Genomic DNA, 144,179 nt, shown 5'->3' on the forward strand with positions numbered 1-144,179 from the left:
GATAATGAGATCGATGACACTAATGTGCTTTCAAAAAATAGATCACCGATAATCTCATCCTAGATAAGTATTGTGCGAGGATTTGGACGGTTCCGGATTTCTCATTCAAAAGAGACGGATATGTCGACCATTGTATCTGAGGCCCCTCCACAATTGGTGGCGCGACTGCTTAATTGTGGGTAACAATTTTTCTAAATCATTCAGTTCAAAATCGTAGGAGTGGTACTTTGCAAAATGTTACAATATAAAAAAAAAACAAAAAGACAATCAATCATCCATGCATGATTGTACAAAACATCATAGTATTAAAGGGAAAGTTCACCCTAACAAAAAGTTTATTGTAAAAATAGGAGAAAAATGATTAAAAAATATTGCCGAAGGTTTGAGAAAAATTCATCAAATAATTAAAAAGTTATTAGAATTCCAATTATTTGATTTGTGACGTCATATGCGAGCAGCATTCATACTTAGCAAATGGTAAAAAATCAAAGAAATGTCATTTTCTCAGAAAATTGAAAATGGTTTTCACTGTACCTTTTGTATATCAATAGACAAATCATTTCACACCCGATCATGAAGAGAAAACAAAATTAAGTCATCAGGAACTATACAAAATTTGAAATTCATGCATTTTATATTACATCACAGCTGCTCGTCTATGACGTCACAAATCCAAAACTTTGAACTCTAATAACTTTCTTACTTTTTAACGGATTTTCCTAAAACCTTCACCAATATTTTTTACTAATTTTTTGCTATTTTTACAACAAAGTTTTCTTCAGGGTGCACTTCCCCTTTAATACAGGCGGATAATTTTCGTTAAAAAAGAAATGTAAATAGTAGCCATTCATAACAGAGTTCACAAAATCTTGCTTTAATAGTTATGCAGAAAACAAACTCAATTAAATTTAAAATAATCATACAAAAAAAATCGAGTGCTCCACTCTTCACACTAAAAACTGCGGTGTTAAAACTGACACAAATTGGTGTTAATGGAGGACCACACCCCGAGGTGTTAAAATTACACCCTATGAGATTAAACATAACACCAAAGTGTGTAAATCTAACAACAAAAGGTGTTGTAATAACACCTATAGATTTGAAACACCACCAATATAACACCGGTGTAAAATAACAGGTGTGGTCCTCTATGTATACCGGTTATAACACCACACTTTTTGCTGTGCACATACCTATACATATATTATGACCAAATGATCACGAGTAGTTATTAGTAAGAGTCATTAGTAGTCATTAGTAAGAGAAAATAAATGAAACAGTACGGTTCGAAACTTCCACTTCCATAGAGGGCCAAAATATGCATAAAGTCGTCCAGTGGTGTAAGGGCCAAATATTTCGACGTGGTTAGAACAACATTTTACAAAATTAATGTCTCGAGGGTGCGAAACAAAGCGAACTAGAATATGACTTTTTCAAAGTAAAAATATAAGTTTGTTATGGAGTCTGCATAAAATATATGCTAAAATTCATTTTCTTTCCCTTTCTCCTTATTTTTTTAAGTTTTCTCTCTCTCTTTCTTTCTTCCTTTCTTCCTTCCTTTCTTTCTTCCTTTCTTTCTTTCTTTCGTTCTTTCTTTCTTCTTTTCTCTCTTTCTATCTTTCTTTCTTTCTCTCTATCTCTCTTTTTTAGTGAATATTTGGGTTTTTTATAGCCCCCAAACACTCCCTAATATCTGTACGCCAGGAATCTACAGTAGGGGGTGGGATCAAATATGTAAATCGGGATTAAACGAAGAGAGAATAATAATAAAAAAAACAACAACAAAAACAAATATCAACGCATATCCTTTCATGTTATTTTGGGATGAAAAACAGGGGCCATGATAGTTTCATTTTTGAAAGGAGGCAAATCAAAAATGAAAATATCATGTCCTCATATCAAAATAACATGAAAAGAGATAGAAGCCAAGAAAACTGGGGGGGGGGAGAAGTACGCAGAAAAATAAAAGTGGCATTTGCACCAACCCAAATACAAACAATAGAAATAATGAGAATGATTTCCCCATTATAAGGACCTAGCTAGCGAGGGTGGATGTTTTGATCATCCTTAAAGGCTAATAATCTGGGACGATTAAGATATTAATGAATCGAGCCACACTATTCTTGATTGAATGGTGGATGCAATTATATATAGCGAAAATCCCCGATAGAACAGAGTATCTCGACCTATTTGTGAGGTCACATCCAGGTCGCCACCACCCCCCCCCCCCCCCACCGGTGGACATGCCATGTTCGTGGCAAAGGTTTTTTTTTACGATGCGCATTAAAGAAAAAGGTATAAAAATAAGCAAAATCGGCAAAAAGATCTATAGCTTTCAACAACCTCTAAACTTATTTGTGCAATTACGCAGTCGTAAAAAGTAGAATTGTCGAGGCAATATTTATAGGGTGGGGGAATAACTTGTTTAGGGCATTCTGAGATCAAAGCAAATCAAAACCCCGTATCAAAATATCATCGGATCGCCACTGGAATATAAAGAGGGACAAAGTTTCACGATCAATAGTATCTCAATGCAGCCTAAAATCAATCTTCAAAACAGAAAAGTTTATTTATATAAGAGATCACTTTACAATGAGACCTAATTAGTATCAGGCTATTAACCGTGACACAGAGGCAGTGTGGCCGTGTATTTACATGTATCCCCATTAAGGTTTAATTGGTCATCAAACAACACTCACTTTAGAAGTAGAAAGATAATTTGAAGCTTGTTTAAAAGGGTATGATTCATCAATGGTTTCACTGGCGTACGCCTTCAGAAGGAGGGCTTTTGTTCACGATCAATAAAAAAAGCAAAAGAAGGACAAAGACAAAGGGAAAGAAAGGAAATGAAAGGGTGAAATATAATATTATTTGATGAATTCTATGTCGAAATCTATAACAAAATTAGATTATCATATTTAAATAATCATAGTATTGTTTGCTCGCTCATGACTATTTACAAAGTTCCCACTAATTAATTGTCGTCAAAGTGGCAAGTATTTTGGCACTACATGTGAGAGAGCGCGGATAACTACACAGTGGCGTAACAGGCGGGGGGGGGCAAGCTGCCCCCTGGCAGGTTTCACCGGGGGAAAAAAATAAAAAGAGGGAGAAAGAAAGGGAAAGGGGAAGGAAAGGGGAAGAGGAAAGGAGGAAAAGGAAAGGGAAAAGTGAAAAGAAAACGAAGAAAAAACATTTTTAAATGGTAAATGAAGGAAATCAGGAAAATGTACGAAAGAAGAACATTTCAGAAAGAACAAACCATTCCGAAATAGGCCTATGTAATGCGATAGCACGATGGGAAATAAATCAAAAGATGACAAATTGGCAAACAATAGCGCAAAACGAACTTGTAATTAGTCAAAAGCTAAATTTAAAAACAAAGAAAAGGGACAAGAAAAAAAATAACACAACCGGGCTGCCGATGATTGAAATTAAAGAGCGGGAAGAAAGAAGGACTGCGTACAACATTGCGCTATAAGCTAGCTAAATTTTATGCAAATAAGCTACCGGGGCTTTGCCCCAGATCCTCAATCACTGGTATACAGGCGGGGGGGTGGTCTTGGTTCCACACCCAAGAGGAAATGAGAGAAATTGTAGGAGACAACTAATAAAGAAATGAATGGAAACAATGAAATCCCAATGAAATATGTTAGCTGCTGAATATAATGGAAAAAATCTATCACATATTTAGAATTTAATTTCAATAGGCAGTTTCTTTTCCAGCTCGCTTTGCACGCTGGCGACTTTTTACAAATTTTCCCACATTGCTATATTTGGTTCATTACGCAACTTAGTTGAATAAATGTGTTGTGTAAAAGCTATATTCTGCATACATGGTATATGCCTGCGATTTGATTGAAATAGCGGCAATCTGCGAGGTTTAAATGGCTTTGATATCAAAAAGTTCCGGGGGCTCCGCCCGGACCCCAACCGCATAGCACTGCGCATGGAAGGGTTGGGCCATGGCCCCAAAGGTTCTACAAACAAGAACAAAAACAAGGAGGAAAGAAAAGCAACTGAGAAGTGTGAGATATGCTTTTATTAACTGAATATAATGTCAAAATATAGCTCAAAGTTAGATTCTCATGAAAAGGTGATTTTTTTTCTCGCTTCGCTTACTCGGGACTTATACAAAGCAGCCTTTTAGCACATGTGATATACTGCGCCCCTCATTTTTTTTTTTTTTATTTTTTTTTTACTCTTCACGCTGCCGCAAAGAATCCTGTTCACAGTGGCGTACAGACCACAAAAAAAGGAAACTAAGAGAGAAGAGTGCAATATATTATTATTCTCTGGATATCATGTCAAAATATATCACAAAATTGGATTGTTGTCTTAGGTCAAATTTTTGCTCGCTCGCTTCGCTCGCTCGCAAAGTTTTTTAAAAGATAAATTCTGCCCGATGCGCAATATCTGGCCTTCTCAAATAGTCTCCTCATATTACACCATTAGACCTGTTCATACCATGATGACCCCTGTTGCGCCGCTGAGCTTACACTGTGTTAACAATAAAATAATGTATATATCACTGGCGTAAATGCAGTGGGGGAGATGATAGCAATATACTGACCTGAAAATTCAAAATTTTGGGGACACGTATACCCCCACACCAAGGGCTATAAATACCGGGGCATAACCGTGGACATTGGAAGACAGACTAATAACCAAATCATCTTTCAAGGGGGTATACTTATTATGGAAGAAATTGTGGCGAGCGAGCGAACCTTGAAAAAGTCGCCTCAGTCGCTTAAATAAGCCAGTTCGTAGTTCCTTTCTGCGCATGATCAAAAGATTCTACGCATGATCAGAAGAAGGTCATTTGTACTAAAGTGACATGGTGCTTTAAAATCTAATGAGATAAGCACCAACTTTGATGTCTTGATTAAACATATATTCTTTTGAATTGTCGTTTTCATTTACATCCACAAAAAACAACAATGTTTCCACGAACGACTGGTATTTCACAGTTTGTCAAGTACATTGTGCAACATGCTAAGATATGCATTCAAAGTAAGAATGCAACAAATACCTTCATTAAGTGTTCATTGGTGTGCTATTCTAGTCACCTGGTCTATTCAATTTCTTCATCCTGCTATGTAAGGCAAGCTTACGTAATATCGTGCTTTGAAATCTGCCTATCATGATGAAAGAAATGAAAGGTCATTTGACCAAAATTGTCCATGGAGTAACTACGAAATGGTCTATTCATATGCATACAATACAGACTGAGGATGATAAGAGAAAACTATCAATAACGTAAAGTTAAGAAGAAAAGGAAAAAGAAATAGCCGAGATTTGTTCAATGAAAGCTCATGTGCTGAGTGGTTAGAGGTGAGATGAGAGAGCAAAAAAAATGGGATCACGAATATCGGGAATAAAGATGCTACATGAATTGATAATAGGTCATTTTATATATTAAATATTATAATAACTATATTCAATAAAATTAATATTGAAATATAAAAAATATATATATCACAGGCTACAATGGGCCTATATAGACTGGTAAAACGTGGAAATAGCACGATGATGCTTATGAAAAGTAAAGATTTTAAATAAACTTAAACCTAAATCTATTTGATGATTATTTTTTCTGACTGGAAAAATAAGGGGATGATTGTATGCCATTCCGGGCCCCTTTTCAAACATCGTGGGGAGGGGATATATCCCCATCCCCCAGGATTTAAACCCGTGCCATATATTAATTTAATTTCATATCATTATCATATCATCAAAGTGGGGTAGAGAGTATAAAAAGGAAAGAGTGTAGAAAAAATGGATTAACAAATACAAGAGGAAGAAGAAATTAAATAAATGAAATAAGGGAAGATGAATAATTCGAGAGTGTTGAAAATTTGCTCGCGCTACGCGTGATTTAAGAATTTGCTAGTCTGAGAGAGGGCTACATGTTGAAATACGGTTTTCAAATCAATTAGGCCTATGCTATATGCGTATTTTTCTACTAGCAATATGAGTATTTATAACGGTTTTATACTGTTAATTTCAGCTCGCGCTATACGTGCTCGCATTATTTGATTTAAATATCTTCTTCATGAATTCCCACAAACAGTCCCCAGTCCCAGAATATAATTTCAGGTCGACCAGTATAGGCCCATTGAATTGTTTAGTTAGATACGTTCATAATCCCACAAATTTAAAGTGCTTAAAAATGTCCTGTTTTTAAGTCCGATGTGAACTCAAGGGACGGATTCAGCTTTCGTCACGGGGGGGGGGGGGGGGCTGGAACTCATTTCCCCGATCGGCCGCTAAAACTAAAAGCTGTTTTTTTTGTCCATGTATGCTTAAAGGTAAAGTTCACCTTGATAGCAATTCTTTTGTAAATATAGGAGAAATAGGCTTATAACAAAAAAATATTGTATTGGATTTTTTTTCCCTTTGGTACGTCATAATTATGTGAGCTCGCAGCATCCCAAGTATCTTGAGTTCTATAAAAAAAAATATCGAGGAAATGTCATTTTATTAAGAAAATCAAAATAGGTTACATTGTAACTTCAGTATCACGCCCACTCCTGAAAGATTTTTTTTTTAGTCTTTATGAACTTTATGCATTTTATATTACATGATACAGGGCAGTTACTCTTATATGACGTCACAAATCAAAATTTGAAAATCCTCATAACTTTCTTTATCTTTGATGGATTATCCTGAAATTTTCACCAGTATATTTTTATTATTTTGTCTGGTATTTTTTACAACAAACTTTTTGTCTGAGTGAACTTACTCATGTTACTGGTCGCGTTTGTTGTCTTCAAGCCATAAAATACCCAAAAGTCATCACAAGAGGGCGATGTAATATGATGCTTCCTTTTCGTGTCTCGCAGTTGTGACCATGGTATGGACATATATGTTGATTAAAAAATCGTTAAACATCCTTTGTCACAAATTACCTTTTAAGAACTCGAATACTCATACCGTTTATCTAATATTTCATGAGTGTATCTATCTTCTTTTTGTTCATTTTTTAATCCAATTAATGGTATAAATACGACATGATCCATGAGGTAGCGTAATGGAAATCTCAGTTTTCCATCAACATTACACGGATACGAGTGCATCGGACCACAATACCTCTGGCTCTGCCTGGAGGCTTCTGGGGAGTAAAATTATTTCTAATTCTACTAGGCCTATACGTAGGCTTGCTCCCCATGAAGCCTGGGACGGCATACCATTGGCCCACACGCACCAAGTATTGGAGACAACAATGCTGCTCCAAAATACTTGATTTATTTATTTATCTCGTCACATAATTTTGTAAACGGGAAAGAAGTTCATTTCGCCAGGCCCAGCCTGGCGGCCGGGAGTGGGAGTTCAGCCTTGGCCTGGGCTTGGCATTTTTCCATTGCTTGGCATATTCGGGCCCGGCCATTTTTTCAAAATAAACGTGACCAAAATGCAAATTAATATTCCCTCTTTGCATTAATTGCCAAAAATCAGAGAAAAATTAAGTTAAAAGGAACAAAATCAGTGACTTTGGCTGTTTTATCCGATCTTAAAACATATGGCCATTGATGAGTCCCCTGTACAAATCGCGCTAGAACTTTGGTCTCTGTATTTGGTAAAGGAATCCAATCAGTAGAGGTGCACGGCAAATATTGGAGACTGTCTCCAATGTGGGAGATTATCTCTAATATCAGAGACTTGTGAAGAATTTGGGTATCCAATTTCAGAGACAGTCTCCAGTTATGGAGACCAATTTCCTTTGTTTACATTTGCGGCAAAAGGATTACCTTGGCGGCAAATAAAAATGTGATAAGCAGATTCCTCATGAAAAATTACCCCTTTTCACCGTCTACTTTTGTTTTGATAAGGATTTTTGTTGTCAATCACACACAAAACAAATGGGCTTCTGACCTCAGTGAGACAAAATTTTGGGTGGAAAAAATCATGCTTTTGTTGGTGTTGTTTCTTTTGTCCTTTTTCAAAGCAAGTCTCCAATGTGGGAGATTGTCTCCCCTATTGGAGAGAGTCTCCCATATTGGCCGTGCGCCTCTACTGCCATTGGAGTTCAGCTGAACAACCAACATTACCAAGACCGAAGCTTTTGGTCTAGGTATTCCTATCCATATTTCATGTGCGTGTAGGCCGCCAAAAATTTCGCCCCTGAGACATGCGTTTGTAACGTTGGCAAAAAACAATACTAGGAAACAAGATGGCGGCGTAAACATCGGCCTGTTCGGGCAAGTCTCTTCCATCTTGTCACGATATTTTTCTCATTTTTTGATAAATTCTTGTTAAAAGTAAAATCAATGGTGCAGAAATGTTGGAAATGAAGTTGCATCCATGTAGGCCCTACATGATTTAGGGCTAGATCTCGGTTTTAGAAGGAAAGTAGAAATCTCGGGGGCGAAAGTTTCAGGTTTTGGCTAACTACACGCACATGAATGGATAGGAATACCGGGCTTCATTGAGAGTAAGCATACATCAGTAAATAATTTTTATACTCTCTAGAAGCCGCCTGGCTACAGATGGCTTGGCAAGTATTTTCATTCTTGCCCTCACATGAAGAAGCATTAATGGCTAATTGATATTCAATAGCAATAAGGCCAAGCACAGAAAGGGAATGTGGCCACGCCTCATTTTGGTGAAAAATACTTGAGACACTGAATGAATATTCATTACATGTGGAAAACGGATGTCAGTAGATGGAAACAACCTGTATACAGTCTAGTTTCAATAAACTTTACTAAGCACATGTCATCAATTAAAGGTCAAGTCCACCTCCAGAAAAATATTTATTTTAATAGAGAAAAATCAGGCTAGCATAACACTGAAAATTTCATCAAAATCGGATGTAACTAAGAAAGTTCTTACATTTTAAAGATTTGCTTATTTTTCTTAAAACGGTGATATGCACAACTCAGTGACATGCAAATGAGACAGTCGATGTCCCTCATTATTTCATTGTTTTTTATTGTTTGAATTATACAATATTTAATTTTTTACAGATTTGACAATGAAGTCCAACTTGACTGAACCATATAGTGTTAGACCATGCGAATTCCACATGTTCAGAGAGGAATTGATTGTAGTTTCATTTGACAATGAGGAATAAATTAGAATATTTCACATTTCATACTTGTATAGAATACAAAAATAGTGAGTGGATGATGTCATCAGACTCCCCATTTGCATACCAACCAGGATACATATAATTTAAATGAAATTCAGCAAAATTTTTACCCTATCTAGGCCGGGGTATTTTGGGAGTTCATATGAGATCTCGGCCGTCGACCGCGCGATCGCGCTGAAAATTGGCACGCAGGTTGCCTGGGACATAATCTACAAGATTGCATAGTGATTTATTTCATGCAAATTGTTATTAAGTGATTATGCTAATTTATGCGTAATTAGTATGCGAAATCATACTTTTTCCTGTAACTCCCTAAATAAAGCTCCAAATGTACTAATTTTTGGTATAGAAACTCTTTGTGGTGTTCTTAGCAAGTGTAAATGAAAAAAATTGCGATATCAAATCATTTTCTTATGTATTATATTGTTTTTTGCAATTTCTTATGTATTTCTTTGTTTTTGAACCTTTTGTTTTTCATTGTTTTTTCAATGAAATTTGTTGGGGACTCTTCTGTGATCATAAAAAGCATAAAATAAATACATTTAGACCAGCAAAACTAAAAATAATCATGCACTTATGAATTTTGGTTGATAACACAATTTGCATTGACTTTGTACATGAAATCACGTTTTTGAGCAATTTTTGGTCTGACATGCACTTACATAATGTTGCGTAATTTCGGAACCACGTACCCGAGTGCCGCAAAATTGGTCTCAAAAGTTGCGCAAGACTTGAAAGTAAAAAGTCAGAGAGCGGCGCGGTCAAAAAATTTCGCGCGGCGAAAATATCGCGCAATTTGTTGAGGGGGGGGCCTCCGAGGCCCCCCCCCCCCGGCCTAGATAAGGTTAAATGTCATGACTTTTTATTTTATTTCCAATTTTGATGAAATTTTCAGCGTAGTGCTTGTTGGATTTTTCTGTTTTTATTCAAATCAACTTGTTTTGGGGGTGGACTTGTCCTTAAAGAGATTGGTTCATTCACTGAGAGTCTATAGCCCCTCACATCAATTAGTTTCAGAATCCAGTCACAAAATGGCAAAAGAAAGATGAGATTAGATTAAAACAAACTTCCCAGTTAATTACCATATCTTCATTGGCATCTTTTAATGATTGGCTCAATCGCAAATAAGCTACACAAAATTAACATCAAAATTTAGAATGACTGGAACAGTCGCACAGCCAACCCCCCGGATGTCCTGGTAAGCGGGGATAATCTGAACTTGGTGTTTGTCTGCGTGTAAATCACTCAGCCGCACACGGATAAACACTGTTCTGATTATACCCTCATACCGGGACATCCTCTGGGGATGTCAGTGTGATTGTTCCAGTCATTTAAAATTTTGATTTGTGCAGTGCCCTTGGAAAGTTTTGATGACTTTCTTTTGAAACCTAGTGTATTATAATATATGTAGGTTGAAAATTGGGATACTCTGCATTTTCATTAATTTAGAATGCTTTACAATGGGTTTTATATTTGCATGATTTGCATCATTCACCTTTTTTAATATGACCAAAATCTACCTGATTGATTTCATTTTGCAGGCAGAAGTTGAGGTAAAGAAGAAGCGTACCTTCAGGAAGTACACCTTCCGTGGTGTTGATCTTGATCAACTCTTGGATATGTCCAAGTAAGTTAGCAAAGTACTTTCAAGAATCCATATTTTGTGTTTGTATGCCTTAGGTATACAATTCTTTGAAACCATTTGCTAGAATTCATTTTGTAGTCCATAGATAAACATTTCAGTGGAATGGTTGTTAAAAAAACATGTTTGTTTGCTTCATGGGGGTTGTGTTAGGAATATTATTAATCAAGATAAGTTTGTGTTTGGAAATATTTTCTCCAGATATGGGGTTTGTCATAAGTCTGCTTTCAGACTTTTTTTACATAAGTTTTGGCCAATTCTATTGATGTCTCTGGACATGATTATGGTAAAAATGATGAAGGTATTTTTATGGTGTAAAGAATTACTTGACCCGATTTAAAAAAAAAAATCTAATCACGAGGGGTATGCAGAGCTGCAAAGTAGTACGATTTTTCCGTATTTCATACGGAAATCAATTTAAAATACGGCAGTACGCTTTTTTCATGATAAAATACGGGAAAAAAACAAATTAGAGAAGAAAAGGTATTCCGTGTGTTGCTGCCCTCTACGTTCAATGAGTTATGCTTTCATCAAGGCTTTCCGATTAGAATTTTCGATATCCTGGCGAATCAATGCGGGTGACAAGTTCCGAGCGCACGCACGTAGTTTACAAGCGCAAAGCAGCGGCTCAAATCGCGATATTTTGCGACTGGTAAATACGTCTGTAAGGATGATGACGTCATCCAAGATGGCAACTTACGTTGACCGACGGAAGGATCGAAGATGACGATGTTTCGATCATAATTTGAAACGAATTAGCCGTAACTGCGGTCTAAGGTACGATATTTCTGAATTTCATACATTTTTCCGTAAATATGGATGCAATTTCTTTTTCATAATGTGACATTTTATGTGCAAAAAAACGATCGGAAAAAACAGGTTTCCGTCGAATGTTAGATCTAACATTACTGCTAATACGTTGTCTGTATGTATGGGCCTCCAAATTCTTCAGTCTATGTATTGGTGAGTCAGCCAACGCAGTTCAGCGGAACAACCAAAATCTAGATTGAAGTGAAGCTTGTCTCGTGTGCGACGGTGTGGGGCGCAAAATAATGTAAGAAGTGATCGAACTTTGCCATTATGCGTGCATATTTATCTCATGGTAAAAATACGATTTTTTTTGTCAAAATACTGATTTTGGGGGATAAGAATACTGAAAATGCAAAATACAACTTGGCAGCTCTGGGTATGTGTAAGGGTCTTGTGTGCAGTTTGTACTTAGTTACCTAGATGTTGAGAAACGTTTCTTTTTCCCTTTTTTTTCTTCAGGGGGGTGGGCTTAATTTCGTTAGCCGCAGTTGAAGCATGTACTTGATTCATTTCTTACTCTCGTCATGAAAATAAAGTTATTTGAACAAATTTTGAACAACCAAAACATGGCTCCGGAGTTGTTGGATATCATATTTTAACAAGATTCAGAAATTAATTTCCAATACCATGCCTTACCCTAATTTATCACTTCATTCGCAGTGAGCAACTGAGTGAGCTGCTCCACTGCCGTGCCAGGAGACGATTCAAGCGTGGGCTCAAGCGCAAGCCCCTCGCCCTCCTCAAGAAGCTCCGAAAGGCAAAGAAAGAATGCCCTGCCCTTGAGAAGCCTGAGGTCGTCAAGACCCATTTGAGGAACGTCATCATTGTCCCTGAGATGGTTGGATGCATGGTCGGTGTCTACAACGGCAAGGTCTTCAACCAAGTTGAAATCAAGGTCAGTTTTGCTTTTTGAGCTACATTGTGACATTACTTTGATGTACATGATCTGTAAGTTCCATCTGAAAAATGTACAAAAAAAGACAAGAGCTGGATATCAGGAATGACATTTGATTTTAAAGAAATATATATATATATACATTTTTTTAGATCAGCTAATTTTGTAAACTTCTTGTCTCATTTTCAAAATTCTGATATTCTAAGCAGCTCAGCCTCACAAAAAGTAAAATATTTGTGTGGATGTTAGTTTGTGAGTTTGGTTTGCAAAAGTGATTTATCATTAATTCTTGATATAAGTGAATGAATTTTGAAAAATGAAAAAAAAAACTTTTTGTTGCAACCAATATATACCTTCAAATTGAATACAAATATTTGTAGAAAATTTGAAACTTGATAAATACCAGAGCCATTGCTTTGCTATAATCTATTGTCATTAAGTTCATGTGATAGGACTAGAAATTTAGTTTTACATGTAGCATGACAATGTTTTGTTTTATCAAATCTATGTACATGTACACTACAGTACACATTGAAAAAAAGGAAGCAAACTACTTACATATTATTGCCACTTTATAAGAAATAAGGAAATGTGATTGAGTGATTGGAAGGATTAACGCCTATTGGCCAGTCAATGATGCTGATATCCATCAGAGTATCAATTGATATACTGCTGATTCTTTCCTCGTTTCTGAGGCTGGTCCATTCTTCTTGTAAAGCACACTGCATGAATTGATTTTATTTTGAAGCGTTCACAGACCCATTTTACACAATGACAAATGTAACTTCTTTATCAACTTACAGGAATTACCCGGTACATTTTGTTGGGATATTCAAAACGGTTACATGAAAGATTCCTGGTGTCTAGCTATTTACATTTGAAAAAATTCATCTGCAAATGTGCTGAAGGAATTCAGTGTTAGAAAATTGATATGTATACAGGAAAATGTTGTTTTAAATATCTTCCCACTTATCTTTGCATAAATTCTCACCCTGTTTGTATCTTTTAGCCTGATATGATTGGTCATTACCTTGGTGAGTTCAGCATCACGTACAAACCTGTGAAGCACGGTAGGCCTGGTATCGGTGCCACCCACTCCTCAAGATTCATCCCACTCAAGTAAAACAATTCATCAACTTCATAATCCTCAGACGCCCATCCATTTACATCATGCGTGAGACTTCAATGACTCTCCTCAATAGTTCCTCTTTGAGAATAGACTCTAAATGTCATCCAGGAACTAATTACATACACCAAGCCCAACACATCAATGAGGTGATTGACCAGAGTTCTTGCTATCTACACCATTTCTTCAGTCAAGTTCTGTTAACTGTGTACAACCACGACAATAAATCAATCTGCAGATATATGTAGACAACACAATTCTATCAGGTTTATGTAGTGAGTTTAGTTTGGAAGTATATTGGATAATGTGATATATAAAGTGTTGAGACCAGGGGACCATGTCATAAAGGGTTACAACTGTTGTAACTTTGCCATTATGGCAACTACCATGGCAACAGGGCTCAGCAGCTAATCAAAATCAAGGTTACCATGGCAGTTGCCATAATGGCAAAGTGGCATATCAGCTGCATTTTAAAGTCAATTCTAGTCCAGATTTTCAACTCGGAACAGATTTTCAGATAGTTAATCAAATCATTATTGAAAATGATGTTGTAATTATATTTTTGAGAGAAGGGGGAGAATCCAGTAATAAGTGAAATAGAGAGAGATGAATAAGAAAGAGATAGAAAATGATAGGAGAGAAAAGGAGCAGGAGAGGAGATAGGGGAAAGAGAGAGATTAAATGAGGAGAGGGGACCGTGAAAAGATGAGAAAAAGGAAGAGGTGAAAGGAATGGAATAAGATGGAAGAGAGAAAAAAATAAAACAAATGAAACACGAGGTGGAAAGAGTTGAAAAAAATTGAAAGACGAGTGACTCAAGAGGAAAGAGAGAATAGAAGAAAAGGAGATTAACATGTACAGAGAAAGAAAAGTAATATTACATGGTTGTGTGTGGATTTATAAAATCTAAATTACTGAGCAAGTCGGAAAGACTGAACACCTCTAAAATTGCACATTTTTTATGAACACAAATATTGCATATGTCCTGAAAGAATATTTTCTCTAAAATGATTAAATATCATTTTACGGTGGTAAATGTTTACCCCCGGATAATCTGGAGGTAATCTTTTCTGTGATGTAAAAATAGATATGTGACAAAGTAAGGCATGAATGCAATAAATAATCCAGGGGAGCGTTTCATGAAAGGACTTGTCGGACGTTTTATCCGACAAGTCCCATTTTATCCGACAGTTTCTATAGTTACAGTGCCTCTCAGCCAATCAGAATCAAGGAAAGATGTCAGATCTGACAACTTGTCAGGCAAAAATGTTGATGAAACGGTCCCCTGATGTCAAAAAAGTAACCTGATAATTGTTTGATAAAAACCGTTTGGTAATTTAGTTTGCATTGACATTTCCTGCAACTCTAGAATTATGACTTCAAGGACAACTGGATTCATTCATGCCTTACTTAGGTACATATTGGATCGTACGTCACAACAAAGAATACTTCGTAATTATCCAAGTGTAAACATACCGGTACCACATAAAAATCATACCAAATTATTCTGAAGGAGATACTCTCCTAGTGCACGAGAATTTTGTGTCCTGGACTAGGACACAAACTCCTGGACATGTTCTTTCGTTAATTGGTGATTATTTAGGTGTAAATTTTTATCTGAGTCGCTCAGTATTTTGATTTTTTGGAGAGACAAACAAACATAGTGGGGAATAAGGGGAGTTTAAAAAAACCTTCAGAATTCCAATCAAGGAAGGTACAAATAAGCGAAGCTCCAGTTGATAAAATAGGAATTTAAGCAATGCTCGGATGAATTTGGTCAATTGTAATCTTTGATTTTCGCTTTTTTTTTAATTCTGCATCCAGAACCCTTGCAAAAATATTTGTATGCTATCCATTGTATACAAAATATACTAGTATGATCCCTTAATCCAATGTTTTGTTATTACATCTAATTATCCCTCTTTCCCATTATCCTTCTCTATCCCCCTTGCCCTTTATCCCTCTGTTTCTCTCCCCTTCCCCTCTCCTCATCACTCTTTCTATCCCTCTCTCCCCTTGCCCTCTCTTGTCTTCTCTCCCTTTATCTCTCTCCCTCTCTTCCATCCTCTGGCCCATATTCTAAATTTAGGTTTAATTTAGACCATGGTCTAACTCTGCTAAATTATGGGAAGTCAAAATTTTGTATGTTTCATATATTTACTGTGCTCTTTCTTGATTCATCAATGGTGAAGACAATTATCTATATGCCTCCTAGACAATTATGAATGATTTGAGAGCCAAAATGAGCTGAAATATGGTTTCTTTACTGTTAGAGATTTATGGTATGTAACAATTGGCTATACCTTTAAACCAGAGTCTAAGTCAAACCCGACTTCAGAATACAGGCCTCTGTGTTTCTGAGCATTTTCTTTACCTTCGTCTCCCCTCTCTTCCCTTGATAGTACAGTACACTCTGCATGACTCAAACTTTGATACCTCGAATAATTCCCTAACCCAAACATTTCAAACTAGAACATGCGTACATGTGTCTTATTTACACGTTGTAATTCGAACATTGCCGAAGTCAAACGGATTTCTTCTGTCCAAAGGTGTTTGACCGAAGCAGATTCACCACTACCCTTTTTCATATGCACTGTATTTGCAAGCAACAACCAAGTAGAGCATGAGACGTGTAATTCATACTATGAATGAACGGATCATATCAGTCAAATATTGCGATAATTTATACAAATAGTTTTTCATTAACATAGATTGGTAAAAAAAAGGTTAGGCAAAATTTATACTAAGTTTTGCAAATGATAGATGAATGGCAAGTCTGCAATCAATTGTAAGTCTAGGGTTGTCATCCATAACTTTTCAGTGGTGGTAATTTTTTCACCTGCCACCTAGCATAAGGGGTTCAGGGGAATGAAAACTAGCTGGTTTTCAGGACTTAAACACTAAAATTATCATTTTCGCCGTCATTGGGTATATTAATGCTTGATGGTCAAGTGTGGTCATGCATTGAGTGACCAGCCGCGTATGATTGATCTTGGGACCTAGAATTGGGTTTCATATTTACTCTGGCGACAATTGCTCAAATAAAAAATCTGCACACTTAGCAAAACCTAACCGAACGAAATTAAACCCTAAACCTTGTCTTTTCATTATTCTGAAGCAATAACTCTTTATTATAATCTTAACCCTACCCCTATGCCCTCTGAGATATCAAGACCAGAGCGATTGTTGCAGGAGCACATGATGTGTCACCTAAAATTTACTTATAAGTTATTGGTTTCAATTTTCTTGCAATGCTCTATGTGGACAGAATATCCATAAAGTAACTTCACTAGATACAGTACTATTTTTAGTAAGTCTTACTCTTTCCAGTGAATTAAATTATCAAAAGAAATAAGACAAGAAAAAAAAAACAAGACACATGGACCAATTCACATTGAAACCAGATTTATTTATACAATATATGTGTTTCCAGAAACACTTTTGCCATCTAAATTCTTTCCATTCAGTGATCAATACACCTGACTCCGACAAGATTTATGTTATCTTGCACAGTAACAGGTAGGGGGTCATTTATGGGGATGTTATACTATCAAAAAGGTAATTAATGAATCAATTTTCATGCATCTATTCTCTGATCATCAATGTATCTGAAGATACTTCATAAGTTATTCATATAAATGAAAAGTTCAGAAAAGAATTTAACAGCAAATATTACTAGTTTTATGAGTATCGACTTGTTTGTCAGGGACACTTACCATCTGCGAAAACAGGGGAGAATTATCTGTTATGATAAACCTGTTGCTCGTTCCAAATTGTGTACAAATATTACATTTTGAAAGGAAAAATATAACAGGGAACCGTAGATAATTCATTATCAATGGCAATAAAGAAAAAAACTTCAATGTAATAGAATATTATTCAACAGAGAGCAAGCCACCAAGGCAAAGGAAACTGTTGACAGAATTCAACTCGTAACTGATTAATGATATAGCTACATGTATGTATAAATAGATCAACTATGGCAGGGGGATAGTTTTCTTTCTTTATGGAAGGCAATTCTTAAATTTCTGTACAATGAAATGATACATAGTAGGGAACACTTTTTAAAAATTCTTCGACATACAAAGAAGAGTATAGGTTTTTATTTCCTATACCACATTGTGATATTCTTGGCTCGTTTGATCTTCTTCTGTAGTTGAAGGACACCATAGAGAAGAGCCTCGGCCGTCGGAGGGCAACCTGTAAGATGATTTAAATTAAAAGATAATGATATGATTTAACATGTATATGTATTTTTTATCACTGGTTTAATCTTTCTATTTGAACCATCACCCTTTATCTTATTTATATCTTATATCTTCTTTAAAAAATGGGACAGATACAATATTCCAACATATTTTCTTCAACTATTAAAATCGGCAGTCTCCAGATAATTATCAATGAGTTTATCCGACAAATTCACAAATTTTCATTAGGAAAGTTGCTGAGGCAAAGTTGATTCAGATGTCATGGGAATGACCAATACATTAGATACTCAAACACATCACAATGCTATAAAACATCACAATGTCACACATCACAAAGTTACACATCACAATGCTATAAAAAAAATCAAAATGTCACACATCACAATATTACACATAACAATGCAATAAAAAATTACAGTCACACATCACAATGTTACATAACAGGTCTTGTTACAGAAATTGCATTCAATTGGTCTCATTGGTCAAAAATAAATTTGTGTTTTATTTCTGGAGTTGAATTTGATTACTACTCTTTCTGCAAAGGGTCCCACACCCAGTAATGCCCACAACAATCTCTGAATCAGTTCAGTCCAGTGTACAATCAGATGTAAGCAGTGTATCTACCAGGAAGCATAGAGTGGAGCCCACTACACGCAGGCAACCAGCACCCTCTTGAAACCTAGCTATGAACTCTCATATCAAGGTTCATCAGTACCCCTGCAATATCATCATAGAAACAGGTCTGGCAAGACTCTTTCGTAGTGACTTAAATTTGCAAAACCTCATTCATAGCTACTTTGTAAATGGTAACCTAATTTGTTCTCGTAGGAATCACACACCAGATATGGGAATAATAAATATCTGCTCAGGACAATTCTAAAGGCATGAGAAGGCTAACAACTTTGGTGCTCAAGGGTTCTTTAAGGAATTCTTTTGGTCAGTACCCAGGCAATCGCCACCTGGGTGGAGAGTGGCAAAAATAGAATCGTGTCCTGCTAATAGATGAGTAATGCCAATGGATTTAAATTCAGATAAGATACCTTGAATGATTTTCAAACATAGCCATGAACAGTTATAATTTCAATTATATAGTGAGTTTATCTGGAATTGATTCACTAAGACAAAAAGTGTTGTTGTCCAATGAATAAGTCTATGGACTGTGCACACCAAGGTTCAAGATTAAAATCCCAGCAAAGTAAGAGCATCCACTGGGAACACAATAATCGCTCTTCTCTCTAATCAGGCTTTAAATGAGTACATATTAAGACACAATGCCAATGAAGTATGGTAGGTAATGAGAATATTAGCACCTTGCTGGCATTACTATCCAGGGAGTGGAGAATGTAAACACATTGTTTGTGTATGCCCCAGGATTGAATTAATGAGGCAATGATTTATAAAGCCCACTTGGATATTAGTGTAGTATTGATAGCTTAATAAGGGCAGATGATACAGTACCTGGGACGTAGATATCAACCGGAACAATCCTGTCACAACCCCTGACAACAGCATAAGAATAATGGTAGTAACCACCTCCATTTGCACAGCTGCATGTGAAAATGCAATTAAAAAGATAAATGAGTAAATTGATTTGATGAAATACGAAGATATATTATCTGATAAAATAACACACATTTCAAATGCAATCTTTTCTTGTTACTCTGAAGAAGAGCATATGATATGAAATTTATTGAAATTGAAACTAGGAGTAATTTCATAATTTTATTATATAAGGTCACACACAAATCTCTGAAAACTATTTTAAGTACACTATGCTTCTAAAACGGAATTCTGAAAAAGCGAAGGGAAAGACCTGGATGATTGATCGTGCCATGTTATGATATAGGGCCCTGGAATATTAGCTTGTCTGATATCTCTGAGTTGCATGGAAGCACAATATTTAAACAGGAGCAAGAAAACACTGAGGTATTTCATTGATCCAATGGTCATTCCATACCTTCCCATTGAGATAACCCATCTTGGTTCGGGCATCTGATCGTACACCTTCCTAAGAGCCGGAGCCATCTTGTTGGTCAGGGTACCAGCAACGATCATCACGTCAGCCTGGCGAGGACTGGCTCGGAATACCACACCAAACCTGTCCATGTCGTAACGGGGAGCAGCGAAATGCATCATCTCCACAGCACAGCAAGCAAGGCCAAAGGTCATGGGCCACAGAGAACTCTGAAGGAAAATGATACAGATATACAGTATGGTTAATTAGAAAGGGTACAATTTTAAGAAGAAATCCAGATAGAGTTTGTACTCTATCAGGGAAGTACATGTAAGAGACTGAAAAGTAGAGAGGAAGGCAGAGAGGAAAGAAGTGGTGAAGAGGTACAGAGATAGTATAGACAGGGGAGAAAGTTGTGATAGGGTGGAGAGGGGCAGATAGAGGGAGAGAGGTAGGAAAGGATATACATGCAGGTAAGGGGAAAATGTGGTCAGAATTAAGGATGAGAGAATTTGGAGGGATGAAAAGGAGAAGGAACAAGAGGGGAAATGAGAAAATATTAAAAATGGAGAGAGTGGAGGAACTAGAGGGGTGACCAAGGGGAAGAAGAAAAGAGGTCGAGAATAAAAATATCATACAAAGGACCACAAGGTATTTCTTTAGAAACAATTACATTTTTAAAGGTAAGACTTACCCTTCTTGCCCAGTTGATGACATCATCAGCTTTAGCAACGACAAAGTCTGCTGCATTGTTCAGGTTGATTCCACCTTTCTTAGCTGGAGCTGCTGATGTACTCTGATGCCTATATGGTACCACACTGGAAACAAGATACATACAGAATACAGATTATCAGTTTGCTCAACAACGGTCTTCTTTTTCCTACTGAGCGACCGCAATCAACTAGCCGACTATTATGTCACATTATAAGAGGTCAGTGTTACACATTGCAGTAATGTTTCAATTTGTTTACCATAACGTTTCTCCTTCCTAAAATGAATGCCCTGGATATCTTGAATTGACCACACTGTTTAATTGCAAATGACTCTTCATGTACATGTATAAAACAAATCAAGCCATGCTGCTGTGATAAACTTAATTTCCAACATTTGGCACATCATTCTGCATTCGGTCAAAATATGGCATATATTTCTGTTCTTATTAATTTAAAGATTTTCAAAAGAGGGTCTTATGCAACTTACTGCAGATGACAGTCTCATATGGTAAACTTCTTTCTTATTCGTGGTTGATTTACCTCCTTCAAGAATGAAGATTCTTGCAATTCTTTTCAAGATAACTTGTTAAAACATTTGTTTAAACCGAAGTTTAGGGTCTGATTACATATATTCAGAAGTGCATTTAACACTTGATTAGCAAGCTGTTATGATTCGTTGTTTACCTTGTGCATTGTGACTGTGTTTGTGTGGATGCATCTTTGTGTTCGTGAAGACATCTCATCGGCTGTGTCTGGGAGCAAGCCGCTGGCAGGGTCCTAACTGGAAGGCTTGAAAACCTACCCAGCAATGACAAGCGGCTCATCATGGTGGCTGAATGGAGAAAAAAGATCAACAAAAACATTGATAAATTTACATAATGATTGATTTTATTTTACTACACTTTATACGGGGAAGCTGTTTGCCTATGACAATATGATGCCGCAAATAGAAAAAAATTATTATAATTTTTTCATCTCAAATGGATTTTCCTCAAACTTTAACAATACTTTGATGATTATTTTTTGTTATTTTCACACTGAAAGTTTTTGTCAGGGTGATTTTCTTTTTTAAATTATGAATGCAGGTAGATCTACAAGTATATCTAAATTATTTAGGTCTATTCTGAGACCGCCAGCACAAATCAGGTCATGATCATGTGGTCACAAAAATAATTTGGCCCAAAGGTACGTGAATGTATTGAGAAATAACAATATCAAGCCACCTTTTCTACACTTGGAATGGTCTTGGCCCATGATCGGATCGCTCAAGTTTCGATCAAAAGTTATTTGATTGGGAAATTTTGTACATATTCATGCAGCGCTCCAAAACCCTGCACTCCATTGACTTTGTTCAAGTTGCAACAGATTCTGTAAACGAACACGATGTGACACTGGCACTATTCTGTATGATTTTTGACAGAAAAGTGAGAAGTATGGCTATAGGAGAGTGGGGTAAATAAGGCCACCTGTTGCAGATGCTTGCGTCGCATAACGTTGGAGAAGAACAATAGGAAACAAGATAGCGGCATAAACAATCATCGGGCAAGTCTCTTCCGTCTTGTCATGATATATTTCTCATTTTTTTAATGAATTCTTGTTTAAAAATAAAATCGATGGCGCAGAAATGTCGGAAATGAAGTTGCATCCCATATACATGATTTAGGGCTAGATCTTTTAGAAGAAAAGTAGAAATCTTGGGGGTGAAAGTTTCAGGTTTTAACGGCCTACACGCACGTGTATGGATAGGAATACCTGGCTTCATTGAGAGTAAGCCTACGTCAGTAAATGATTTTAACTCTCCAGAAGCCACCTGGCGCGGCTGGCTACTTCTACCGCACTGGTTTGCTTGAGCGTGCAATATCAATTTTCATTGTGCACCTTTTGCATTGCACCAAAATAGATGGATGTCATGTGATGCATATTGGCCAATCACGATGCTTAAAAATACAGAGCTATTTTATAAAATACAGAGCTATTTTATAAAAAAAAAGGCAGTGTATACAGCCACACGCGTGTGTCTTTACCATCCAGCCACACGCGTGTGGTTATATCCAGAACACCTATCTGTGGATACCGCCACACGCCGCCAGTAATAACAGTAAAACACGTGTGTAGGTCTGACCGTCTATATCACGATCAAAATAACCTCATTTCTTCATTAAATTCTTACATTCTAAACCCCTTTGATATCCTTAGATCATTTCAATTTCATTCTCACCGTCTTCTCTCCTTGCTTTTCTTGTCTTGTTACAAACGGTCGTCTGTTTAACAGCAAATTCTCTTTTTCTACTTGTGTTGATTCTGGCTTCCTTCGCGGTACGGTGGCAGACCCATACAGCGTGCGTTAGCGCAGCGCAGTAGACATACACAGTTTGGGTTACGTTTACGTTTGGTACGAATAATTTTCGTACCAAGCGTTAAGCATGCACGAATCCCGAGTTTCGTACGTACGCACGTACACGCACATAGCCTAGAGTCAGTAGAGAATCGACACAAGTAGAAAAAGTGTGGAAATTTGCTATTTAACAGGCGGCCTTTTGTAACGACAAGAAAAGCAAGGAAAGAAGACGGTGAGAATGAAATTGAAACGATTTTAAGAAATCAGAGTGGTTTAGAATGTAAGAATTTAATGAAGAAATGAGGTTATTTTGATCGTGATATAGACGGTCAGACCTACATACGCGTTTTACTGTTATTACTGGCGGCGTGTGGCGGTATCCACAAATAGGTGTTCTGGATATAACCACACGCGTGTGGCTGGATGGTAAAGACACACGCGTGTGGCTGTATACACTGCCAAAAAAAAATGCCTCTCAAAAACTGAAAAGGGCTCTAACATGTCTAATAAAATGAAAAAATGGCTCTTTTTTTTTCAAAATAGCTCCCTAAAAATAAACAGCAATTACGACACTGCAACACAACAAACGAGGCCTTAGCATATACCCAAACTGTTGACCATCACAGAATTGTGACAACCCCATTAAATATACGTACAGAAGAATTGCATGCACAGGGAATGACAATGGCCCCCGAGTCGTATCTAACTTTAAAGATAAGTTCCAGTTTTGGTAACGATCTCAAAGTGACTTTTTACAGAATCTAATATAATGACCACCCAAGTGTCTGTTTGTATAAATAAAAAATATGTGCCAAAGGATTCTGGGAGAAATTGTGTAATTGCTGAGAAATAAGCAAAATAAGCGCGGATTTGGTCACTTCCGTCGGGTCTTTATTCCAGCAATATTAATACACTGTCCCACGTGTGCCTATCTGTGTTGGTGATCTTCAGTGTGAACATTTTTCAGTGTAGATTTCAAGATTTCACAAAGTTCAGTTTATGTAACGGTACCAGATCTAGATCCTCGATGATATACTGTCAATTAAGCCTTGTTTTACAGACTTTCTCATGAAATCAGTGTTTACTGCAACTACTGGAATTTCTCTTTAAGATGTATAGTAGGCCTACGGTACAGATCTAAAGTTAGTTCCTAACGACATCTACTAAAAGTACACCTTGAATCATAGTTCAATCGTTTCTAACTCATCTGGCAACATCATTACAAATCATTAATACCCATAATTACAGATTATACCCATGGAAATACATCAAGAAACTTACCCGAAAGAGACATTTTAATTAGGTCCTGACCCTTTCGGCGATCTTTTGTAATACTAAAATATATTTATCGCAGATGGCGCTAGACTGAATTGGAATCACAGAGATACGATCTTGGAATGGTTAAAAAGATGAAGGACACACGGTAGGGGAAAATGTTCAGGGAGCCGTGTTGGCAGTATCGAGTTGTCATTAATAGTATGCTTTGAAAATTGAATTCATTTTCTTTGAAAATTTATTCCAGTTTGAGTCAGTGTTCAAAGCAATTTTATAGAGTATGCGTTAAATAGATTGCCGATACTCGATCAGTATATTTTTTTAACTAGAAATGATCATTACATGTCTGAAATAAAAAGTAATTGTATCGTCCAAGATTCCTCCCATTAGCTAATGAATTAAGGGAATTTCAATAACAATTGTTATACGATATTATCTCTGTAAACCACCATCTTTATAGGTTTCAATTTATACCCAATGGATGTTCTTTTTGTGGTAAAGGTGAGGACATATATATTATGACTGTAAAATGATTAAAATGTTGAGGACAATTTATTATAGATTTTCCAATTTTTACAGAGTCCAGTGGAAGGATAAACATGTTGGATTAGAAGAGTCAGCAGAAAATAGACAATGATGAATCGTATCATTTTACTTATCAAATTCATAATATAGCACGGAAGAGGGAATTATAATGATTGAACTGCTAAAGAGATAAAATAAAGAAGTAGAAAATAATGTTGTAATCGAGCGGAAAAAAAACATTAACACAACACTATAAAGAGTGGGAACACCTAAAAGCAATCAATTCTGTTTAAATTCATAAGAAGGGTTAGAATGGACTGGTTTTCGTCCAGGTTTACACGCGTGCGGAGTTGGCTGATCTGTGCAATAATTGTTGACGTCCTCTTTTCTTTTCTTTCTTTCCCATTTTTGTATTGTTTTGTTTCTAATTGTTTGGTTCGTGTATTTGCGTGTGTTTATCTGTGTAGGGGGGGGGGGTGATGAGTGCGTTGTTTTCGTTAGGGTATTTTGTGGTTGCGTGGAGATTATAACTCTCGATCGTTTCTGCTTTATATTTTAACTTTCATTCAGTTTCATTACTCATAGTGAATAATGGAATATGATTTTTTTTTCATATCTACTAGAACATACCATAGCGAATATATAATAGTGGTTATAATTTCAGGTTTTACATTTCAACTGAAATATAATGATTGCATTACAATTTCATCATATTCCGACTAATCTTTATGAACAGATTTTTGTTTGATTTATATCGTAACATTTGCGATGTACCATTACTGTATGATTTGAACTGAATTAATGTAATAAAAACTATTACAAAACAAGAAATCCGTCAGTAGTAGCCTACACATACCACTGCTTCTCAGCCTATCAACTCAATGGAAGCTGTCAGAATATCACCCCTAAAAATAAATCGTGTATCAGCTCATGACTGTGCATAGTTCAAAATTTGATATGATATTATGTTCAACATTGGACTTAATCACAGGTGAAAGATGTCATGAATAAAAATATTTCAAATGATCTAACGTAGCAATTATTTGTTAACTCAATATTTATTTTAAATTCTAAGAAAACAATATAATATGATTGGTCAAAAAAAATATGGCTCAATTATGATGATTTCAGGGAACGCTTGTGGCTATACTTCGAGTTGTCCATTAATATGGGGTAGGCATACTTGGCATTTAAAGTACTATCATAGGGAGATGGAGGCCTAAATTGTATAAGAAAATTTTGTTTTATTCGTTTCAGGGCTTTTGAATATCACTTCATATTTTGTTAGTTTTCTTTATTCAGGTTCATGATGTAAATAATGGAGAGCGTAAAGATTGATTATGATAAAGATTGAATAAAATGTAAATAGTCATGAAAACCGACAAGAGTCCTCAAAATGGCTCATTTTCAGGTAGGCCAAAATTTTTCCCAAAAAATCAGCTCACGCGCTTCGCGCTCGCATTATTGATTTAGTCTTTACGAAGTGCCTATAGTCCTGTTGTAAAACTATATACAAGCCTTTTAAGGATTACCCCCCCCACCCACACACACACACACCCTCACACACACACACACGCACACGTGCACGCTGGAAAGGTTCCAAGACCAAGAAATTACGAAAGAAATGGGATAATAAAAAAGGTGAAATAAGATTTTTTTTTAATATCATGCCAAAATCTATCACAAACTTTGATTTTTGTTTTGAAAGTGTTTTTTTTTCTCGCACACTTCGCTCACTCACATATTGTTTGTATTAAATTTTCCCTATATGCTATGTCTGGCCCCCTAAATATCTTGGAATCATTACGCCACTGCCCCCCCCCCTCACAAAAAAAAAATCTTCACAGAGAACAATAGTTGTGTCAGTCACCCCCCAAATCATAATCTCCGATCGACACCCATGGATGTATGTATGAATTGAACGATTGTAATTTGAAAAGGGCATATTAAAATCCCTTTTATAAAACACTACAATTATGAATTACCTCTTAAAGATGTACCTTACAGGTTTCGTGGAGAAGCCTCTAATACGGTGTTTCATATTAACCACAAGATCAACTTAAATACATTGAAAATTAATGTTTACTTCATTTACAGACCCTAAACCAGCGCTTTGCTTAAAAGATCGGATGAAGATGGAAATATAAGATTTTCTTGGGGGGGGGGGTTATGAAGCAGAATATGGAAAATTTTGTCTTTAAAAACTTAAGATAAGCGCCCGACACTCTATTACCCCGGCTGTCTTGATCCCCACCCACGTACCCCATCTCCCCATTCACCACCACCCCCTCCCCCACGCTTACTTATTCACTCTTATCTAGACATTCCTTTCCCAGAAGTTCCATCTTACTTTCACCCTCACTCTCACTTAAAACCCCAACCATTTATTTATCTATAATCATTTTTGTCTCAAAACTTGTGAAGACATTATATAGCAGCAAGGGCGCCATTTTTATAACAAGCATACAATAACGCGGTGAAAGTTAAACAAGTGACGTCAAAATCCCACAATCGTGACAAAGGAGTTAAATACAAACGCAATGACAAGTGCTTTCTATTGTTTCCAGCACTCTCGCTCTCAGCCTGTCATCTATTTATTCACTCCTCAGGAGTACTTCAGGAGAGAAGTGAAGTCAAAATGACAGCGAGGATTTTCAGATCTTAACTCCAAGCAACCACTAAGAAGCAAATAAACTCATTATCGTATGGTTTTTCTCTTCCGACCGGCACTTATTCACAAGTTGGTGAAAGTGAGATTGTTTTTACTGGCGCTGACGATTTTCTCTTTGATTTCGAGCAAGCAGACGATAGACAGTCATGGTCAATCGTCGTCATGGTATTGAACTCAATATTACATTTGCAATCTCTACCATGGCTCACGAGTTGCAGTTCAGTGGTCTTTGGAAAGTGTAATCATCAATAACATAGCACATTTTAGTTTGGACCAAACTCCTCCGAAATAACTCAGTGGATTCTTTAAGCATAATACTAACCATCGATTCTTCATGGAAAATTATGTATCTCTTTATACATAGACATTGTCTGCCAGTTTTGATTGAATCATGATAATCTTGGTAAGCTATGCAAATTCTTACAAGTTAAAACACTATTCTACCTGATTAATATACACTACCTGTCTAATATATGGACTGATGTTGTTTAAATTTTGATTAAAAATTATTTCTCTCTTAATTGCTCTGAAGCGCCATGCTCATCGAAAGTGCGCTTTGTCTGTGTTACTTTTTTCATCATTATTATTATTATTATTTAGATTTTAAACATTTTTTAATGCCAACGATTCGTACACTGCTGTATTTTCTCCCTTTTCCGATTTGTTTGAACTTTCTTTTGATTATTAGAGAGCAATTGAATATATTCATAATGGTAAACCAGATCGTAACACACTAATACACGTTTCTCCGCTCTCCCTTCTCTTCCCTCACAACTCACCCTATCTCATTTAAAATATGTTTATATCTTTCTTTACACTTTTCTTCGTATCTTATACATACTTTTGAAACCTCCAGCATCGTTTCCTTCCCGGTATTTTATTACATGAGCCCTTTTCTTACACAACTTTATTTTTCATGTGGGTCTTATATTTTTCGTATGGGTCTACCGATTTTACCAAAGGGGAATACCAAATTATTTTATCATGCGATCTCCAGGCATAAGCTGCATGATGTTCAATCATGTTACAACCATGTTAATTTCGTTTTTCTCATTATTTGTTGAAACCTAAACCTTTAAAGTATATAATATCCACATTAAACTGCATACGTTATTAATACTAAACATTGTGTGAAAACTACAAAGTGTGGCATTGTCACTAGACAAATCAGAGGCGTTGCTGTGATGGGGGAGGGCGGACATCATTATTTTTCCTCAATTGAATTGTATACGTATATTTCCCAAATACCTCTCTTTTTTATACTTTTCATTCTTGGGGGGTTTTTTTATTTTATTTTTTTACTTTTTCACTTTATACTTTAAAAAAATATCATGTAGGAAAAATCAACATACACATAGGTCTATGAGAATGTCCATTATTCAGTACACTGTAAAAACGCTGTTTAAAATTTTAAGCACGTTGTTTAAGCCCGTCACTTTAAGAACTACTGTTTAAACTTTTTAAACAACTGTTTACACTTTCGAAAAAAGTTGTTTAAAAAGTTCAAACAATTACAAAAAAAAGTTTAAACAACTTGTTAAAGTGACAAGCTTAAATAATGCGTATTTTTAGCTGTGTAATGGATCTTAACGATGTTTTCAACTATAGTGAATAAAAATTAATGATATTATTTCCAATCAAGATTCTGTGAAACAAAACTATAAACTTGAGCCGAAAATATGAAAAATTGATTAGGTTGAAATACGTCAGAAATACGCCATACGTCACTTTGGAATTATTAAACACGCTGAATAATACCACGAATTATATTTTTCTTATCCTCTCTATTGTTCATTTTGTGGTACTAGGGTATATTATACGTGCCCAGCACCGTACCCAGGATTTTCCAAAAGGGGGGCAAAATTTTTGGAGGATATTTCGGAAAATTTGACAAGCAAAAAAAAGGTCTTCAACCGCAAATAAAGGACATTTCGTACCAGGAAAAAAATGACAAGCAAAAAAAAGGTCTTCAAGTTCAAAAGAGGGGGCACACGTCGGTTTTCTTTGCATATTCTTTATCACGTGCATGAGTTGTGAATCGTCAGGGGGGGCAGTCTGCCCCCTGCCACCCCCCCCTTAGGTGCGCTAGTGTTCGTGCCCTTTTCCCGGCCCCAAAACACTATTTTTTCGGCTTTCAAAGTTGTGGCCGACGCCCAAGCATGCTCTGTTGACGACGCGACTTCAATTTGCATGTTCTAAAATTAGATTATATTGACTCCTTTGTAAATCTCTTCTTAGTTTTTTTCCGGAACAAACTCTGTTCCTTTCACACTTTAAAGTATCAAAATACACTGATCTCCGCCTGATATGAACTGACACGAAACTTATCATTCATCGATGACAAAGGTATTCCATGACTATCAATATTATTCTATATCACAATCAATAGAACCAACATGGCCCCTGACCAAAATCAATGTGACAGTGGACCTAGAATTGGCCTAACAATTAGGGTAAACAGTGGTCCAACAAAAGCAATTGTCTCTCAACCTTTGAAGGTCTTACACTCAGCCGATAATGGAGCTTCCATGTTATATAGGAGAATGATACATACTTCATCATCTATGGGGAGAGGGGAAGGTATACAATCATTGACAATAGCATCACACTAGTTACAGGTGTAGATATCACTAAAATGACAAAAGAACACTTACCATCATTGATTTGTAAAATTCAATGACAAATGTCTTTTAAAAGTAGACTTATTGGTAATAGTACACTGAGTGAAATCACCTGTAACTTGTAGCTGAAGTAGATGACTATTCAAATCAGTCTTAAGATAAAGGGATGTACTTCTTTTGATAAGTTTGTATATCTTGAGTTTGAAATTGATTGATTATTGATTAATTATAAAACAGTCCACACCTGTAAACACTTTACCTACTAAGTTATTATTATTATCATCATTATCATCATCATCATCATCATAATCATCATCATCGTCATCATTTATCATCATCATCATCATCGTCATCATCATTTATCATCATCGTCATCATCATTTATTATCATCATCATCATTATCCTGATTTAGGCCTAAATCCATTAAAAGCAAATATTTTAAAGCTTTTTTACACATATTATAGTGTTTGTTTAAGAAATAAATATAAAAAATAATCACTAAATATATCGATAAAGATATTACTATACGAAGCATGTGGACAGGGGAATAACCCGATGTGGCACGTAAACTTTATTTATCTTTTACTCCTCCTTATATACACTCGAAGCGCGGATGCTCTTATTTTAATCAACATTTGTTGGGTATCCTGGTGAAGTCTGAAACTGATTTCATTTGTAAACGATCACATATCGTCATCAGTGGTAACTGCCATGGCAACAGAAAAATACCGAAAGGTAAATCAAATTAAGTACCACCTAAACTTTAGCTGATGGGAAACGTTGCAAATGTTTTAATGAAGCAGTGCACACATTTCTACTGAAAGAATTGTTTGACTGCTCAACTGATATGAAAACCTTGATTCTATCTTTTTCTCTCATTATATACACCAAAAACAAAACCTTCTGCCTTAAAGTTTATTTTCGTTTGGTTATTTATCGAATTAATCTATTTCATCTCAGAATCAATTTCAAAAGTTCATTAATGCCTTAATTCCTCGAAAAACAGATTGAATATGTCAGAGCTTTATTCTTTAAACTTTGGAAATGGTCTTCATGGCATTTCATTTTTTTTTCTGAAAAGTAACTGGGATTTGTAAAGTTTAAAAAAGGGTTGCATGATCGCTTTTCATCCAAAATACAAACAGCTAATAGATATTGTGTCCCTGCTGACTTTTAAAGGGTAAAATAAAGGATTTTACTGACGATATTAGGGCCTAATTCAGCTCCTCGCAAGTGAACACTAGCAACTCATGAAACGGTCAATTTTGTTATTGATTTTTATCGATTATTGCTATTGTCTTGACCAGTCACTGACCATGGTTTTATTACATGCACGGTCGCTGTGTGTTATACATCAACAGTGGTCATGTATAATAAAGTTACTATATGGTATATACTGTTTAGAGCATGGCGGATCCAAGGGGGGGGGGCACAGCCGACCCAATCCCCCCCCCCCCTTTGAGAGGCACAATCAAAATTTGTAATGTAAAAATGCCATTAAAACAGAAATGTGCCCCCCCCCCACTTTGAAAGTTAAGACCTGGGTTATTTTCTCTTTTTTTTGCTCGTCTAATATTTTTTCGTGGACCAAATACCCTTTAATTTTGGTTTAAACCATTTTTTTTTTCTTTTTTTGCTTGCCAATTTTTTTCATACCCTTAATCTTTGGTTAAACCCCCCTTTTTTGTGTTTGTTTTTGCTTTTCAATTTTTTTTTCTCAGGAAAATGTTCCCCCCCCCCTTGAAAAATCCTGGATCCGCCCCTAATGAATTTACCTGTAATTGTAGTTCGTTCATTCATATTTTTATTAAAATGCCAATTACATCGTGAGTATTTTTTTACTCTGAAATTTACCTGGTTCATATATAGTTTTACAATACTATAATATGCATCGCGCTCTCCCATTTATCTGGGTCGACACCAAATAATGCTATTACTGGATTCCTAGATATACAAACATAGTGGGGTTCGCGCCAACTTGATACCCCAAACTGGTAAACGTCGACCGTTTTAGCGTCAAATTTAGAGCCATTATTTTTTCTATTTAGTATTTTTTTCTTGTCAAATTTTTGAGGAGACAAATGCATAACGACAAATTTAGTGTCTCCCTGTTTGTTGACATGAACATTTTTTTTACAAAGTTACCCCCTCCCCTTAAAATAACGGATTAAAAAAATATAACATATAATACGAACATAAAAATACAATCATGTGACCAAACGTGTTTGGAATCTTGATAAAGAGAAATGCCTCTTTGAATAATCAAAAGGGATTAACATTTGCTGTCCCAAGGGAGTAGTTATCATGACAATGTGGTTGGAAGGTCAATATCATCGATCTGTTTTACTTCTCATCTAAAATTGAATAATAAACAAACAGTGCACTAATAGATTGATTTTACAATGACAGTCATTCATTGGCATACATATTGTGGGCTATAATAGGAACACTGGACACCCAAAGTTCCATGACCAAGGAAAAACAAAAATAAGGAGAAATCGAAAGTACGTGAAAATGAATACTATATCATTTTGTAACATTATGTCATTATATGCAATTTGGATATTCATTTAAAAAAATATCGACATTTTTTCCCTTGCTATTTTTTTCGTAAATTGGGTCATTGACACCATTGCAATCCTATATGGTCCCCTACATCACATGTAATTCTGAATTCAATAATATTACTTTGGAATGGATTGCAAGCTTGGGGTTATAATTAATAGCTTGTATGTCGAAGTAGATTATTATGGCTTGGTAGATATTTATCAGAACTATTATAAAACAAATCATCTATCTATGATAATTCTTCCCTTTTCCCCATTATTATCATAGTACTATAATATACCATGGTCACATACTGTAGGTGATTCAATTACATATTGAACATGACGTAGCCGAAATTTACTTCAAACTCGGCCAACATTCTAAAGTGATATTAGACGACGCAATGAAATAACTTTGGTGTTAATTTTATAGTATCTGTAATTCAAACTGTTACTGATATGCTTGTTTGAAATACAACGGATTACTTTATCCGACGCGATAATAAACTTTCATCTTTTATTTCACAACACATCTACCAACAACAAAGAAAGACCATGCAGTGACCCTCACAAGTGCATGAAGACACGATCGATCATTAATCTTACAGGGCATGTTATGGGGTGCCTAGTTGATGAATTTGGTGCATGGCCGGCATACAAAACCTCATATTAAGATGGTAAGGATTATTTATTTATTTTACCCGCGTTTACTGAAAAATACATGGGGTGGGGTTGGGAGCTGTTCCCCCTCCCCCTCTGCCATAGTACTGCTGCAGTCATGTATGATGCATTCAGGGAGAGGTGTGGTGCGTGGCGGGTCACAAGAATGCAGCTTGTACTAGCATTGCCCACCAATCATTTAGGTGCATGAGTTTTTATTTAAAGACAAGTCCATATTCAGTATTGAGTACAGTAAGTATGAATCTTTTTTAACTTTTGCAACCCCCTCTTCTATGACCAAAGTCCAAAGCGGAACTTCATCGTGACTTATCGTTTTTCTTATGTGTTCATTCGTCGCGCCACGATCCCACTAAAGTGCAAGCGTGTAACCGAAGTGGATGATCGCATGATAATACATCTTGAGATTTTGAAAGGATTCTCTCAAAGATTTTCTGTGTCATAGCCTGCTTGGGCAAATTATTTCCTCCTGATTTAAGGCTTTTGTGAATAAGTGACCTGCATCGCCAAGACGAAAAAGAAAAAAAACATACGAATGAAAGTGAATAAACTTGCTTGGATTATGCACGGTATATACTGTACATGCAGGTTTAGATCATCATTGTTGAGCTGAATTTGGTTTTGAGAAGGCACAATTGCACATCAATATATTGGAATATATACTTGAAAAACAAGATTGCTTTGGTATTTTGAGGTAAGTTTAAAAGTTAAATTTGTCATCATCGTATGGTCCAGGTAAAGAATGTCTTATTTTTAGGACTTCTGAGCATGGCTTATAATTGGAGACTATATTGATATATATCATTTATTTTGTAAATTCTAGGGATTTATTGTTAGAACATAAATCGATGTTTTATGTTTTTTCATGGTAGTGTATATTTTAAACGAGTGTGTAATAATGGTCCTTATATTGTCTGCAATTAACAAAAATCTTTGCCACAACTTTTCTTATTGTTGGTACTAATATGAATTGACATATACATTTTTTTTTTAGAAACGACTATGATGATTTATCTTGAAAGATGAGGATTATCTAATGTCATGATGATCGATCTTAAAATCACTCCTTATTTTCAGGACTTGCTTCAATGAAATTTTTCGGATTAGGGGCCATCTAGTTATGGCAACCAATACAGTAGGCAATATAATGCAGTAATTGTAGAGTCATATTTTGTGTGTGAGTATTCGTGGTCGCATTCATCTGTGAAAAGAAGGGACATTGTACACAAAATTATTTCTTGAAATGATTTATGGGAATGTATTGTTTGGCCCATTACACACGCAACCCTAACAATTTGCATGAGAATTCAACTATGAAAAAGTAAGAAGACAATGAATGGTTGCCACCATGCACCCAACTTCCCTCGCGATCGCAATTACTGAGGAAACAATCTTTTGTGCAAATTGGTTCCAGTCACCGGAGTACAGATGGGGGGGGGGGGAGCTTGGGGGTCGTGGACCCCCCCCAAAAAAAAAAGGAGAAAGGAAAGAGAAAAGGGTGACGCATATTATTTTCTGAAAATTATGTCAAAATTTCATTGTCACAAAATTGGATTTTGAAAAATGTCGAAATATCAGAATTATGTTTACGTTATATGGCTTTAAAAAATATTCTGCCACAAGATGGGGCGGTCCGAATGTAAATGTGGTATTCAAGTTATTCCATATTCCCGACAACTATCTAAAGACAGATGGCTTCTAGCTGACATCTCAGATCTGCACCCTCTTTCACCATATCATCCCGTATGCACACCAGTGGCGGGGGGGGGGGGTGCCGACAGGTAAATATATACCAATGCATCTAAGAGAAGCCACTTGGAGCCATGCGTCTTGATCCATGGCAACCTCCTTTCTTTCTCTCTCTCTCCTTCTTTCTCAATGTCTTTCTTTTCTTTCTTCCTTCCTTTTCTCTCCGGTTCTGTTACTTTCTTTCTTTCTTTCTTTCTTCCGGGGGGTGGGGGAGGGAGGCTTGTCGCTAAACATGTTTGCTATATCATTTTTCTGTCTATCCTTTTCCCTTGCAGAATATGACGTCATTTCTTTCCCTAACCATTGCCAAACAAAATGAAACCGTTTTCTGTCCCTCCCGTACCCCTGCATTACTTTGTGAAATCTTAGATCTGCTAAGCACACAAACTAGGCCTACATCCTACATGTATGCTTATCAATTGTATTTGTTGATGTTGATAACAACATTGTGTGCACATGTGTTTATTGAATCATGTCATCATTTATAACATGAACAATTGCTGACTTGGTGGACTTCAACCAGCCTAGCATCATTAAATTTCTAAATTAAAGTTGGTAATGTTCGTTAATAAGGGAATTAATTTGCATTTCGAGTATCATAATGTTCACTTTTCAAATATTCATGGTATCCCCTGTTGCACTGCTATCTGATAACTCGTTTAAATAAATTCTATATCGAGGGACATTTAAATGCGGTTACTTGAAGAAATGACATGATTCCAAAGCTAGCATGATTCTATGTGACAAGATAACCTATATAGTGCTCCTATATCGACTTTGATTAATCTGGGAATGAAAATCCTAGCAAGTTTGGCTTCTAAAAGCGAATCAAAGCCCATCATTACTCTGATAATGCAGTGCACTCCTAAAGAACATTGGGTAAAAGTGCTGCATGCAGGGTACTGTGTCCAACCAACATTAGGTATTTCTTTTGGGGCATTTTTATTTATTCAGAGTGATGAAATTTATTTATTTATATATTTTATTTATTTATTTTTATTCAGTGTGATGAAATTTTGCCCATTCTAAAGTAATTGTGCATATTTTTTTTTTATCTTACTGGACAATATGCTTCCCGCATTGGGTAAATACTGGGTAAAATGTTACCAAAATATTTTTTACAATGTTAATGACAAAGAGTAGAGTAGACGTGTATGATTCAGGTTATCATTACTATCATGATGTTGACGATAAATGATGATGATGTTGTCGATAATTAGAGTAGTAGTAGTATAGTAGTAGTAGTAGTAGTAGAAGTAGTAGTATAGTAGTAGTAGTAGTAGTGGTAGTAGTAGTAGTAGTAGTAGTAGTAGTAGTAGTAGTAGTAGTAGTAGTAGTAGTAGAAGTAGTAGTAGTAGTAGTAGTATAGTATCAGTAGTAGAGTACTTAAAATAGACAAAGTAGTAATCAAAGTATCACAGCAAAAACAGTGGTGATGGCCGATGTACACAAAGGAATACACTGACTACTCCGGTGTTAAATTTGTGGAGTTAGCTTAACACCAATGTGTGTTATTACAACATCTGTTGTTGTTATTACTTTTACAACATTTGGTGCTATGTTCAAACCCTAAGGAATAATTTTAACACATCAGGTGTGGTGTGGTCCTACTGCATGATGGTGTCATACTTGACACCCCAGTATAGTATCATTATTATTAACATCATCATTATCACAATTATCATTATTATTAGCTCCTATTATCTTTATAAACATCATCATCATCGTTATCGTTGCTTTCATCAGCATCGTCTCCATCACCATATCGATATTATCATCATATCATTTCTTAATATCTTCCTTTTTACAAAGTTTATTTTGACAACATCGGGATTTACTGGTTTATAAAACGAATCTTGATGCAATTTTTACATCAGATGTCAAAATCTGAATGTTCTCTTTTACCAGTCGAACAAATAATGTGTATTCAGGTAGTCAATTCACATTGTTTCCTCATCAGGCTGTCGATCAGCAGACAACAGTCAATATCGAATGATAATCGATAATAGCTTGCTCAAATTTACCTTGATTACGTAAGGGACGGATTGTCTTCTAAATTTGTTCTACTATTTCTTTTCACGTTTCAGAACTTGTGCTTGTGCCATTTCTTCTTAAAAGATGACTTTCCTACCAAATTGATGAAGATAGGTAGAAATCATTCTTCAGTCAAGGCATATTTTAGATTACTTGAAAGAAATAAAGTACTGTTTGCCCATCTCATCTATTGACAAGACTCTATATCTATATATTTGATTTTATTTCAGATCGATCCGGGTGAGATTAAGGCGAGTTAAAATCCGGCATCTTTAAAGAACAAACATCAGGAGCTGAACAGTACTGACACGACGTCGAATTTCATAAGAAGAATGGAGGAATAATCAATTTTATTCATCAAACAGTTCTGCAAGCTCGCTGTCTGTTCATCGTTAAATATAAATCTATGCTTAGATGAAGTTCAATTCCCCTGGTGCTTCTCAATTTCTGCCCATTGCCAAGCAATTAAACCTGATGCTTATAAATAAACAAGAATTATTTTGCAACGAATCTCTCGAAATGGCTGGCATAGGGAATGGAAGCTTCACATGATCACATCGATCTTTATCCAATTATGAAAAATGGAATTGAATTTGATATGAATTCCTTCTCATTAATTCCATCCCCGTAAAGTTCAAGCGTGATACCATTACCATAGCAACGGGATATAATGTATCACATTCATGGTAGATCATCCAATTACAACTTCATCAATGCCAGTGTATATCCATGGAATAAAAAAGACTGGACTGAAATTGATTAGCCAGGGTGCAGGATAGTCTCTCTCGCCTGAGCCTCGTTGGTTTCTTGTTTCGGATGAGCACTCTGTATTCCGAAGTCCAAGCTAATTAAGCAAATTACATTTTGGCACAACCGTGAAGTACAGGCCGGGAAAGTCATGATATATTGAACAAAACCTATATGCTGATGAATCGGAGAGTTATTTAGAATTTAGCCACCACGGGAGTGAATATAAAAATGACATTATTATTTGAGCTCTATATATATATAAAAGGAAATGAGAAAATATACGGGAAAAGCTGTTCATACTTTTACGCGCGGAAGATGAGTATCCATCGGAGAAGAATCCTGGATAATGGACTCGTAAGATCATAATTTTTGAATATTTTGAAAGAATACAAATTTGTTTCATTCGTCGAACGTGACATTTTTACGTGAAAATGGATGAAATGCGATCGAATACTTCCACTTCGAGTGGGAGATCGATTGGGACGTCGATGTCGAAGAAAAACCAACAGAAACTCTCCTTGGAGATCACCTGGAAGAGCCTCGATCAGGAGCGTCAGCACTTCTTGAAGCTGATGGCGCTGAACGAAAAACTCCTCCGGAACAGACAGGAGAAGAGAGACAACCGAATAGCCCATCTGCAGTCACATCTTACCGCACCGCAGATTGCCGAGATAGAAACCATCAGGAAAAAGAAGAAAGAACCAAAGAGGTTGGCTGCAGCGGAAAGGAGCAGTCTCGAGGAAGCTGATGTTGAAAGTCCGAGGGGAATCGACTCGCCAGACGGGGTAAGTGGCGGGAAGGATGCTCCGTCTTGTAGAACAATCCAATCTTTAACTAATGATACGCTAGGTGGAAGATCGAGATCCTTTTATGGACACGAGCGGAGTACAGACAGTCGAGTGGCATCTGACAGTAAATGCGATACGCCGTTGGAGGTTGTGAATAACCCGAAAGAGAAAAGTGTAACTTTCTTGAAAGAAAGGACTTCTCAAAGTGCACCGAAGATCAGAGAAAAGTCTTTCACAGATACACCCTTAAGAACACACCCACCAACAAGGTCTTTGTTGAAACCCAATAAATCTGCAATGACAAGGAGTACACCCAATTTAGACCAGGTTGGTATAAAACCTACTTTGAACATGTCGACGGTTCCATCTCGGATGCGAGCATCGTCCTCGTCGTCGTCGCCATCCACGTTCTCTTGTCATGAAGAAAGCAAACGAGAAATGGAGAGAAGACGTTCCCGAAGTGTCGGCAGCTCCGATCGCAGTAGGACACCTTTATCCCCTGGACACCAGGCTAGCTCTAGTGTGTTCCGTGATGCCATGGATGCCATCAAAAAAGAACGAACGAGGACGGATATGAGAAACCTCATGGTTATTGAAAACGGGCTGCAATTGATGCACCTTCAGCGCCGCAAAGATGAACTTATAGCTGAAATAGGAGAAATGGTCAAACGCGATCGGGACTTTGCTCAGAGACAGCAAGTCTTTCGCCCGCCCAGCCCGAAGAAGAAAGTCACGCTGACGTCGCTTACGCAGGCGGAACTCATAAACGCCGCATCCCAGGGTGCCGACATCAACGACCTCCGCAAGGAGATACGACGTCGAAAGAACGAGCGTATGAGGGAGCGAATGAAGATGGACATACCTGCTGATCAGCTGAAGAGGAAAGATCACGAAACCGAAGATGAATACGCCAAGAGAATCGAGAAATGGTGGCGAGATATGAGGAAAGTCAGATATCTGAGACGGGCTTCGACGAAACAAGACTTCAGCGATGTCGTCACACTGGCCATGGCTCAGAAAAATAATGACAATATCTGGAGACAGAGCCTGAGAGATAATTTGTTTTAGTAAATATCACTTAATGGTCAGTGTTAATTGGTTATGTGATAATGAATATTTATGACCGCTTGCTCTGGCACCAGTTGGTCTAGTATTGGGACCCGTTTCATAAAATTTACTATCATAGCAATGCCATCCACCCTTTTGGTTATGATAATATATAGGCCTACGGTGTATTTTTTTATGTTGCCGTGTAGTCATAAGCGCATAATTATAATGATATCAAATACATTTTATTGACAGTCACTTCTAAATGTATTTATCATACGTGAATCATTGCTATAACAAAACTTTCCATTTTGAAATTTGAAAACTTGATATTTCTGTGAAACATAATAGTTGAATTATATTTCTGATGTAAAAAAAAATCTTTTAAATATTGTTCTATACTCAGATTCTAATTCATAATATTTTGTCAAACTTCCTTACAAAATATGCAAACTGGACAAAAAATAAAACATAGACGGTTGCATCTTCCTTCATTAGCTACAAACTTAATTGTCTGGTATGAATTTTCATGCATGCGGTTATGATTTTTTTTTAAGGTCGATCCGTCGGAGGACAAAACTGTTGGGCGATAACTGTGATGACAAATTAGCTTTTTTTACTGGCTTTGTCTGTACTATGGTCTAAATATAGATGTAGTAAAAGCAAGGCTCATTTTTGTAATCTCTTCCATCTCCCTGGTAAAGCTAATGAATTTCAAGAGCATTATGGATCGTAATACAATAACGTTACCAAGGACGAGTCCTCCGTTATGGATTGAACTTAATAATGATAAGCATATCATGTAATGGTGATTCTGAAAAGATGAGGGAGAGGGGGGGGGGGGGGGTGGATGGACGATGGAGAGGGGTAGATAGAAATAGGGGGGGGGGTAGGGAAGAGGATGCATGTCAGGCACTGCGACTGCTAGGATAGCAGTAGGCCTATCCGTCGGAAATCAATAATATTTAGAGAAATTTATAATATTTAATTTCACGTTCATTGATTCATTTTTATGTATCTTTATATTCTACACCGACTATGGAGTCTTACTCCCTATCAAATCTATCAAAATTCTATTAAGAAATGACTATCTTATTGCCAATAGGCCTATCAATTGAATCAAATTTTCAATGACATTTCTTTTTATTTTGACAAGAAAATATTTTTTTATTTGAATTTCTGATAAGTGTCGTTCATACAAAGTATCTATTCAAATTCGAGTGGGCGTATATTGTTAAGAATGCATTAGTCATCATAATTATATTCGTCTGTTCCAAGACGTGTTTATATCATTTTATTTACGATCATGACGATTGCCATTTCTTATTTGATGATAAATACAAATAGTGACATCAGTTTAATGATGATATAATTCAGTGTCTACATTGTTATTATATAAAAGAGAGCTAAAATTTTAGTCTATAACTTTTTCCATCAAGTATATTGGCTTTCGAAATAAATTATAATGCATCAGTACAGTCTATGCAATTAGATATCTTGTAATATCTTAATTTATTTCCAATTTAATGATTTGTCTCCTAATAAATTATCATCAAAGGATACTGTCTGATTACTCTTTGTGTGTGTGTGAAAATTTGCTTTAAAGTCAGGGAATTTATTTATCATGTACCCTCTTCTTTCTTTCTTCTTTTTATCCTTCTTCTTTCACCTTTTCTTCTTCTTCTTTCACTTCTTCTTTTTCTTCTTCTAGTCTTCTTCTAATTCTTCTTTTTCTTCTTCCGATAAGGTTCCTGGTGATATATGTAATGTTGACGATGATGAGGATGGAGATGGTGTATTGGTGGTGGTGGTGATGATGATATTTCATGTATTTGATGATGTGATGGTGGTGATAATAAAAATTGATGATTGTGATATTGATGATGATAACGATGGTGATGATAACGATGATGATGACGATGGTGATGATGGTGGTGGTGGTGTTGGTTATATTATATTCATGATGATGATGATGATGATGATGATGGTGATGGTGATGATGATGATGATGATAGTGATGATAACGATGATGATGACGATGTGATGATGATGATGATGGTGGTAGTGTTGGTTATATTGATGATGATGATGATGATGGTGATGCTGATGATGGTGATGATGATGCGAGTTGTGGTGGTTGTAAAACCGTTTGCCCTGGTCACTATTATTGCCGGAGATGATTACGATCATGATGATGGTGGCGGGTTACTGCTGCAGTATAGTGGTAGTGGCTGTGATCACAATCATAATGACGTAGGTGGTGGTCGGGTGTAATCACGAAAAGAGTATGCCTAATGATGATGATGGAGATGGTAAGCATGTAGTGTTGGTGGCGGTGGTAATGGTGTAGTGTTAACTGTTAAGTGAGAATGAAACCATTGGAACAAGATAGTTTGTGTGAAAACAGAAAAATCAAAGAAACAGATCAAAAACAAAAAATGAGAAAAATCGGACAAATAATGAGAAAGTTATGAGCATTTGAATATTGCGATCACTATTGCTATGGAGATAGCAAATTGGCAATGCGACAAAGATGTGTGATGTCACTTGTGAACAACTCTCCCCATTACTTTAGTATATATTTCACTTGAATTGCCTCTTTTATCACATCTAACCATAGATCATGTGTTCTTTCTACATGAGGGCATGTAATACATATTTTGTAAGAATACATCATGGATAAAGAGTTTGTATCATCATAAGAAAAAGCAAAAAGAGACATTTTGAGGGTATTTTATAGTCCACCAAAGGGAAAGTTGTTCACCAGTGACATCACACATCCTTGTCGCATTGCCAATGTGAGGATCTCCATTGCATTAGTGATTGCAATATTCAAATGCTCATAACTTTCTCATTATTTGTCCGATTTTTCTCAAACTTTCTTTATTCTTATTCTTTGATTTTTCTTTTTCTACACAAGCCTATTTGTTCCAAAGTTTTCATTCCCCTTTAAGTAGTGGTGTCGGGGTTTAGTATCATTTGATGTGATATGCCAATTCGTCTAATTACCATTTCGTCTGCTATCGTTATTTTGTCTACCCTCAAATTATTCCTCAACTATCCACATAGTCTGTTACGGCGGCTACCAGTCAAAATTAGTTCCCAAAATTTACCTTTAAGAATATATGAGTAACACCCCCATTAGGCATGTTAGGAGTGTAACCCCTAATTTGCATATATGTGGTCAAGCCCAAGGAGTGGGCATCATACTTGCACAAAGAGCTCATTGCTTAGAAAAGGAAAGTTGGATGCAGTTGCTATTGAAGAAGCTCACAGCAAGTTGACAAGAAATTCATCATTTTGGGGTATATAACAGTTGGTGAGTTTAATTATTCTCATTTATTATATTGCATAATGTTGTAATTAGATATTAATGTATTAATTGCAAGATTTCACTTAGAAGATACATATTGCAAGTTGGTCAGTAATTCTACCAACTCTCTCATGGAGTATATATATGTTTCTGTGATGCGAGATAATTATGTGTGCAGCATAATGGGCACACCCAGCAAGATATAATTTACTTTTAATGTATGTTCTATTATATGTATGATAGATTCATTTTAGTTTAAGATTCATTCATTCCTTGTATATTATTTGCGATAAGTTGGTTCAGTTATAGATTATGTATTCATTAGTAGCATCAATTTATATATCACATATTGTGTATATAGTCAAGTTAGGGAAAGAAGTGAAAGTAAGTTTAGAGCGACAAGGAGTTTATGACTCATCATCATACTCTGGACAGTGCTCGCATCTCCTCACAAAGGGAAGCCCTACACTGTGCATTCAATGCATGCAATACACCAATACCAGTGTGTGTGAGGGGATGCAGGCCACTCTCTGGCTGGTGATGAATCAGACTCCAGAGCAGAGTTTCAGAGAAAACCACTGTTTGAGGATCTGTTCCTACACAAACTTAATTCTTACTGATTCAAGCCAGGGTGAACGGGGTTTATAGGAATGTCATTTAGAGACAGAAACGAAAGTTTAGATTGAAGTTCTTATTAGTTGTTGTACTACAGAAAAGTTGAAGGAATAACTTCATATGTGAAGTATATATGTATTTAGTTAATGTTTATGGTTTATGTTTAATCTCTTTGTCTAATTTATAGAATAGATCATGAATAACAAGTTATGATCAATGCATCATTAACGCATCTTATCACTATTTAGAGCCCAATTCACATTTGAAAGATAAGTCCACAAATAATTTACTTTAGTTTATATTACATTTGGTGTTTACTATGAAGTTAAACAAGTACAATATCATACAGTATTCATGTATGTAAGACAATTTAATTTAACTTATACAATTTACTTATTAATTTATGTTTATGTTTATTTGTTTCAGCTAACCACACACAGTGCCACACACACAGTGCCACACACACACGCGCAAGGTGGTACACACACACAGTGGCATACTCAGCTGTTTACACACACCTACACCTACGTCATATAAGCTCAAGCAGTGTTCACACATTACGTTCAAGTCGTGTTCACACGCAAGTTTATGTTAGGAATAAAGTGACACTTCGACATTTGTTATTGCTCGTCGATCTTTATCCATTGAATAAATGCAACAAGGCTTTATTGGTTGGAACTTTAAGACAAGGTCTTCGTGGTGATTATTTAAGCGTCGTGGTGACTTTCAAGTTCGTGTGCGTTAGAACGTTATAGTTTCCCTCCGTGTAGGAAGTTTATTTCGTGAGCTGTAAACGACCCTACACGTCAGTTAGCAACTCGATATATAAGTCAGTTAGCAACTTGATATATAAGTCAGTTAACAACTCGCTATATAAGTCAGTTAGCGAATCGCTATATAAGTCAAGATGTCTTCTTCAGAAAAGAGTTCGACGACGAGCAAGCCTGGTGATCACAAGGATACATTAAGGGACTCGCCGTCAGATGATAGCACGCCAATTAAAGCAAAAACTGAGCAGTCAGAAGATGTCGCGTCAATGCGGCATTCTTGCCAAGGTTACGTAAGAAGCTTGGCAAGACAGTTTCAAGAACTTGAGTTTCTCATGTTAAGTGGAGACAACTTCGATGATGCTGAACTCAAGTACAGCCAACTTAAAGGTACATTCCTTCTATATGAAAGGAAGTGCAAAGACTACTTTCGCGAACTATCTTCAGATGAAAAGCGAGCTGAGATGAAATTGTATGAATCTCAGATGCAAAATAAAGCTGAATTTGATCGCCGATACTCAGAATGGGCTGATCAGATGAGACAACCCATGGTGGAGGATCTACAATCTGAGAACTCAGACAAGCTATCTGTTCGGTCATCGGCAACAAGGAGAAGCGGCTCTAGTCGGGCAAGCGGCTTGAGCTCATCTTCATCGCGACTAAGGGATGTCAAGGTGAAAGCGCATCTCGCCAAGCTGAAGTTAGAACAATTAAAGAAAGCTCAAGAAGTTAAACGAGAGCAGGAAAGGCTCAAAGAACAGTTGGACGCTATGGAGATAGAAAATGAAATAAAAAATGCTGAGGTAGAAGCTCAGCTCTTAGAAGATATTGAGAGTGAAGTTGAGGTAAAGGTAAGAAATTACAATGATGTTAATGATATTATGCATGTACATGTACCACATAGGGTAAATAAGGAACCAAATAAGGAAGAGCGACCAACTGAAAATGTAGTTAAAGATACATGTAACACAGGTCTGTCTAATCTGAACCCTAATGCCCCAGTATGGCAGACTAACCAAAATGCAGCACAGGGACTTGATTTAACTCAACTCTTTCAGGCCCTGAATCTTTCTGCAAATCTCCCAAAACCCGATCTAATGACATTTAATGGTAAACCAATAGATTACCAGTCATTTATTAACAATTTTGAAATCAACATAGAAGGAAAGATTGCGGATAATAGGACAAGATTAATGTATCTCATTCAATACTGCTCAGGGGTAGCAAGGAGCAGTATTGAGAATTGTGTCCTAATGGGTGGGGACCTTGGGTACATAGAAGCCAAAAGAATACTCAGGGAACAGTTTGGACAACCTTACGTTGTGGCCCAGGACCATCTCAAGAAAGTCCTAAATCGCCCCCAAGTAAAATCGAATGACGGGGCTGGGATGTGGTCATTGGCTAGGGACATGCAAAGATGTCAGATGGTTCTTAGTCAAATGGGTTATATGGCAAATGTAAATAACTCAGACAATTTACTAAAGATTCAACAGCTTCTCCCCATCCATCTCCAGTCAGAGTGGGCCAAGCAAGCTCACAGATTGATGGAGAACAATGCAGTTCCGACGTTCGAAGTGATGACAACCTTCGTGGAGAAGGCCGCTAAACTGGCCAACAATATGTTTGGCCAAAACATTGGGCGGTCCTCCCCGAAGGAGAAAACACAACCTTCGAAGACTCAACCTAAGAGAAAGGGCACCACCCTGACAACGCAAGGCAACAGCCAAAAACAGCAGACGCCGGGACAGGATAGCAGGCCAAGCAACAAGTGCCCCTGCTGTTCTAATGATCATAGGCTGAGTGCATGCAAGGTCTTCAAGCTAAAGCCCTATGAGGACAGATTCAAGCTGGCTCAAAAGGTAAGGGTATGTTTCAACTGCCTCCTGCCATCACACATGGCTAAGAACTGCACCAGCGAAGGTAGGTGCAGGAAAGAAGGATGCCAGAAGAAGCATCACACCCTTCTTCATTCCTCCACGAAGCAAAGTTCAAGGACAGCTACAACTGGGGCCGGTGAAAGGGAAGAGATTCCACCTGAACCAGTGAGCGACGTCACAGAATCAGGTCAATGCCATAGTGTGTCTTCCCGAAAGAAGGTGTGCCTGAGAGCTGTTCCTGTGAAAGTCAGGGGCAAAGACAAGGACGTTTTCACCTGGGCACTCCTGGACCAAGGTAGTGATGTATCGCTGTGTGACAGGAAATTAGTGGAGGAACTGGGCATACAGGGAGTCAAAAGAAGCTTCCAACTCACCACAGTTGACACTGTGGGTACCACCAAGACTGGTCTGGAGGTAAGTCTCAAAGTAGAAAACATCCAAGACCATGAAAGCATAACGATGCCAAGAGTATGGACGGTTGAAAGTCTTCCTATATCTGAATCCTGCATTCCAGATGGCACAGATGTAAACAAATGGCCACATCTAAGAGGAATCGAACTTCCCCGTATCGAAGAAAGGGAAGTACGGATCCTGATAGGAGCAGACACTCCAGAGGCTTTCTGGGTGATGGAGCAGAGGATTGGGAAGAGAAAGGAACCCTATGCAGTAAGGTCTTTGCTAGGATGGACTCTTCTCGGACCAACAAGGTCAGCAGACTCCAACACTCCAAACCATGTCAACTTTGCTCGTCTGGAGGAGCAGAGGCTTGATGACCAGCTAAAGCAATTCTGGACAACAGACTTCGGAGCATACATGGTTGGAGACAAGGTAGGAGAATCCATAGAAGACAGAAGGGCGAGAAAGATGATGGAGGAAAGTACTTCACTAGTTGATGGTCACTACGAAGTTGGTCTTCCATGGCGCCATAGTCCAGCATTCCTACCAGACAGTAGAAAGATGGCTGCCTCAAGGCTTCACTACTTGAAGGGAAAGTTCAATAGGAATGAAGAGATGTACAAAAAGTACAATGCAACTGTACAAGAGTACATAGACAAGGGCTATGCGGAAGAGGTTGGACCATATGAGCACCAAGGTTCTCCTACCAAGCCTCTGTGGTACTTACCACATCATCCGGTCCTGCACCCTCACAAGCCAAACAAGGTGAGGGTAGTCTTCGACTGTGCGGCACGGTCGAAAGGCCAATCCCTGAACGATCAGCTTCTACAAGGCCCCGATTATACAAACAGCCTCGTAGGAGTACTCACCAGATTTCGACAGGAACCTATTGCCTTGGTAGCGGACGTGGAAGCAATGTTCCACCAAGTCAAGGTGAGCAATGACGACAGGGACGCCCTTAGATTTCTCTGGTGGAAAGATGGAGACACAAGCCGTGAGCCATCAGAGTATAGGATGACAGTGCATCTCTTTGGTGCTACCTCATCACCGAGCATTGCTGGATACGCCTTGAGAAAGACAGCAGATGACAATGAGACAACTGACAACCATCAGGCAACCAAGATCGTCAGACGGAATTTCTATGTAGACGATTGCCTAACATCAGTAAAGTCTGCTGAAGAAGCCTCAAGGTTAGTTAATGAATTGAGAGAGCTGCTGAGCAAAGGTGGGTTTAGGCTCACAAAATGGATCAGTAATGACCGTAATGTACTGTCGTCTGTTCCAGAAACTGAAAGAGCAGCATCTGTACCGAATATGGATCTAGACAAGTTACCAGTAGAGCGAACACTTGGTATACTTTGGGATGTGGACCAAGACTCCTTCGGTTTCCAGGTGAATATCAAGGAGAAACCAACCACAAGACGAGGGATCTTATCTACTGCAAGCTCCCTCTATGATCCATTAGGGTTCGTAGCTCCCTTTGTCCTCCCTGCCAAAGCTCTGCTACAGAAACTTTGTAGGGAAGGACTTGGTTGGGATGAGCCCATCCCAGAGGACGACGAAAGGGAATGGAGCAACTGGCTCCAAAGTCTCCCAATTCTCACTGGCCTCAAGATAGACAGATGCCTCAAGCCCACCTACTTCCAGGACGTGGTGTCAGCCCAACTCCACCACTTCTGCGATGCATCCGAGATTGGATACTCATCAGTAGCTTACCTGCGCCTAACCGAGGAAAGCGGAAGAATACACTGCGCCTTCGTCATGGGTAAGTCAAGACTATCCCCATTGAAGACAGTGTCTATTCCACGACTGGAATTATCTGCTGCAGTTCTTGCAGTCGACGTCAATCGATTCCTGCAAGAGGAACTTGATGTTCCAGTAAATGAGACCTTCTACTGGACAGACTCGACAGCAGTCCTGCAATATATTCGAAACGAAAGTAGCAGATTCCATACCTTCGTTGCCAATAGAGTTGCCAAGATACACGAAGCATCTCACGTATCACAGTGGCGGCACGTTGGTACAAAGAACAATCCAGCTGATGACGGTTCCAGGGGCATGACTGCAAAGGAGTTGATAGACAATCCTCGCTGGTTACAAGGACCACAATTCCTGCAGCAGGACGAGGAGAATTGGCCAGCTCCACCAGATGTCATCCAGGAACTTTCAGCAGAAGACCTCGAAGTTAAGAAGGTACAAGTCCATACGATCACCTCAAAGAACTCCATAGATGAGCTCATCACAAGATACTCATCATGGATAAGTCTTCTGAGAGGTGTAGCCTGGCTACTTCGATACAAGCAGTACCTCAAATCTCGGGGTGATGATAAGACAGTAACCGCTGATGACCTGTCGCCTCAAGAGTTGAAGGCTGCAGAAGTTGAAGTAATCAGGTACGTGCAAAATCAGAGCTTCCCAGAAGAGATGAATGAATCATCCGCAAGACAAAAGTCATCTCGTCTGGATAAGCTCCATCCAATCAAGGTTGATGGTTTATTGAGGGTAGGAGGAAGGCTTTCAAGAGCTCCCCTAACAGATGAGGAGAAGCATCCTATCATCCTCCCTAATGACCACCATGTGACAACTTTGATAATCAAAGAGCATCATCAGCAAGTTGGGCACTCAGGTGCTGGAATCACATGGACAGCTCTGAGACAAAAGTTCTGGGTCCTCAGAGGAGGAGCAACGGTAAGAAAGATTATCGGCAACTGCTTCAAATGCAAAAGAAGAAACTCTCCAAGAGGGAAGCAGTTCATGGCCGACCTCCCTGAGGAAAGAGTGACCCCAGACAGACCTCCATTCACAACCACCGGATTGGACTATTTTGGTCCATTCCTTGTGAAAAGAGGACGCAGTCAAGAGAAGCGATATGGCTGTGTCTTCACCTGCCTTGCGTCAAGAGCAGTTCATCTTGAAGTTGCACATTCACTGGATACAGATTCCTTCATCAATGCTCTAAGACGGTTTATCAACCGTAGAGGATGTCCGGACAAGATATACAGTGACAATGGCACCAACTTCAAGAGTGGGCACAGAGAGCTGAAAGAAAGCATCACAGCTCTAAATTCGAAGAAGGTCGGAAGGTATCTTGCCCAGACAGGAATACAGTGGGAATTCAACCCACCAGGAGCAAGCCACATGGGCGGAGTCTGGGAAAGGATCATACGTTCCGTAAGGAAGATCCTAGAAAGCCTTCTGAATCAGCAGACCTTAACGGACGAATCCCTCTTGACACTACTAACAGAAGTAGAGGCAATTCTTAATGCCAGACCCCTGACTAAGATAAGCTTAGACCCACGAGACCACGAACCTCTGACTCCGAACCATCTCCTTCTTTTGAGGAGAAGCCAATCACTTCCACCTGGCATCTTCAACAAGGAAGATTGCTACGTCAGGAAGAGGTGGCGACAAGTTCAATATATGGCCGATCAATTCTGGAAGAGATGGGTGAAAGAGTATCTACCCCTTCTGCAAGAAAGACAGAAGTGGACAAAACCACAAAGAAACTTTGAACCAAATGACCTAGTCCTCATAGCCGATGACAACTTCCCACGTGGTCAGTGGCCCCTGGGTAGGGTTGTCGAAACTTATCCAGACAAGCAGGGTAGGGTCCGACAGGTTGAAGTCAGGGTTGGGTCAAAAATTCTAAAACGTCCCATTCCCAAACTATGCTTACTGGAAGCTCATGGTCATAATTCCTAATTTGGTATCTAATTTACTCTATCTCACTCAAGGTTGTGGTTAAGTTCTATTGTGTAACTCAGAAGAAATCAAGTACAATTATTTGATTTTAGGTATATTGCTCTTGTTATGTATTTCATGTATTTAATCTATACATGCGTTTCTTATATTAGTGCTGTTATATGCCTGTTCAAGAAAAGTTTACTACGTTTGTTATAACATACTGGTATCATGTTTGGTGTGATATATTCACGCCGCCTTTGATAGTTAGAGAATGATCATCCTGTGGTCAGTTCATTGGGGCCGGTATGTTACGGCGGCTACCAGTCAAAATTAGTTCCCAAAATTTACCTTTAAGAATATATGAGTAACACCCCTATTAGGCATGTTAGGAGTGTAACCCCTAATTTGCATATATGTGGTCAAGCCCAAGGAGTGGGCATCATACTTGCACAAAGAGCTCATTGCTTAGAAAAGGAAAGTTGGATGCAGTTGCTATTGAAGAAGCTCACAGCAAGTTGACAAGAAATTCATCATTTTGGGGTATATAACAGTTGGTGAGTTTAATTATTCTCATTTATTATATTGCATAATGTTGTAATTAGATATTAATGTATTAATTGCAAGATTTCACTTAGAAGATACATATTGCAAGTTGGTCAGTAATTCTACCAACTCTCTCATGGAGTATATATATGTTTCTGTGATGCGAGATAATTATGTGTGCAGCATAATGGGCACACCCAGCAAGATATAATTTACTTTTAATGTATGTTCTATTATATGTATGATAGATTCATTTTAGTTTAAGATTCATTCATTCCTTGTATATTATTTGCGATAAGTTGGTTCAGTTATAGATTATGTATTCATTAGTAGCATCAATTTATATATCACATATTGTGTATATAGTCAAGTTAGGGAAAGAAGTGAAAGTAAGTTTAGAGCGAGAAGGAGTTTATGACTCATCATCATACTCTGGACAGTGCTCGCATCTCCTCACAAAGGGAAGCCCTACACTGTGCATTCAATGCATGCAATACACCAATACCAGTGTGTGTGAGGGGATGCAGGCCACTCTCTGGCTGGTGATGAATCAGACTCCAGAGCAGAGTTTCAGAGAAAACCACTGTTTGAGGATCTGTTCCTACACAAACTTAATTCTCACTGATTCAAGCCAGTGTGAACGGGGTTTATAGGAATGTCATTTAGAGACAGAAACGAAAGTTTAGATTGAAGTTCTTATTAGTTGTTGTACTACAGAAAAGTTGAAGGAATAACTTCATATGTGAAGTATATATGTATTTAGTTAATGTTTATGGTTTATTTGTTTAATCTCTTTGTCTAATTTATAGAATAGATCATGAATAACAAGTTATGATCAATGCATCATTAACGCATCTTATCACTATTTAGAGCCCAATTCACATTTGAAAGATAAGTCCACAAATAATTTACTTTAGTTTATATTACATTTGGTGTTTACTATGAAGTTAAACAAGTACAATATCATACAGTATTCATGTATGTAAGACAATTTAATTTAACTTATACAATTTACTTATTAATTTATGTTTATGTTTATTTGTTTCAGCTAACCACACACAGTGCCACACACACAGTGCCACACACACACGCGCAAGGTGGTACACACACACAGTGGCATACTCAGCTGTTTACACACACCTACACCTACGTCATATAAGCTCAAGCAGTGTTCACACATTACGTTCAAGTCGTGTTCACACGCAAGTTTATGTTAGGAATAAAGTGACACTTCGACATTTGTTATTGCTCGTCGATCTTTATCCATTGAATAAATGCAACAAGGCTTTATTGGTTGGAACTTTAAGACAAGGTCTTCGTGGTGATTATTTAAGCGTCGTGGTGACTTTCAAGTTCGTGTGCGTTAGAACGTTATAGTTTCCCTCCGTGTAGGAAGTTTATTTCGTGAGCTGTAAACGACCCTACACGTCAGTTAGCAACTCGATATATAAGTCAGTTAGCAACTTGATATATAAGTCAGTTAACAACTCGCTATATAAGTCAGTTAGCGAATCGCTATATAAGTCAAGATGTCTTCTTCAGAAAAGAGTTCGACGACGAGCAAGCCTGGTGATCACAAGGATACATTAAGGGACTCGCCGTCAGATGATAGCACGCCAATTAAAGCAAAAACTGAGCAGTCAGAAGATGTCGCGTCAATGCGGCATTCTTGCCAAGGTTACGTAAGAAGCTTGGCAAGACAGTTTCAAGAACTTGAGTTTCTCATGTTAAGTGGAGACAACTTCGATGATGCTGAACTCAAGTACAGCCAACTTAAAGGTACATTCCTTCTATATGAAAGGAAGTGCAAAGACTACTTTCGCGAACTATCTTCAGATGAAAAGCGAGCTGAGATGAAATTGTATGAATCTCAGATGCAAAATAAAGCTGAATTTGATCGCCGATACTCAGAATGGGCTGATCAGATGAGACAACCCGTGGTGGAGGATCTACAATCTGAGAACTCAGACAAGCTATCTGTTCGGTCATCGGCAACAAGGAGAAGCGGCTCTAGTCGGGCAAGCGGCTTGAGCTCATCTTCATCGCGACTAAGGGATGTCAAGGTGAAAGCGCATCTCGCCAAGCTGAAGTTAGAACAATTAAAGAAAGCTCAAGAAGTTAAACGAGAGCAGGAAAGGCTCAAAGAACAGTTGGACGCTATGGAGATAGAAAATGAAATAAAAAATGCTGAGGTAGAAGCTCAGCTCTTAGAAGATATTGAGAGTGAAGTTGAGGTAAAGGTAAGAAATTACAATGATGTTAATGATATTATGCATGTACATGTACCACATAGGGTAAATAAGGAACCAAATAAGGAAGAGCGACCAACTGAAAATGTAGTTAAAGATACATGTAACACAGGTCTGTCTAATCTGAACCCTAATGCCCCAGTATGGCAGACTAACCAAAATGCAGCACGGGGACTTGATTTAACTCAACTCTTTCAGGCCCTGAATCTTTCTGCAAATCTCCCAAAACCCGATCTAATGACATTTAATGGTAAACCAATAGATTACCAGTCATTTATTAACAATTTTGAAATCAACATAGAAGGAAAGATTGCGGATAATAGGACAAGATTAATGTATCTCATTCAATACTGCTCAGGGGTAGCAAGGAGCAGTATTGAGAATTGTGTCCTAATGGGTGGGGACCTTGGGTACATAGAAGCCAAAAGAATACTCAGGGAACAGTTTGGACAACCTTACGTTGTGGCCCAGGACCATCTCAAGAAAGTCCTTAATCGCCCCCAAGTAAAATCGAATGACGGGGCTGGGATGTGGTCATTGGCTAGGGACATGCAAAGATGTCAGATGGTTCTTAGTCAAATGGGTTATATGGCAAATGTAAATAACTCAGACAATTTACTAAAGATTCAACAGCTTCTCCCCATCCATCTCCAGTCAGAGTGGGCCAAGCAAGCTCACAGATTGATGGAGAACAATGCAGTTCCGACGTTCGAAGTGATGACAACCTTCGTGGAGAAGGCCGCTAAACTGGCCAACAATATGTTTGGCCAAAACATTGGGCGGTCCTCCCCGAAGGAGAAAACACAACCTTCGAAGACTCAACCTAAGAGAAAGGGCACCACCCTGACAACGCAAGGCAACAGCCAAAAACAGCAGACGCCGGGACAGGATAGCAGGCCAAGCAACAAGTGCCCCTGCTGTTCTAATGATCATAGGCTGAGTGCATGCAAGGTCTTCAAGCTAAAGCCCTATGAGGACAGATTCAAGCTGGCTCAAAAGGTAAGGGTATGTTTCAACTGCCTCCTGCCATCACACATGGCTAAGAACTGCACCAGCGAAGGTAGGTGCAGGAAAGAAGGATGCCAGAAGAAGCATCACACCCTTCTTCATTCCTCCACGAAGCAAAGTTCAAGGACAGCTACAACTGGGGCCGGTGAAAGGGAAGAGATTCCACCTGAACCAGTGAGCGACGTCACAGAATCAGGTCAATGCCATAGTGTGTCTTCCCGAAAGAAGGTGTGCCTGAGAGCTGTTCCTGTGAAGGTCAGGGGCAAAGACAAGGACGTTTTCACCTGGGCACTCCTGGACCAAGGTAGTGATGTATCGCTGTGTGACAGGAAATTAGTGGAGGAACTGGGCATACAGGGAGTCAAAAGAAGCTTCCAACTCACCACAGTTGACACTGTGGGTACCACCAAGACTGGTCTGGAGGTAAGTCTCAAAGTAGAAAACATCCAAGACCATGAAAGCATAACGATGCCAAGAGTATGGACGGTTGAAAGTCTTCCTATATCTGAATCCTGCATTCCAGATGGCACAGATGTAAACAAATGGCCACATCTAAGAGGAATCGAACTTCCCCGTATCGAAGAAAGGGAAGTACGGATCCTGATAGGAGCAGACACTCCAGAGGCTTTCTGGGTGATGGAGCAGAGGATTGGGAAGAGAAAGGAACCCTATGCAGTAAGGTCTTTGCTAGGATGGACTCTTCTCGGACCAACAAGGTCAGCAGACTCCAACACTCCAAACCATGTCAACTTTGCTCGTCTGGAGGAGCAGAGGCTTGATGACCAGCTAAAGCAATTCTGGACAACAGACTTCGGAGCCTACATGGTTGGAGACAAGGTAGGAGAATCCATAGAAGACAGAAGGGCGAGAAAGATGATGGAGGAAAGTACTTCACTAGTTGATGGTCACTACGAAGTTGGTCTTCCATGGCGCCATAGTCCAGCATTCCTACCAGACAGTAGAAAGATGGCTGCCTCAAGGCTTCACTACTTGAAGGGAAAGTTCAATAGGAATGAAGAGATGTACAAAAAGTACAATGCAACTGTACAAGAGTACATAGACAAGGGCTATGCGGAAGAGGTTGGACCATATGAGCACCAAGGTTCTCCTACCAAGCCTCTGTGGTACTTACCACATCATCCGGTCCTGTACCCTCACAAGCCAAACAAGGTGAGGGTAGTCTTCGACTGTGCGGCACGGTCGAAAGGCCAATCCCTGAACGATCAGCTTCTACAAGGCCCCGATTATACAAACAGCCTCGTAGGAGTACTCACCAGATTTCGACAGGAACCTATTGCCTTGGTAGCGGACGTGGAAGCAATGTTCCACCAAGTCAAGGTGAGAAATGACGACAGGGACGCCCTTAGATTTCTCTGGTGGAAAGATGGAGACACAAGCCGTGAGCCATCAGAGTATAGGATGACGGTGCATCTCTTTGGTGCTACCTCATCACCGAGCATTGCTGGATACGCCTTGAGAAAGACAGCAGATGACAATGAGACAACTGACAACCATCAGGCAACCAAGATCGTCAGACGGAATTTCTATGTAGACGATTGCCTAACATCAGTAAAGTCTGCTGAAGAAGCCTCAAGGTTAGTTAATGAATTGAGAGAGCTGCTGAGCAAAGGTGGGTTTAGGCTCACAAAATGGATCAGTAATGACCGTAATGTACTGTCGTCTGTTCCAGAAACTGAAAGAGCAGCATCTGTACCGAATATGGATCTAGACAAGTTACCAGTAGAGCGAACACTTGGTATACTTTGGGATGTGGACCAAGACTCCTTCGGTTTCCAGGTGAATATCAAGGAGAAACCAACCACAAGACGAGGGATCTTATCTACTGCAAGCTCCCTCTATGATCCATTAGGGTTCGTAGCTCCCTTTGTCCTCCCTGCCAAAGCTCTGCTACAGAAACTTTGTAGGGAAGGACTTGGTTGGGATGAGCCCATCCCAGAGGACGACGAAAGGGAATGGAGCAACTGGCTCCAAAGTCTCCCAATTCTCACTGGCCTCAAGATAGACAGATGCCTCAAGCCCACCTACTTCCAGGACGTGGTGTCAGCCCAACTCCACCACTTCTGCGATGCATCCGAGATTGGATACTCATCAGTAGCTTACCTGCGCCTAACCGAGGAAAGCGGAAGAATACACTGCGCCTTCGTCATGGGTAAATCAAGACTATCCCCATTGAAGACAGTGTCTATTCCACGACTGGAATTATCTGCTGCAGTTCTTGCAGTCGACGTCAATCGATTCCTGCAAGAGGAACTTGATGTTCCAGTAAATGAGACCTTCTACTGGACAGACTCGACAGCAGTCCTGCAATATATTCGAAACGAAAGTAGGAGATTCCATACTTTCGTTGCCAACAGAGTTGCCAAGATACATGAAGCATCTCACGTATCACAGTGGCGGCACGTTGGTACAAAGAACAATCCAGCTGATGACGGTTCCAGGGGCATGACTGCAAAAGAGTTGATAGACAATCCTCGCTGGTTACAAGGACCACAATTCCTGCAGCAGGACGAGGAGAATTGGCCAGCTCCACCAGATGTCATCCAGGAACTTTCAGCAGAAGACCTCGAAGTTAAGAAGGTACAAGTCCATACGATCACCTCAAAGAACTCCATAGATGAGCTCATCACAAGATACTCATCATGGATAAGTCTTCTGAGAGGTGTAGCCTGGCTACTTCGATACAAGCAGTACCTCAAATCTCGGGGTGATGATAAGACAGTAAGCGCTGATGACCTGTCGCCTCAAGAGTTGAAAGCTGCAGAAGTTGAAGTAATCAGGTACGTGCAAAATCAGAGCTTCCCAGAAGAGATGAATGAATCATCCACAAGACAAAAGTCATCTCGTCTGGATAAGCTCCATCCAATCAAGGTTGATGGTTTATTGAGGGTAGGAGGAAGGCTTTCAAGAGCTCCCCTAACAGATGAGGAGAAGCATCCTATCATCCTCCCTAATGACCACCATGTGACAACTTTGATAATCAAAGAGCATCATCAACAGGTTGGGCACTCAGGTGCTGGAATCACATGGACAGCTCTGAGACAAAAGTTCTGGGTCCTCAGAGGAGGAGCAACGGTAAGAAAGATTATCGGCAACTGCTTCAAATGCAAAAGAAGAAACTCTCCAAGAGGGAAGCAGTTCATGGCCGACCTCCCTGAGGAAAGAGTGACCCCAGACAGACCTCCATTCACAACCACCGGATTGGACTATTTTGGTCCATTCCTTGTGAAAAGAGGACGCAGTCAAGAGAAGCGATATGGCTGTGTCTTCACCTGCCTTGCGTCAAGAGCAGTTCATCTTGAAGTTGCACATTCACTGGATACGGATTCCTTCATCAATGCTCTAAGACGGTTTATCAACCGTAGAGGATGTCCGGACAAAATATACAGTGACAATGGCACCAACTTCAAGAGTGGGCACAGGGAGCTGAAAGAAAGCATCACAGTTCTAAACTTGAAGAAGGTCGGAAGGTATCTTGCCCAGACAGGAATACAGTGGGAATTCAACCCACCAGGAGCAAGCCACATGGGCGGAGTCTGGGAAAGGATCATACGTTCCGTAAGGAAGATCCTAGAAAGCCTTCTGAATCAGCAGACCTTAACGGACGAATCCCTCTTGACACTACTAACAGAAGTAGAGGCAATTCTTAATGCCAGACCCCTGACTAAGATAAGCTTAGACCCACGAGACCACGAACCTCTGACTCCGAACCATCTCCTTCTTTTGAGGAGAAGCCAATCACTTCCACCTGGCATCTTCAACAAGGAAGATTGCTACGTCAGGAAGAGGTGGCGACAAGTTCAATATATGGCCGATCAATTCTGGAAGAGATGGGTGAAAGAGTATCTACCCCTTCTGCAAGAAAGACAGAAGTGGACAAAACCACAAAGAAACTTTGAACCAAATGACCTAGTCCTCATAGCCGATGACAACTTCCCACGTGGTCAGTGGCCCCTGGGTAGGGTTGTCGAAACTTATCCAGACAAGCAGGGTAGGGTCCGACAGGTTGAAGTCAGGGTTGGGTCAAAAATTCTAAAACGTCCCATTTCCAAACTATGCTTACTGGAAGCTCATGGTCATAATTCCTAATTTGGTATCTAATTTACTCTATCTCACTCAAGGTTGTGGTTAAGTTCTATTGTGTAACTCAGAAGAAATCAAGTACAATTATTTGATTTTAGGTATATTGCTCTTGTTATGTATTTCATGTATTTAATCTATACATGCGTTTCTTATATTAGTGCTGTTATATGCCTGTTCAAGAAAAGTTTACTACGTTTGTTATAACATAATGGTATCATGTTGGTGTGATATATTCACGCCGCCTTTGATAGTTAGAGAATGATCATCCTGTGGTCAGTTCATTGGGGCCGGTATGTTACGGCGGCTACCAGTCAAAATTAGTTCCCAAAATTTACCTTTAAGAATATATGAGTAACACCCCTATTAGGCATGTTAGGAGTGTAACCCCTAATTTGCATATCTGTGGTCAAGCCCAAGGAGTGGGCATCATACTTGCACAAAGAGCTCATTGCTTAGAAAAGGAAAGTTGGATGCAGTTGCTATTGAAGAAGCTCACAGCAAGTTGACAAGAAATTCATCATTTTGGGGTATATAACAGTTGGTGAGTTTAATTATTCTCATTTATTATATTGCATAATGTTGTAATTAGATATTAATGTATTAATTGCAAGATTTCACTTAGAAGATACATATTGCAAGTTGGTCAGTAATTCTACCAACTCTCTCATGGAGTATATATATGTTTCTGTGATGCGAGATAATTATGTGTGCAGCATAATGGGCACACCCAGCAAGATATAATTTACTTTTAATGTATGTTCTATTATATGTATGATAGATTCATTTTAGTTTAAGATTCATTCATTCCTTGTATATTATTTGCGATAAGTTGGTTCAGTTATAGATTATGTATTCATTAGTAGCATCAATTTATATATCACATATTGTGTATATAGTCAAGTTAGGGAAAGAAGTGAAAGTAAGTTTAGAGCGAGAAGGAGTTTATGACTCATCATCATACTCTGGACAGTGCTCGCATCTCCTCACAAAGGGAAGCCCTACACTGTGCATTCAATGCATGCAATACACCAATACCAGTGTGTGTGAGGGGATGCAGGCCACTCTCTGGCTGGTGATGAATCAGACTCCAGAGCAGAGTTTCAGAGAAAACCACTGTTTGAGGATCTGTTCCTACACAAACTTAATTCTCACTGATTCAAGCCAGTGTGAACGGGGTTTATAGGAATGTCATTTAGAGACAGAAACGAAAGTTTAGATTGAAGTTCTTATTAGTTGTTGTACTACAGAAAAGTTGAAGGAATAACTTCATATGTGAAGTATATATGTATTTAGTTAATGTTTATGGTTTATGTTTAATCTCTTTGTCTAATTTATAGAATAGATCATGAATAACAAGTTATGATCAGTGCATCATTAACGCATCTTATCACTATTTAGAGCCCAATTCACATTTGAAAGATAAGTCCACAAATAATTTACTTTAGTTTATATTACATTTGGTGTTTACTATGAAGTTAAACAAGTACAATATCATACAGTATTCATGTATGTAAGACAATTTAATTTAACTTATACAATTTACTTATTAATTTATGTTTATGTTTATTTGTTTCAGCTAACCACACACAGTGCCACACACACAGTGCCACACACACACGCGCAAGGTGGTACACACACACAGTGGCATACTCAGCTGTTTACACACACCTACACCTACGTCATATAAGCTCAAGCAGTGTTCACACATTACGTTCAAGTCGTGTTCACACGCAAGTTTATGTTAGGAATAAAGTGACACTTCGACATTTGTTATTGCTCGTCGATCTTTATCCATTGAATAAATGCAACAAGGCTTTATTGGTTGGAACTTTAAGACAAGGTCTTCGTGGTGATTATTTAAGCGTCGTGGTGACTTTCAAGTTCGTGTGCGTTAGAACGTTATAGTTTCCCTCCGTGTAGGAAGTTTATTTCGTGAGCTGTAAACGACCCTACATAGTCTATTTGATGTTTCATTCATTCGCCATTTCGTCTAATAACCAGTTGGTCCTACCATTTGGTCTATGGACAAAGTGTTAATTTGGCGAAATGAATGAATATAAAATATGATACACCAACTGGTTGTGAGACAAAATGGTCATAGGCGAACTGGTGCTTAGACATAATGATGATTGAACCAATTTGTTATTGGACCAAATGGTTGTTAGACGAAATGTTGATTGAATGAATGACATTCACTAATAACATTGGCAATTTACCGGCATGACATCGGGAGAGACCCACCACGTTTGTTTGATTGTTTAAAGGAAAAGTCCACCTCAACAAAAAAGGTTGATTCGAATGAAAAGAGAAAATCCATTAAGCAAAACACTGAAAACTTCATCAAAATCGGATGCCTTAAGAAATTTACGACATTTTAAAGTTTCGTTCAATTTCACAAAACAGTTATATGTACATCCTGATTGCTATGCAAATGAGGAAACTGATGACGTCATCTACTCGTTATTTCTTTTGTATTTTATTATATGAAATAATCTAATTTTCTTCTCAATGTAAAGTGAAACAAATACTTTAATCACAGCCCGAACATGTGAAATTACCGTTGTTTAAATACTATATGGTTCGTCAAGTTGGTTCTTAAGTGTGAAAAAAAATTGTATAATTAAAAAAATAAAAAACAAAAGAAATAGTGAGTGAGGGACATCATCATCTGTTTCATTTGCATTTCACAGAGTTGTGCATCATAATTGTTTTGTGTAAATAAGCGAAACTTTTAAATGTCATAACTTTCCATTTTACATCCGATTTCGATGAAATTTTCAGTTTGATTTTTCTATATTTATTCAAATCAACATTTTTCTTGGGTGAACTTGACCTTTAATTTTTGTGCTGCATTCTGAGTTAATACAAAACTTTTCAAGATGTAACGATTCAGCCTCTGTAATATCAAAAGTAGGCCCTATACATTTCATACAAATAGAAAATAGTGAAACAAAATCAGGGGTGGGTAACTATATACAAGTTATTTTCAAAAAATGAAAGCCATATAAAAGAAATGACATACATGTATATTATGTTACACACTTAAAGCACAGGTCAAAATGTAACGTTAAAATATACAATTCTGCTACTCATTCATGTATTTTCACTAACGAGCTATAAACCATCATTCTCAATTGGCTTCTCGACACGGGTCCGCTCATTATTTTAGGGTAGATTTTCCCTTTAAAATATAGCGCCATCTAACGTTACACGAGCGCGAGAGCTTGAGCGAATAATTATGATACCGGTGGAAAAAAATATGGACAGCGAGGAAAGAATAGACACCAAAGGATTACAAGATTGCCCCGGGTTACCAACCGGATGGAAAAGAGAAGAAGTAATACGGAAATCTGGACTTTCTGCTGGAAAGACTGATGTGTATTATTATAGGTAAGCATATCGGCAATCTATAATTATCAATATCATTTTCAATACGCGGCTGGTGCCTCTTTGTGTATGAATCGCAATTGGTGTAGTCCCACGCATAGAGTCTGATGTGTGCAGTGAGATTGTGTCGGCGCTATCACGCTTCGCGTGGGCACAGCACGACCCCCCCCACACACACAGCAACACTGTTTTGTCAGTGTTTTTGCTACCTTATGCCAGGCGTGTAGCCAGGGGGGGGGGCGTTGGGGCTGTCACCCCCTCAAAAAAAATGCTCCCAAAACTGCAAAAGGAGGAAAAAAAGAAGGGGGAAACACTCAAAAAGGAGAAAAAGAAAAACCAAACTCAACTGAGTGAGAGTGAGAGAATGTGAAAAAAAGGGAAGAAGGGTAACGACTTATGTACTTAACGTTAGATAGCTTTATTGTTTTTCTTTTTTTTGTCAAACGAATAAAAGCCTATTACAGATTTTTGCTTTCGCACTAGAAAAATATTGAAAATGCTTTTCCCTTCCCACACCTTGTTTCTATTCCGATTTTTCCCCTCCCGCTGTATAGAGCACACACTCTAAAAAATCATTAAAATATCACTTTTGTGACCAAAATTACTAATTTTCATACAGTTTTAATTTATCAATCATTATCAATGTGGGAATAATTTTTGTATTCACCAGAGTGCTCAAAAACTTGAATTTTTGGCATATTTTTGTGTACGCCCTCTATTGGTGGAAAGTAATATGGCAAGAAAATTTTCATTTTTTGATCTCTATTTTTAATTAAAGGAGAATGAAACCTTTGGAACAAGATAGCTTGTGTGAAAACAGAAAAATCAAAGAAACAGATCAACAAAAGTTTGAGAAAAATCGGACAAATAATGAGAAAGTTATGAGCATTTGAATATTGCGATCACTATTGCTATGGAGATAGCAAATTGGCAATGTGACAAAGATGTGTGATGTCACTGATGAACAACTCTCCCCATTACTTTAGTATATATTTCACTTGAATTGCCTCTTTTATCACATCTATCCATAGATCATGTGTTCTTTCTACATGAGGGCATGTAATACATATTTTTTAAGAATACATAATGGATAAAGAGTTTGTATCATCGTAAGAAAAAGCAAAAAGAGACATTTTGAGGGTATTTTATAGTCCACCAAAGGGAAAGTTGTTCATCAGTGACATCACACATCCTTGTCGCATTGCCAATTGGAGGATCTCCATAGCATTAGTGATTGCAATATTCAAATGCTCATAACTTTCTCATTATTTGTCCGATTTTTCTCAAACTTTCTTTATTCTTATTCTTTGATTTTTCTGTTTCAACACAAGCCTATTTGTTCCAAAGGTTTCATTCCCCTTTAAGAAAAAGTGATATAAAGAATCAAATTTAAATAAAAGCCAAGCAGTATGAATTAACAGGTCTAATGGAAACTGTCAGTGTAAAAAAATCAAGCATTTGCCCCAAAGAAAAAGAGAAAATAAGCCAAACATTGCCACCCTTATTTTGTCACACATGGAGATAGAACTGAGAACAAGGTTATATTATAACCTTGTTCATTGAATGAGTGTCGTACGCCGCGACCAGGGAGGTAGCGAATCTCAGTCGGTTAGATTTAGAGCGCGCTTGTTTTGGATAAGATTGTAGATCTCAACCATGGGTCCATTTTTGCCACCGTGTACAGGAAAATTGAAGGCACGGCACATGCAAAATTGCATCAAAATCTCACAAATTTGATAAGGTGATTTACAGCAGCGCTTCTCAACCGGTGGGCCACGAAGCTCTCGGGTGGGCCGCGAGAAGCCACAGAGAAGAAAAAAAAATAAGGGGGAAAATTATGGTATAACAAGTTCTATTTAATGTCAGAAAATTATATGTTTGATCGGTCGTTTGATTCATCTCCATGGATCAAACAGCTAAATGCACACGTATAGGTAGCATGTTGTGATATACATACACATTGTATGATGGTTTCGATCTAACTTTGATGTGAATTACCTCAGGCCGCATATTTTGTATACATTATCGCCCATTCAACAGACCTTTGCAAATGCATTTGCTTCAGAGCTTTATGTTCAAATTTTAATGAAACATACTTTCATCAAAATGGACCGTGTTTTAAAGCGAAAGGGTGGGGAGGAAACAAATCTACTGTTGAAAAGTCTTAGAAGGTAACTAAGAAAATATGACCCTGAATACATTAAATTCGGATTTATCATAACTGCGCAGTGGTGCAAAACCAAAAGCAATGTGTGTTGAATGTGCTGATCAAAGTTATTGTCAAATAAGGCGCTTAAACCGTCAGAGCTTCAGAGACACTTAAACACAAAACATCCAAAGAGTGCAGGAAAGCACTTGTACACTGCTACCATCCTGCCTGTGGAGAATCTACAGGTAGGACAATGGTATGCCAATGCTGTATTTAGCACACACTTTAAAAATAATTAAAATTTCACTTTTGTGACCAAAATTACTAATTTCCATACAGTTGCAATTCATTTTTCATTAGTAACTTGGGAATAATTTTCATATTCACCAAAGCGCTCAAAAACTTGAATTTTGGGCATATTTTTGTGTACACCCTCTATTGGTACATGTGTAGAAAGTAATATGGCAAGAAAATTTTCATTTTTCAATCTCTATTTTTTATTAAGAAAAAAATAATTTAGAAAATTGAATTTACATAAGAGTCAAGTTATATGATGAATAACTGTAATGAATACTGACAGTGTAAGAAAATCAAGCATTTGTCCCATAATAAAAGAGAAAATAAGCCAAACATTGCCACCCTTATTTTGCCACACATGGAGATGTAACTGAGAACAAGGTTATATCATAACCTTGTTCATTGAATGAGTGCAGGAAAGCCAAAAAAGTGTTTTGGTAGGAAAAATGCTTGATTTAATTCACAGCAGAACACTTGGTTCAGATAGGGGGAGGGGCTCTTGGCCCCAAATATTTCATGACCACAAAAAAAAGAGAAAAGGAAAGAAAATGGATAAGGATGAAATATATTATTCTTGAATATTGTCTCAAAATCTATCACAAACTTGAATTTTGTAATAAGAATGTCGAAATCTTTGCTTGCTCACCATGCTCGGTCGAAACATTTTATCAATTGTATGCGATATGCCATATCAAGCCCCCTCTATTTTTTGGCTCAGCTACTGCAGCAGAAGATCATAAAGTTACACACTAATATGCTTGTTATAATTGTCGAGACAGTCTTTGAGTCGAGACAAGTAGTTATATCCTTTTTTTTATTTTAGTAGGTGGGCCTCGAAAAAAAATCTGAGAGTCAAAGTGGTCCTTGAGTTAAAAAAGGTTGAAAAGCACTGATTTACAGGATCAAGTCCTACAAAACTTACCGAACGATGTGAAGTCAATGCCTCCTAATATGATGAATATCCCTCAAATAGCATTATTCAAGTGTTGATATTTCTTTTTGTTGACAGAGTGCTCAGTGAATTTGTAGTGGGATTCATACCTGTCATCTAGCAGTAGATGACAGGTTAGAATCCCACTGGTTCAAATTTTTTCTGACTTGTGATTTTCATTACAGATCTAGCATGCGGAGTGAGCTTGCGTTTTATCAAATTTTTTGTCTAATGAGCCAAAGAGGGCACGCGATTTATCTTCATATCAAAGACACTTCAAGGGAAAGATGAGGCACAAAAAATATCTTACACATAAATCAATGCAATGCGTTACGCAAAGTCGGCGAAGTGTCCAATCTTTTTACTGTAAAGACTTTGGTGGAACGTTAATTGACAATCGAACAGAAGCACTTAGGGGGCTTCGTTCATATGTACATAGAATTTTCTATATGTTTTGTTTAATTTGTCATCGCTTTGAATATTTTCTAAAAAGTATTATTGTCAGCAAAAATAATGTAAAAAGTACTTTTTATTGCATTTATTGGTGTCTCTATTATCTCAAACAATCATTGGAATTGTGCATACATGTACAATGAATCAAGAATGTAGTTTAAAAAATACCGACAAGCTGAATTAAGGTTGTGAATTGTATTAGCGCCACCAGCGACCTTTTATTTCTTTGGAAGAGGCATGCGAAGCCACTTTCCAGGCCGAGGTAAGCGATTTTGCTCTTTTTTATGTCCTTTTTATATTTAAAAATATATGTTAAATTTGAAAATCAAATGTTTTTTACCAGAAAAAGCCCTAGTGAGTAGCAGAACGAGTTTTGGCTAACATTATTTGTGTTATGAAGCGATGTTAACCGACAACTCTTAAATCTATATCGTAAACACGTACGTGGTGCGAGGTTCGTATGGTATGTATACTAACCTCGCACGTGTGAGTGGATCTCAACGTAAGGGGTTGTTAACAAATTTTCGGCATTACTCCTATGTGTTTATTAAAGATCGCATGCTAGATCTGTAATGAAAATCACAAGTCAGAAAAAATTTGAACCAGTGGGATTCTAACCTGTCATCTACTGCTAGATGACAGGTATGAATCCCACTGCAAATTCACTATGCACTCTGAAACCCGGAACTTCATTGACTTTGTACAGGTTGCGATACAGTGTAGATTATGTAGATTACGGTACCACACAGAATAGCGTCAAAATTGACCTTGAATTTCACTTTCATATATTTAAATCTAATATGAATTATAAAAGGTTTTCTCAGATGGTCTGTTTTCTTACCGGTACCGCACAGAATAGCGCCATAGTCACATTGTGATCATCAGAGTTTACATAATCTACACTGTATCGCAACCTGTACAAAGTCAATGAAGTTCCGGGTTTCAGAGTGCACAGTGAATTTGCAAGAAATTGCCAAATCTCGGTAATTTTTTAATGGTAACTGAGCGATCCGATCACGAGTTAAGACCATTGCGAGTGCGGAATACGAGGCTGGATATTGTTATCGCTATCGATACTTTCGAATATTTTTTGACTGAATTATTTTATTGGCAAGGCGTCAATCCACACTTTGCCACTCTCACCCAGGTGCTAATTTGGTACCGGTAGGAAACAACCGTCATTGTGATTGGTTTAGCAAGTGTACGCCTAACAGGCTGCTTGGAATGCTATGAATCCAGTGACCGGGTAATAATAATTGCGAAGCACTTTGAACAGTCGTAGATTGATAAAGCGCTATGTACCAATTATTATTATTATTATTACATTAGGCCTATAATTATTTATTTGAAGGTGTGCGAACCCTTTTATCAGAATCATGCAAATATGCGTACATGTATACGCAGACAAGGAGTACTGTACAGACATCTTGTACCACACATTTTCACGTTTTTAAAGCTAAATGTAAGTTGTTAGAGTTTGATTTACTTAGTGAGCTCCACTGCCGCTAAAGGTGTCAGAGCTCAGGCACCTGACATGACAAACTGTAATCAAACAGTTATGTGATTTTATGAAAACATGAAAAAAATCCCACACTTTCCATTTTATTCTCCTGAGATTCCATGTTCCTTTCCATAAAAAAAATAGATTTGCCTTTAGACTCTTTACTATTAAAAGTAGATTCAAAATAGCGAAATCAGGTTGGCCTACGTGATGAGTCCATGTGTGAAATTATATTTTTTTCATTTGTCATTCATGATGTTATCATTTACCTGTTCTTGCCATTTTGATTTTTTTTGGAGCTAAGAGACTGGTTACAGTCTTTTCCCTTCTTTATTTTAAGAAACAGAACTTGGAATCATGATTTCATGGAACACCTAAAAAAATCAATACACATGAAAACTTCCATTTGTTTCATCAGCCTGTGGGCATGATTACTCCAGTACACATTTTGAGGCTACTTCTTACCCCAAATTATACTGACCATGACACAGTCATAGTGTTATGAAGAGATTAAAATGCTTGATTCCAGGAAAAAAATAAACCAGCTTTGGATAACAAAATTTGTATACAATGTGCACTACCATGGTTTCATTTCTGTAATGTAAACATCTACAGTGGAATTTTTATCAATCAATTATGCAGCAAGGCTACAGGAAGGCTACAGGCATCATTTGCACTTTAAGGAGGTTGCATGCCTGCGGTGTTTTGGTCGAATATCTAGTTGTGTTATTATACTCGCCTTAAAGATAAATTGTGTTTTTTACTCTTTTCTTCAGCCCATGTGGGAAGAAAATGCGCAGCAAGCCTCAACTTGCCCGATTCATTGGTGATGCAATCGACCTGAGTGCATTTGACTTCCGGACGGGGAAGCTCCTTTCGTCGGGTGTGAGAAAGAGTAAAAGACTAAAGAACATTCACTTCGATTATAGCAGAGGAACCAAGCATGATGCTAGTCTAGTCCTGCCAATTAGACAGACGGCTTCTATCTTCAAGCAACCAGTTACACTCAAGACTAACCACATTAAAAACAGGACGAAAGCAGACCCAAAGCAAGACACAAAGGAAACTCCTAAGCAGGTTAGATTGCTTGTCTTCTGGAAAGCCATGAATTACCGAGTTTCTTCAAATTATTCCTGATTTTATAACACAAGTGTGATTGTGATTCTCATGATTCAGTTAATATTTTGCAAATTTGTTATCCTGCGATTGAGAACAAAAGAAGATGATGATGTTGCCATGTTGGTGATGAAGATAATAATAATTAACGTTGACAACAACAGCAACAGTAACATTAATATAAATTATAACTTGCATTTCAACTTGAATATTGAGTTAAACATTGATTGTAAAGAAAGAATCCTGATTTATTTAACTTCACTCTTTTTGTATTATTATATCATTTCATGCTAGATGGACATTGGACATTTTTAAAGACTTTCAAATTATTTGACTCTGATGAATTTGTCTCATCCAATTAGGATCCAATTTGTACACTGTTAGTTTTATGAAACAGGGTCCTGAGGCTTGGAGGTCATGACAAGACACAACCTGATTGGTGATTTTCATTAAAATATGATTCATGAAATGCAATTATGAGTGAATTTGCACATTTCTGTAAATACAATTGATCTTGCATTTGTGTCTTTCATTTATTTTTTGTCTGTTTATACTGTAGCTCTTCTGGGAGAAGCGACTACAAGGTCTGAATGCGTGCGATATGACAGAAGAAATACTGAAATCGATGGAGCTCCCAGATGGATTAATAAGTAAGATTGGAGTATATGTTGTTTCTCAGAAATAAAAAAGAAATTCACATTTGCCTTTTCAACTTTAATAGGCAAATGATACATCATCAGGATATTCATATTTTTAATGCCTACAAGTAGATGAGCAAGAATAGTTTGGAATTGCATGTACATTAAAAAAAAAAATTTTGAAGTAAAATTTGTAAGGATTTGTTAGGGATACTAACGGCACTACCTAAGAAGTGATCACTCGTTAGCATTTGCTCTGAATGTTTTGTGTAGCTTCTTAAATCAATCTCTAAATGAGAGTGGACTCAGACTCTTATGTGTAAATCACCTGAAACATTCTCAGTATTTATTTTTTAAATCTGCCATGCATTAACAATTCACTAAGAATTTCATCTCATGTCAACAAAGAGACATCACCCAGTGTTGCTATGAATTTCAGATGTTAAACAGAACATGTGATTGTGATATATCTATGATCTCTGAAAACATGTTTCCATTTTCTTGGACACATTGTCTTAGCATGAATCTCACTGATGGATAGCTGTATACAGAATATCTAATGATATTTTCTTCATTTATCAATGGAGGTCTAGAGAAAACAACTAAAAATTTCAAATATTTTTTTTACTCAGAAAAAACTGACCACCTCTGGCTCTGACTTTTATCAGTCTTTCTCTTTATTCTTTTCAGCATAAACAAGAAAAAAAAACAAATATCTGGAAAGCTGGAATAAAATCTTTCATTAAAATATTTGTTTAGGTACCTAATTTTATTCTGACAATGTTTTTGAAATTATTGAATTTCCAGTCTGTACATAATTTTGACTTTGATAATTATAAGCTCTGGTTTATCTACAATTCTTTCCAAATCATTGAGGCATTATTATGTGATTAATTGTTCTAAATGATATTTATTATATCTATTTTAATTGATCATTTTCACAGGTGTAGGTCCAGGTCTTACCAATGATAATTTACTTCAAAGTCTTGCATCAAGCCTACATCTCAGTTCACAACCCATCCTTGGTCAGGTCGGCTCACAGGTAAGCACCATGAGATATATAGATTGAATTAAAAAGAACCTGAATAATACAAATATACCAGGCTCTGAGAAAGTAAAGTAGGGAATTATTCATCATTTGTCCGAGGTTAGACTGGACAGTTCTTTTTTTTTTCCGATGTACTCATATTGTCAGTCCAACTAACACTCCCAAAACAAATGCCTCTGGTATATTGTTTGTATATCTCTTCATTAAGTTTGAATGATACCAAATATTTTAGCTGCAATGCTCAGCGGAATCTGATCATTATCTGCCTCGCTACATTGCAATGGTTTCCTACTAAAGACAACTTTCTGTTCGCTGTGCCAGAGATACCGCGCCCGGGGGGCCACTTCCATTGACGAGTGGATACCATGCGCGACCATGGGGTCTCAAAAAGCACCCCAAACACGTATTTTCCATGTTCTGAAAATGCACCCCTTAACAAGTATTGCCGTGTGAAACCCTACCCTTAACAAGTATTGGAAACGAAATAATACTATTGGCAAGTATTCCCTGAATTGACCCTCTAAACAGCTACAGCGAGATTTTGATTGCATGTCACAGACGTTGGTCGTTGATTTCACCTTTACCTATGGGTTTAGTACAGCCCCACTCGCGCAAATCGTACTCTAATTACGTACAGTGTTGACTCTTGGGGCAAAAAGTACATCCTTTACGAAACATTTTAGTCTTGATTTGTTATTTTCTCGCAAATTTGACCCTTAAACACGCAGCTTTCCTATCAAAAATAGATACCCTTTTTTCATTATTTTAGTGTTTTTGACACCCTTATTATGTTACGTATGTAAATCTTGAAAAAGACATCTTTTTTCATGTTTTTTTGGTCGCGCATGGTATCCACTCGTCAATGTAAGTGCCCCCCCCCCGGGATTCAGCGTTAGGTCTGAAAAGTTTTTAATATTTCTTCCTGGTGAAAACTTTGCTTCTGTGCATGCTCAATATTATTCATTGAGCTCCAAATAGTTTTCCTCTGGAAATGAAGTGGAAAAAATATTTTTTTTCATATGACCACAACTGACCATTCATTTATTTTTTTTATAATACTCATGAATATTCATAGAAAGAAAATGTAAACAAAATGGTGCTTTACAGTGCTGTTTGTAAGTTACACACGACTTGTCACTTCGCACACGATTAGTATACAAATATACCAGGATTTTAGTAAGTATATGGGGAATTATTTTGGAGTTTCGACTGGCATTACTATTTTTCCCCCATGAGGGAAGAATAGTAGTTTTGCTGGTACAACCGAGGATGAATAATGCCCTCTATACATTGTACTTTCGAAATAAAGGCTGTCTTTTTCTAAAACAATTAATAGGTATATTTAAACGGATGAAGTATTGCGTTCGATGTGTATTGTGATCATGGAGTGAAAAGAGAAATCTGACAATTTATTATTTTAAAACATGTTTTTTATCATGATGATATTATACCAAAGGGTTAACAAAAAAAGATTGAAAACATGCACTTTTATTTTGTTGATATACCATCAGCGTCGGAATTACACGGGGGCGACGGGCGATTTCGCCCCCATGACAGCCCAAATCGCCCCTAAAAATTCTCAAAACCCAATGGTTTGGGGCGACTATTTTAGAATCGCCCCAATAAAATACCATCGACAATGCAAAAAATACTTCACACAATTAAGTTCCCCCGGCGGCGGAGCAAGCGCATCTTTTATATCGCCCTGGCCTTGCCAGCTTCAAGCAATATCCGAGCCTTCCGCAACACCGGAAGCTTTGCGATCGTAAATAAACGCGCAATGCAATATGGGATGCGGAGTACGCATAGTCTTTAGCACAGGCTTTTTAGAATTGTTGACGCACTTGCCGCATGGCTTATGTATATGTATGTGTGCACGAATAGACTGCACAGCTGGTAACGAGACCACATGCATCGTGCGGTATGTGTAAAGGGCGGTGTAAGCAATCAGCTGGTGACTGTGACAGCTCTGCTTATCGACATCGTCGAGTCGGAGTGCGAGATGGATAAGCAGCGAAGCCATATCGTACATGTATAAATTTAAATATCTGGAAAGCTAAAATCAAGTAACTTTCAATTTACGATAAGCACAGTTTCAAATTGCCAAGTGCGTCTCTTTTTCAATAGCATGGTTTCTCCATACTTCACCATGTGCAATATCTAATGCACACATTTCCCATTTGGGATATCACAATTCTGTGATATCGTAATTGTAATTGCTCAGGAAATAAATCCCTGTTCACAGCACATACGATGTGCAAGTCTTTTATCCTCACAGTCGCTGTCTTTGCTTGTCAAAACGGAGCCTTAATAATCCAAAATCACTTCGCTTATAGTTGTGAATTATAACTTTTTAATTTCTTGAAGAGGGGTAAATATCAGACAATAAATCATCAAACAAGGCTCAATCTAAAAAAACAATAGGAGGACGCCGTGCGCTTGAGTGTGGTACTTGCATGCTGTTAGCTAGCCAGTTAGAGCTCAAGTTCTCTGCCAGAGCTCTGGGTGAGAATTCTATCAGTAATGGCCTAAGTGATGGTGATTTTCTGTTTCAGAGTTTAGATTTCATGTTAATTTTTGAAAACTGTCAAAACACTTTATGATTTCTTCATTGTGATTAATATTTAAGTTATTAATGAATACATTTTCACCGATTTTAGACTCTCCCAGAATGAAAGGAATTTTCTGTGGAGATCTATCTGCATTTTCAAAATAACTTGCGAAAAACTTAAGGTACATGAACCTACAATATTATGTACATAGCCTGTGGCTATGTGTCGGAATTTGAATAGACTGAGTAAGATATTGATTTCATTTCTTTAACATAATTTATATGCAATCCAAGTGCACTTCATAGTCACAATCACACACAAACACTCACCCACACCCGTGATTCTAACCATGAAATTTTTTTTTTTTTTAAATTTATTATTTGATCTGAATTCTCTCTCCATCTCTCCCTCTCTCCTTTATGTTTGTTTTATTCATTAATTTCATTTAGATTTTTTTTTTTTTTGGGGGGGGCGGGGGTTCATTGTTCATGGTTCATTAAAGATGAAAAATAAATAAGCCCATGTGTGTGTGGTTGTAAAGGGGATGTGGAGTGAGGGTGTCAAAACACACTTAAACATTTAAATCTGATTTCTTAAATGTTTGAATAAGCCATTTGGGGCCTCGATTGGCTCAAATCTGAAGTGTGTGAAGCTGATTATTGTAAGGCCTGTAGGGCATTCCCCCACCACCGGGAGATAAAAAAAAATGTTCTGAGCTGTTAGGCGTCACAGTGAGTCTCGTAATGTCAAAAGGTAATTGCTGATATGCGATAAAAAAAAGTAGCCCCATGAATTTGAAAATAGCCCCAAGATATTCAGTGGTAGCCCCAATGTGAAAAAAAAAGTAGCCCCTAAAAACAAAAAATTAATTCCTACCCTGTATACCATCCAAGCATAAGATTGAATGTCTATTAAAGGAAAAGTCCACCCCAGCAAAAAGTTGATTTGAATAAGAAGAGAAAAATCCAACAAGCATAACACTGAAAATGTCATCAAAATCGGATGTAAAATAAGTTATGACATTTTAAAGTTGTGCTTAATTTCACAAACAAGTTATATGCACATCGTGGTGGGTATGAAAATGAGGAGACTGATGAAGTCATTCACTCACTATTTTTTTTATATTTTATTATATGAAATAGGGAATATCCTCTTTTTCTCATTGTCAAGTGAAACAATGATTAATTCCTCCCTGAACATGTGGAATGAGCATTGTTATATGATTCAGTCAAGTTGGTCCTTATTGTCAAATCTATAAAAAATGAAATATTGTATGATTCAAACAATAAAAAACAAAAGAAATAGTGAGTGAGGTACATCATCGACTGTCCCATTGAGTTGTGCATATCACTGTTTTGTGAAAGATAAGCAAAACTTTAAAATATCATAACTTTCTTAATCTACATCTGATTTTGATGAAATTTTCAGCATTTTGCCAGTTTGATTTTTCTGTATTTATTGAAATCAACATTTTTGTGGGGTGGACTTTAAGAGACATGGACACAATATGGAAGTATGATGTAAGGGATAGAAAGGGAGGGGGAGAAATATAGCGTGTGTGGGAGAGTTTAAAGGAAATGCCTTACAAGGAAGAAGGGAGGCAGAGAAAAATGCACAGACGAGAGATTTAAAATGGGATAGATATTCACCATCTTATTATCCCAGGGGGTTCAAATAGGGTTAATCCGTATTAACAGATTACTAACATGTGGGCAAGATGGGCACCAAGCTTATTTACAAATGAATATAAACAGTTGATTTCATGATGGAAGATGTGCAGGCATACAGTGAGAAGGGTATTGGAATTGCCAAAATCAGGTGAAAATTGTAATTTTATACTTTTCAACATAAGAATTGAAAGTGCCATTCTGTCATTGAAATAGAATATATGAGACATTATCTAGGGTGGGATGGGGGATGAAACACACTACTCGTTTAGGGCATGTACTTGCAAGATTGAAGCAAGATTACTGTGTCTGGTCCTTTTTTAAAGTCCATGTATAAGCATGGTGTCCCACTGGTGTCCCCCTTATTTGTGTGATGTTACACAGTGGACTGGTGACCCTTTCTTGAGTGTTAATTCAAATTTTCAATAAGTTTCATTGTCTGAGACCTTAAATTTATGATTGAAAAATACATCTTTACCAAATCTTTGATCTTGACAATTCATTTGTGACCTTTCTTTCCTGTCATGAAAAAAATAAAAATTTGAGAAAACAGAATATATGACTTGAGATAATCACACTAATACAACCGAGAACAAAAATAGCATAGCTTGTTTCAGCTGCATAGTCCTTCCATTGCAATTGTGTGTCCAATGTTGATAGTGGAATAGCGCCCCCTCTTGTTGCAAATCAGCATAATCTTGCATGTGTTTGCAGTGCCAAAATCAAACAAGAACATTGTTTCACTGCTCATGTGCCCTGATGCATGTTAATAAATATGCACAACATATTGCTGGAATAAGTTCATGTAGTAAAAAAAAGAGAGAGTATTTGAAGTATTAAACTGATTTAAAAAGGTAGATTGTGAATTAAAAAAATGTGGAAAGGGGGGGGGGGGTGTTTGTCTTTGGTTCATGAAAATTAGGTCATACTTTAACTTTTTTTGTTTACAAATTTTCGGCATTACTCCTATATGTTAAAGATCAGTATGCTCGATCTGTAATGAAAATCATAAGTCAGAAAAATTGGAACCAGTGGGATTCAAACCTGCCATCTACTGCTTTCCGGGCAGCGACTTACCCACCAGGCTATTCTGGTTCACGGATAAGCCACGATGAACTGGAATTCAAATACCCTCGATCCTCTTTTTTTCTGACTCAGTATCTGAATGCCGTCCGCCGTGGACAATAGATAGTAAATTAAGAGGCTTTAAAAGAAAATTTTTAAACCAATTATAATTTTCTCCTATTATCTGCTTTTGCTGATGTGGTTTACGGTACACCATGTGGAGTGTTATAGAAGCAGTGGATAGAAGAAGAGAGGAAGTGGATAGGCGAGAAAGTGGAGATTTGAGAATAGAGTATTCTTTCTTGAGAATAGTCCTGAAAAGGACTGTAAACCAGAAGGAATGTTGAGTGAGAACAGCTTGAGTAGTAGAGCTGATGAGGAGATGCTGGCTTGCGTTGGCGAGTAGAGATGATGAGTAGTAGAGAGACTCGACGTTTCGGACAGGTTGACTGTCCGTCTTCAGGAGTGAGTGTTCGCTCGGCGTGCGGCGGTACTTATGGCGTGCGTGCGGACGTGGGGGAAAGCTCTAGGCCGGCGGTCACGGCGGGTTGACGTCGTAGGTGGCGCTCTGTGTGTGGGTCGGCGGTTTTGGCGGGAAACGAGTGGGCGTCGTATGCGGACGTGGTGAGTAGACGGCGGCGTGAGTTACGGCGGCGTGTGTGTGTGTCGGCGGCGTGTGTGTGTGTCGGCGGTGTGTACATCAATGGTGGCGATCTGTGCGTGTTGGTCGGCGGACTCGTCGGGTGAGCTTCGGCGGGAGTGAGTGGGTGGCCTGCACGGATGAGGTGTTGGGTCGTCGGCGGAGGTTGTAGCGAGGTGTCGGTGGCGGTGGTGTGTGTGTCGGCGGAGTCCCTGGTTGAGTAGGTGATGCAATCAGACTGCTGTGTTGGGTAGGAGGGCTCGGTGGAGTGACGGTGGACGGCTGGTTGTTTGTGGATTGGTTAGAAGTTTGGTGGTGACGTAGGATTGGGTGCCAGATGCTGTTGATGTGGAGGCCAGGGTCTTGAGGCACAGTGTTGTGTTGATGTATCTCAATGGCTTCCCTGACCCTTCTGGTATTCCAGTGCCGGATGTTGGTGATTAGGTGGCTCCTTTCCCATTCTATGCGGTGATTCTCTTGTTGTGCGTGCTTGACGATGGCGGATCGGTCCCAGTCGCTGCGTCGGTGGTGGGTCTTGTGTTCCTTGAGTCTGGTGTCGAAGTCTCGGCCGGTTTCCCCAATGTAGACTTTACCGCAGTCGCAGGGGATCCTGTAGACGCCTGGTTGTTTGTTGGATGGGTGCTTGTCCTTATGAGAGTGAAGGATGGAGTGTAGTTTTCGAGAGGATTGGTGTCTGACGAGGATGTTGGCAGAGTGAAGGATGCGTTGTAGTCGGTGTGAGGTCTTGCCGATGTAGGGTAGTACTATGGTGGCGACGGGCTTGGTTTCGGATGGGTTTTCGGTGCTGTTGGTGCTGGGTTGATGGTTGGGTGGTTGAGTCTTGATCCTTCTTCTGGGGTAGTGGTTGATGGTGGTGAGTGCATTGGTCACGTGCTTGAGTTCTTGATGTAAGTGTGCCTTGTCGCTGAGTTGGTGGGCTCGTCTGATGAGAGTGTTGGCGACTGATTGGTGGATGGACGGGTGGTGGTGTGAGCGGAAGTTGAGGTAGCGGTCTGTGTGGGTGGGTTTCCGGTACACCTGGTGAGATGGGAATCCAGACGGTGTCTTAGTGATGAGGACGTCTAGAAATGGAATTGAGTTGTCGCGTTGGGTCTCCATGGTGAACTTGATGCTGGGGTGCTGGTTGTTGAGGTGGTTGAGAAACTGGTGAAGGTCGGGTGTGCTGTGCGGCCAGATGACAAAGGTGTCGTCGACGTAGCGGAGCCAGAGTGAAGGAGGTTTGTCCGCAGTCTTGAGTGCTTGGTGCTCAAAGTGTTCCATGAAGATGTTAGCGATGATTGGTGAGAGAGGTGACCCCATGGCTGCTCCTTGTAGTTGTTTGTAGTAGTTGTTGCGCCATTTGAAGGAGTTGGAGTTGAGACAGGTGAGGAGGAGTTCGTGGATCTGGTCTGGTGTGAGATTGGTTCTGGATGCTAGGTCTGAGTCGGTGATCAGGCGTTGCTTGATGATGTCACATGCTTGGTCTACAGGTACGCTGGTGAAGAGGGAGACGACATCAAAGCTGACGAGTGTGTCGGAGGGCCGGATCTTGGTTTTGGAGACGACGTCTATGAAGTGCTTGGAGTTGGTGACATGGTGCTGGGTCTGGCCTACGAGTGGTTGGAGGATGTTGGCCAGATAGCGTGCTGTGTTGTAGCAGGGTGACCCACGAGTGGAGATGATAGGGCGGAGAGGAGTGTTAGGCTTGTGTATCTTGGGTTGTCCGAATAAGATAGGTGACTTGGCTGAAGACGATCTGAGTTGGAAGTAGAGTGCCTTGGGTAGTGCATCGGATCGGTGTAGGGTCAGCAGTTGTTGGTTGATTTTCCTTTCGTTGGCCTGAGTTGGGTCTCTGTTGAGTTTGGAGTAGGTGTCCTTGTCTTGGAGAATCTCTTCGATCTTGTCATCGTATGCGTCTTGGTCCATGATAACGGTGGCGTTGCCCTTGTCAGCCTGAAGGATGTGAATGGCTTGGTTACGTCGGAGGTCCTGGATAGCAGAGCGTTCGTCTTTGGATAGGTTCTGTTTAGGTGGCTTGGCGTCGGAGAGGGCATTGGTTACCTTGAGTCTAATTGCGTTGGCGGCCTCTTTGGAGAGAAAGCGGAGCTTGGGTTCGACTTGCTGTACGATGTCGGAGAAAGGGATCTTCTTAGGAGCTACGGCGAAGTTGAGTCCGAGAGAGAGTACTTTGTGTTCGGCTTGGGTAAGTTGGTGTCGGCTAAGGTTGATTACGGTATCCTTGGTTGCTTCGGTCGAAGGTTGTTGGTTGGCTTGCGTAGGCTTGCGGGAGTAGAGTCGGTCGAACTTGTTGATTTGCTTGAGCTTGGTGGACTGGAAGGTTTTGCGAGATGTGTAGTCGTTGAATGCCTGAACTTTATCTAGATCGTCTGGTTTGAGTCGTCGGCTAAGTTGAGTTTGAGTAGAAGTGATGCTTGAGTTTAGATCGTGGAGTTGGTGTCGGGTGCGTGCGATGCGTTCGCGAGTGAGGTCTAAGCTGGCTTGGTGCAGGATGCGTTTGGCTTTCGGGGTGTCGACGGAAGATTTGAGTTGGAGTCCTGGCGGTATGATGTCGGAGTCGCGGCAGCGTTTGAGGAAGGTGAGGTGGTTGGTAAGCTTGGCTGATTTGACTAAGTCGCGCTGAAGTTTCCTGGCGGTGCGTTGAGTAGGCTCCCCGTAGAGCTGAGTCAGATGTTGTTTGAAGGTTTGCATGGTGGCATGTACAATTGCTGATGTGGTTTACGGTACACCATGTGGAGTGTTATAGAAGCAGTGGATAGAAGAAGAGAGGAAGTGGATAGGCGAGAAAGTGGAGATTTGAGAATAGAGTATTCTTTCTTGAGAATAGTCCTGAAAAGGACTGTAAACCAGAAGGAATGTTGAGTGAGAACAGCTTGAGTAGTAGAGCTGATGAGGAGATGCTGGCTTGCGTCGGCGAGTAGAGATGATGAGTAGTAGAGAGACTCGACGTTTCGGACAGGTTGACTGTCCGTCTTCAGGAGTGAGTGTTCGCTCGGCGTGCGGCGGTACTTATGGCGTGCGTGCGGACGTGGGGGAAAGCTCTAGGCCGGCGGTCACGGCGGGTTGACGTCGTAGGTGGCGCTCTGTGTGTGGGTCGGCGGTTTTTGGCGGGAAACGAGTGGGCGTCGTATGCGGACGTGGTGAGTAGACGGCGGCGTGAGTTACGGCGGCGTGTGTGTGTGTCGGCGGTGTGTACATCAATGGTGGCGATCTGTGCGTGTTGGTCGGCGGACTCGTCGGGTGAGCTTCGGCGGGAGTGAGTGGGTGGCCTGCACGGATGAGGTGTTGGGTCGTCGGCGGAGGTTGTAGCGAGGTGTCGGTGGCGGTGGTGTGTGTGTCGGCGGAGTCCCTGGTTGAGTAGGTGATGCAATCAGACTGCTGTGTTGGGTAGGAGGGCTCGGTGGAGTGACGGTGGACGGCTGGTTGTTTGTGGATTGGTTAGAAGTTTGGTGGTGACGTAGGATTGGGTGCCAGATGCTGTTGATGTGGAGGCCAGGGTCTTGAGGCACAGTGTTGTGTTGATGTATCTCAATGGCTTCCCTGACCCTTCTGGTATTCCAGTGCCGGATGTTGGTGATTAGGTGGCTCCTTTCCCATTCTATGCGGTGATTCTCTTGTTGTGCGTGCTTGACTTCTATCCACTGCTTCTATAACACTCCACATGGTGTACCGTAAACCACATCAGCAATTGTACATGCCACCATGCAAACCTTCAAACAACATCTATTATCTGCTTGTTACTTTGTTTATATACAGGTCTACATATATGCCAAATGACTGGCAGTAAATGAGTAATTAGTTACAGTATTTGTAATAGCAATATAGGCAAAGCATTCTGCCATTCAGTGGGCCTTACACAAGTATCAATGATTTTCAACGCAATGTAATTCTTCTTTTTTTTTTTGGGGGGGGGCATTTTTTCCATTACTAACAAGTTTGGGTTGTTGTGAATTATGATGTGATAATCACTTCCCTCAATGAAAAGATTTCCTCAAAATTTTAAGTAGGTTTTTCACTTTATATCAAGTTGTGTTCACTTTGTAGAAGGATTGGTAATGATAAGCATGATGAGAGCTACATGTATGTTCGTGCTTCAAGATTGTAGTGTCATTGAACCTTACTTTCAAACATGTGACATTACAGGTATCATTGGTGTGTACATGTGACCATAAATCCCTCATCGTGAATCTCAATATCATTTCACATTCTTTTTTATACAAACACTTTCTACCCTGACTCAAACCCCTCTCTCCCTCACTCTGTCTTGCTTTCAACCAGAAATAGTTCTTAAAGGATTTTTCATTTTCCAAATTTTATTTTCTTTGCTGTTCTCCCATCTTCTCGATCTCTCCTCATTCTATATTCCCATTCTCTCCATTCTTACATTCTCCTATTTATATTGCCCCCTCTCTCTTTCTTGCTAACTTTGAATCAATCTTCCCAGGTCTATCTTTCTAATCTCCTTCCCCCTCTCTGGTTCTTCTTGCCTTCCATCTTCTCATATTTTTCACTAAACCAACATTATTTATTTATTTATTTATATATTTATTTATTCATTCATTTGTATGTTTGTCTGTCCATCTGTCTGTCTGTCTGTCTGTCTATCTATCTATCTATCTATCTATTCTTTTTTTTGGGGGGGGGTGCTTCTTTTTACAATCTACATGTACATGAACTGCCTAAATGTCCAACATTGTATAAGTATGTAATACATTGCAGCAGTTGGGATATTTCATGTCTCTTCTGAGCATTTTTTGGACAAAATTATTCGAGTCCCTGTGTAATCTTTCCGTGTCTCTTAGTTTCTCTCCTCTCTTCCAGTCTTGCTAGCTTCATTTCTTCCCTAGAATTGCGCCCACACCAACCTTCTCTTCTCCCGTCTCTCTCCCTATTCTGTAACACTTTGTCTGGGTAGCAAAATGTAGCCTGAGGTTCACCCCGCAGGAAAGTGATCAGTCGATCTAAATGAGGGCAGACATTTAAATTGTATTTTCCCTCAGACAAATTGGGACAGTATTCCATGCTAATTGCTCCAGCTTATGTGAATGTCCATCTAGTGGAAGAGTTTGAGTGCATGTTAATGGGCACCCGACCTAGATACATGTACATAGCCCTACACATACATGTAGGCTATACGTACAATTCTGGTACATGTGTAGGGCTTACATTTCTACCTACCCTTTGTATTTTTAAAGAATCATCAATAGATTTGTGGTTATAAGAATCCTTTTTAAACATTTTTTGTAATTGTTTGGAAAATTTAAGGAAAGTCCATCTTACCTTCTTACATTCTAGATTTCTATAAAGAGCACGATCTCCATTAAATTCTTTACAGGGTTTTACATGTAGTTATAATCAGACTGACATTGAATATAATTGATGAATACTACTTTATTGATTTTTATCAAACAGTTTTATTTTCCCACATTTTATTTTACTGTGTCATGTGATTGGCTCCAATTTCCAATCCATAACTGTTCCTGTTAACACAGCGCGTGAAAAATCAAATAATCAAATATTTCCTAGATTATGTACAAATGTATGTAATATCAGCCATCTGAATTAATAAAAAAAATGCTTTAAATGTACAAATAATGAATGGGAAGGTAGTGTGTTCTAATGTTTACATAGCTTCTATATCTTTTACAATCCAATAACAAATGAAAGATGAGAACATTCAATGTACTCAAAGCATGTGAACACAACAGCTGCATTAGCACTACTGGATTCAAATACATAACAATCATATCTTTTTAATTAAATGCTTTCCCCGTTTTGACTTTCCCACTGAGCTTCATTAGTGTGGTTGCGTGTACAGGGTTAGATCAATAAAGAATATTTTTATTTTTGTGAATTACTGATTGTAAACACACATGTGGTCATGGAGTTAAAAATGGCACCGAGAGACAAAGACACTGCATTGGTCATTCAGAAAAATTATTGATTTTACCCATATAAAAAGGGTATCTGTGTTCTTGGAATATTGACTTTGGAGTTGTAGCATTTGGTCAACAGCATTATAGACAATTTTTAAATTTAATCAATACTATACATAACGTTCGTTTTATATGAATTCATTTATTACCATTGTTATTCCATAGAAAAATAGGATCTTAGTTTCAAACTTAAAAAAAAATCATGTAATTGGATACCAATCTTAACCCCAAAGAGCTTGTAATCTTTTACCATTTTGCTTAATTCATGTTGTAATATTTAAGGGAACTCTTCCATCCATTTGTGGTCTATTATCAAATAGGCCTTCCTGGCAAAGCAGAACTTGAAATTATGAATGAAATTACTTTAAAAATATAGTTTTACAGACCATTGTAAGGAAATATTCTTTAAATGGTATTAATTTTTTTATGAGGGGGTGGTTTCAGTGATTCATAACTATATGTGGAAGAAGAGGTTGAAATAAAAGTAAAGCTACAGTGCAGAGAAATGACATAAATGATGAAATACGTAGAGAATGAGAAAAAAGAGAGAGTGAATGGAGAGAAAACGATGTGGCCAAAATGATATAAAATGGAATAAGTTCTAAAATTGAAGAGAGTGTCTGTCAAATAATCGTCAATGCGGTGCCATTTCCACATGAAGGTAAACATGCTTTCTTATCAAGGAAATTCACCCAATCAAGGGATGCTCAAGTCTGAAACATAATACCATCGCCTAACATTATCCATCAAAGATTTCCGCTGAAAATCCCCCTCTTCTGCTCTTTCTTGTCAATTCCTCAAAGGGGAGACAGAATAATCATGGATGTTTACTGAGACGCCCGGACCAGATGTATTGATTTTTGCCGTTGTCCAATCCTTATCACACTTTTTATTTGTTTTTTGTTTTTTTTTTATTTTCTCATTTGAACTTCCAATTTACTAGGATATTACTGTTACAGAGACAGACGAAACATCCTCAATTTGTGAGAACACTTCTGCTCCTCTTTCTCCTCACTCTCTGTCTCTCCGTTTTTTTTCTCTCTCTTCGCCTTTCTCTCTTTCTCTTTCCTCACTCCATTTTTGTTCATACATCCCTCTCCCTTTTGCATCATCAATATGCACAGGAGCTGAATGTGACTTTGTTCAAGAAGCTGACAGAACCTTTTCAGACAAATATTACCAGTCAATGCCCTTTTAATTTTGAATAAATTTCTCTTTTCTTCCATAATTAGGTAGAATAGGTTATTCTCTCATTCCTTGAAAGGAAAACAAAATAAGTGAAAAAAAATAATTCAATCTGTACCGCTTTATTCTTCAGTGCAAACTCATTTCAGTTTCCTTCCATTTTCCAATATTTGAAAGTACTGTACATTAATTTGAATTAATAGCATTTTTAATTCCTTGCTCAAAGGGAAAATTCAGACATACTGTACAAGGGAGAATAGTGCAATATTTAACAGGCGTGTACAAAAATGTCATTAAATGCATGTAGCATCGTGCATTACTTGATTAATAAAAGGGAATGAAAATATCTGCGGAAAGGTATACTCCATCTGCATGTTAATTTTTACTGAATTATCAATTGGTAATAATATTACAGTATTATCATGACATAATGCACTTTATTTGCTATTTACAAATGAAAATTTCATTACACTTCTTGAAGAGTGATAAATAAAATGTTATTGAAATTATAGTGAATATAACTTTGATACTACCTTTTACATTTGAGTTCCTATTACAATATAATAGAACTCCATGTTGTGCCATTCAATACATGTATTTCATAATAATTTCACCTCAGTAATGGACTTTTATTTGATCAGAAGTAGACATAAAAAGTCTTACAGTTAGATGGAAATGTTTGTGTATTTATTGTAGCTCCTCTCTGAATACTTTTCACTTTGAATCAATTCCATAATATTTTATTATAAAATAAAAATTGATACTATTTCATCATGGCAAGGTACTGGTACAATGATATTTGAATTAAATGGTATTTTAAGATATATAAATCAGTACTTTGTTTTTGTTATCATTTTTAGCTTGATAGAAACTTCCCCAACCACAATGAGATGTTATTCTAATTTATCTATCTTTGGAATTAGTCATTCCTGTTTGACAAAGGAATGCTAAAAGGAAATAATTAAGCAAAATGCACATTACAAAATATGTATTGTTGGGTCAAATTGCCACATCTCTTTCTCCTGTTCATGGAGCATTGATATCCAAGCATTCATCATCATCACCACCTTTCTCTTTTCTCCTCTCATTATTCTCTTTCTTTCTCTCCCATTCTTCCAATCTTCATCATTTTCTCCTCACAATTGTATAATATCTTTCCCAGCCATATGTCTCATCTTCCAGTTACTCCCAATTTGGAAGCGGCGCGCAATCACCCTAAGAGCATTCCTTATAAGGCTCTGGCGTATCGAATCACGCGATCTTACGGTGACTCATACACATGTCATAGCTTTTTTCCTCTCTCTATTTATTCCATCATCCGAGGCGCACACTTATTATCCGACTTGGCCGGCCGTCTTGCATCTATTTTAGTCAAACCTGCTATATATTTCATCTTGTAGGATTTTTGGATAGGGGTCTGAGTAATACTAGCGGTATTATTTATCTAGTACGCTTGAATGAACGAGCGCTTTATCTCCCCCCATCTCGCTTGGACACGTCTCGTGAGCTGTGGGCATAATTACTTTGCATACATGCATATGACAAGGAGTGAGAGACTTGGGGCAATCCCTGCTGTGAGGTGGCTCTTCCCCTCTCTCTCCCTTTCTTTCTCTCTCTCTCTCTTCCTGGCCAGACGAGTAAACACAAGTGCCTGGGAAAATTAATATGATTATTACACTTCAGCAACGAGATGTCTTTGTTTCCGACTGTGTCACTGCGTTGTAATTCATCCGTCGGTGATGTCAGTTTTTTGCTCACTCCCGTTGTTGTTTGCGAGGAAAGTCCTTGGGAGTGGAGTGTGCATAATCGCATCATGCAATTAAGAGATGAAATCATGGCATGGACAATTTCAAAGCTGATCGTTGATGATAAAAGGACAATTTCTTTGTTGGGTTAGAAAAATGTGTGGTTTCTCTTATGATCTCATTAAATTATCTATGAGAATTCAGATCCACAATTGTCATTATTAAATATATATTTCTCGGGAAATTTATTGTGGATGATGCTGCAAATTAGTGGAAGGGTTTTTTTTCTATCATATTGGTAGATGCCTTGACTTAGGGCATTGCAATGATTAAATTTCAGTAAACATAACTAAAAATCTTCCCTTAGTAATTGTCAGTCGTCGGATTGCATTTTCATGCGGTTCTCTAGATCCCGTTGTACTTCAAATTGACATGTCCCTAGAATAGCTTTGTCAAGTTACTTAGGAAAATGACACCATTTCAAGTGTTTGCCTCATTCATTGAGGTGCTTTGCCATCTTCCACTCATCTCTCTCTTCACCTCCCCACCCTCTTTTCTCTCTCTTTCCTTCTCTTCTCTTCACTCTTTTCTCTTCCCTCCCCTTCTCTTGCTCTCCCTCTCTCTTTGTTTCCTGCGTTCTCTCCATTTTCTCCCCCTTCTCTCCCTGATAAATCTGTCCATTTCTGTCTGTATGTCTTTCTCTACCTCACTGCCTGTCTCCCTTTCTCTTTCTCCCTCACTCCCTCCCTCTGTCTGCCTCTTTTTCTCTCTCACCCTGTCTCTCTCTTTCTCTCTATTTTACAAATGCTATTCGTTTATTCCTCCTGATACTGTCATCTCTCTCTTTTTGCCATTCTCTCTTGTTACATTTCTGTCTTTTTCTCTTGTTCTCTCACTCTTTGTGCAATCCAATTCACTTTCAATCCTCATAACTGGAGATGATTGAAGGTGAACAAGAGACGAAAAAAGTGGTCAAAAAAAGGGGGAAAATTAAAGAGTGTGGAGGGTTAGCTTTTGCTTGAACGCTTTGAGTTCATCTGACAAACACGTGCATTAGTCATCAGTTTGCTCCGCCTACTTTTCTTCAGGTGGTGTGTGATCTTATGAATTATTCATGACTTGCAAGGTGAATGGGAGAGAGAAGACTGAAATGAAGCTTCGAGAATGGACAGATGGAGAATGTCGCGATGAAGGAAATAGACAGACTTTTTAGTAGACATAGGAAACATCTAAGGAGCACTTTGGAATACAAAATACATGTGCACAGCAGTTGTCTGTTTCATAAGAATTCAGACATTCATTATGAGCCAAAAATGTATAAAAAAAAGATACTGAATAGAAATTTCATGTAAAATAAAGAGTTCCATGATCATGTACATGCCAGGTGTCATTTGACTTTGTAATCAAGAGCTAGTACATCAAAATAAAATATAAAACAGATATTTACCTGATTTTTCTGAAAATTAGTGATGTTAATATATGTGTAGCCAGTAGGTAGGCATCTTTTGCCTCTTCACTACATTTCCTGTGATGTTTGTTTACAAGTGGAGTTTGTCTTGTCTCTCTTACCCACTCCTTTCCCATTTCATTCTCTATGATATCCCCTCCCTTTCTCCCCTTACCATCCATACCTCCCCCAATACCCCCTCCCTCTTATCCCACTTTCCTGCTACACCCCCAATCTATTGATCTCTTTAATGTGACATCTTAGCGTTACCCCCCCCCACCTTTATCCCACTTCCCTAATACACCCATCCATTCAATTCTCTATCCTTCCCTCATACATGTATATCTAGCCTTCACCCCTTCCCCCTGGATATCTATTCCAGTTCCATGGACACACCTTGTTCTTTAAACAGACATCTTCCCTTCCATGTCTCAGTAGTATCCTAGTATGTACCACAATCTACTGCAGATGTTAACATACTAGTACTCCTTTGGTATTCACATTTCAAAAGAGGGAGTATTTGAAGAATATTATCCACCTGCTCATTTACATTTTGTATGAAATGAAGAATGAGTCATCTTTTTATGATATTCTCAATGTGTTGTTTTCTATGGTGGTCTGCTTTAGTATTATTTGTCAATGATGATATATTTTTGCTTTATTAAATTTGAATTTCAAATTGGAATTCTCTTAGGACAGAACATTATAAAAGTTTCAGAAGTGCAGATTGCTGATAAAATATATTGGAAGTGTTTGTTTATATGCACGATTTGCACTTTTGGGGGTTTGGGTGTGTGTGTTGCATGTGTGTTGGGGGGGGTACAGAGGTGAGACACTCCACCTAGCTGTGACTCCCTACCTATTCCTGCAGGGTGCTTTATACAAACCTTATTTATTATTCATTCAAAGTAAAATGATAGGTATCTACTAGATATCTCCCCCTCATCCCCTCTCTCTCTATCCCTCGATCTAGTGGTAGCAACTAGGCTAAACTTAAACCCTGTTATGTTCTTTTATGAGAATGGATTATTGTCTTTCAATTTTTTTGTATATTCAGTCATTCCCTTCCAAGTAAATTCTATGCAATTTCTTTTCAAAAGACTTGACTGTTACCAAGTTCAATTCACTTTAATTTTCCCTTTCATTGCTTTTAATTCCCAGTATAAAGTATCTGTACAAGTTCCAGGTATTACACTACTGTATCTGATGAAATAAATTCAGCATCGATCATTTTCTCTCTGAAAGTGACTTTAACTTAATAATAATTCTCACTCCTACGCTAGTTTCTGCTGAATTCTTTGGTGCGCAAGAGTGTTTTAGAAATCCTTTTGAAGCCTTCAAAATTTGTCAATTGTGGTTTCAGAGCTGGTGCTTGTAATGGAAGGAAAACTGTTTTTGTTTTAGATGTTCTTGATTTTACTAGGAATTTCCATGAAAAGACAATGATAGAATAGTGAGCCTGGGATCTGGGAATATTCAAATTTATCTTGGTTTAAGTTTTTATCATAAAATGTATTTCATACTCATCTGTTGTGATCTTTGTAATCACTTTCACTATCTTGAAGTACATTTGAAATACAAATTAGAAGGGGAAAAAAGAAGATTAAGCAGATTTATCAGAGGGAAATAGGGAAACTTCTTGGAAAAAAGTTAATCCCCCAAAATCCAAAAAATATTTTGATGAATTTGATAATTCTTATTGCTCCGAACAAGCTACATGAACATGTTGTAACTTCCATGACTTTTTTTCTTTCTAGAAAAGTGGCTTAATACTGTTGTATGTGATGACAAAATCTGGAATTCTTTAAAAAATGTTTTATCCTTTCAGGGCATGTACTTGTACACATGGTGTGAAAATGTTTCCATCAGAATATTTCTTTTTCAATTTTTTTTCCATTTTTGTAATCATTATTCAATCACCAAATGTTGTACCTCAGATGCATGAGGCCGGATTAGGAAAGAAAATATCAAACATGGATTTGTATTCATTCTAAAGAGACCAATAGAATAGAGAATAAATGACTGAAATCCTCTTTGACTTGGCCCCATATTCACATGTACTGAATGTGCATCCTATAATTAAAATGGGGCATCTTTGTATTATGAGAGTTGTATGAATTTGAAATTTATTCAAGTACTCTGTAAAAAGCTTGCTTCTTGTACAACATTGTACATCAGCAGAAGCTATTGCTACATGTACTACTACTACTACTGCTAGCACTATTTCTGCAACTGCTGCTACTACTGCTACTACTATTACATGCATGTAATGTACGTTATTAGGTCAATTATGTCCTGTTGACTAGCTTTAGTGCCCCTTTAATTGGCTTGAAAATCTGTTAGGACGCTTTTATAGACGGGGGGGGGGGGGGGGGGGGATTGGGTGTCTATAATTTACAAGTTATTTACTTTAAGCTTTACCTAGAATATATTACTGTCATACCTGGAGAGAAGACCTTATATGTCTTTAATTTTTTCAATTTTGAAAGGAAGGGATTTGGGAAATCTTGTCACATTTTCTTTTATTCACATTTTTTATCTTATACATGCACCCTTGCATGATTTCAGGAACAACATCAAATTGATTCAACTTTCAAAGTACTATCTTATTAGGTCGTGGGGATGTTCTATAGTTTCCTTCCAATGTAGGACTATAGACCCTTGTTGGTACATCTTACCATTATGTTGAGAACATACATGTTACATTTATGGCCTGATAATGCCACTCACATGGTGTCTTTTCGTAGTGGTTTTCTAACCACCATCTAAAAGGGGTGGTGTGTAAAAGGGGCTTTTTAGGGTAGTTCACCTATCTGATCAGAGTGGTTCCCTATATAATGTTTTATTTACCAGGGTAACCACTTCAGTTTAATAGAAAACTGCTCTTCCAGCGGGCCCTGCATAACATAATATGTTACTATTACCCTTCTCAAATCTAAATACTGAGCGCCTAGCAAGAAGGCAAAAGGTTCCATTTTTATAAGTCTTTGTTATTACTCGGCCAGGGATCGAACCCAGGACCTTCCATTCATGAGGCGGGCGCTCTACCACTGAGCCACCATGCCCGTTTCCCCAAACCACCATCTAAAGGGATGGTGTGTGAAAGGGGCTTTTTAGGGTAGTTCACCTGTCTGATCAGAGTGGTTTCCTAAACCAAAAAGAGGTGGTGTGTGAAAGGGATTCTTTAGGGGAGTCCACTTGGCTGATCAGAGTGGTTCCCTAAACCACCATCTCAAGTGGTGGTGTGTGAAAGGGGCTTTCTCAGGTATCTTACCTGTTCTGTCGTTGATCATTAATAATTCATGAGGATAGATGGAAATTTAGCTTGTGTAGCGTAAAGCTGTGAATCATGCAGGGAAACGCGAGACCTGATCACACAGGTGAAAACTGAAGAAAGAACATGAATAATGGAACAGGATGGGTGCGCTGGGTTATAGAGGATTGGGAGGATGGAATGACAAGAGGGAAAATTTAGGGGAGAGAGAGAGAGGGGGGAGGGAGAGAAGTAAAAAGAAGGGGGGATTATCAGATGGAGAGGTATAAAGGAAGGGATGGCAAAGGAAGATCTCTAGAGAGGATATTGAGGAAAGAAGGGAGGAGATGTGAAAATTAAAAAAAAAAAATAAGGATAGAGATAGAGAAGGATAGGAGAGAGATAGACAATAAATTTCGTTCAATCTTCCTGTCTGCCTGCCTTGTTAGGTAGCCTACATTATCAAAAAGATAATGTAAATCAGATATACAGTTACATATCATCCCTGCATGTATACTTACATGTCTCTGAAGGAAAGGAGGAATATTTTAACATACATTCAAGAACGAAATGAAGGGCTACATTTTCTTTTTCCTTTTCCTTTTCTTACCCCTCCCTTGTTTGAAAAATATGTAATGTTAGGGAATCCATTCATAGACCCCCCACTCCATCTGAAATTATTTAGCAGGATTTGACAGGACAATTATTATGAAGTAGTTATAATGTATTCAGATGATATTTATGATCATGAGCATTAATGATGGCTTTTGGCCATGTCTTGTGTAGTTGAGGTCTACTTCAGTTGATGGCAGCCAAGGAGCAACCGGAGGAAGATGACTCTTCCAGATATATGATAATCAAAACCTAATTAGACATCGTTCTGATTGAAGAGACACTGTCTAGGTCTCTGTCCTCTCTTCCTACATGTCTCTCTTTCTTTCTTTATCCCTCCTCACTCTATTTCTCACTTTCTGTGCCTGTCTCTTTCTTTCTCTGTTTCTCTCTGGATCTCTCCAAAGGGTTGAACTGAAATAAAGTCTGTTGCTGTCCGTCTTTTTTCAGTGCGTCTACAGACATCGAGTTCCATCTGAAAGTGGCCTCAATCTGACTTTACGAAAAAATTAATATCTCTAATCCCTCAATACTTAGTGTTGTGTATAGAACCACATCTGAAGTAGCCGGGTTCTGGTTTGAAAAAGAAATGTTGTGTCTACATTAGGGGGAAACGATAGTATGTTTTGTATGGGAGCTATTTTCTTTTTATTTTCCAATTTTTTTTTCGTATTAAAGACAATGGTATTTAATTGCCCCATCCCTCATTCCCATCCCGCTGGTCTGAACATGTGCATAGAGCTATCTCTGGGAATGGCATCGGTCCACTTCTCAGAGGTATGTGTTAAAAGAGGGGTCTTAAATACATGTATTTAAAAAAATTCTGATGATGTATTGTGAGTTGGCCTTGTAAGTTGTGAGACGTTGACGAAAGGTAATTCAATGGCTGCTGAAGTGTGGTGAAATGGGGAGGTAGCGCGTCGATCAAGAAACGGAGGAGAGAGAAAGGAATATTGGTATTTGTGGAAGCTGTGTGCTCCTAGCCGCAAACTCCCTGGTTTTTAATTCTCGATCAAGCTAGGGATGAACAAATTTATGTTGAGATTGGGAGAGGGGGGGGGGGGTGTAGTTATGATTTTTTGTGGGATTTCTGCTCATTTCTGATAGTTTTGTGCAATTTATAATCTGGAGATGCCAGCTGGTTATGTTTAGAAGTATGTTGTACTTTACCTTGAGCAAATACCTGCTTTTATTCCCAGAAATAAAATTTTGCTGTTATTATTGCTACTAAAAGAGCTTTTAACTGTTTTCTTTGGTTGCCAGCTGGGCAATCAAGGCGGAACTTGAGCAACTGCTAATGTTAAGCCCTCTATATATGTATTTTGAAGAAAAAAATTGTACTTAAAGGGATTCTCCGGGCTGAAGATATCTATATCTATCTGAATAGAGTAAAGTTCACATAGCAAAATGCTGAAAATTTGATCAAAATCAAACAAATAAAGTTATTAAATTTTGAAGATTTGCATTATTCTGGTGAAAAAGTTCTAGGCATGTCTTTGCGATATGATAAAGTCAATCCACGCATTCAAAGGGAGAATAAAACCTTGTGCTTACATGTGTGTCAAAAATCTGTCCTAAGGAGTGAAAGATGGATTGTCCAGAAGAATTAAAGCAGATGGAGAAGATGTATAGACCAAGAATTTTGAATGTTTTATGTAATTCTGATATATGCATTCTACAAAGCAATCATTATTTGAAAGGGTATGATTGCCATCTACATCCCATCTTCTTTCGTTAGATTGTGAAGTGCACACACACACACACACTCACCCACATACACATATCTGTAGTCGATTTTTACCCCACGAAGAACTAATGCCTGCACATTAGTCAGGTATCATCAAATTTATTAACTCCTCTTGACCTGGATGATCTAGATTTTATTGCATTTTTAATAATTTACTCTATTTTTTTAGGGGAGGGGGTGAATATTTATTAATGTGAATTACATTGGACTATAATGTTATCTGACACTGAATGTGAAAATGAAAATCAATATTTATTTGAAGCTCTATCCTGTACTAGTTCAGTAGGAGCTATACATGTAAGCAAACGTTCGTTAAATAAAAAAAGTCAGTCTCGCATATACAATCGCCAAATGATGAATCAAGATAATGTGATTATGCTGAACTGCATGGCTCCAAGTTTATATGCTGAAAATACATTTTGTATTTATAATTTAGTGAAAGCAATGTGTAGGCCTGAATGACAATTTCTGTACCTCTGTCCTGGAGATCTGTTTTGCTGTGCACAATGGGGGAAAAAAGCAATCATTTATGATTCATCTTCTTTGCAATGATGTAAAAATAATCATTAAGTTTGTTGTATGCAAACACAATGTACTTGTATAAAAGAGCCCCAAAACTGTATGTTTATATTTAATACCAGAATAGATCACAAATGATTAATGATTAAAACTCCCACATTTTTCATATTTTATAACGACAAACCTTGGAAGGCAGTCTAGACTGCATTTAAAAAAATAAAAACATGAATTCTATTCTGTGGGTGCCTCTATCCGGATGGTGTTTTTATTCTTATGATGGGCCCTCATACACCATCTGTCCCTAAGTCATTGTACAGTCACTGGCAGTATTTTGTATCAACCACAAAAAAGAATTTGAATAATTATCATCCATCATTTGCCTGAGCCTGGTGTGTACACCATCTCTTGAGGACTGGGACGAGCATTTTTCAATTTCCGGTTGGCTCCGATGGTGATGCCAGAGGCAGTCATGTTCCATCGCACAAAGAGTTTGGTGGTCGTAACGGTTACGTTGTTCGTGATAGCCTCTCTCTCAACCCGATACCAGCACATTAACATACAATATTGAGCAATTTAGTCAAAGGCACTAGATACGTGTGGTGAAGTATTGTACCCCTTTATATTGATTGCTGCCTTTGTATTTCTCTGGGTGACAATGGCCCAGAAAACATTCTTCTATTTGAAAAATCAGATCGCTATTTTGCTACCAAACTCGCTTGAAAATAACTATTTCACATCCTTTGCCAGACCACCCGATGAACAAAATATAAATGGCAATATGAGTAGGCCTATGATAATATACATGAAAATTTCTCTTGAAATTTGAATAGAGAAATAGCACTTTGCTGTTCTCCGATGTTTTACTTTGTCCTTGAATTTCATTGATGTTCATTACTGCGGTTATCATATTTTGAGCTCTCCTGCTAAAATGAACTTGTTAGATAACTAATCGTATTATTGCAGCAACATGCAGCCTCGCGTATCATTTGATCTTGTCGATACATTGCCTTTAATTGGCTCCAAGAGTGCAAATGCGGAGTGCAACATTGAAACAATATCCAGCCTTGCTAGTACATGCTGTTGCAAAAAGTGTGCTCGTGTGGCAGTTTATTGACTATATTTTCTTCTCCTTTCATCATGCATGCACTTGTTAGTGTTATTTGCCAACAGTCTGAATTTTGACTTAAAAGTTTTTGGAATGTTCCAACTGATTTTTGTCTCACCTGCGAAGCAAAGTGAGACTATAGGCGCCGCTTTTCCGACGGCGACGGCGACGGCGGCGGTGGCGGCGGCGGCGGCGTCAACATCAAATCTTAACCTGAGGTTAAGTTTTTGAAATGACGTCATAACTTCGAAAGTATATGGACCTAGTTAATAAAACTTGGCCATAAGGTTAATCAAGTATTACTGAACATCCTATTAGAGTTTCATGTCACATGACCAAGGTCAAAGGTCATTTAGGGTCAATGAACTTAGACCATGTTGGAGGAATCAACATCGAAATCTTAACCTGAGGTTAAGTTTTTGAAATGTCATCATAACTTAGAAAATATATGGACCTAGTTCATGAAACTTGGACATTAGGTTAATCAAGTATCACTGAACATCCTACATGAGTTTCACGTCATGTGACCAAGGTCAAAGGTCATTTAGGGTCAATGAACTTTGGCCGAATTGGGGATATCTGTTGAATTCCCATCATAACTTTGAAAGTTTATGGATCTGATTCATGAAACTTGGACACAATAGTAATCAAGCATCACTGAAAATTTTGTGCAAGTTTCAGGTCTCATGATAAAGGTCAAAGGTCATTTAGGGTCAATGAACTTTTGCCGAATCGGGTGTATCTGTTGAATTACCATCATAACTTTGAAAGTTTATGGATCTGATTCATGAAACTTGTACATAAGAGTAATCAAGTATCACTGAACATCCTGTTCGAGTTTCAGGTCACATGATCAAGGTCAAAGGTCATGTAAGGTCAATGAACTTTGGCCATGTTGGGGTTTTTTGTTGAATAACCATCATATCTCTTTAAGTTTATTGGTCTAGTTCATAAAAAGTGGACATAAGAGTAACCATGTATCACTGAACATCTTGTGCGAGTTAGAGTAGTATTCAAAGTCAGCACTGCTGCTATATTGAACCGCGTGATGCAGGTGAGACGGCCAGAGGCATTCCACTTGTTAATCAGATACATGTATTTCATACTTTTATTTTCTCTAGAATTTAGGTACAAATAACTCAGTTTTTTTCTACTGTGTTATTAAAACTCTTGAGAAAAAAAACCTAACAGAGAAGAATCTGTACTTGTTAAAACAATTGATGGCAAGCTCATATTGTCTGAAAGTGGTTTCCTAATTCATGTAGAAAAAAAAATCTAAGTAAAAGAGGCTGCAACTATGATTAAAATAAAACTTTTTCTTAGCTGTCTTCAAAATCATTCTTGTTCAGAAGAATTTTTCATTTGAAAAGTGAAAAATTTATTCTGTAAAACCATGGGCCTATTAGGTCCATGTTAAAACACATTTGCACTCTACACCCTTCAAACCATAAGTGTTTTAAGACATACATGTACATCTTCATATAATCTAGTCATGATATGGAATGTTGATGGATGCATTTTGGGGAATTTACCATTGAAGCAACCCCCCCCCCAAGGCTTTAAAAGCTCAATGTATTGATTTTGTGAATGACATAGAGGAGTCTGCAGTAGTAGACTAAGTATAGGTTACCTGGATGGTAATCAAGCCTAGGTTTGGGGTCAGAGGTCAGTTTGTGATGGATGGAGGGAGGGTAGTGATGAAAGAAGGTTTAAGAGAAGGATGATGACTGGTTGGAAGAGTGCAGACCTCAATCTCTTCATGATGGAAGCAGGGTCACTCACTATCTTGAGAAACAGAAGGTCTTTGATGGATGGAGAGAGGATAGTGATGAAAGAAGGTTTAAGAGAAGGATGATGACTGCAGGTTATTGTGAAGCTGACCTGGGAATTGTACTGCCATTTAGCCCCCTCCCCCATCGTTCATGAGAGACAGTATTTCTGAGATGAATTGAGGGAGAATAGTGATGAAAAAAAGACTAAAGTGATGGAAAAGTGGAAGGAAGATGTTCCAGACATGCATCACAAGATGGAAGCGCTTAAATTCAGTGACAGTTATGTGGCCCTGGTTTAGCTGCCTTAAGTTCTTTCTGGTCTGGACCATTGATGATGTAAAATGTCTGGTTGGATGGAGGGAGGATGGTGATGATAGAAGTATTAAGGATGATGGCTGGAAGGAAGATGTTCCAGGCATTCATCACAAGATGAGAGCAACAGGGATGGTTACTTGGTGTATCTAACAAAAGAAAAAAAATGTTTTAGAGGTCAAGTGAAAGCAGGGGTGGATGGTAGTCTGCAGGCACAGACCCTCATTGGAACTTTGTTCAACAAGTGCGCCTCCACGCAAAGACTAGCACATACAAAACTTGCTGTTCCTGAGCCAGAGAGCCTTCAGTACACAAGGCATGAGTAGGCTGCACATTCAGACCCTCATTTCGAGTGAAGGGTTTGCCCAGCAGACTAGGTGGATGGGGCAATTGCCCCACCTAGAAACCCCTCTATCAACAATTTTATGGAGAATTGTTTCAAAGTCTACCTAGTCACGTTCTTTGCCCCCGCCCCCTCCCCCTTTGGAAAATATCCTTGAAGACTTTAAGCATTCAATGAATGGGCATCCTAAAAAAAAAAAATAAATAAATGAATCTGTCAAAACAGCCCACCCAAAATGCAAATTCTGCCCTACTTCCCTTTCAAAACAAGCATAATTAATTCCTTACCAATGTATTCAATTTTCATTAATTTTACTGGCAATGACAGGCCTGGAATTTATGAAGATGCACCATTATGAAATTTCCAAGCAAATGGAATTAATTCTTCAGAGAGGCATTATCAGTTGACATTTAAATCATTGACCTGCTTTTTTATTGGGTTGTGGATAGGGGAAGAGAGAGAGAGAGAGCTCTAGAGAAGTGGTATGGTGGATAGAATCATATAGGGCATACAATTCTAACAATATAGGTAAAATATCTTTGAGACCTTTGTTTAAAAAAAGTACTCAAAAATTCATAATCAAGTGATATTCACTCCATCAGCCTGCTTTTTTTGATGACCTGATCATGGATGAAAATGTGTGTGTTCACTCTGCCAAAATACCTGCACCCATGGAAAAATCACTTCAAAAGTTCTTACAATTTCTACTACGAATGGGTATTTTTAGGGGATACTACTGCTATTTTGCTTTCACATTGGCAAATATACCTGGTATTTTCTGATTGAGGTGGATCATGGTAGATTTCCTGATCAGAGAATGCCTGGAACAGACAAACTTTTAGGCGGTCTGAAAAACGCCTCTAGAAGTCCAAAGCAGTTTCTTCAGGTCATCACAGGCATATTCCATGTTTAGTCATATGAACTCTGGGATTTACAGTCAGTTGACAACTACTAGCCTTTTTCTGTGATAACCTACATGGTCTGCATAGTCATACATGTATGTGGGGAAGTGTGTTTTAGAAAGAAAGAGAAAGTGGCGTGTTATTGAGAATGATCTGAGATGGATAGATATTGATTTGTTCCATGCAAGTTGATTCTTCAATAAAATTGTGATTATAGGAGGTTTCAAACGGCCTTGAAGTTTGTCAGTTCCGGGTATTTTGGCTGTGTGAAAGCAAATTACCTGTAATCTGCCCGAAAGGAAATGCCTGCTATCACAGTAGGTAGGCCTACTTGTCAAAATTACAAGAACTTTCACAGGGATTTTTTCAAGGTCGCAGGTATCTTGGCAGTGTGAAAGAAAATTATGGGAACTTTTAGCCCAGCGTATAATTGGGCATGGGCACTGTGGGTGGCTGCTGAGCTAGTGATTTGAAATCTCGCGCCTTGCTTGCATATCAGACCGTACTGCGCATGCTCGTAACTTCGGGAACTTATCCTGCAGGGTATTTTGGGGGGCGGTGTGAATGCGTATTTTTAGCCTGAAAATGTTCTTGTAATTTAACAGGAATTCTTATGATCGAGGGAGTTTGAAACCACCTAATGAAAGTGCTCCAGATCAGCAGTTAAAATGATACTACTACTACTGCTGCTGCTGCCTCTACTACTACTACCACTACAGCCGCTACTACTACTGATAATTATATAATATTGACTGGCCTTGAGGGGAACATCAAATATATTGCCAGCAAAAGAATCATATTGGCCCGAGTCTTTAGACGAGGGCAATATGGGTCTTTTAAGGGCAATATATTTGATGTTCCCCGAAAGAAGAGCCAGTCAATATTTTTATTATCATCCAAATCAGATATCTAGAGCAAAAATCATGATAATGGGGATATTTCTTTTTAAAATAGAGTTCTTTTGTGTCATGTTAATATCGGTCTAGGCTCTGCACTTTACCATTATGACGTATTTGCAAGCGCTCGGATCCAGCGTTGTCTTTATTATGACGTATATTGTGGTGCGCGGATCCTTATGAAGCGTATCTCTTTATACGCATCCTCAAATGCCCGGATGTGAGACCAGGGAAAATACAAAGGTATATTTTGCGTCGTCTCTGCATGCAAAGTAAATACGCACATTGAGACCGAGGAAAATACAAACAATATACCTACCCTTCCCGATATTAAGAAAATGTAGGGCAATACGGTTTTGTAAATGACCAGCTCAGATGTATGATACGGGTGATAATAATAATTATTGATATTTTACAGTGCTTTACACAAATGTTTCAATTTGCAAATCAAGATGCTTTGTTGACATTTAAACCACTGTTTCTTATGATCGAGGCAGTTTGAAACCACCTAATGAAAGTGCTCCAGATCAGCAGTTGAAATGATACTACTACTACTATTGAAAATAATAATAATTGATATTTTATAGTGCTTTACACAAATGTTTCAATGTGTAAATCAAGATGCTTTTTTGACATTTAAACCACTGTTGTTGTTTTGTTTGTCTTTAGAGTGTCTACTTTTCTGTGTGTAGGAGTTGAGCATATAGAATATAAAAATTATTGACAATAGTATCTGCTTCTTTTTGTTCATGATTGACAGGATAACAAAACTTCAATGAGTTTCATAATCTGTTGACATTTGTCTCCATGCAATCCTTTTTAAATTCTAACAAAAAAATTAAACTCTTTGAGATCAGGTTTCTGAGTATTGAAATATTGAGCTCATTTTCTTTCCAATAGCTTTTTGTGTATGATGCGTAAGCATGACAAAGGTGGTGAGTGGAGTGGGGTAGCTGAGATGGTAAAAAAAAATTCTTTTGATCTAATATGCAGCATCTTAAAACCTTATTTTTCTTGACATTTAAGATAGTAATTCTCCAGGGAGATGTGGGTGTTTCGGCCTGTATTATGAAAATGGCGATAGCTATTCATAAAGTGATGAAAGAGAGAGAGAAAGAGGGAGAGAGGGAATCTAAAAGAGACAAAGATTATGTTATAACTGCCTTTTCATAAAAATATCAATATTTGTAAGAAACACTTTGTAAATGCAGCTCTGATAGAAGTATACTAGTGGGCTTCAAACATCACTGCTTTCTTAGAAGTTTGGTGAAAACAAGCTGATAATCATGCCTACCTGTTTTAATAATGAGCAAAATATGAAGTGTATCAGGGAAAGTCCCTATTCTGGAACAGGAATATGCCTCTCTTGTGAGCACTCTCTCTTATGAAAATTGAAATTCTCTCTTTTCTACAGTTAGAGAAATACAAGAATGTCCTTATTCCAGTTTGGAAAAAATGTTTTTAGTTCATGAATTTCTGACTTGAATTTAAAGACTTTCACTTGACTGGATGCATTGGCAGTATGAATTGCTTCGTAAAAAGTGTGGTTAAATGAATCATACTACCATATGTATAGATCCGTTAGTAATTTTTTTTTAATTCAACACCTTCACTGATGGTGTAAAATTTGTATACAGTAGGCTCGTGGAACAAGGCCAAGCAGTTGAACTTCAGCACCTGACCTGATTTGGCTCAGTGACAGCAATTTTTGTTGCATACAAATATATTGTTAGGGTGTAAAATTGTTTCAATACTGTTCAATTATTACTCCTCTGCAGTTGTAAATGGAAGCAAGTGACAAATGCCTATATAAAAGCATGAAAATGTGCAATAAATAATAATCCGTCATTTAGATACATAGCCAAAAATACAGACAAGCCCTGTGTGTAATTATATAATCGACCTGCCTGCAAGCAGAATGGTCTAAACTCGATCAAGAATTATTCATAATTTAGCATCTCAACTAGCTTAGAATGCAAAAGAACCTTGAGATGTTACACAATTAGTAAGAATTCTTGGGTCTTTCAATTTTTTTCTTAAAAAAACAACATTATTGCAAGCTTGTCCATCTAAGTTTTATCACAAGGCTTGTATAATGTACCATTTACACCAATGACAGTACATGATCAGGTGAGGTATCTTAGCTCACCTGATTGGTCGAGTTCTCTCCTAAGTAATTATAGATGCTGTGATGAAGATTTCATTTCAACTGTTTGTGTATTGGGATGGTGGTTTAACTCATTATTTTGATAAAAAAATCACGAGTTAGAATGATAGGCCCCATTTCCTTCAGCGAGAAATTCATCCGGTGTCAACTGGATTCATCCTAGGTGAAATAAATTGGTTTGTCCCTCTTGTAAGTGGAAGGATTTATTCCTTGAATGCTTTAGAACCTATATGACAGTTCAGCAAGTAGTAGCTGTTTTGTGTATGGATTTGTTATTGTCGCTTTTTGTGTTACTGTTTAGCCAATTTCTTTTTTCTTGTTTGTTTAATAGCCTCATCTTGATAAAAACCCAGGAGTGTATCTCAATGCTGACCAGCCTCCCTGCCTCAAGTTCATGGTGACGGAAGCAGACATCAGAAGACAGGAAGAAAGGGTCAAGGAGGTCAGAGATCGCTTACAAAGGGTCATGAAGGGTGACCCGGAAGCTATACAAGGTGAGGGGTCAAATAGGGTCACTTCTTTCATTTTAAGGCAGGGTGTCATTGCAACCTGGTGAACACCATTGGGTGATTTCAAGTTGGTGTTGATGATTGATGTCAATGTTCCACATAGAACCAAAGTGAAATAAAACTGGTGATTGGACAAGCCTCACTTGGTGCCATCAGTGATTTGATTTAGACCTTTTTCTGTAAAGTAATTCGTATTTTATTGCTCAAAATCGATACTGAAATAGAAATACTCCGAAAATCAATTTTGCCCAATTGATTGTGGGCCGGGCAGCCACCGGGCAGCACCAGATCGACATTGCTCTATTCCTTACATGTAGATCGTTGAACACCAAACAGGATAGCAGAAACTCCTATCTTTAACGTCCTTTGGTCTTACGCGGCCGGGGCTTGAATTACTGACCTGAGACGGACATTCAACCAACTGAGCCAACACAATGGTACAGAATTACCAACACTGACACCAACACAAAACTTGATTAGGTGTAATAGCTAGGGAAGGCAAGCTAAATTTGCTTCCATTACCAACACCAGCACCAACACCAAACTTGATTAGGTGTTAGAGCAAAGGAAGGCAAGCTAAATTGTTATTCCATTACCAACACCAACACCAAACTTGATTAGGTGTTGGAGCAAAGGAAGGCAATCTGAAATGTGCTTCCTTTACCAATGTCATCACCAATACCCCCAAAACCTGAAAGAAAACCCAATGTGTTCACTGGCTTGGCATGAGTGAACATGTATGTGGTTTACAAGGTACTTCTTTGATTTGATTGGCTGTTGGGAAGTCTTAACACAGAAGTTATCATCAATGATGAGTTTTGTGCAATCATGCCATGATAGCAAATGTTCCTCATGAAGTGCAAGTTGAAAAACAAATCAATTGATAATCAATCCATAGTAGGGTCGGAGTCAGGATTTACCAAAGAAGGGGTGGGGGCAAATTATTAACAAAAAACTTGATAAGCAAAGACAAAAAATGGTCCTTTAAGAAAAGGGTGCATCATGTAATAGATTTAGAATTCATGTCACTGGTGTAATAATGTACGTGCAGCTCCAGCGTCTCATGTGCAATTTCAATCATGAGCCAGAACATTAAAGTTAACAAATCCTTCTATTTGACGTAGTAGTTTAGGCAGAATAGACATGATTGGTGTACAAATAGACGGATTTCTGTGGAAAGAGCGATCCGCACGTTCTTTGCTGTATTTTGTAAACGATCTCTAGTGAAGCTGAATTTTGTTCATTAGAATAGAATTTAAAGCTTTTTTGCTCAGTATTTAAATTCACATCTTTAGATTTAGATGTATGTTGTTTAATTGTATAAACAAAAGTTAATAATTACAGCTGTCATATTTCCATTCATATTACACAAGTGCATGTATTTGTATTGTGTACATGTTGAATGTGTGAGGGATATTGTAGCATCATGAATGGAATTATAGATCTGATCACTCTTCGTGTATTGCTTCTAGTTGCTCATGTAAAGCACTCAAGTATGCAGTATCACTTTCGTGTCATGCACATTAGTTAGGCGGGCATTTAGCATGAATTTTAACATGCATGCATGCAAGTGCTGCTGCCAGTCAAAAGCCAACTCACATACCTGTTACCTTTCTTAAATCTTGAAAGCCTTGGCTATAGATACTCAAGACAAAGGGGAAAAAAGGGAAATAAGAATAATCTATTTCTGATATGTTCTTCATTTTGAAATTATTTCTAAAAATTATCAATCATGATGTGCTGGGTGGGTCCACAAGGCTGATTATTTTTCCCCACCAAGCTGTGGCTCCGCAAGGCCGATTACTTTCCCCCACGAAAGTTGATAGTCCACAAGGCTGATTTTTCTCATCGTATTTTCTTTCATTAGGATGTTTGTCTATATCATTGGAAAAGTTTCCGCTTAGCGTATTATCCAATTAAAATGAAGTATAATCTTATAACTTGTGGATGATAATCGACATAAATTTGATGAAGCTTTTGAATCCCTTTTAAGCCACTTATTCTTTATTTAAAAAAATGACACTTTATATTTCTTATTGTTATCATTTCTTGGTTATGTTTTTTTTCTTGGAATGTAGATTTTATTCCATTTCACAACTGCAAGATAAAGACAATCATAAGTTGAGAGGGTTGAATATACCAATTTTGAAGAAAGATCAAGAGCTTAATATAAAAATTTAGATATTATGATTTCAAGAACTGAATGTAGATTATTTAATATTTCAAAGATTAAAATACAATCCGAATGTTTCAATCTAGATAAGTCATTTAAAAGTAATTAAATTTGAACTGAAAGTCTTCATATCGATTCTGTTATTAGCTGCGAATTTACATCCTGATAAAGGAAAAAACAATTTGAGAAAAATTGGCCTGGTGGACCCTTGGCCTCCTGGGAAGACCCCTGATGTGCTCTTTTCAAAAAATAAATTTTATCTCATGTGAGCTTTCTTGGTCAAAAGTTTTGGATTCTTTTATTTAAATTATCAGACCATGTGACTTATTTCATTGGTACAAGTCAGAAGATAAATTCAAATTAATATTTATATGTTTAAAAAAAAATTGTATGGTTATTTTGACTCTGGTTTAATTAAATCTTGATCAGAAATCCAATAATGTATTTTTTGCATTACTTTAATTGATATTTGTGACATTTTTCTCCCATCATTGCTCTGTTGGGGAAAATAAAATCACAAGCCCATTTAATTTTATTTCATTAATCGTTTTAATGATTTCTTTCAATTGTTTTATTCAATTCTTTAAATAGTTTTTGGTTTTCATTTATTTTGCTGAAATTATTATTCTAATTCTTAACCCATTCCTTGAATATGATATATTTGTATATTTTTTGCTCCCTTCTCCCACAGGCCTGATGCTTTAGAACAGTCCTCTCCAGTGCCCCAATGACCTCCCCTTAAAGGTATCCTATAACACTAGTAAAAAGAAAACTCAATTTTTCAATCTCTTGTGTTTTTCCTATGTCCGTTCATTAGAATTCTCTGTTTTTTCTTCAATCAATCAATGTCACATAATACTTCAGAATAGTTTTGGATATTTATTTATTCCAAAATATTATTGATCGTTTTTCAGGGCATTTTTCTCCAGGAAAAATCAATCATTGTGGAGATTCAGTAATTAAAAAAAAAAAATTTTAATAATGCTAGTAAATTGCGACATAATAACACGTTTGGGGAATCGGGAACCATTTCATTGCAATTCTAATGTTTGTTTGTTTTTTCATCATTTTCATGTCTTGCCCAAGTGCTTTTTGTTTCTTCATCTCCCACCATATATTCCTCTTTCTATATTTTCCTTCTGCATTCTTCTGCCCTGCTTTCGGCCACCTCTCTGTTGTTCTCTAAATTTGTGAATTTAATAAGAATTTATTTTGTTTGTCGCTTTGATCTTTTTTAGCTGTGAAAAATATTCATCTTCTTGAATGTTGACTCTATAACCTATATGTACGTTTTACTAATCATTTATAATATATTATGAGTTACTAATTATTTCTGAGTGTATATTTGGTAAATCTTTTTTATTGTCTATAAACCTAGGCCTGTAGCATGCAAGTGACTAATGATGTGGCCATCTTATATTTAATATTTCCTGGTATTCTAAGAAAACTCATTTAATTTATATATATTTCTATATTGAGAACATTCTTCAGGAATATATATAAATGTATGATATACAATAAAAGAACGTGGTAAAGAAAATTCCAGGATTTTTCCTGGTTGCTGATTGGGTGGGTGTGTGTGTGGGGGGGGGGGGGTTGAGGGTCAGTAAAATTGCACGTCATAAATAAGGACTTATAACCATGTGCTTTCATTTTCCCTTTTTTATTTTTGTTCTTTAGTTTGCTTCATTACTGGGAAAATATTACTGGGACTCAGGCGACTTGGCCCCAAAATGATCAAAAGAGGCCTGGAAAATGAATTAAAGATCCCCGAAAATTCACATTCACTGCATTGTTGAAGCTATATCCAATTTTGCAGATATAGGCAGTAGGTTGTGAAAAATCCCCCCCTCCCCCCGGAAAAAATTGCCTGCTTCATTGCAATTCCTTTTAATTGGTAGGTTAGAGTTCCCTTTAAAATAATGGAAATGAGCTTTTCAGTTGGGTGGGGTACACATGCAGGCAAAAATGTTGAAGCCAGATACCTGACTGATTATTGGGCAGTCACTTTATTATGACATTTATGAGCCTAACCTCAAACCCAAGCATCCAGGCAATCCTTTCCATATTTCATAGTCAGAAAGTTAATCTTCCATAACTCTTTGAGGTCGCGGAGGGTCACGGCCCATAAGGCCATGCCTCACCCAGAGAGGCCTGTGATTGGTCGATTCAGGGAGCTTTAACCTCACCCCCTGATTTATGATGAAATGGACCAGAGCAAACAAAGAGCAGTATTGTAATGTGGAATGTATTTATGGTGTCAGGGAAGTTGAAGGATGCAGGTCATGTGATACCACTATGTTTCTATCCAAGAGGGCACCAAAAGAGGTTCAGAAATCCAAACCTGCCATTTATACTGCGAAAAACATAGACTTTTTAAAGGGAGTGGTCAATTGTGTAGTAGGAATCATCAAAAGTTTTGAAATTATGTTGTGAACAAGGTGGCCACATTTTCCTTACACCAGCAGCGAATGTGCTTGCCCACCTGTCCAAATGTTGCCTGATTCGATGCTTCCCCTATCCTGTGTGAAAGGTGTAAGCAGCCATAGTGTGCTTTCTAAGTATTTTTCACATCTTTTTTAAAATGGATATTATTTAGAGGTGTACAATATCCTCAAGGATTGACTCTCAAATTGCCCTCACATTCATATAACTTTGGAGTTGAAACACAAATAATTGAGCCAAACATTTTTGTATTGGCCAACTCCTACTAAGATATTGGTTTGTTCCAGTGAGAAAATTATTTCCATACTGCTGTAATACCCAGATTATTTTTAAGGGTTTTTTTTATAGCTTAGTAACATTCTTCAAAATGTTTTACCTCCTTTTTTTGGGGGGGGGGTGGTTGAGGAGAGGAGACGTTTATAGAATAAGAGACTGAGGGAATGATCTAGACCTACATTATTGTGTTGAGCTGTTATTTCTAACAGTTTGGTATAGTCACGCCTAACCTGAAACACTACAATTTCCATTTATACTAACCCAATTTTGGCATGAAGGATGAACATTTTTTGCCCTCCATAAAAGGGCATTTTGACGGTTTGGAGGCTAATTTTGCACCTTGTTTAATCAAAGTGAGAGCGTATTTTTAGAAGCGTAATAGTGCATGATGAATTGGCTAGGATGTTATGTGTCTCTGGCTGTGTTGGGTGATTAGTAAAGTCTTTTGCCTCGCCTGCGGATAGTCTAGGAAATCAAGCAACTTGATGGTGGGGCATATTGTAGGTCCTACGTGGCTTTTACAGAGCAAAGCAATTTTTCTCTTTAATACATTGATTTAAAAGTTTTCATTTATACAATGATCATGATAATGATAACAATACCATTATTCGCAAGAGTTTAAGACCACTTAGAAATGTATGTGTACAGTACGTATGCTCTGACTTTTATATTTGGCCTATATAATATTTTTGTGTCTGTTGATTCTGTGTTTGATTTGAATGGTTAAGATGAAATTTGTTTAATAAAGGAATTGTCAAATAGCTTGACTATTCTTGACTGATTTTTCAGAATGGACAATTTCTTTTAACAAATTTCCCTTTAACTATTCAAGTCAAATGCAGAATGGACATCAACAAATATTATAGGTCAGTTTTTAATGAACCTAGTACAGTATGTTACAAATATATATAAGTGGTGTACTTTCAGGTGGTCTTAAACTTTTGCAAATGATGGTAATATGCTTTTCTTACCTGGGTCATGTAGCACAATGCCGATTAATTGTTGCTGAGGGAAAATTGATATTATGACTTGGGATTTGAACCCATATAAAGTGAAAGTTTAGAGTGGGAACCACCACTACACAATTCGATGCTTCAATCAAGCACATACTCAGAAGAGACTTGCATTTCTCACCCAAAATCCTAGTTATTAAGCAATGCACCCTCGGTACGGCCCTGGATATCAGTAGAAAGTGGGGTGTCTACAAAACTAAGACCTAAGATCTAAGACCTAAGACCCCATATACATACTACCAAAAAAACTACAAAACTAAGACCCAACCAACTACAAAACTAAGACCCTGTGTAATACTCATTGGTATGCAGCCTAGTCTGTACTCCAGACCCAGTTTGGGAAATACACTTCACCTATCCTATGTACTCAATACAAAACTACAAAACTAAGACCCAACCAACTACAAAACTAAGACCCTGTGTAATATTCATTGGTAGGAGTCTAGTCTGTACTCCAGACCCAATTTGGGAGAAACACTTCGCCTATATCCTATGTACTCAATACAAAACTACAAAACTAAGACCCAACCAACTACAAAACTAAGACCCTGTGTAATATTCATTGGTATGAGTCTAGTCTGTGCTCCAGACCCGGTTTGGGAGAAACACTTCGCTTATCCTATGTACTTCAATACAAAACTACAAAACTAAGACCCAACCAACTACAAAACTAAGACCCTGTGTAATATTCATTGGTATGAGTCTAGTCTGTACTCCAGACCCAGTTTGGGAGATACACTTTGCCTATCCTATGTACTAAATACAAAACTACAAAACTAAGACCCAACCAACTACAAAACTAAGACCCTGTGTAATATTCGTTGGTATGAGTCTAGTCTGTACTCCAGACCCAATTTGGGGGAAACACTTCGCCTATCCTATGTACTAAATACAAAACTACAAAACTAAGACCCAACCAACTACAAAACTAAGACCCTGTGTAATACTCATTGGTATGCAGCCTAGTCTGTACTCCAGACCCAGTTTGGGAAATACACTTCACCTATCCTATGTACTCAATACAAAACTACAAAACTAAGACCCAACCAACTACAAAACTAAGACCCTGTGTAATATTCATTGGTAGGAGTCTAGTCTGTACTCCAGACCCAATTTGGGAGAAACACTTCGCCTATATCCTATGTACTCAATAAAAAACTACAAAACTAAGACCCAACCAACTACAAAACTAAGACCCTGTGTAATATTCATTGGTATGAGTCTAGTCTGTACTCCAGACCCAATTTGGGGGAAACACTTCGCCTATCCTATGTACTAAATACAAAACTACAAAACTAAGACCCAACCAACTACAAAACTAAGACCCTGTGTAATACTCATTGGTATGCAGCCTAGTCTGTACTCCAGACCCAGTTTGGGAAATACACTTCACCTATCCTATGTACTCAATACAAAACTACAAAACTAAGACCCAACCAACTACAAAACTAAGACCCTGTGTAATATTCATTGGTATGAGTCTAGTCTGTACTCCAGACCCAATTTGGGGGAAACACTTCGCCTATCCTATGTACTAAATACAAAACTACAAAACTAAGACCCAACCAACTACAAAACTAAGACCCTGTGTAATACTCATTGGTATGCAGCCTAGTCTGTACTCCAGACCCAGTTTGGGAGATACACTTCACCTATCCTATGTACTCAATACAAAACTACAAAACTAAGACCCAACCAACTACAAAACTAAGACCCTGTGTATTACTCATTGGTATGCAGCCTAGTCTGTACTCCAGACCCAGTTTGGGAGAAACACTTCGCCTATCCTATGTACTAAATACAAAACTACAAAACTAAGACCCAACCAACTACAAAACTAAGACCCTGTGTAATATTCATTGGTATGAGTCTAGTCTGTGCTCCAGACCCGGTTTGGGAGAAACACTTCGCTTATCCTATGTACTTCAATACAAAACTACAAAACTAAGACCCAACCAACTACAAAACTAAGACCCTGTGTAATATTCATTGGTATGAGTCTAGTCTGTACTCCAGACCCAGTTTGGGAGATACACTTCACCTATCCTATGTACTCAATAAAAAACTACAAAACTAAGACCCAACCAACTACAAAACTAAGACCCTGTGTATTACTCATTGGTATGCAGCCTAGTCTGTACTCCAGACCCAGTTTGGGAGAAACACTTCGCCTATCCTATGTACTAAATACAAAACTACAAAACTAAGACCCAACCAACTACAAAACTAAGACCCTGTGTAATATTCATTGGTATGAGTCTAGTCTGTGCTCCAGACCCGGTTTGGGAGAAACACTTCGCTTATCCTATGTACTTCAATACAAAACTACAAAACTAAGACCCAACCAACTACAAAACTAAGACCCTGTGTAATACTCATTGGTATGCAGCCTAGTCTGTACTCCAGACCCAGTTTGGGAAATACACTTCACCTATCCTATGTACTCAATACAAAACTACAAAACTAAGACCCAACCAACTACAAAACTAAGACCCTGTGTAATATTCATTGGTATGAGTCTAGTCTGTGCTCCAGACCCGGTTTGGGAGAAACACTTCGCTTATCCTATGTACTTCAATACAAAACTACAAAACTAAGACCCAACCAACTACAAAACTAAGACCCTGTGTAATACTCATTGGTATGCAGCCTAGTCTGTACTCCAGACCCAGTTTGGGAAATACACTTCACCTATCCTATGTACTCAATACAAAACTACAAAACTAAGACCCAACCAACTACAAAACTAAGACCCTGTGTAACATTCATTGGTAGGAGTCTAGTCTGTACTCCAGACCCAATTTGGGAGAAACACTTCGCCTATCCTATGTACTCAATACAAAACTACAAAACTAAGACCCAACCAACTACAAAACTAAGACCCTGTGTAATATTCATTGGTATGAGTCTAGTCTGTGCTCCAGACCCGGTTTGGGAGAAACACTTCGCTTATCCTATGTACTTCAATACAAAACTACAAAACTAAGACCCAACCAACTACAAAACTAAGACCCTGTGTAATACTCATTGGTATGAGTCTAGTCTGTACTCCAGACCCAGTTTGGGAGATACACTTTGCCTATCCTATGTACTAAATACAAAACTACAAAACTAAGACCCAACCAACTACAAAACTAAGACCCTGTGTAATATTCGTTGGTATGAGTCTAGTCTGTACTCCAGACCCAGTTTGGGAAATACACTTCACCTATCCTATGTACTCAATACAAAACTACAAAACTAAGACCCAACCAACTACAAAACTAAGACCCTGTGTAATATTCATTGGTATGAGTCTAGTCTGTGCTCCAGACCCGGTTTGGGAGAAACACTTCGCTTATCCTATGTACTTCAATACAAAACTACAAAACTAAGACCCAACCAACTACAAAACTAAGACCCTGTGTAATACTCATTGGTATGCAGCCTAGTCTGTACTCCAGACCCAGTTTGGGAAATACACTTCACCTATCCTATGTACTCAATACAAAACTACAAAACTAAGACCCAACCAACTACAAAACTAAGACCCTGTGTAATATTCATTGGTATGAGTCTAGTCTGTGCTCCAGACCCGGTTTGGGAGAAACACTTCGCTTATCCTATGTACTTCAATACAAAACTACAAAACTAAGACCCAACCAACTACAAAACTAAGACCCTGTGTAATACTCATTGGTATGCAGCCTAGTCTGTACTCCAGACCCAGTTTGGGAAATACACTTCACCTATCCTATGTACTCAATACAAAACTACAAAACTAAGACCCAACCAACTACAAAACTAAGACCCTGTGTAATATTCATTGGTAGGAGTCTAGTCTGTACTCCAGACCCAATTTGGGAGAAACACTTCGCCTATCCTATGTACTCAATACAAAACTACAAAACTAAGACCCAACCAACTACAAAACTAAGACCCTGTGTAATATTCATTGGTATGAGTCTAGTCTGTGCTCCAGACCCGGTTTGGGAGAAACACTTCGCTTATCCTATGTACTTCAATACAAAACTACAAAACTAAGACCCAACCAACTACAAAACTAAGACCCTGTGTAATACTCATTGGTATGAGTCTAGTCTGTACTCCAGACCCAGTTTGGGAGATACACTTTGCCTATCCTATGTACTAAATACAAAACTACAAAACTAAGACCCAACCAACTACAAAACTAAGACCCTGTGTAATATTCATTGGTAGGAGTCTAGTCTGTACTCCAGACCCAATTTGGGAGAAACACTTCGCCTATCCTATGTACTAAATACAAAACTACAAAACTAAGACCCAACCAACTACAAAACTAAGACCCTGTGTAATACTCATTGGTATGCAGCCTAGTCTGTACTCCAGACCCAGTTTGGGAGATACACTTCACCTATCCTATGTACTCAATAAAAAACTACAAAACTAAGACCCAACCAACTACAAAACTAAGACCCTGTGTAATATTCATTGGTAGGAGTCTAGTCTGTACTCCAGACCCAATTTGGGAGAAACACTTCGCCTATCCTATGTACTCAATACAAAACTACAAAACTAAGACCCAACCAACTACAAAACTAAGACCCTGTGTAATATTCATTGGTATGAGTCTAGTCTGTGCTCCAGACCCGGTTTGGGAGAAACACTTCGCTTATCCTATGTACTTCAATACAAAACTACAAAACTAAGACCCAACCAACTACAAAACTAAGACCCTGTGTAATATTCATTGGTATGAGTCTAGTCTGTACTCCAGACCCAGTTTGGGAGATACACTTCACCTATCCTATGTACTAAATACAAAACTAAGACCCAACCAACTACAAAACTAAGACCCTGTGTAATATTCGTTGGTATGAGTCTAGTCTGTACTCCAGACCCAGTTTGGGAGATACACTTCGCCTATCCTATGTACTAAATACAAAACTACAAAACTAAGACCCAACCAACTACAAAACTAAGACCCTGTGTAATATTCATTGGTATGAGTCTAGTCTGTACTTCAGACCCTGTTTGGGAGAAACACTTCACCTATCCTATGTACTAGATACAAAACTACAAAACTAAGACCCAACCAACTACAAAACTAAGACCCTGTGTAATATTCATTGGTATGAGTCTAGTCTGTACTCCAGACCCAGTTTGGGAGATACACTTCGCCTATCCTATGTACTCAATACAAAAGTACAAAACTTTTAATATTTTAATCTGTAATTAATGATTGGAGACACCTTATTCTAATTGTGTACACCTGTATACTGATCTATGGTTTGTATACTGATCTATGGTTTTAATCTACCAGTATCTATGTCCCGGATTTATGTATAATAGTTCAAACTTTCATCGCTACACATAAACAAACTCTCCCCCTCTCTCTCTCTCTCCCTCTTTGGCCCCCGATCTCCTTGCCCTTTCTTCTGCTTTCTTCTCTCGTTTTCACTCTCTCATGGTCTCGGATTTCTTCTTTTTTCCTTCCTTCCATCGTGCTACATTGTGATTAGTCAAAATCCATTGATTTTTATTTTTTTAGATCAAATGAATGTAACAGTTAAATCTCATGTATGCCGATATACTTAATTTTAATTCGTGCCAATGCCCATTTTTTTTTGCCATTATCTCATCGGCCACACATTCTCTTCTCTTCATTGACGTATTCTTGGCACATTTTTTTAAAAAACTTACTGCTATATTTTTCCAAGGTTAAAACCGGCTTTGCGTCCATATTTTCCTACTATTTTCCCCCCTTCTGTTGGTCTTCTTTTCCATGTTTTGCCTTTATCTGCCCCTCCTTTATCTTTCCTTTTTGTTTCTTTCCACCCACTTTTCCCTTGTCACTCTTTTTCACCATTCATCCTATCTCATCCTCTCTTTTTTTCTTTCTCTTCCTTTTCTCATTTGCTTTTTATATTTATGATTCCCGTAATACTGGTTTCCTCTCACTTTCCCTCTCCCTTTCTCTTTTCCCCTTTATTTTTGTTCACATATTACATGGTTATACATGTAATATAGCATTTAATGCCCTAGTTGCATTCTGTTCGAATTACACTATCACACTTCTTGACGTTTATCCATGCTTCAATGATTAATATGTTACTTTTTAAAGTTTCTTTTTTTTTCTTTCGGTATATCTTTTATGATTGTGTAATATGATTATCGGTTAGTTGTAATTTTTTGCTTTTGTTTCATCTTTATGATATTGTACTTTGCCTTTGTTTATAGTGTGCACTTGATTTTTCAGTCTTTGGACTGTTTTGCCAGTTTTCTTATTGAATAAATACCATACTACTACTTTATGTTGTTCGGCAGCATGTACTATAAATTATGGGTTTTCGTGATAGAAATGCAGGTCATAGTTTAACACAAGCACCATTTCATATGATGTAGAGAATTAGTGTGAATTGAGCTTTACGATTGGATGTTGAATGTTTTTTTTGTAAAGTGTTAATTTGCGATCAGCTTTTCGACTGATACAGATACCCTTGTTGTAGCAATCCAATTGAAATGAATAAATTAATAAATGAACTTTCTTTATAGTCATAGCATTGTCTTGCCTGTTAAGCAGACAAAAAACATATGTGAGTAGCAATCCCCTTTCAAGTGGTCTCAGGTAGTTTTGTCGCAAGTACAGACTATTAGGATCAAGTGGTAGGTTTGAAGATTTTCTAAATATCATGGTCTGGAAAATAGACTAAGCTGCATACCGTTGTGGTGTGCGCCTGTAATCCAAGCTACATGGGGAAGTAAGAAATTGGTGCAGAGGTTCGAATCCTGGTCGTCACGTCTTTCGGATGGTGGCGTTTAAGGTTGATCCCAGACGTAAATAATCATATCTGATTGATACATGTCTGACAAAACTCAAATACACACACAGTAGGCCTATTACACAAGGTCTTAATTTTGTAGTTGGTTGGGTCTTAGTTTTGTATTGAGTACATAGGATAGGTGAAGTGTATTTCCCAAACTGGGTCTTGAGTACAGACTAGACTCATACCAATGAATATTACACAGGGTCTTAGTTTTGTAGTTGGTTGGGTCTTAGTTTTGTAGTTTTGTATTTAGTACATAGGATAGGCGAAGTGTATCTCCCAAACTGGGTCTGGAGTACAGACTAGACTCATACCAATGAATATTACACAGGGTCTTAGTTTTGTAGTTGGTTGGGTCTTAGTTTTGTAGTTTTGTATTGAAGTACATAGGATAAGCGAAGTGTTTCTCCCAAACCGGGTCTGGAGCACAGACTAGACTCATACCAATGAATATTACACAGGGTCTTAGTTTTGTAGTTGGTTGGGTCTTAGTTTTGTAGTTTTTTATTGAGTACATAGGATAGGTGAAGTGTATCTCCCAAACTGGGTCTGGAGTACAGACTAGACTCATACCAATGAATATTACACAGGGTCTTAGTTTTGTAGTTGGTTGGGTCTTAGTTTTGTAGTTTTGTATTTAGTACATAGGATAGGCAAAGTGTATCTCCCAAACTGGGTCTGGAGTACAGACTAGACTCATACCAATGAATATTACACAGGGTCTTAGTTTTGTAGTTGGTTGGGTCTTAGTTTTGTAGTTTTGTATTGAAGTACATAGGATAAGCGAAGTGTTTCTCCCAAACCGGGTCTGGAGCACAGACTAGACTCATACCAATGAATATTACACAGGGTCTTAGTTTTGTAGTTGGTTGGGTCTTAGTTTTGTAGTTTTGTATTGAGTACATAGGATAGGCGAAGTGTTTCCTCCCAAATTGGGTCTGGAGTACAGACTAGACTCCTACCAATGAATATTACACAGGGTCTTAGTTTTGTAGTTGGTTGGGTCTTAGTTTTGTAGTTTTGTATTGAGTACATAGGATAGGTGAAGTGTATCTCCCAAACTGGGTCTGGAGTACAGACTAGACTCATACCAATGAATATTACACAGGGTCTTAGTTTTGTAGTTGGTTGGGTCTTAGTTTTGTAGTTTTTTATTGAGTACATAGGATAGGTGAAGTGTATCTCCCAAACTGGGTCTGGAGTACAGACTAGACTCATACCAATGAATATTACACAGGGTCTTAGTTTTGTAGTTGGTTGGGTCTTAGTTTTGTAGTTTTGTATTTAGTACATAGGATAGGCAAAGTGTATCTCCCAAACTGGGTCTGGAGTACAGACTAGACTCATACCAATGAATATTACACAGGGTCTTAGTTTTGTAGTTGGTTGGGTCTTAGTTTTGTAGTTTTGTATTGAGTACATAGGATAGGTGAAGTGTATCTCCCAAACTGGGTCTGGAGTACAGACTAGGCTGCATACCAATGAGTATTACACAGGGTCTTAGTTTTGTAGTTGGTTGGGTCTTAGTTTTGTAGTTTTGTATTTAGTACATAGGATAGGCGAAGTGTTTCCCCCAAATTGGGTCTGGAGTACAGACTAGACTCATACCAATGAATATTACACAGGGTCTTAGTTTTGTAGTTGGTTGGGTCTTAGTTTTGTAGTTTTGTATTTAGTACATAGGATAGGCAAAGTGTATCTCCCAAACTGGGTCTGGAGTACAGACTAGGCTGCATACCAATGAGTATTACACAGGGTCTTAGTTTTGTAGATGGTTGGGTCTTAGTTTTGTAGTTTTGTATTTAGTACATAGGATAGGCGAAGTGTTTCCCCCAAATTGGGTCTGGAGTACAGACTAGACTCATACCAATGAATATTACACAGGGTCTTAGTTTTGTAGTTGGTTGGGTCTTAGTTTTGTAGTTTTGTATTTAGTACATAGGATAGGCGAAGTGTTTCCCCCAAATTGGGTCTGGAGTACAGACTAGACTCATACCAACGAATATTACACAGGGTCTTAGTTTTGTAGTTGGTTGGGTCTTAGTTTTGTAGTTTTGTATTTAGTACATAGGATAGGCAAAGTGTATCTCCCAAACTGGGTCTGGAGTACAGACTAGACTCATACCAATGAATATTACACAGGGTCTTAGTTTTGTAGTTGGTTGGGTCTTAGTTTTGTAGTTTTGTATTGAAGTACATAGGATAAGCGAAGTGTTTCTCCCAAACCGGGTCTGGAGCACAGACTAGACTCATACCAATGAATATTACACAGGGTCTTAGTTTTGTAGTTGGTTGGGTCTTAGTTTTGTAGTTTTTTATTGAGTACATAGGATAGGCGAAGTGTTTCTCCCAAATTGGGTCTGGAGTACAGACTAGACTCCTACCAATGAATATTACACAGGGTCTTAGTTTTGTAGTTGGTTGGGTCTTAGTTTTGTAGTTTTGTATTGAGTACATAGGATAGGTGAAGTGTATTTCCCAAACTGGGTCTGGAGTACAGACTAGGCTGCATACCAATGAGTATTACACAGGGTCTTAGTTTTGTAGTTGGTTGGGTCTTAGTTTTGTAGTTTTGTATTTAGTACATAGGATAGGCGAAGTGTTTCCCCCAAATTGGGTCTGGAGTACAGACTAGACTCATACCAATGAATATTACACAGGGTCTTAGTTTTGTAGTTGGTTGGGTCTTAGTTTTGTAGTTTTGTATTTAGTACATAGGATAGGCAAAGTGTATCTCCCAAACTGGGTCTGGAGTACAGACTAGACTCATACCAATGAATATTACACAGGGTCTTAGTTTTGTAGTTGGTTGGGTCTTAGTTTTGTAGTTTTGTATTGAGTACATAGGATAGGTGAAGTGTATCTCCCAAACTGGGTCTGGAGTACAGACTAGACTCATACCAATGAATATTACACAAGGTCTTAGTTTTGTAGTTGGTTGGGTCTTAGTTTTGTAGTTTTGTATTTAGTACATAGGATAGGCAAAGTGTATCTCCCAAACTGGGTCTGGAGTACAGACTAGACTCATACCAATGAATATTACACAGGGTCTTAGTTTTGTAGTTGGTTGGGTCTTAGTTTTGTAGTTTTGTATTGAGTACATAGGATAGGTGAAGTGTATCTCCCAAACTGGGTCTGGAGTACAGACTAGGCTGCATACCAATGAGTATTACACAGGGTCTTAGTTTTGTAGTTGGTTGGGTCTTAGTTTTGTAGTTTTGTATTGAGTACATAGGATAGGCGAAGTGTTTCCCCCAAATTGGGTCTGGAGTACAGACTAGACTCATACCAACGAATATTACACAGGGTCTTAGTTTTGTAGTTGGTTGGGTCTTAGTTTTGTAGTTTTGTATTTAGTACATAGGATAGGCAAAGTGTATCTCCCAAACTGGGTCTGGAGTACAGACTAGGCTGCATACCAATGAGTATTACACAGGGTCTTAGTTTTGTAGTTGGTTGGGTCTTAGTTTTGTAGTTTTGTATTTAGTACATAGGATAGGCGAAGTGTTTCCCCCAAATTGGGTCTGGAGTACAGACTAGACTCATACCAATGAATATTACACAGGGTCTTAGTTTTGTAGTTGGTTGGGTCTTAGTTTTGTAGTTTTGTATTTAGTACATAGGATAGGCGAAGTGTTTCCCCCAAATTGGGTCTGGAGTACAGACTAGACTCATACCAATGAATATTACACAGGGTCTTAGTTTTGTAGTTGGTTGGGTCTTAGTTTTGTAGTTTTGTATTTAGTACATAGGATAGGCAAAGTGTATCTCCCAAACTGGGTCTGGAGTACAGACTAGACTCATACCAATGAATATTACACAGGGTCTTAGTTTTGTAGTTGGTTGGGTCTTAGTTTTGTAGTTTTGTATTGAAGTACATAGGATAAGCGAAGTGTTTCTCCCAAACCGGGTCTGGAGCACAGACTAGACTCATACCAATGAATATTACACAGGGTCTTAGTTTTGTAGTTGGTTGGGTCTTAGTTTTGTAGTTTTTTATTGAGTACATAGGATAGGCGAAGTGTTTCTCCCAAATTGGGTCTGGAGTACAGACTAGACTCCTACCAATGAATATTACACAGGGTCTTAGTTTTGTAGTTGGTTGGGTCTTAGTTTTGTAGTTTTGTATTGAGTACATAGGATAGGTGAAGTGTATTTCCCAAACTGGGTCTGGAGTACAGACTAGGCTGCATACCAATGAGTATTACACAGGGTCTTAGTTTTGTAGTTGGTTGGGTCTTAGTTTTGTAGTTTTGTATTTAGTACATAGGATAGGCGAAGTGTTTCCCCCAAATTGGGTCTGGAGTACAGACTAGACTCATACCAACGAATATTACACAGGGTCTTAGTTTTGTAGTTGGTTGGGTCTTAGTTTTGTAGTTTTGTATTTAGTACATAGGATAGGCGAAGTGTATCTCCCAAACTGGGTCTGGAGTACAGACTAGACTCATACCAATGAATATTACACAGGGTCTTAGTTTTGTAGTTGGTTGGGTCTTAGTTTTGTAGTTTTGTATTGAAGTACATAGGATAAGCGAAGTGTTTCTCCCAAACCGGGTCTGGAGCACAGACTAGACTCATACCAATGAATATTACACAGGGTCTTAGTTTTGTAGTTGGTTGGGTCTTAGTTTTGTAGTTTTGTATTGAGTACATAGGATATAGGCGAAGTGTTTCTCCCAAATTGGGTCTGGAGTACAGACTAGACTCCTACCAATGAATATTACACAGGGTCTTAGTTTTGTAGTTGGTTGGGTCTTAGTTTTGTAGTTTTGTATTGAGTACATAGGATAGGTGAAGTGTATTTCCCAAACTGGGTCTGGAGTACAGACTAGGCTGCATACCAATGAGTATTACACAGGGTCTTAGTTTTGTAGTTGGTTGGGTCTTAGTTTTGTAGTTTTTTTGGTAGTATGTATATGGGGTCTTAGGTCTTAGATCTTAGGTCTTAGTTTTGTAGACACCCGTAGAAAGTGGGACAAACATGTTATATCATCCTGACTTTCCTCACTCGACCCCTGGCTCCATATTGCCTATATTGAACTAAAATTGAACAAGCACAAAATATATTGCCTTATTTACCGGGATACACAAGGGGCAAAAGGGAGATCATTGACGAAAATAAGAGAGACTCCGATACCGGTAAAGAACGTTATTAATGGAGGAAGAAGAAGAAGAAGAGTTCTCTGTATTAGTGATAAGTGCATGGAAATCCTAGTGATACTTTATGATGAATCATTTGAATATAAAATCTTCTCAGTCTCGAGAGAAAACTCACAGCTTAGGTCAAAGAAAATGGAATAAATTATAAAAATCTTTATCACTAGCTGGAATGAATATTCTTGCTTGTTCATTTCACCTTTGTAAAGTAAGAAGGAAGTCATTATGAAGGTGCATTCATTTTTATCTTCAGTTCTTTCAATTTATTTTTTTCAATATTTTATTTATTTGTATTTGATAAAGGAATCAAAACAGGATATATGGTCTTTCTGAGAAAAGATGCAAAAATCATTTAATTTCTAAAGTGAACTTTATATCTGGTGAATTCTATACTAAAATATTGTATTTGATGTGATGGATTATAAGTGAGGCACAGTTCACACATATGCCTATAATATACCAAGTTTTTGATGCTACAAGAGACTTCTGGTTTTAACTTCATTCTGAAGGGTCTGACAATGACAAAAACTAAAAGGCACTAACTATCCGTTCACTGTTGTTTTGAACAAGAGTTACTGCATTGCAAGACTACCTCTCTAACAACTGAGCTACTTGTATTGCATCTCCCTGAGATTTATATCTTATAGATATATTTTAATGTTTGTTTTCTTAAATCTTGACCTTTCTTCCATCTATTGCACCGAGGGCCTATTTTTTGTATCATAATTCAAAATTCCCTGTTTTTCAGTGGTTCTTGTGATGGGATTGTAGGTCTGCAAAGTGAGACTAATGATCTGCCAATACATTAATGATGAACCTTTCATGTGTGAAATCAAGATGGACAGCCCCATACAGGGTTTACCATCCTTGGCTCCTATAAAGTCAACATTTTCATGACCTTGCCCTATATTTCCCACCCCTTACTAGCATATTCTAATTTTTCTGTCCCCCCCCCCATGTCAAGGGGGGGGGGCTGTTCAGCTTTTTTCTGTTCATACAAAATGTTTGAACACAACTGTCACTGTGTGGTTGTGGTGGAGAGGGTGGCTATTGACATTTTTCAAGTACTATTTTTTTCTTTGCAGGACAAATTCCCCTTTACCCTACTCCCTTTGGTTTGGTAGATATGGGGTAAACACCAAAATAACAACAACAACAAATATAGTTATTGCCAAAATTAAAAGTCCAAAATTAAAATATTGCCATATAAATGTATTAATTCATTTTTACTGAATCAGGTAAAACATAATAGATTTCACTTTTCCTCATTTATTATGTGTCTACCAGTGTCCCACACTCTTACCCCTTTACTTGCACATTGTCTGGCTTTAGAAGCATTTATATAAGTTATATACACCATTAGACATTCATGTAGTTTTATCAAAGTACAATCTATAATAAAGAACCAGTGTGATATGCTAACATATATTTAGGGCAGGGATGTTATTCAGAAAGTTTGGAATTGATTGCTGCTTCCTTTAAAATGCAAAAAAAGAAAGAAGAGCAGCACTTCCCCTCTTTCAGATGTAAGTGACTGGCCAGCTACGAATTGGAAAGCATACCATTTCTGTCAGTTCAACTTCATTGGGTAAATCCATTTGTAAATCCCCAATAAATGAGTATGATTTTTATTTTCATCAAGCCCTGGCCGCATAGCTCCCGTGTTTACTTGATTCATGCCCTCCGTTCCTGGACTTGAAAAAATACCTCTTCAACAAAGGATCTTTTCAGACGAGGGTTGTTAGTGTTTTTGTAATCATGCTGGTTAAGTAGTAATTGAGATTTTTATATAAGTGTGAAATAGAGTTAGGCTGCGTTTATGCGACCTCAACCCAGAATCATGATTTGAATCACGATTTGAATTATGATTCAAAACAGAAACATGAATCACGATCCGACAGAATCAGCGTTTATACGACCATCTTTCTATTAAACGCTGTTTCTCCGATCCAGTGCGCATCACAGTGCGCAGTTTGACCCAGGAAGTATAGGTCAACATTTTCGCGCGTGTTTCTAACTTCAAGTCGGCTGCTAGATTTTTGCTGCCGCCCGAGCTAACGCGCGATCGTTTGTGCAACGTTTACTCGGCTTCCGAAAAATAAATCTTTTACTTCCAGAATTCCGTGTATTGTACCTCGTATTGTTTTTGTTTACTTGTATTCAATCTTGTCGGTTCATCGAAAATGGTGTTCGGTAGCCGTAGTACTGGGCACGAATTCTGTTAATTTTGTCTCGACAGGCGGTGCCACATCTCCGTAGAAATCCCTCCCTCGCAAGCGCCGCTGAAAGGGATTCGTAGATCGTCTTATTTCTGTGAATCCTGGTAAGGGATGCTTTTGCTTCAGGCCAAAGCACAAGCAGAGCCCTGAGTTCGTCGTCAGTCCAATTTGTGCCTTTGGAACTTGAAGATATGATTGATGAAAACAATGAAATATACAAATGATGCTACAGTACAACCCCGGGGTACAATACACAGAATGATAATTCCTAAATGCACATGACAATTGGCATATACCGGTACTAGTACACTGGCAATACTGCTACACGAAAATTAACCTGCACGAAACACAGCGCGCGCCTTTGAGTCGAACCCGGAAGAAGCACGACACAATGACGTCATAGAATCATGATTCAAATCACGATATCGTTTATACGACCTTTTTCGTTCGTGATTCTACAGAAACGTCTTTCCAAACGCCCCTTTTTCCGTGTTTCATGTTTGTGATTTGAAAGACGTTTATTTCCACTTTCGACTAAACGCAATCGTGATTCTGCAGAATCGTGATTTGAATCATGATTCTAATCATGATTCTAGGGTAAAAAAGTGTCGAATAAACGCACCCTTAGATTGTATACGGTCAAAATTATTTTTCTGTGCAATTGAAATAATTTTTTTGTGTGTGTTGAGGTGAAGTGCAAGTGATAGTCAGGACATATTTTCAGTATTCCTAAGAACCTTTCATGGTGCAATTCAAACGATCGTGTTTTACAAATGTAAAATAAGTATCTTCATATTGTAGTTCAAGTGATGGTAAAATGATATCTAAACTTTCTGCCTTTTATATACTCCCCTATTGAGAGACATTTGCATGGCCATCACCATCATCATCATCATCATATCATCATCATTAATATCATCCTCATCATCATCATGATTAACATCATCACCTCCATCATCATCATTAACATCATCATCCTCATTAACATCATCACCACCATCATCATCATCATTAACATCATCGTCATCATCATCGTCATCATCGTGGTTTAGTTTATACTACATTCTATTAAACTATCCTAACCATTCCCCGTATATTACTTTTCATCAGCTTACATGGTTTCGCAAGTTATATATGAAGTTTGATAAACATGTTTCAAGACCTTCACCTTGCTTCCTCTTGCTTCATCTTATATACAGTTATATTAGAGATGGGTATTGTCTGAACGTTCCAATTCAGACTCTATAACATCATAAGAATGGCACTAAAAGACCATGTAAAAGCCTTCTCAGATGAAGAGAAAGTGAAGCGTGTGCAGCATGGCAGACCAAATCTACACCAGCTAATACTCCATTTGTTACCATGGCAACTGTCAAGTTCATTTCTTTCCTGTCGTTTGTTACATTGCCAATGAATGTGTAGGTTAGAGTTAAGATTTGTCCTGGTGTGCTGTAATTCTTGCGCTTTTGATTTTGGAAAGTGCCATCCACTTTGGTATTGTTATGAATTGGCCTGCTTCCATTTTTTTTCCTTCTCCAGCCAGTCAGGTGTTCAACTGTCCCTGCGCCTGTCACAACATCTGATGTCTGCCATTCTTTTCACTTTGGATGGAGAATTTAACCCTTACGGTGCTCATTCTAGCTATTATATGCAGTTTACAATGCTGTCTAGTTCTATTTTTGGAGAAATGAGAAGGGGAAGGTTAATGGATTTGTTGTACAAGTTATACATACAGTTAGGATTGAATTAAAGAAAAACAAATCCAAACAGGAACCAAAAATGCCCCTGGGATGGTTTACTGTATGTAGTTGATATACTACTATACCACCATCCTTATACCCCCAAATATGTATCCCAGGATAAATTTTCATGTAATATATTTAGCACCAGAGTTATTTTCTTATCATTTAGGCCTGTATTAATGGGTTTTATATTTACTTTTATTTCGTGAGAAAGTCTTTTTAATCAAGGTTAATAGTCCAAACTATTATCATGCATCTAGATCTGGGTACGCATTATCTTCCAGAGCTATTTGGCACATATTTTTTATTTATACATACAAACAATTTGGTAGTAATTTCATTGGATTCTGTTCGAACTCATTTTGAGATCGTTACCACAACTGGTGTTTATCTTCAAATGTTTGTTGTAATGTTCTTTGTGGTTGCTTGTTTCCTGTAATGTTATCCCCCATTTACTGTTGAATTACTTGGGTGCAAACTAGCCAGCAACTCCCCCCTCCCTCCTCTCGAAATAAACAATTGTTGGTCTAAGGGTCTAGTCTTTTATTTCTGCCTGAAAAAATATGATCGTTTTATTGTTATTCTTCACCCCCACAGTCTTTAAAGGACAAGTCCACCCCAACAAAAACTTGATTTTAATAAAAAGAGAAAAATACAACAAGCATATCACTGAAAATTTCATCAAAATCGGATGTACAATAAGAAAGTTATAGCGTTTTAAAGTTTTGCTTCATTTCACAAAAACAGTCATATGCACATCTCGGTTGGTATGCAATGAGGAACTAATGACATCACTCACTATTTCTTTTGTATTTTATTACATGAAATATGAAATATTTTTATTTTCTCGTCATTGTCATGTGAAATGAAGTTTCATTCCTCCCTGAACACGTGGAATTCCATTATTTTAACATTTTGTGCTTCAGGCAAGGAGGCCCTAATTGTTAAATTTGTAAAAATTGAAATATTGTATAATTCAAACAATAAGAAACAAGAAATAGTTAGTGAGTGACATCATCGACTCTCTCATTTGGATGTAACTGGCTCGTTCATATAACTATTTTGTTAAAAATAAGCGAAACTTTGAAATGTCATAACTTTCTTATTTTTCATCCAATTTTGATGAAATTTTCAGCATTGTGCTTGTCTGATTTTTCTCTATTGATTCAAATCAACATTTTTCTGAGGTGGACTTGACCTTCAATAGTCAACTGTAAATTCTCAATTTGGGTTGATGGAGACAGGGTCATTTAATTTCAGGCTTCTCTAGGAAGCTTGGTAAGATAGAATTTTGATATTTGGTAAAGTTAGGCTGATGAGGAATGAACTCCAGCCATCTTCCTGTTCAGATTGTACGTTATCCAGGCACCATGTTGCATATCAAGCTTTGTTTCAAACATTCCAGAAATTTATGGTGTGCTACAAAATGTAAACAAACAGGGTTCAAAGTTGATGTGCCTTTGTTTATCCGTCCATTAATGTTTATGTGTTGGATAAGATACACTGTGAATGATGTAAATTTCATTTAAGCTCTAATTGTAATCAATGAATATATAGGTGCTATCTTTAATGTATTTAAGGGGGAAATTCACTCTTATGGTAAGTTGCATTTTTATACAGAAGAATATAGAAGTGAAATTAAGCGTGTCAGTGAAAGTTTGAAGATAACTCAAGAATTTTTGTCTCCAGCATTCATATTTTGATAAGCTTACAGTAGAATTTTATTCATTTCCAAGTGGCCTGAACTGTCGATCATTTTTCCCCTTTGAAATCTGCTGCACGTAACAATTTCTGTCTCACAATTTTTGAGCACATATTAATTAGGTTATAATATTGCAGTTTCACTTTTCATTTGGAATTCAGTTAAGTTCAAGTTAGATCCATGCAAGCATATTAACATTACTGCTGCTTATGTGAACATTCCCTTGCTTTCTAATCTTATATTTCCACCCTGTCTCTCTGTATGTCTTTGTATAATTAACCATGAGAAACTTAAAACTAGCATGTTCAAACTTTAGCTTGGTGTACTGTCATCATTTCCTGATCAAATGTTCTTTCCAATCTTGCGTAGTAACAAATCATATTTTCCTCCTCGTGATGTGATTAAAGCCGACCTTGATCATTCAACGAAGATTCTTTATGTTCTCCATCTCTCTCTCTTTCTCTCTCAATCTACCTCCAGATGAATTAGACTTTGCAGAAGATGATTGAATCAGATTGCCCCCTTCTCCGCATCACTCGCTCCTCCCTCCGCTATCCGCTGAAGATGCAGTCCGCAATCGTGCTCCCTCTGTGTGTCTGACTGCCCAGCATCCTAGGTAACCATGGCGACCCCTCATCACCTGGCCAATCCTTCAGCATCTCAGTGGCGAGGGCAGAGAAACCAAAGCCGCCCACAATGCAATTGGTTCTGCCGTCGTCTCCGGCGTTGACAAGAGATGCCAGAAGGGTATGTAGCATCTCTCTGCTCCTACCGATATCATCTTGATGCCATCATCATCATCATCTTCTAGTTCTTCTCTGTTTGATTTCAGAGATGCATGCATCTGATATCCCTCTTTCTCTTCACCCACTACATCATGCCATATTTTCATGGCTATCTCCCCATCCCAAACATATTTTTATACTACTGTAATGAGTTGTACATATGTTTCAGATAGGTAAGGCAGAGGATGTCACATCTAGACGTGCACTTTTGCTTTATTTGTATATATTGCACCACTGCTATTATTGACAAGGTGTAAAGAAAATGATGTAGAAAGATGCTCCATTTGTTGATTGTAGTTCCAAAAAGGAATGAAATTTGCAAACCGAGGTATAAATGTCAGGAAACAGCATTCAGTATATACAAATTTTAAATAAAAATTACAATTGAATATATAATAAAGTCTAAACTCAGAGATGATCATTTTTGTTCATATTGAAGTTGATTCATTCTTCAAATACTCCAATGCGATAAAAAAAATTCTTGTATTTATGTCTCCATGGTTTACATCTGTTAATTATCCCTTTCTGCACGATTAAGCAATTTTTTTGTTATCAATTTCATATTTCAGTGTTTAAAACTGACCACAATGTTTTTTTTCATCCTATGCAAACTAACAAAGTTTTCTGTTGAGTTCTTTGGCTTTAGTTAAATGTTAACTTTGTTTTGTTGATGAATTCTTCCAAGTTGACCCTTTTGAGTTCAAAAGTTCAATGATATTAAATTATTGTTCATTGTGTTTATTCAGTTCTCATGTGTAGCTTAAGCTTTGAGTTTTCAAATTGTTTCATCTTCGTTATATCTATGGAAATACAAACTCCAGTGAACTTATTAGATATTTCTTTCAGTCACGGGCAAGTGCAGCACCATAAAACCTTCTAAGGATGTCCTGTTACCTTTGACAAAATCCAAACAGTACACATACATTAATCTTTAATTCTATACAAAAAGATATGATATCTTATTCCAGAATGATATGAAAGATGACTACTCATAATTAGGTCTAGATATACATACATGTATATTTGTTCTCTAAGATTAACAATTGATGGTAGCCAACATTATGTGAACAACTTTAGAAATCCTCTTTGCTGCTCAGTAAGATAGGAAGACTACACTTGAATAATTTCTTTCAACATAAAGTATAGATTATGTTAGTTTCCTTTTCTGCAATTATGTCAGAAACAAAGTTGTATTCTGATTCTGAGGTTGGGCTTATAAATGTGGTAGTTGTTATTTTCATCTAAAATACTCAATAATTGACATTAAGAGATATGTAACATTCTACTCATTCCAATAGGTATGAAGGCCAGTTTTTAATCATTTTTTTTTCTAAATGATGTTGACTTGATACTGTCTACATATCCTAATGTAATAACCACTGCGATCATGATATAGTACTCTGCATTTGGTAATCCTAGATACACTCAATTTTGAAATTCAGAAGATTAAAATCCAACTGAACTGTAGCAGGCATTTTTCGAGAATTAGGGAACTGTATCTCATCCAGATTTTTCGGAATTTCATATTCCGTAGAATTAGAAGTGTGTTTTATTTTTTATACATGTTTCTTGGGATGTCAGAAGAATAAAACCAATTTAATAATTTACTGTTTAGTGAGACAATTCCTTGCTTGGGTCTTTCATTACATGATTATTCTCAAGGGAATGTCTTATTTTCATCATCTCAAATCTATATTTTTATTCTTTTATTAAATTATTTTATAAATTCTATTTATTTTGCACACCCCTTGAGTGATTCAAGGCTATCAAAATCAATCTGATTTGATGGCATCTCATAGATTCAGTCCATTTCAAATAAGATTTATTTATTACAAAACATTTCGTAGCTCCCATGAACTATAACCAAAGTTGGAATACAAAGTCTTATCATATTGCTTTAAAAATCAGTCTTATTGTTTAAAGTGTTTTAAAATTATTTTGTAAAATTCCTCCTTAACTGTATTATTTTGAGAATTCTAATCTTTTGGAATTTAGACTGGGCCAAGTCATTTTATGATTCCTTTCCTAAATATATATTTTTTTTTAATATTTTGTTGTTTTAAGTTTTAATACACTCTAAATTACAGGGAACTCCAATAGATAAAAGTTCAATTGTGATAGATGATCTGTCAAGCTCTAGGATTAATGTTGGAATCACAAATAATTATTTTGAATCCTCAAATTATTTAAATAGAAAGCTTTAAGCCTTGAATTCAAATCTTTATGGTTTTAAGTCTTAGTCCAATATTCGGTTGGTTATTCACCACAGCCAATTTATTTAAAAATTTATTAAATTATGATTGTGGGATGACTGGTCTTTTCCTCTAAATTGTTCACAGGATTAATCAAGTCAGTAATTCCTGTAGTTTATGAAAGAGTTGAATGTGATGGCATTTACTCTGCTTAAGAAACTTCACTGTAGGAAATTGTCTGCTTGACATCATAACAATAGCTGGAATAATGATGTGAATGTAATTGATGTAAATTATCTTAATGATTAAAAAATATGTAAATCTATGTTTGCAAAATAAAAGTGCATGAAACAGAAATTTCTAAACCTGAGTCTTTTTTTCTTTACTTTCCACAATTATTTAGCTGTTGTGAGATAAAACTATATAAAGATTTGAAGGTAAATATTAAAAACATTTTTTTCTAAATAAGAAAACTAGCAAGCACATGTGCTCAGTTGTTATTTTTTCATTTCATTCTCTAGAAAATCTGGGATTATGTTCTTGAATATATTTATGTGGATGGGGTCATACATGTAAGTAACAATGCAAGTGTAGTGCAATTATTCTTTTCGACAAATAAGTTTTTGCTCAATTTCATTCATGTATTTGTCACAAAGATTTATTCTATTTTCCTTGTCAATAGCAGTTGAAAGTTATTGACACGCATGCTCTATCCATTCCCCTTCCTTGTAATCACCATCTAAGCAAAATGCACCAAGGTGCCTAGATGAACTCTGTGTTCAGACTTTCATAGTGCAAGATTATCTTCAAGGTAAATTTATGTTGTGTAAAGAAAACATTATAGAAGAAGGTGTAATCAAGCTAAATTTTAGCATCATGTATACATCGAAAAATAAGCTCATGCAATTATTGCTCTGTGAGATATCTGTTTGGTTAATGAATCTCTGAACACTTTTGCGCATTTGATAATATTGCTTATAATGTCAGCAGTTTCTCCAACAACATTTTGTTTGATGACAATTGGTTTCACTTCAATTTTATCACAGCAATTTGTGTTCAGTTGGAGATAACAAGAGCTATAGTCACTGAAGAGCTAGTCGCAATAGTGATAATCACTTAAGAACAAGTTACTAGAGCAACAGTCACTGGAGTGCTCTTCGATTGAGTGATAGTCAATGTTGAACTAGTTACTAGTCACTACAGCAATAGTCACTAAAGCGATAGCATCGAAACCAATTGTCAGAAGTGAAACCAATTGTCATCAAGCAAAATGTTGTTGGAGAAACTGCTGCCATTATAAGCAATATTATGAAATGCATAACAGTGTTTGATTCACTAACCAAACATATATCTCACAGAGCAATAATTTCATGAGCTTATTTTTCGATGTACACATGATGCTAAAATTTGGCTTGGTTATACCTTCTTTTATTATGTTTTCTTTACATAACATCAATTTATCTTGGAGATAATCTTGCACTTATCAAATAACTAATCATACTTCATGCACTGAAAAATTGATTTATATAAGTTGCTGGATAAATATCCACTGGAGCTGTAGTCACTGGAGAGCTAGTCACAAGAGTGATAGTCACTTAACAACGAGTTACTAGTGTGATACTCACTGGAGAACTTGTCACTGGTGTGATACTCACTGGAGTACTAGTCACTAGAGAGCTAGTCACTGGAGTATTAGTCACTGAAGAACTTGTCACTGGTGCGTTACTCACTGTAGAACTAGTCACTAGACTGATAGTCCCTGGAGAACTAGTCACAGGAGCACTAGTCAATGGAGAACTAGTAACCAAGCAACTAGTCGCTAGAGCGAGTAATAGTCACTGAAGCTAAGGACAGTGGATGAAAAAAGTGGCCTAAAGAAGCAATAATGCTACATCGTGTAAATGAAGCTTTCATTTTAAGAGCTAATTTGGTCATGACGGAATAGGAGACACAGAAACAGTTGCTCTTGAAGCTGTGGCACATTGTGCAATTTATAGGCCTGCTGATTGCTTTAGTGTTCAGAATGGTCCAGAGTTCTGTATTAGGCTCCTTGTAAATTTCGAAGGTATCTGTGTCTATACCTCCATGTTTGAACCGATTAACCAATTTCCAACCAGCAAGTTACTTTCTTATATCCAATTTCAACTCGTTCACTCCTTTAACTATGTGACGATTCTTACATGACGTTTCTTGATAAGAATTTCATGTATGTTTTCTCAAGTTTGAACAGTGCGTTAGATTCCCAGATGGGAAATCCAACCAAGGCTTCCCACAATATCCCTGGCACATGTGTGACTCGATGGGACAGATGCTAAAAGATAGTCAGGCTGATGGTGAAGCAAGCCAGCCAGCCGAAGATTGACACAAAACGTGTCAGAATGCAAAGCAGTGCGTCTGTCACAAATCCATGTTTCTCAGATCAGTATTTTTAGCTGTACAGAATTCCCCAGAGGTGGATATCTGAAAGATACTAGTTTGCAGGCTGATAACTGTGAACTAAACAGGATTCATGAGAGTTTCATTCAGGTTAATGAAGTCTGGTGTTAAAATTTCAAGTTCAGATTCCAAGTTAGGTTTCTCATTGCAAAATAGCAATTACTGAGCATTTATCTCGAGTATTTTTTGTAATGATACGTTGTAAAAAGTGCAGACAAATTTAGTTGGAATGTAAGACCCTAGAAAGTTAGAATAACTCTGATATTCAAAAAGGAAATTATCGACATCTTGTAGTGATTGTAGAGGTGGTTTTGGGAGTGTGTTGTTTGTTGAACTGGTAATGACATTAATGATGGTAAAAGTACAGGCCAGAATTTTTTTTTTTTGAGGGCTACAATCTACTGCTTAAATTTGCAATATTGGATAAGCTTTAACATTGCAGTGAATGGGGATTTTCCAGGGTTATTTTGTTTTCCAGCCTCTTTTTGACCTGAGCCACAAGGAAGTTTTGGGTGGGTAAGAATAGGTGGTTTCAAACCGCCTCGATCACAAGAATCCCCGTTAAATTACGAGAACTTTTTAAGGCTAAAAAATACCCGTTAATTATTCCTGCATTCACACCGCCCCGAAACACATCCTTCGGGATAAGTTCCCGAAGTTACGAGCATGCGCAGTATGGTCTGATAAGCAGGCAAGGCGCGAGATTCTAAATCACTAGCCCAGCAGCCACCCACGCGGCCGCGCCCAACGACACGCTGGGCTAAATGTTCCCGTAATTTGCTTTCACATCGCCAAAATACCTGCGACCTTGGAAAAATCCCCACGAAAGTTCTCGTAATTTCGCCAAGTACCTACTATTAAGCGGGTATTTTCTTTCGGGGAAATTACGCGTAGTTTGCTTTCACATTACCAAAATACCTGGTATTTTCTGATCGGGGTAAATTTCCCGATCAGAGAATACCTGGAACTGGCGAACTTCGAGGCGGTCTGAAACCACCTAATGATGGCAGGCTGTGGTGCAGTGGCATATGGGGGGGGGGCAAAGGGGCACATGATCCTGGAATCACTTTTAAGGGGTGCACAAAGAAAAAAAATGGTAACAAAAAGAAAGGGAAGAGTAGAAAGGCCAATCTGATTGAAAATCAAAGAAGTCAGAGAATTAAAAGTTGTGAGGGATCAGCATTCACCTCCGATTAAGGTGTTTTGGAAGTGGTGCTTTGTAAGCGCTTAACCCGGGCACTGATCTTCCTAGATAACGCACAGTATAATGGTGGTATAGTGGTAGTGGTAGACATTTAAACAAATAACAATTCATTTTGCAAAATTTTATTTTTGATTTGTCCATTTATTGATCACTCCCTTTATTGGGTTAAGTAAATTTTTAAACAATAGAGAAGAATTCTTAACTGAAAATTTCATCAGGGAGTGATAGATGAGTGGTCATATCAAAAGTACAATTTTACAAAATGAATTCTTATTTCTTTATATGCCTACTAAGTGTCCTAGTACCTTGTCCCTGATAAGTGATTAGTTGTCTTGATTCTATCCAAACTTCTGGTTATACTTGCACCATCACTTGTGACATTATTTTACGCTGTTTATCTCACAAAAGAAGTGATAGTAGGATTGTCCTCCATGTGATCTTACCACATGTCAAGCACTCCACCACCTCCAATCCATAAACGTCCCTTTTAATTTGAGATTCTTTGGTAATGACAGTGCTATCAAACCATTAGTAAGAATATTTTGGTTCTCATCGTTTTATTCCACTTTCTATTTACATCTACACGAAGTAAAAAACAGAGATCCCAAGCATGTCCAGCAAATGCAGAAGTCATTATCTATTATTAGATCAATTACATCATTTGTCAGTTGCCATTCCTTGATGTCTATGGGTGAGGAAAGGTTGTGTTCATATGACAGTTTGTAAACTTAAACTTTAGTTTTTGGTCTGTGTATCCAAAAATGGATTTCTGATCTTGGGAATTCAAGTCCCAAAGTCATTAAAGTATTAAATTAATGTGCTGAATTTTCAAAATTGCATATGAAGAAAAAGTTACTTTCTGACATACTCTCAATTAAATTTTCATTTCAATTCTGTGAATCTTTCACATTTATGCGCTGAATGTAACGTTTTTTGTTTTGTTTTTTCATTTTCATGATTCCAAAATGGAAATTGAAATGACGTATTGTCATCTTTCCATATTTTTTTGATATATTAAAAGATACTTATGTTTTGTCTGAAAGAACCCTTTGATGCTCTTGATTTTAAGTTTCAAAAACAAAATATTTTTTATAGCTATGACAAATCTTGGTGTTGAATTGTCCCAGATGAACATTGCTCATGTAAGTGACATTCCTTTATTTCACCACTGTCTGTAGTACAGGCAATAGGTCATTCTTCATCAGCCAAAGTTTGTCAATCTCCATAGATTCAAACCTAAGAAGCTCTTGAGAACAACCTTGAAATTTAAGAAACCCTGCCCAAATCACTGCGAGTCAGGGGATGCTTGCTTGAACATAGAAAGTGGCCTTGGTCTCGGTATCTTCTGCACTTCTGGTTCGGTGTTATGGACACCATGTTTTGGTCTCGTTTCTTGCAGTACTTATCCTGAACCTGAGTGCGAAATACCTTGGATTAAAGTGCCCCGTTTTCTGTGATACAGAAACAGGAAAATTTCATGAAATTTCAATTAAAAAAATAAACAAACCCAGTAACATTCAGGGAAATCAAAGCGAAATTCAATAAAAACAAACCCCTTTCATGATTAGTGATTTTCACTATTTACACTTGTCTTATTATTCACAAAATCACTATTAAATGCATAGGGATTGGAACCCACGACCCTGTTTCAAAGTCCAGAGACTGAGGTACAATTCTCCACTTTACTCTAAACATTACAATATTTGCATCATCATGTTTTGTACATGTCACCTAAGAACACAGAGTTTGATGTTTCGAACACTGGAGAACAGAGCCTCCAAGCTTGCAACAATTATTCTATGCTCGTTTTGATCAGGTAAATTCACCAGATCAGAATTTTGTGACGATCTAAGGCTGATGTAGATGTGCCTTGTTGGGATGACGTCAATCAAGATGAGTAGGATTGGACCCATGGGTCTGGTGTCATCATCAAGTCAAGGTCGTTCATTGTCTGGCTTCACATTTTGCACTTCACATGTTGGAGAGAAGAGTAACATCTGATGAAAGTCAAAGTGCAATTTGTTTAAAATGTGTTTGTTGATTTTCAGAATATGGCAAGTTCTAACACAAGAATGAGATAGAACTAAAGACCACAAAGAATTTGTATTAAAAAAAAATGAAAAGATGGAAGTACATGTAGCTTCTCTCTTCCTCTCAACAAATCCCCCCTCTCCCACCAGCATGTAATGTAATGAATGAAAAAAGTTAAAAGATAATCAAAATTAAAAAAAGACTTATATGACACACAATTTTCTGCCCAGTAAAACTTCTTCTGAATATTACTAAAAGTTTAAGATTACAAAGAGGTAGATATTGTTAAAGATCAGGAATTGGGATATCTATATTTCTTTATTGTCACCTCTGTAAAAGGTCTATATCATTCACATAATTGTTAAACAATCATTGAACATTCAAAGGATTCATACCCTGCAGAAAAATACTGGCAATATTTTATCGAAATCATGATTTCCTATTTATTGATGAGATTGAATAAAAGTATGATATGAAAAATAAGTGCTGGCAATTTAGCAAATCCTCTACTTGATGCAATCATTAATAATTAGACAAGATAAAAGGTGAAAGCCATTGTAGTTGGCAACCTGATTGATTTCTTCCTAAAAGTCCTAAAAAACACAGAAAATAATGAATTTAAATCATTAAGATTTCAAATTGGATTTATTCATAAAACAGCATTATGCCATCATTGCTATGATATTCCGTGGGTTGAAAAGGTTTGTTTATACTTTGCTTTGCGTGACTAATGCAATTTAAGCTGTGAACATTACAATAAAGAAGAATTCCATTGCAGGATTAAACGTCTTCGAATATTTTTTAGCTGCCTTAAAGGCGAAGTTCATGATGATAAACCATTTTTTTTTCTCAACAGAAGCAGCAAAGTGATAATGGTAGTACAATGTCAAGGAAATTTAGTTTGCTTTAATTAATTTTGAAATCAATAAAATGCAAATTGGGTACTCTGGGCTGCAGTTTCCCAACCTCAAGCTTTTCTGGTAAGTATATGATGAAACAAAAATGAGAATAAAGATGATTCTTTTTAAACGCCCGTCCTAGACGGGATGCATTATGGTATCACGCTCGGTGTCCGTCCGTCTGTTAAACTCTTCCTTGTAAACGTGATAACTTCAGTTTGACTTAACTTAGGCTCATATAATTTGGTGTGTATGATACTGGCATGAATCCCAGGAAGCCTGTCAATTTTCAGGTCAAAAGGTCAAAGGTGAAGGTCACAGTGACGTTTTCATCTTACCCTTCTGAAGTCCTTGTAAACGCGATGACTTTAGTTTAACTTAACCTATGCTCGTATAATTTTGTTTGTATGATACTAGCATGGATCCCAGGAAGCCTATTGATTTTTTGGTCAAAAGGTCAAAGGTTAAGGTCACAGTGACATGTTTTCATCTAACCCCTTTGAAGTCCTTGTAAATGTGATAAATTCAGTTGAACTTATTCTAGGCTCATAGGATTTGGTTTGTATGATACTAGCATGTATCCCAGGAAGCCTATTGATTTTTAGGTCAAAAGGTCATAGGTCAAGTTGCCACCTTTCACTTTTCTTGCTTGACCAATAACTCCATTTTCCGTGTTACAGTCAGGTGTATTATGTGCTTGCCATAGCAACACTCTCGTTAATATTTAAAGCAATTGTGAAATTTACAATCAAAATGTATTTGAAACTTGATAGAAGTGAGAATGAAGATAGAGAAAAGATTCTTGTAATGATTTGAAAGCAATCATCATGTTAACTTCAAGATGTATTAAAAACTTAAAATGTAGTAGTTCTTTTAAACTTTTTTATGGAAAATTCTTTTTTAAAGTTGTTAATAAGAAACTGGAAGTTAATGAAATGTAAGTCATAGAACAAATCAAAGTGGGCTTACAGCATCGAGTGTTGTATGGGTTTGTTAATTGCAACCTTTTACTGACTTTTTTTCTCTCATCTTTCAAACACCCCTCTTTTCCAGGAGGACTTTTCCTTTAAGATGCGGTGAGGGAAAAGCAGGAAAAACAGTGTCAAAATCTGCATTTTTGTTGCATTGTCATGTAGTATTTGACCCTGAAGGTGGGAGAAACCTGAGACGTGTAATCAGTATTACCACAATTTTCCTCCATATTTCCGTGCTCTTTTGTGCCAATCTTCAGAGTTTAGATTGTTTCCCCAGGCCAGGTATTTCTATAATCCAAAGTGACGAGAATAGAAGGAGAAATTGGAGAAACCGTGGGCATTACATATTTTTAATCATAAAGCATGACCTCATTTCTAAATTCCATCCTGGAAGGTGACTGTATCCCTCCTGTTAACCAACTTTTAATTATTGTTTATTTGGGTTTGTGAAATTGTCAGAGTTGTTTCTTGTTCTGAGTAAGATGCCATGTGAATAAAGATGACATAATTATCTCCTTGGTTTTCCGCCAAAATGATACAAACCATAAATGCAGAATAATACCCCTGCCCACTGAAGTACTGTAAATTCAGTTTCAATTTTTTTTAAACACTTGATAGATTTAGCTGTTGCTTGTGAAAAAGCTCTCTCCTTTTTGTGTGACTGATTGATACAATGATCATGTTCTTGATGACAGCAGTGTTTTGGGATGCTCTTTGTTCTCCGTGGAAAGTAGAATATTATTCTTTTCACACTGCATTTCCTTAACCCCGGACTATCCTTAACGCCATACTATCTTTTTGGGGTTTCACACTGTCTTTCTTAACCCCATACTATTTGCTAATCTAGGGTTAACGCTTTACCCTGGACTATCACACAGCTCATGAATATTGATGATTTTGCCACACAGAGTGGGATCAACGTACAATTTCGACTTCTGTGATTAGCTAATGCTTAATTAGCCCCACATTTCGTTAGCCCAGTTTTGTTTCACACTATATCTCTTAGCACCACCATTGCGGTGCTAGCACCACAATAAGCCGGCTAACCCTGCTTTTTGCAGGGGCAAGACAGTATCATACTATCTACTGTGCTAGCCCACTTTGCGAAAACGTAGTGTAAAACTGAAGTGGGCTAAGCTTAGCCTCACCAATTTCCTGGGGTAAAGGAAATTATGTGCAGTGTGAAAACCATATAAGATTTGAATGAGTACTTAACTATTATCGGCTTTAAAAAATGTCCAACCCTTGATATGTTTAAACTGTTGCATGTGAAAAGGTTTATGTGTTGGGCTTGTTGATCATGTTCTTGATGGTAACAGTGTTCTGGTACATTTATTTTTTAAGAAAGCAGTATAACAATAAAAGATTTGAATGAGGACCCTTCATTTTTTCTGCTTTGAATAATACGAACAAAGCTTTCTCATCTCACATTCTAATAGACTTTATCCAATCGATTTTATCCATTGTGTTAAAAGTTTTTTTTTATTTCCTCTTTTATTGTAATTGTAGTGTTTCTATACTTATTTCTATACTATATTCTATACTAAAAATTATGTAATGTGCTGAACATTTTATAGTCTCCATAGCTCTATATATACCGGTATATAGATAATAGACCCCTCCCCCACTTACTGTTGAACTCTGTTAAACATGGGTAAACAAAGAGGTAGGGAGAAAAACATAAATGTCATTCTCAACAAAATGATCCTTATTAGACGTTGCTCTGACATCCCATTTCGAAAATACTCCAGGGAATCGTTTCTGTCTCCTCTTTGCAGTCCCTGACTATAAAAGGAGGAAAGTAATCAAATTTGTATCTCGGTTTGCACATCCCCGCTTCATACCACTGTTGCTATAAATGCCAAAAGTTACATTGGTTGGAGGTGAGAAATGTAAGATTTGATGAAGCTCATTTATGTTGTATTATTGACTCTGAGCCATGTCTGGTTTTGGTTCCCCCAGCCAGCCGGACGGTAGTCTAGTTGTAGACTCTCTTGATTATTTCTCATTCCCTGATCTGTTGTACTAGTGAAACAATGTTCTGATTGCCTCAAGTCAGCATGACCCGTCGGCGCTTGAAAAATGTAATTGGTTTGCACCATCAGCTGACTTTATGCTCAAAACAGAGCCGGGGCAAGGGGGCATGTGCCCCGGGCACCAATTTCGGGGCTACAAAAAAATGAAAAAGGGGGACACAAAATAAATATGAAAAAGAAAAAGAGCTGATGAGCCACAAAAGCAGCTTCAAGTGCCAAATGCTGGAAGGGGTAGGCAATTCAAGCACTTGCCATTTTGTGTCAGATGTTGGAAGGGGCACCAGTCATAGTGTTTGCCCATTATGCCCAAGCTTCAAACCTAGGTTGTTGCATATCCCTGGCCTAGATATGCCACTGCTTGAGATATAACACAAGTATGGCTGATTTTTGTGTTTGAATTGGTAAAATAGTCTACTATTAGACTAGCCAGGAGAAGATCTCTGTGTTTGATTGCTTGCATGTGTGAGCTAAATATAGGTGTTATGAACATGATACTCCATCCTTTCAAGATGAGTTATATAGTGAGGAGATGGGCCCAATTCACAGTCACTTTTTCTAAAGCGATTCGCACTTGACCAATTAAGTGTGAATGGGTCAAGCAGTCAAAAAGTGATTCAGAAAAGGAGAATACTTCTGGGGCTCAATTGTATAATTGCAAGAAAAATGTAAACTTTACCACCAATAAGTAACTACCATGGTAGCAATATTTCGATGCCAATCAAATCCAAGGATTTCATGGTAAGTTACCATTAGATGGCAAAGTTATACCATAAAACCTGTTCTAAACCGGTTTTTCAATTGTTCATTTAGTTAGTCCAATGTGGAGAGTGGTCCATGACAGTGATTATGATTTTTTATCCGTTTTCTGTTGCCCTTTTTTATTAAATAAATCTACACAGGAACTTTTTGAAGATGAAAATGAAAATCCATATTTTATTGTTCAAAATAGAAATCTAAAACAGAAATATGCTCCAAAAATTTGCTTTGCCCAATTGATCATGGTCCCGGCTGCCACTGTGCAGCACCAGATTGATGTTGCTCTATCCCTTCAATCGTTGAACGCCAAAAAGGGTAGCCGCAGCCGGGATTTTAACTCCTGACCTCCTGGTTGTGAGATGGACGCTCTACCAACTGAGCCAACACACCGGTTCTGATTTGGTCACATATCCAGAAATGGAAATGAACAATCATTAATTAATTGTGATTAGGGGTACTTGTCTTTGCTGATGGTATGATAGTATATTGCAGAAAATTCTAACTCCTATTGCCACCTCGGTTCTGTACAACTATACAATGGCAAAGAGTCAACGGAATATTGATCAAAGGAATCATTTTGTGAGACCCCAAATCAGATTGTTATGGATGTCAATTGATTTTAACTTCAACACACCTGAAATATTGATTTATTTTCCTGTGTACACCAGTGGTCACACTTTAAAGGTCAAGTACAGGTTTGGTAGCAAAATGATAATTGGAATGAAACTGATTGTTTATAAAAGGCTATCATTTTATTTGTAGGACATACAGATAATTACACTGTATATGAAACTTTGTGACATGTAATGGATGATTTCTCTTGAATGTTTGTGTAAATATTTTAAATAGTCCAAATGAAAAGGTAACATTGCTCTTTCCTAGGCTCTGTGCATGTTCGTTATTCCCTGCATATTGCTCATAGCTGTGAACAGTTGTCACATAAATGTAACACTTGATAGTTTTTTGGGGTTATGTATGGAGAACCTCTATAGAATTTAGAAGGCTGCAACCTCCCCCCCTTGCCCACCCCCCTCCAAAAAATAAATGAATAAAAATAAATAAATGAATAAATAAAATGAATAAATGAATAGGTGAATAAATGAATGTTAATAAATGAATTAATTAATTAATCAATAAAAAAATAAAAAGAATGAATGAATAAAATGTATTTAAACTGTTGGATATCCTATCCACTTGAAGAGGAAAATCATACCTAGTCAGTTTTGCTTTGTCTTGGTTTTCTTCATCTCAAAGTATTGTAGGAATATTTTTTAAGGCTATTTTCTTCTCTCTTCAAGTTAGCTTACCAAAACTGGATTTGATCCTAAACCATCCTGAGCAAATGTGTTTTTTCTCCTCTTGTCCAATACTACTCTGAATTGATTCTTGAATCAAATAATCAATATTTACAATTCATCTAGACAAATACTTGGACAGATAGTCAAATACAGATAAAAAGAGATTTTGACATAGGTGATGTGTTCATACAGAACAAAACAAGGCTCATCTTTAAAATAGAATAGTCCCTTTTACATTGAGTAGTCTAGTACTAGATTGGGAATTGCTTGGATCCACCTTCCAAGGATAAGGTCTAATTTAAAAAAAAATTGTTTGCTGTGACAGAGGTAAATTTAAGGGGGGGGGTCGGCCTGACGGTTGTAACCCCCCTCCCATGTTTTTGTTGATGTTCTTCTTTTCCCATTCACCATTTAGGAAAAAAAGGAGGCAAAACAATAAAAATAAGGGACAGTCAGCATTTTTTTTCTCTTTTTGGTGGGAGAGGGGGTCAAACTTATATAAAAGTCAGGTTTGGTAAGGGTCAGTCGAGTTACTGCAAACAAAACATTTTTTTGTGGGGGGGGGGGGTTGCTTTTAATATTTTGCCATTTCCTAAATTGAAATTTTGGTTCATGAATTTTATCGAGTCATATAGACTAGTACATTAAGTACTTTTCAAATGGAAATATCCATCTGAATCAGGAATTGAAAGGATCTAAGTATACTTAGTGAATTAGTGTGAACAGGGTCATTCTGCCTGGGGGTTTGAATCAGTTTGAAGAGCATGACTGATACAACAGCTCCAAACATAGAGTTGACAATAAAGGATATGAACGCACCTGCCTAGCACCTGCCTATTATATGTTAGCATAATATGGATCATAATCATATATAGGCCTATGTTTGCAGGTCTTCATGATCTAGAAACATGAATGATGATAAACAAAACTCAACATAAGATGGCCACATGCAGGGCAAGTTGTAAATGCGAATGTTAAATATGAATATAATTTGGGGGTGACAAGAACTGTTTGTTTGAGATGTTTAGAGGTTGATGGCTCTGTTTACTACGGAGCAGAATGTGAGATCTGGATGTGATGTTAACTGTTTCATTTAAAGGGAAAGTTCACCCTGACAAAAAGTTTATTGTAAGAATAGCAGAAAAAATAGTAAAATTGTGACATTTTGAGGACTATTCATCAAAGACTTATAAGTTAAAAAGTTATTGGAATTTTTTTTATTTATGATATCATATGCAAGCAGCTTCCCATGTGTCATGAATTTCAAAAATCAATGAAATGTCATGTTCTCAAAAAAATTGATATAGATTTTATTGTTCCTTCAATATATTAATAGACAAATATTTCACACCTGCTCCTGAAACAGGAACATTTTTTATCATGAAGCATTAACAATTTGAAATTAATGCATTTTATATTACAGAACAAAAGGAGTAGCTGCTCATATGTGACATCTCAAATGAAAAATTGAAATTCAAATAACTTAATATTCGACAGATTTTCCACAAACCTTCACCAATATTTTTGATTATTTAAAAAAAAAATTACAGCAAACTTTTTGTCAGGGTGAACTTCCCTTTCGCCCTCTTCTTTGGAGACTGAGCACGCATTTATGCCGGTCAGAGTCTATGGAAAGCATGTGTTTAGGGGCTTTCACAATTGTTTGTGCGAACGTTTGCGATCACTTGGTCACAATACATGTTGCACAGAATCGCAATGGTTGTAAGCAGTCACACCACCAATTGTGACAGGGGCTTTATGGTGAAATCTCCAATGGGTTACTCTGGTCCTGTATCATTAAGCTGAGTGATTAAGTGTTGATTTCTATGATTGATCATAACAGGGTCTCGTATCACAAAGGTAAGTGATTAATTTTACTTTGATTTTCACGATTGATTGTACATTATAATCAATGGAATCAATCGTAGAAAAATGTTCTACGATCATTGCTAAGCTTTGTGTTACGGGTCCCTGGTAATGCAATCAATTGTAGAAATTTGCCCAATGATCAATCGCAAAGCTTTCTGTTATGCGGTCCTGGGCTCTGCAACACAAATGTTTGCAATCTATCGCTAAATACCAAAGACCAATCAAGATCATTGTTGCATGCGCACTCTGTATAAAATACTGACCGAGAGCCAATCGATGCGGTTCTTGCATATTTGCAATTCATCGAAACCCTTTGTGTTACGAGCCCTGATCTAACAATCAATGTAAGTCATAAGTTTTAACTCCCCAGTTATTCAACACTGTAAGTGAATGCAGAAACCCTTGGGGGAAATATATCAATCTTAATTTGACAATGCAAGTTGTCAAATCCATTGTTTTTTTACTTCTTGTTTCATCAAAAACAGCATGTTCATTGTTCTTTCTCTCTGTTTGCATTTGTATTTTCTTTGCTGTTCTCTCTGGTTTTATCTCTTTTATCCCCTCTCTGCAAACTTGTTTCTTCCCTCGTTTTTTGTACACATATGCACACACCTCTCTTAAGCCCCATGCCCCCCCCCCCCCCGAATCATCAAATTGCTACCTTGTGAGAATACATCAGGACTTCTTTTCAAGAACATGGGATTACTGGTCTATTTTGAATTTCATTTTGACACAAATATCAATTTATATAAAATGCACTATATTTTTTAGAGTCAAGTCATAGCGTAAAAAAAAAGAGTGTAACTTTATACTGCAGTTTACAATTATGGATGGATTTGATTATATGAAACCCATTAATTGTTACTAAATGCCTTTTCTGTCAACTTTGTTTTATTTCAAACTATCCACTAAATGTTTATTCTTAAGGATTTATATTTAGAAACCACACTTTGAAACCAACGTGTCTATAAATATTTGTAAACGATAACTCGGTCTTCAAATTAACATTTGGTATTCTATAAGTGTCATTACACTGTTAAGATAAATGAAATGTTAAAAGGGCTCTGAATGAGACAGAGAGAGAAACAGACAGAGAGAAATCCCTTGAATTGACCACAATCATTCAAATATCACTTTATAGAACATTTCTGAGGTGGTTTCAACACTTGCAGACAGCTTGAGATTAAGAGAGTAATAAGCCTGACAGAATGATAGCATGAAATGGAGATTGAAACTGAGAGATAACGGGCTTGAAGAAAAGGTGATAGAATAGATTAAGAGAGAGGGGGGAGAACAGGATAGATGCCCTTGCGTGACCAAAAGTAATTACTTAAATGACTTTAATACTTTGCAAATGTTATGTCTGTGATAGTATATTGAAAGATGGCTGTAGACAGAGACTTATTAAAAATGCAAACAGTGAGTGAGAATGAGATGTTGGAATTGAAGGAGGAAATAAAATACAGGGGATAGAGAGAGGGAGAGAGAGAAAGAGCAATACTAAAGGCATAATTCAGAGAGAGGCAATTTTTTTTCCAAAGGTAATTAAATGGTAATAATTTGAATTAGATGGAGCGTAGGAAAAGGGAATAAAAGCGAAAAGAATGGGAAGACGGAGAGAATAAAATGAAAAGAATAACAAGGAAAGGTAAACATTAGAATGTAAACAGTCTGTGTGAATGAGAGAGAGTGGAAAAGTGTCAGAAACGTAACACAAAAACGAAGAGAGAGAGAGAGAGGATGGGGAGGGAATGACAGATGGGGGGAAGGAGAGGATCAGAAAGTTCAATATTGAAAAAAAGTGTAGCAGAAAAGCAGACAAGAAAAGACAAAGAAAAAAGCAGGGAAATATGCATAGAGAAAGAGAGAGATAGGACAATGTAACATTAGACAGAGCAAGAAACACTTCATTTGGAATTTGTTTTTTGGGTGGATGTCTGTCTTCTGAAGATATGAACACACTCCACAATAATTGATGTGTTATTTCCCTTTTTCCATGAATTTTCCCTGTACTTCACACCATCCTAGTAGATTTCCTCTTTCTCCTTGGGTTACATCCATATAAAGCGAACCTAGGGATACACCACATGGTGTTTATTCCTCCTTTCCTAGTAGAAATCCACCGCTTTTCACCTTAGTCCTTGGCTGGCTCTGCCAGGAAAAAACCCCGGCAGCGCTCACTAACTAGAAACCCATTTGCATATTCAGCGGACCGACTCTTGAGGGGGGAAACGGGAGTCCATGCTTCGTTTGCACTTTGCAAATACAGCAAGAGACAGGGTTGGTAGCGGTGGCAGCCGGGAGATAGTTGTTAATAGTGTGAGCAGTATCGAGTGTCTTTGTGTGCGGCTTGGTGTTGAGTGCCGTGCGTGTGCTGGCCTGCCATGCATCGTTGCTCCTTGGTGCGCCTGCCCGGACAACAAAGCCTACTCTGGATGGTATTAAAGCTATCAAAAGCTGCCCTTTCCCCCCTCTCTCTCTCTCTCTCCACTTTCATCGTTTTGTCCCTCCGCCTCTTCGTACCCCTCTCTTCCATATTTCCATCTCTTGTCTTTCACCCTTTCCTTCTATTGAAGTCATTGTAGGACGATAGAGTATGATGCCTGCTGCCATGTCATCCCTTGTAACACCATTGTGCTGGATGCATGCCGCTCATCCATCTGCCACGTGACTCCCCCGGTTAGTCACACTCGCAGCCAAACAAAGAGACACGATCCTGCGGCGTAAGTGAGTTTCACCCCACGTGCATCGTCGCCTAGAAAGTAAAACCCCTCGTCCTCTGTTGTTACTTAGTCATAATAGCAATGTTGTTAATTGCCATGTTGATGATTGCCATTACTTTAACTATGCGCCCTTCAGATCACTTTTGTTGCTTCGCTTGTAAATGTGCGTCTGGCGACATCTTGTGTTAAAAGCCCAAAAGGCATTTTCGTCCTGTCTCCTCTTTTGTCACTTAATACAGAAAAGTCTTATCTGGTATATGTCCTTAGCTATTTGAATATTCATGCATTGTCGCTTCACTCTACTGGCTTGTTCCACCAACACTAAACCGACCAACATCTTTCTGTTCTTAGGCCGTCATTACCATTCTATGCAAAGTGACTTCATTCTGTGATACATGCTCCAATAAGCATTGCCATCTGCATAATGGTGATATCTCGCATTTTGCTCTGGGCTTTAATCAAATAGAAATGTAGCTTTTGCTGACAGCACATGTCCATTGTTTGTAAACAAAGAGTTTGCTAAAAAAAAATGTGTGCTATTTGATGCTGGTATATTGCAGGCATGAAATGCGTCTTACTATATGTGAAAGAGCATTTCATATCTATCTCCTTTGTTTGAAGAAACAAAAGACATAAATGAGGAAAACTTAAAGAAATTACTTCAATATTAACTCTGAAGTTGTTAGCTGTTCTGCAAGGATAATCTGATTCGAAGATAAGTTAATATTTACTTCCCAGTGTGCAGACAAGGTATTAAACTAAGCTATCCATGAATGGATATTGGACCGAAGGAACGGGTGCAATAAGACCAACTGCATATAACAATATCCCTTGTATCCAAAACGGTCTTTATATGCAGGTTTCACTCTGATGTAATTGTAATAAACACCACATAGCTCATGAAATCCAATTGTTTATCTGTGGTAGATGTTGACACACTGTCTTAGTATTTTTTTATTTTCACTACCAGGAACATTCAAAATTAAAGATGCAGCAAATGAGACCATCTTCTTTCACTATGAAACCTCCTTTGTTGTACATGTATGTACTATCACTATTTAGGGGGGGGGTGCTGACTGATAATTGCATTAGATGTATTTGTGATTGTGAAAGAATGGGGCTTTTTATATTTGTAGTTTAGTAGAGAAATTGGGGTTAAGAGAAGTAGTAGTAGTATGTAGTGGTGGTAGTATGTAATTGTAGTAATAGGAAGTGGTGGTGATGATGGTATTATTATTATTATTAGTAGTAGTAGTAGTAGTTAGTAGTTGTAGTAGCATAGTAGTAGTAGTAGTAGTAATAGTAGTAGTAGTAGTAGTAGTAGCAGTAGTAGTAGCAGCAGCAGTAGTAGTAGTAGCAGCAGCAGTAGTTAACCTTTAAGAATTAATCAAATTTGCAGCTCATTCTGAAAGCTAAGCAGGGATGGTAATTTAGTAGATTTATTGGTGGTGGTTGCAGTTAATTGCCTTATGTATTCCACATTTCAGTATCTCGATACAATATTGCTCCACCTACATTTTGATCACCT

The 144,179-nt window shown here is 37.7% G+C and overlaps 8 protein-coding genes across 11 annotated transcripts; 6 read left to right on the forward strand and 2 right to left on the reverse strand.

Moving 5' to 3' along the window:
* Positions 1-6,783: 6,783 nt before the first annotated feature.
* Positions 6,784-13,824, forward strand: LOC121416034 (40S ribosomal protein S15-like). The gene is made up of 4 exons (XM_041609472.1): positions 6,784-6,856; positions 10,636-10,721; positions 12,207-12,441; positions 13,451-13,824. Exons 1-4 carry the CDS (start codon positions 6,854-6,856, stop codon positions 13,562-13,564), a joined length of 438 nt encoding a protein of 145 aa, XP_041465406.1. The 5' UTR covers positions 6,784-6,853; the 3' UTR covers positions 13,565-13,824.
* Positions 13,825-16,955: 3,131 nt separating this feature from the next.
* Positions 16,956-24,134, reverse strand: LOC121416035 (NADH-quinone oxidoreductase subunit B-like). Its single transcript, XM_041609473.1, has 6 exons — positions 24,062-24,134; positions 21,127-21,274; positions 20,424-20,547; positions 19,733-19,959; positions 19,234-19,322; positions 16,956-17,767 (listed from the first exon to the last, which is right to left on the reverse strand). Exons 1-6 carry the CDS (start codon positions 24,072-24,074, stop codon positions 17,670-17,672), a joined length of 699 nt encoding a protein of 232 aa, XP_041465407.1. The 5' UTR covers positions 24,075-24,134; the 3' UTR covers positions 16,956-17,669.
* Positions 24,135-27,010: 2,876 nt separating this feature from the next.
* On the forward strand, positions 27,011-40,300 carry LOC121416036 (KH domain-containing protein akap-1-like). 4 transcript variants are annotated; one of them, XR_005970091.1, is made up of 2 exons: positions 27,011-27,654; positions 32,968-33,051. XR_005970091.1 is itself a non-coding variant. In XM_041609475.1 (2 exons), exon 2 carries the CDS (start codon positions 38,062-38,064, stop codon positions 39,484-39,486), a length of 1,425 nt encoding a protein of 474 aa, XP_041465409.1. In that variant the 5' UTR covers positions 27,093-27,654; positions 37,111-38,061; the 3' UTR covers positions 39,487-40,300. The 4 variants fall into 4 exon arrangements, 3 of the variants coding, with proteins under 3 accessions (XP_041465409.1, XP_041465411.1, XP_041465410.1); XM_041609475.1 differs by lacking the exon at positions 32,968-33,051 and adding an exon at positions 37,111-40,300 and having other exon boundaries at positions 27,093-27,654; XM_041609477.1 differs by lacking the exons at positions 27,011-27,654; positions 32,968-33,051 and adding exons at positions 33,077-33,096; positions 37,111-40,300.
* Positions 40,301-44,300: 4,000 nt separating this feature from the next.
* LOC121415440 lies at positions 44,301-51,749 on the forward strand. Its single transcript, XM_041608642.1, has 2 exons — positions 44,301-50,671; positions 51,709-51,749. The coding sequence occupies exon 1, from the start codon at positions 44,301-44,303 to the stop codon at positions 50,133-50,135; it is 5,835 nt and encodes a 1,944-aa protein (XP_041464576.1). The 3' UTR covers positions 50,136-50,671; positions 51,709-51,749.
* A 440-nt stretch (positions 51,750-52,189) lies between these two features.
* Positions 52,190-59,635, forward strand: LOC121415441. Its single transcript, XM_041608643.1, has 2 exons — positions 52,190-58,559; positions 59,595-59,635. The coding sequence occupies exon 1, from the start codon at positions 52,190-52,192 to the stop codon at positions 58,022-58,024; it is 5,835 nt and encodes a 1,944-aa protein (XP_041464577.1). The 3' UTR covers positions 58,025-58,559; positions 59,595-59,635.
* A 7,893-nt stretch (positions 59,636-67,528) lies between these two features.
* Positions 67,529-69,559, forward strand: LOC121415442 (methyl-CpG-binding domain protein 2-like). The gene is made up of 3 exons (XM_041608645.1): positions 67,529-67,813; positions 68,412-68,502; positions 69,435-69,559. The coding sequence occupies exons 1-3, from the start codon at positions 67,529-67,531 to the stop codon at positions 69,557-69,559; spliced, it is 501 nt and encodes a 166-aa protein (XP_041464579.1).
* Positions 69,560-75,522: 5,963 nt separating this feature from the next.
* Positions 75,523-78,171, reverse strand: LOC121415443. The gene has a single exon (XM_041608646.1). It carries the CDS (start codon positions 78,169-78,171, stop codon positions 75,523-75,525), a length of 2,649 nt encoding a protein of 882 aa, XP_041464580.1.
* Positions 78,172-90,324: 12,153 nt separating this feature from the next.
* LOC121416037 (methyl-CpG-binding domain protein 3-like) lies at positions 90,325-125,670 on the forward strand. Its single transcript, XM_041609478.1, has 3 exons — positions 90,325-90,435; positions 99,753-99,915; positions 123,929-125,670. Exons 1-3 carry the CDS (start codon positions 90,340-90,342, stop codon positions 123,955-123,957), a joined length of 288 nt encoding a protein of 95 aa, XP_041465412.1. The 5' UTR covers positions 90,325-90,339; the 3' UTR covers positions 123,958-125,670.
* The last annotated feature ends 18,509 nt before the right edge of the window (positions 125,671-144,179 follow it).

The sequence above is a fragment of the Lytechinus variegatus genome, chromosome 5 (genome assembly GCF_018143015.1).
Source record: "Lytechinus variegatus isolate NC3 chromosome 5, Lvar_3.0, whole genome shotgun sequence".
Lineage (NCBI taxonomy): Eukaryota > Metazoa > Echinodermata > Echinoidea > Temnopleuroida > Toxopneustidae > Lytechinus > Lytechinus variegatus.

What these genes read in the sequence shown, in the direction of transcription:
- LOC121416034 (XM_041609472.1), top strand. An exon ending in CAACTCTTGGATATGTCCAA is followed by an intron (nt 10,722 to 12,206) that starts GTAAGTTAGCAA and finishes CTTCATTCGCAG; the next exon opens with TGAGCAACTGAGTGAGCTGC. An exon ending in TCAACCAAGTTGAAATCAAG is followed by an intron (nt 12,442 to 13,450) that starts GTCAGTTTTGCT and finishes TGTATCTTTTAG; the next exon opens with CCTGATATGATTGGTCATTA.
- LOC121416035 (XM_041609473.1), bottom strand. An exon ending in TCATCAACTGGGCAAGAAGG is followed by an intron (nt 19,960 to 20,423) that starts GTAAGTCTTACC and finishes ATTTTCCTTCAG; the next exon opens with AGTTCTCTGTGGCCCATGAC. An exon ending in TGGGTTATCTCAATGGGAAG is followed by an intron (nt 19,323 to 19,732) that starts GTATGGAATGAC and finishes TTTCACATGCAG; the next exon opens with CTGTGCAAATGGAGGTGGTT.
- LOC121416036 (XM_041609475.1), top strand. Translation starts at nt 38,062, where the DNA reads ATGGATGAAATGCGATCGAATACTTCCACTTCGAGTGGGAGATCGATT.
- LOC121415440 (XM_041608642.1), top strand. Translation starts at nt 44,301, where the DNA reads ATGTCTTCTTCAGAAAAGAGTTCGACGACGAGCAAGCCTGGTGATCAC.
- LOC121415441 (XM_041608643.1), top strand. Translation starts at nt 52,190, where the DNA reads ATGTCTTCTTCAGAAAAGAGTTCGACGACGAGCAAGCCTGGTGATCAC.
- LOC121415442 (XM_041608645.1), top strand. Translation starts at nt 67,529, where the DNA reads ATGCGCAGCAAGCCTCAACTTGCCCGATTCATTGGTGATGCAATCGAC. An exon ending in CAAAGGAAACTCCTAAGCAG is followed by an intron (nt 67,814 to 68,411) that starts GTTAGATTGCTT and finishes TTTATACTGTAG; the next exon opens with CTCTTCTGGGAGAAGCGACT. An exon ending in GCTCCCAGATGGATTAATAA is followed by an intron (nt 68,503 to 69,434) that starts GTAAGATTGGAG and finishes TCATTTTCACAG; the next exon opens with GTGTAGGTCCAGGTCTTACC.
- LOC121415443 (XM_041608646.1), bottom strand. Translation starts at nt 78,171, where the DNA reads ATGCAAACCTTCAAACAACATCTGACTCAGCTCTACGGGGAGCCTACT.
- LOC121416037 (XM_041609478.1), top strand. Translation starts at nt 90,340, where the DNA reads ATGGTATTTAATTGCCCCATCCCTCATTCCCATCCCGCTGGTCTGAAC. An exon ending in CATCGGTCCACTTCTCAGAG is followed by an intron (nt 90,436 to 99,752) that starts GTATGTGTTAAA and finishes TTTGTTTAATAG; the next exon opens with CCTCATCTTGATAAAAACCC. An exon ending in TGACCCGGAAGCTATACAAG is followed by an intron (nt 99,916 to 123,928) that starts GTGAGGGGTCAA and finishes ATCTACCTCCAG; the next exon opens with ATGAATTAGACTTTGCAGAA.